The sequence below is a fragment of the Triturus cristatus genome, chromosome 1_1 (genome assembly GCF_964204655.1).
Source record: "Triturus cristatus chromosome 1_1, aTriCri1.1, whole genome shotgun sequence".
Lineage (NCBI taxonomy): Eukaryota > Metazoa > Chordata > Amphibia > Caudata > Salamandridae > Triturus > Triturus cristatus.
In genome coordinates, this window is record NC_140579.1 from 594,169,372 (window position 1) to 594,313,550 (window position 144,179).

Sequence of the window (144,179 nt, forward strand, 5' to 3'; positions counted from 1 at the left end):
GGAGTTGAGTGCATCCTTTGTTTTTGAAGAACGATCTACCAACTGTTAGTGGTAATCGTGGTTCAAAGAGGAGTTGGAGTGCACGAGAATACACAAGGTTAAATAATAATATGTTATGCCAACGTTCACATACAAAGGAACAGAGCGCATGCTAGAAGCATAATGTGCGCGTGTAATACAGTGGCGGGAGCCTGTATGCATGTACACTTAGTGAAGAGCTCACTACAGTGTCCTAAAAGCCAACGCCACGTGCCTGTAGGGCAGCGCTGCCCACTGGCTCAGGCCTACAGTACGGTCCAGCAGGTCCTTAAAATTAGACCGATGTGACTGAATGAGGTCAGAGAGCACATTATTACACACGGCAACATCGCTTTTTCGCACGTGCGCACTGAAGGTGATGCACCCCACCCCTCCCGCAGAACCGCCCTCAACAGGTGTCTGTTCGGCAGCGCTGCCTGTAGGTTCAGGCCTACCTTATGGTATAGCAGGTCTTTAAAATGAGACAGAGATGTGACTGAATGAGGTCAAAGATCACATCATAACACATGGCAATATCGCTTATTCGCACGTGCGCAGTCTGGCTGATGCATCCCATCCCTCCCGCAGCACCGCGCTGAAGAGGTGTCTGTAGGGCAGCGCTGCCCGCTGGCTCAGGCCTTACAGTACAGTCCAGCAGGTCTTTAAAATGAGACAGATATGTGACTGAATGAGGTCAAATATCACATCATAACACATGGCAATATCGTTTGTTCGAACCTGCGCAGCTAGGCTGAAGCACTCCACCCCTCTTGCTGCAGCAAGCTCAATTGGAGGCCCTGTGCACCCAGGCCGCTCTGCTTACCTGCTATCATTGTTGTGTGAGCAAACACTACGGGCAGCAGTGCTCACAATTCAGATGGAGTGTTGATCGCAGGAGAGTGTACACCTCATGGATCCCTTTCGTAGACGAAGGGATGTATGACATTACAACGCATGTCATTACAACGCGTGCAGTTACATCGCATGCGTTACAACGCATGCGATGTTACAACGCTATGCCATTACAACGCAAGTCTTTACATCGACTTGCACTAGACGGCGTGCTAACATTAGAAAAGTGTAATTTACTATTCCAACTCCAGTCCACGTAACAGTAGGGAAGGTGTTGGGATAGTAAACTACACTATTTGTAATGTTAGCACGCCATCTAGCGCAAGTCGATGTAAAGACTTGCATTGTAATGGTATTGCGTTGTAACATCGCATGCGTTGTAACGCATGCGATATAAAAGCTGCGCGTTGTAAAAACCGCGTTGTAATGGCTGTTCCCCAGACGAAGGGCAGTAGGGCTCACAATATAGAGCCCGTGTTGATTGGCAGGATGGAGTACACCTCATGGATCCATTTCTTTTTTTTATTGCGCATTGTGATATGCGAGGTGGATGCCGCAAATCATTTGAGGCAGTGTGGAAGAAGAAGGACGTGTGGCGTCGTGGTTATCCTATTTATACGTACGCAAAGTGGGCTGGGCTTGCGTACGTCAGGCCAGCGTAGGGGTGTGAATAATTATTTCGGGGACTTGGGCGCTATTCAGTTCCTGCCTGGCCAGGAAGTGTATTTATGAGTGTTTCTTTTGTAGTTTTGACCTCGCAGAATGTGCAATTTAGATTAGTGTAGCATGTGTCGGGAGGGCAGAAACTATCGTTAATGAGATGGAATGTGATCTAGGATGTGCAGTCTGCCCGTGGCTGATGATGCTCCTTAGAGCTAGCAATACCCAGGCCTAAAGGCAGCACAATAATGTGCAGACACACACACCAGGGGCATCATGTAACACATATTTGTTTTTTGATGGAACGTTTGAGATGCATGGCAATCACACGTGGAAGGCTAATGTACAGAGCATGAATATTGATCAAGATGATCGTTGCATGTTGTGTGTAGTATAAGATATGTGTATACAGGAAAACACTTTTCAAAAAAGCTTTCTAAGCAGAAGAGGTGTCTCTCATCAAACGCTGTAGAGAGAATGAGTAAAATGGGTGAGGTCGTACAACTGTTACAATGGGAAATGTTATGGTCACATGGCAATCGCGCACCGAACGCGCAAGGAGGCCGCACCCGACGCGATTTTGACAAAATATATTTATCATAATATAAGTTTATGTTTATTACAGTTAGAAATATATAAATGTTTAAAATAATTTAGATTTTCGCATGCTCTCATATACTGTTTAAAGTTATTTAGATATACTTTTGAGACAAAAAAAAAAAAAGGAATGGCGTACCTGGTGCGATACTATATGTCTGTGATGTAACACAGGGCCTGGCAGCGTGTACTCGTTGAATACGCAATGCGCAGCAGGCACGACCCCATACGTACATGACGTAACGCGTGGCTTGGTACTGCGTACCCGTCGGATACCAAAGAAGTACCTGGGGTGACTTCATGCGTATATGATGTTACGCGGGACGCGGTGCCACAAACTCGTCGGATACGAAATACGCATCCTTTACGAGTTTAGCAATATGGCGGATAGGATTCATGTGGTGATGGAGCTTGGTACGCTACCGGTATGGGAGTGCAGTTTTCTCCCCCCCAAAAAAAATATATAATTTTTTTTTGGGAAGATATAAAACATTACATGATTTTTAAAGTTAAAAACAAGAAGTATAATAGAGTTCCAAAATATTTAAAAATATAATAGAAAACATATAGGTTTTATAAACATTTAAATATGAAAATAACATTTAAAAAACCTTCGAAATTCACTGAAAAAAACATAGGTTTTTCAGACGTTATAGTTAGTTGAACATTTGACTCATATAAAACCAGAGAAATTCGCCTGTTATAGTTAGTTGAGCTAACTATAACTCGCGCGCCCGCAATGCACTGCTGATGACGTCACATATTACATCACTCATAACATGGTTAGTGACATCACTGATGACATCACTGATGACATCTCAAATGACATCACTGATGACATCCCTCACGACATCATCCACGTGACAATCTGATGCACATACTGATGCTCTAATATAAACTTTGATACACCCATTCTAAAATGCTGACTACTATTTTTGAAAACATACACAGAAGAATGCCATATACTACATAGCACTCACTATTTCCTAGGTCTACACACACATCCAGTCACTTATACATGTAGTTACTCATCAATAGAGGACTTTAATATGCACTCATACATCTATACATGTAGTCACACGCTGCCACTGATCCATAGAGGTACTCACATGCCTAGTCAGTAATGCAAAAAATAAATCACATACCCATTTAATCATGTATACAGTTATACACACCAACTTCATTATTTTTAGACATACCACATCACTTATTTATACAGATACTAACACATATTTACTGTCTTATACAATCACTGATAGAAGCAGCCACTTATTTATACACCCACTCTGGATATAACTTAGTCTCACATATACTCATTTATATACTCCAACACTCACATATAATGGCTTAAAACATGTGTAGTTAGTCACAGATATACCACTGAGACATTTATTCACTCACCAACACACCCATAGACACACTAACTCACCCATACAGCCCTTTCCAGATGCACTTTTTAATCCATACAACCACTGAATCACCCACTCAGACATCTATGTACAGACTCATACACCCACCCACCCACACAGACACTCAGGGACCCATACAATCAATCAATCAATCAGTGGCATTTATAAAGCGCGCTACTCACCCGTAAGGGTCTCAAGGCGCGGGGGGGGGAGGGGGTTATTGCTCGTACAGCCAGCTCTTGAGCTGCCTTCTGAAGGAGAGGTGGTCCTGTGTTAAGCGGAGATGGCTGGGGAGAGAGTTCCAGGTCTTCGCTGCGAGGTAGGAAAAAGATTTGCCTCCGGCGGTGGCTTTGCGGATGCGGGGGACGGCTGCCAGGGCTTGTCCGGTTGATCGCAGGGTGCAGGTGGGTATGTAGAAGGAGACGCGGTGGTTGATGAGTTTGGGTCCTTGGTTGTGAAGGGCTTTGTGTGCATGGGTGAGGAGTCTGAACGTGATCCTCTTGCTGACTGGGAGCCAGTGAAGCTTTTCCAGTTGTCCGGAGATGTGGTGGTGGCTCGGGACGTCCAGGATGAGGCGTGCGGCGGCGTTCTGGATTCGTTGGAGTTTCTTCTGTAGTTTGATCGTGGTGCCGGCGTAGAGGGTGTTGCCGTAGTCCAGGCGGCTGGTGACGAGGGCGTGGGTGACGGTCTTCCTTGTGTCGGTGGGGATCCAGTGGAAGATCTTGCGGAGCATGCGAAGGGTGTTGAAGCATGCCGATGTGACTGCGTTGACTTGTCTGGTCATGGAGAGGGAGGAGTCCAGGATGAAGCCCAGGTTGCGGGCGTGGTCGGTGGGTTGGGGAGTGCTGCCTAGGGTGGGGGGCCACCAGGGGTCGTCCCATGCGGTGGGAGTAGGGCCTAGGATGAGGACTTCCGTCTTGTCGGTGTTGAGTTTAAGCCGGCTGTCCGTCATCCAGTCCGCTACTTCCTTCATTCCTTCGTGTAGCCTGGTTCTAGCAGAGGAAGGGTCGTTGGTGAGGGAGAGGATGAGTTGAGTGTCGTCTGCATAGGAGATGAGGTTGAGTCCGTGTTTGCATGCGATGTTTGCCAGGGGCATCATGTAGATGTTGAAGAGGGTAGGGCTGAGGGAGGATCCTTGTGGGACGCCGCAGATGACCTTGGTCGCTGTTGATCTGAAGGGGGGGAGGCGGACTCTCTGAGTTCTTCCGGCGAGGAAGGAGATGATCCAGTCCAAGGCCTTGCCTCGGATGCCGGCGTTGTTGAGGCGCTGTATCAGGGTGCGGTGGCATACCGTGTCGAAGGCAGCGGAGAGGTCAAGGAGTATGAGGGCCACGGTCTCTCCCTTGTCGGTCAGGAATCTGATGTCGTCCGTGGCTGCAATGAGGGCGGTCTCGGTGCTGTGGTTGGCCCTGAAACCGAACTGCGAAGGGTCGAGTGATTCGTTGGTTTCGAGGAAGGTAGTCAGTTGAGTGTTGACGGTTTTCTCAATAACCTTTGCTGGGAACGGGAGGAGAGAGATGGGTCGGAAGTTCTTGAGGTCTGTGGGGTCTGCTGTCGGCTTCTTGAGGAGGGCGTTGAGTTCGGCGTGTTTCCAGCTCTCGGGAAAGGTGGCGGTGGTGAAGGACGTGTTGATGACGTCTCGGAGATGGGGGGCGATGATGTTGTCGGCTTTGTTGAAGATGTGGTGGGGGCATGGGTCGGCGGGTGATCCTGAGTGGATGGAGTTCATCGTGCGGGTGGTTTCCTCGGTGGTGATCAGGTTCCAGGCGTGGATGGTGGTGCTGTGGGGGGTGGGTTCTGGTGGTGGGTTCGCGTTTGTTGTGGTGAAGCTGTTGTAGATGTCGGTGATTTTGTGGTGGAAGAAGGCTGCGAGGGAGTCGCAGAGGTCTTGTGAGGGGGTGATGGCGGTGTTTTCGGCGTCGGGGTTGGAGAGTTCTCTGACGATGCCGAAAAGTTCTTTGCTGTTGTGGAAGTTGTTGTCAAGTCTGTCTTTGAAGGAAGATTTTCTTGCGGCGCGGAGGAGTTGGTGGTGTTTCCGGGTGGCGTTTTTGAGGGCTGACATGTTCTTGTCGGTCTGGTCGAGGCGCCAGGTTTTCTCGAAGGTGCGGCATCATTTTTTGGAGTCCTTGAGGTTGGAGTTAAACCAGGAGCTTCTTTTGTGGTTGGCTCCATTCGCTCGGGTCTTCAGGGGAGCCAGGATGTTAGCGCAGTCGGAGATCCAGCTCGTGAGGTTGTTGGCTGCTTCGTTGGGGTCTGAGGTGCTGGTGGGCGGGTTCTGGGAGAGAGCTGATGTGAGTTGGTCGGCGGTGATTCGGTTCCATTGTCTTCTCGTGGTTGTTGAGCGTGGTGGTGGGTTGTGGTTTTCCTGTAGCTGAAGTGGACGCAGCTGTGGTCCGTCCAGGAGAGTTTGGTGGTGTGGTTGAAGGAGATGTGTTTGCTGGAGGAGAAGATGGGGTCGAGCGTGTGTCCGGTGTAGTGGGTGGGGGTGTTGACCAGTTGCTTGAGTCCGAGGTTGGAGAGGTTGTCCAGTAGGGTGGTGGTGTTGTTGTCGTTGTAGTTCTCCAGGTGGAAGTTGAGGTCTTCCAGGAGGATGTAGTCGGCGGAGGGGAGGGCGTGTGGGCTGACGAAGTCTGCGATGTCTTCGCTGAAATTGGTGCGTGGTCCGGGGGTCTGTAGATGAGGGTTCCTCTGAGGGTGGTTTTGGGGTCGCTGTGGATTTGGAAGTGGAGGTGTTCAGCGTCGGGGAGTGTGTGGTCGGTGTTGGTTGTGATGCGGGTGGAGCTCTTGGGGACGATGGCGATGCCGCCTCCGGTGCGGTTGGTGCGCTCTTTCCTGATGATTTTGTATCCGTCAGGGATGGCTATGGCGATGTCGGGTGCCGAGGAGGGGTTCATCCAGGTCTCAGTGAGGAAGGCGATGTCCGGGGCTGTTGAGTACAGATACTCAGACAACAAATCAATAACCTATGTAGACACTCATGTAGGTATTCAGCAACCCATGCAGTTGCTTTCACACCAATGGAGAGACTAATACAGACTTTTACACAGTTTAGTCAGTAACCCATGCATTCAGTAAGACATGTTCAATCACTCACTTATACAGTCAGTCACACACATACAAAATAATTCCTTTAGGTACTTGTAAATGCATTCATTCTTCAATACAGCTTGGCATATATATATAAAACATATTTACATTTTATAGAAACACACATTCACTGGATGATGTCATGAGTGATGTCATGAGTGATGTCATTTGAGATGTCATCAGTGATGTCACTGACCATGTCATGAGTGATGTAATATGTGACATCATCAGCAGAGCATTGCGGGCGCGCGAGTTATAGTTAGCTCAACTAACTATAACAGGCGAATTTCTCTGGTTTTATATGAGTCAAATGTTCAACTAACTATAACGTCCCTGAAACTTATGTTTTTTTTAGTGAAAAAAAAAAAAAATATATATATATATATATATATCATTATATATATATTTCGGAACTGATCAAGACCTTGTCACGGCACAACAGACTGGGACTAATGTTTCTTGCCTGCTGCTCCGGAGCCCACTAAGGGTGAATAAAAATGCTTTTAAATATTGAAATGGATCACAGGACCTACTATAGGTCATACTTGTCGTTCTCTGGGACTACAAAGCCCAATATGCAATGCGCGCACTAAGCGCAAATAAATGCCAAAATGAGAAACGCCTGTGTGTTTCAATATGCAAATGACCTTCGAGAAAGGGGCAGGAAGCCTCGAAACGTGTCAGGTCAGTGGAAAGTATCTGGGAGCAGTAATGCAAGGTTTAGTCATTGTGGTTAAACCGGATGTTGCAGTTTGCTGGGAGTGCACCCCTGAAAGCTGGGATGTTTTGATGGAAAAAAAAAATATATAATATATCTCTGCCATCATCTCTTCATCTAGAAATGGCCCGCACTTGTATCTGTGCAATCATTTCTTTATTATCAAGACAGCATTTGTAGAAACTGGAACGCGTTTCGGCTGTTGACACCACCTTTGACAACCATAAAATGCCCCAAGTATTGATTTCTTTAAAATAATGTCCACAGGTGTTGCCAATTAAATCAGCGTGGAAGAGTTACTATCATGTTCCCAAGTCTTTCATGATTATTTGGCAGTCTCTTGTAAAAAGATATACTTTCTTCAGTTCCACCAGAATAAATAAGCCATTTATAACATTTCATTTTTAACTTCATGCGCACTGTGTGTTTTTTGTGGAATCCTCGAAAATATAACTTTTGTTAAATTGCAAGCTTATAACTTGTTGGCAGCCTTTCACAAATTCATTTTCACAATACTGGTAAGTATATAAATATAAATACAATTCGAAAATTATGCCTTTTACCTAATTGCTGCGAACTATGTTCAAAGTCACAGTGTACAGGCATTTTTCATTTCTAAAGCCCACAGCTTTACACAGCAGCGCTCACCTTATTTGTATTGTTCATGCTGCAGGTCCTTGCATTTCAAATGGAATGGGAATGTTGATAGGTTAGGTTTGTAGGTGCTCCTTTGTGAGTTTCAGGCTTGTCAGTTGTAGCGAAGACTGGGATCTTGGCTGGGAGGTTATGTAAAAACAGAGTCATAGACCCAATAGACTCATCACAGTGGATTTCTCCCATAGTGGAACGCATGAAGAAGCCTGGTAAGCTAATCAATCAATCAATCAATCAATCATAGCATTTGTAAAGCACACTACTTACCCGTGAGGGTCTCAAGGCGCAGGGGGGAATGCTGCTACTGCTCGAAAAGCCAGGTCTTGAGGAGTCTTCTGAAGGTCAGCAGGTCTTGGGTCTGCTGTAGGTGGATGGGGAGGGTGTTCCAGGTCTTGGCGGCGAGGTGGGAGAACGATCTGCCGCCGGAGGTCGCTCTTCCGATGCGGGGGACTGTGGCGAGGGCGGCGGGGCAAAGCTGGCGGGTGGGGTGTAGAAGCGAAGTCATCTGTTGAGGTACGCTGGTCCGGTGTTGTGGAGTGCCTTGTGTGCGTGGGTGAGGATTTTGAAGGTTATCCTCTTGTTGATGGGGAGCCAGTGCAGGTCTCTCAGGTGGGGTGTGGTGTGGCTGCGGCGAGGGATGTTGAGGATCAGGCGTGCAGAGGCGTTCTGAATGTGTTGAAGTCGTTTCAGGAGTTTGGCCGAGGCTCCTGCGTAGAGAGCGTTTCCGTAGTCCAACCTGCTCCTGACGTGGGCCTGGGTGACTGTTCTTCTCGTTTCGATGGGGATCCACTTGTAGATCTTGCGGAGCATGCAGAGAGTGTTGAAGCAGGAGGAAGAGACGGCGTTGACCTGCTTTGTCATGGAGAGGGTGGAGTCGAGGATGACCCCTAGGTTGCGTGCGTGGTCGGTGGGTGTTGGAGCTGTTCCCAATGCGGTCAGGCCACCAGGAGTCGTCCCAGGCCGAGGGGATTTATCCGAGGATGAGGACTTCCATCTTGTCTGAGTTCAGCTTCAGTTGGCTGTTCTTCATCCACTCGGCGACGGCTTTCATTCCTTCGTGGAGGTTGGTTTTGGCGGTGTGGGGGTCCTTGGTGAGGGAGAGGATCAGCAGGGTGTAATCGGCGTAAGAGATGATGTTGAGGTCGTGCAGTCGGGCGACGTGGGCGAGCGGTGCCATGTATGGCTCTGTGTTGATCTCAGGATGCCCAAAAGGGCATTTTGGTGGAGAATGGATAGCTATTTACTATCAACTAGGTTTAGCTAGAGTAGCAAAATCTTTACACTGTATTTTATTTTGTTTTTAGCCTATTATACTCAAGTTGATGTACGTTTGATCTACAAGCAATTTGTACTATTCTGGTGAGCATCTCAACTTGATCTTATTAATTTAAAACTGACAAAGCGATTTGTAAGGGGTAATATAGTTTATTTTAAACTATGTGTCTCTTTGAATTGGTTATCCATCTACTTAGAAACACATACCTCGTAACTGGAAGCATTACGGCTACGAATTTCATAGTCACACAACCAGGAATCCCCATTAGCTCTCTGTATAAGGGGAACACATTAGCAAGACAAGGACTGCAGGTTTGATCTTGCTATCTACTTGTTGAAATTCTATCACTTCCAAACTTATATTTTCAGTATCACTGTCTTAATTGACAAGATAGACTTTTCAGTACCTAGTGAGAGTATTAGCTCACCCTTATATTTATTGAATTTTGTATTGTTCATACATTTTTACCAATGCAGCTTGAGCTGCAAAGACAATACCTATTGAAGCTTCTCATTTTTAGAACTCATATAGATCACTTTAAACTGTTTAAGTGTTTCAGAGCAACCTGCTTAGCAGCATCCCCTTTCTAGAGTTATTTCAGAGTGAGAAGGTAGATATACTTAAACAATATATCAGGTTACACAAATGATAAGATGTAGAGCGCTGGTGCCTTTCCAGTCATGAACGAATCAAACAGATCATTTGCGTGAATATGGTTTACTTGGCATGGTCTATTCGGAAAGCCATCCCATAAGGTAATTCAACACAGATATCGTCACACAAGCAGGAATAACCATTAGCTCTCTCTATACAGGGAACACATTAGCAAGACGTGGACAGTGGGTTGATCCTGATATCTACATGTTGAAAGCATTTTACTTCCAAACTTTTATTTTCAATATTATTGTCTTATTTGAGAAGATAGATGCTTTCATACCTTGTTAGAGTATTGGCTCACCCTTATATCTTCTTAAATTTTGTATTGTTCATACATTTTTCTGGCTCAGTTCGAGCCACAATAACGATTCCATTTGAAGCTTCAGCCTCTATCCTGAATAGAACTAAGAATCACTCTTGATCCATGCTCACCTCTTCTTCCCTAGACTGAGGTAAGCACTAAAAATTGTATCATTCTCACAGGAATAATTTCCATTAAATATTTTTAGTCTACTATTTAAATAGAACTTTTAGATTTTTATTGATACAGAGTACCAGGGAAAACACTTTGAACTCTATATACAATGAACTTATCCACACGCAACTTATTAATTGATGTTTATTGGGAAACCTTTTCGTATTATACACTACAGACATGAAACTAGGTGAGTGTAATCACTAAAAGATTATATTCAGTGACTTCTTTGAGAGAATCGTGTCTATTGTGTTTCCACTGTTCCAATGTTCATTTTTATTGGGACTTTAATTAATCTCAAGAAATGGCTAAGAAAATTGTGATTTATATTTTGTCTCAAAGTGTTTTGGACAAAGTGACTGTAATATATTTACTTGTCTTCGAAAACTGTTTTTCACCCTTAGCATGAATAAATGATGTACAGTTATAATTATGTCAACAATTTAGTTCAACTCAAATGAATCTAATTCTAAAATGAAAATGTTATTATTTCCTTCCAGCCCTGAAGAAGTGGTGCAGTCTGCTGCGAAACAAGTATTATCTGAAAGTTGTCAAGTTGGCTCTACACAATAGAGTGATACTGAGTTATCTTTATGTTGTAACCATGGATATTTGTTACATGTTTTAATATCAGAATGAATGTATAATTTAATGACAAGAATACATTGTTTATACATAACAGTTTTATATTTCAAATAAAAGGAATTAATCTTACTGATGTACTTTGTATTAGTCTATAAGCCCAACAAATATTGTCTAAATGTATACGCCAGATAGGGCAACTAGCTTTTGTTGTGACAGCTAGTGTGAGCCTGCTATTGACACCCAATAGTGCATTTTGGTGAATTGTTTTCCTCTTCCCAAAATACAGGAAGTGCAGACACAGCGGGGGGAACCAAGATCTTTACTACACTCGATCTAAGAGCAGATACCATCAGGTGGAACTTTCTCCAGATTCACGTTTCCTTACGGCATTCAACACTCTATTTGTCATGTTCAGATTCCTGCACATGCCTTTTGGACTTGTCTCAGCTGTGTCTATTTTTCTCAAACTTATGTACCTATTTTGGGGTGGTGGACAGTATTCTAGCTTATCAGAATGATATCCTGATTTTCTCTGACACTGTTGAGTCAAACTGTTGAGTAAAGTGCGGGGAGTGTTAGAAACGGATGATATTACTGTAAACAAGGAGAAATGTGAATATATGGTTGAAAAGGTACAGTATTTAGGACACAATTTATCTGCAGCAGCAATCTCTATCAAGAAAGATAACTTGCAAGCAATTGAGGTAAGTCCAACACCTACTGCTAAGGATCAGTTGAGATAATTCCTGGGGTTGTGCACATATTATTCAAGGTTTGCGTGGAACTGTGTCTTTCAAACGGAGCCCTTAAAGAAATTATTGAGGTCAGGGAAAAAAATTGTTTGGGATCAGGAACAATCTTCTGCATTTCATCAATTGATGGCCTTATAGTCTCAGCTTCTGCGCATCAACTGTTTAGAGAGGAGGTATCATCGGTAGTGACGGCTGATACCAGTAACCTGGGAATAGGGTCTGTGTTGAGCCAAATGTAGAAGGAAGGAGAATTCAATTGCATTTGCCTTCAGACATTTAACTTTCGCATAAAGGAATTGAAGCACAATAGAATGAGAGGCTTTAGCTTGTGTTTGGGATGCACATCACTTTACCACTTATTTGTGGGTTAAGGATTTTCCTTGATCGCAGATCACAAGCATTTGGTGTTTTTGTCAAATGATAAAGGTTTAGGGAATGCAGTCTTAGGTTAATTTATTAATATCATTTCAAGGTAAAACACATACTTGAAGGGAAACATTTCAGGGCGAGTTTTCTGTAAAGGTGTTCATCAGATTCCAGGAAGGTTGATGATGACACCATGGATGAATAATTTGTGGTTTGGTTGATGGATGGTGTGGTGGCTGTCGAGAAAATTATCACACAACAGGAGTGGAGGGAGTATGATGACAAAGATATTTGTCAGAAGAAACTCAAGGGGTGTCATTACCCGTGGATGATTCGGGAAGGTGTGGTTACAAATGAATGAAAAGATTACAGCAAATTCAGAAATGAACTGAGTGTGGAGAAGGGTTCTGGATCTGAGAGGGAATCTACTAATTCCTCCAAGAGAATTGAGAGCTAAGCTCTTTGTGTTGGTCCATCAGGGTAACACAGCGTTGAAAGAGATGAAAAAGAGGTTAAGGTTATTCTATTGGTTCCCTGGGATGGATGCAGATGTGAAGTTAACAGTGGGCAGATATGATGAGTGCTCCATTGACGACAAATCCTTGCAGACGCTCAATCGTCTGATGTGTCTAGTAGAATTTTCAAATTCCCCATGGTAGAAGTTGGAGGTGGATTTTATTGGACCTAGGAATTTGTTAAATGAGAATCAGAGATTTTCTCTGGTAGTGGTGGACTTCCATTCAAAATGGGTAGCTTACAAGTTCATGAGAGACCTGAATAGGAATAACAGTTACAGGTTTTCTAACAACTTTATTTCCTTCAGAGGGAGTTCCCTCTTTATTAGTTATGGATAATGGAGTGCAGTTCAAGTAATTACAAATACAGTCTTTCTTGGAATGATTGGGAATTAAACATCTTAATACGGCTTTGTATAGTCCCCAGGGTAATGGGATGGTAGAAAGAGTGAACCATATTTTGATGGAGACTATGCAGTTGGCTCTTTCTTCTGGGTTGAGTGTGGGCATTTAGGACTAGATAAGACTGGTGAATGTTTATAACCAGCAGTTGGGTTGAGGTAGTAGCCCCCTCCTCTGGTCCTACAAAGAAAATTAGGGATTTATTCTCAAGATCGTGTGATAATCATCGCAAATTTAGCTTAACGTAACTCTTCTCATCGCAGTCTAATGCGGGAAAACAACCCAGGATTCTGAACCCGGCGGCACCATGCGATAGTCTCATGATAGCCAGTCAAATGTCCACGTTAAAAGTAACGTGACGCCGAACAAATGCGAAACACCAACAAGAAAAAAGCGGCGATGTCCCAAATTGCGATTCAAAATATAGCGATAACCAGCGACAGCCCTGCAATTCCCATGCCTCATGCAGGAAAATGCACAATAAAAGCAGTCAAAATTAAAAAAACACATAAATAAACCGCGCAGCACCATGGATTTACCCGGACCGAGTGCAGAGGACAACTCAAACCCCACAAGCCCCACAGACGACCATGCCGGGACCTCGGGTCAGGGAAAGGCAAGGACAAGAAGAAGAGGAAAACGCAGATCAGAGTGCCAGAAAACAGGATCCTGATAGCGGAGGTGACAGAACACCATCAACCACTGTCCGTCACCTACACTGTGCTATTGCCAACAGAAAATGGGACATGGGAGTCCATCATGGACAAGGTGAATGCTGTCGGAGTGCTGAGGAGGACAATGGAAGAGGTCAAGAGGCGCTGGAATGATGTGAAGCGCAAAACCAAGCAGAAACGCGACAACAACCAGAAGACAGCAATGCAGACAGGAGGTGGGAGTCCAGGGTCACAGGAGGAGCTGGATGAGATGGAGGAAATGGTATCCACAGTCATCAGTGGGGAGACTGTGGCAGGAGTTGGGGGAGCCCACACTGCCCAACAAGACCTGACACAACAGCAACAGGGTGAGTGATGACCAGGGACTAGGGGACGGGTGGAGATGGGCACAATGGCACACATGCACAAGTAAGTACAGCACACTGCACACCCACAATGACTCTGGAGCATGTCCCTGATCCCCTCGCCACACTGCAGCACACCTAGGAACAGCAAGTAGGCCCCTGTCCATTATATGCCCAGAGGGGTTCCGTCCCACATACCACCAATCACACAACCAACACATGCACATGTGACAAACCCAGCAATGCGGCGGGTCTGTGAGCAACACTGACAATGCAAGTGACACAGCATGACCAATAGCATTGACAGTCAATGTGCCATTGTTAGACCTGTCAGCCCTTTGGTGGTTCCCTCCTCAATTCTTTTCTTTTTGTCCCTTCCTCTTCTCATTTTTTTTTCTTCTCTGTCCACTATATTTTTTTGGGTGTTAACGTAGAGGCCCTGGGTGCCCATCTTCACTAATTGAGGATGAGGCGCAAGGTGCTCCTCTAAAATGGAGGGTGAACGACATCTCCTCTACAAAATGGTGGCCTAAACTGTCACCTCAGAGCCTGGGCCATAGGCTGTCATGAGGGATTCCAGAACCTTCTGGGTCCCTCTGGCTAGTCAGGGCCCAGGCTATATATAGGGGTGAGGGACGGCGGCCATTTTAGGTAGATGGTGTGAGGTGAGGAGCCAGGAGGCAGGCACTTGCGTGGGGAGGAGGGTGCACTATAAGGGGGAATTGACCGTCCTTTGGGCCTGCTATTTTCCCCCCTGGTTGACACCGCCCTCTATCTGGTGACCTGACCCGACCGGTAGCCTCTGTCCTTAGGGAACAAGCCGTCAAGAAGGGCTAATTGCCTAGCCAGGACCCCTGAAGGGCATAAAGATAGGGAGTTCCCTTCACCGGTCCAATGCCCTATGCCTCTGTGACTACCCGGAGCCCTGGAATGCCCAGACCTTGAAACTGACCGCTGTTCTGGGCGAGGTGGGGAAGTGATCAGCGCCGCAGCCCCAGGAGAACTGGCTGTGTAGATGGTTCGCTCCTAAGCTGCAGAGCGCCCCCGTGACTTGGGCCGCCCCCGCTGAGGATTCCCTGAGGAAAATCGCCGTCCCTGTGTTTGGAGGCGCGGCCCTCCGTGAGGGAGAGGCGTCGGCCGAGGCTTCCTGTGGGCCGCGCTAGGCCAAAGCCAAACACTCGCATCACCTGACGGGGGAGGGCTGCCAAACGCCGCCCCCGCCGTAGTGCCATTGGTTGGTTGGGCCGCGCCCCCGCCGTAGTGTCGTTTGCGGCTGTGGGCGCGGACCTCTGCATCCGCGAGGAAATCCCTGGAATCCAGCGGAGCTCCCAGGCCACGTCTGGACCGTCCGGGAGCCCCGCGCCATCCCCCTTCGACCCGGACATCGCCGGGAGGGAGCCGAAGTGTGCACTGCCAGACCCGCGAGGGTCGAAGTATCAGGTAACCCCTGGGGGAGGCGGGCGGAAGGCCGGAGAGAGGCCCTGGACTCGCCCCTCCCCCGGGGAAGTGCTCCGTAAGCCGGGCGGGCCCACACTGATCCCGATGAGGGAGTAGACCAGTCCATGCCCTCTGCCCCTGCAGGACTCGCTAAACGCCAGGTTAAGACTCTGACTGCTGGCCCAGGACCCTTGGCCCCAACCCCTCCAAAGCACCAGATTTGAAGCGCTATGTTCCTGCGCCTTGGTTGAAGGGCCATATGTATAGCGCTATATTAAGTGACCAGATTAGGAAGCGCTATTAAGTTACCAGGTGTAGCGTGAGGGTAGGAGCTATGATCCAAAGGCGCTAGTAATCTGCTAAGGGTAGCGCTGTGTCCACCTGCCATACTTTGAAGCATTATTAGTTGTTGTGGGCAGCGCTAGGTTACTAGGGCCTGGTTTTCAGTGCTATCAAATTACTATATTTACAGTGCAATGTTTATGCTATGTGTGACATGTTATTTATTGACCCTATTTAAAGTAGTGCCCATGCTAAGTGCGGCCTTGTAATTAATAACTATCTTGACAGTGCAATGTTCATGCTATGTGATGCATATTATTTATTGACCCTATTTAAAGTAGTGCCCAGGCTAAGTACGGCCTGTTATTTATTGACCCTTTACCAGGTAATGTCAGTATCATATGCGACTGTGTAGTTCTTCACTCAATTCAACATGCCAGGTCATTGTTATGTGCGGCACTAAAGCGACTGTCTCTATTCAAAGTGCTAAGCCACTGCTGTGGGTGGTGTAATAATTGATTCGTTCTGAAGAGAAAAGAAAAGAAGAAACGAGAAATAAGGGAAGATAAAGTTTTTCCACCTTTTCCAACTTCGTGGTGTAGCGTCATTTTTGGTGGTGGTGCGCTGGAGTGCGAGACGAGTGTGGTGCAAGCACAACATGTGAACGAGTATAGGCCTTCCCCCTTAAGCCAAGCTACCCCCGGATCTTAGGTCCAACAAGTTGGTGGCAGCGGTGGGATCCCGAATCTGTGCTTGCATCCGCTCAGTAGCAGTTTGGCGCGCGCCACAACCTACACCTGATTGTTTTTACTGGAGTTTTCTCCGGGTTGCCTCCCTGATTGGAATTTTGTTTTCAAAATTGTCCTGTCCTGTGGTGTATTTCCTCTTAAAGGAAAGGTCTCCTATTGTGAACTTCTGTTCTGCGGGATTGGGTCCCACCTGGTAGGATGGAGTTTGAGTTGGGTAGGCTGGAAGAATATACGGTAACTCAACTAAAAGAATTCTGCCAGGAGAGGGAGGTGTTTTTCAAGCAAGGGGCAAAGTAAATAGAACTCCAAACTAGCTTGAGAGCCTGGGTCCTGGCCCACCCTAGCGGGAAACGGGAGGAGGGACCAGGACTGGACACCACAGGGGAACCAGAATTACTTTTCCCCCCTGGGAGTGGACACATGGATGCAGGACCTAGTGCCCCTTCAAGAGCAGGTAGTAGCGCTTCGGGGGGAAGCCTGTCATCAGCTGACTTAGTTGACAGGAGGGAGGAGAGGCAGTTTAAAATGGAACTGGCCCGTTTGGAGAAAGAGAGGGAGGAGAGGAGGTTCCTCCATGAGCTCCATTTAAAGGAATTGGAACTCAAAGCCCTACAGTTGGGAACCCCCAGCAGTCCCATTGGTGGCAGCGTACCTAGAGAAATCCCCAGGGAGCCCAGGCCCTACCTACCAAAAGATGTAGTCGCCAGCTATGGTGTCGGGGATGACATCGTTAAATGGCTGGCTGCCTATGAGGTCTCCTTAAGAGCCCATGGGGTCCCCGAAGCTCAGTGGGGGGGTGGTCTATACAGGTATATGCCTCCGGTGGGGAGGGATGCCTTGTTAGCTTTGGAACAGCAAGATCAGACCAATTACCCCATCATGAAGGTCGCCCTAGTTAGGAAATTTGGGTTGACCCCTGAAAAATTCAGGCAGAGGTTTCGGGGCAGTCAAAAGTTGGCCACCCAGAATTGGGTAGACTTCTTGGATTACGCCAAGAAGGCTTTGGAGGGCTGGGTACAGGGCAGTGAGGTAAAGGACTACGAGGGATTGTATAATCTGATTCTAAAGGAGCACCTCCTCGAGAAAAGTTTTCCCGAGCTGCGTCAGCACCTGGTGGACAGCAAGCTAACTAATCCTAGGAAGCTTGCAGAGGAGGCGGATATTTGGGCAAGTACCCGGGTATCCTCAAAAGGGACTGGAGGGAATTTCCAAGGGGCTGGACAGGGCGCCCCCCAGAAGAAAGAGGGGGGAGACAAAAAGAAGGAGTTCTCCAAAGGCCCCCAAAAGAGTTCACAAGGGAAGGGAGTAGGATTCCCTCCTAAGGTTGGCCCCCACAAACCCCCTTATCCTGACCGTGGTCAGCAGCCTAGGGTTGTCCGATGTTATGAGTGTGGTGAGATTGGGCACTATAAGGGGGATGCCAAGTGTCCCAAGAGGCCACACCCTCCCATGGGAGGAAAGACCCCTGGAGTGGCGAGTGTAGTGCTTGGGGAGGAGTTGCCCCTAGATAAGGGAGGTGAGTGGGCAGGGCTGACCTTAGTGTCCTTAGGGGATTGTGAGATGGTTCCTAAGACCCAGGTGCCCTCGAATACTACAAAGTACAGGCAATGGGTCACCATCAATGCCCAGCGGGTGGAGGCTCTGAGGGACACAGGAGCCAGCATGACTATGGTAAGGAGTCAGCTGGTGTCCCCAGAGCAGGTGGTTTCCAATGTAGTCCACCCGGTTGTGATGGCTGACAACCGAGAGGGTCACTATCCGGTGGCCCAGATTCCCTTTGAGTGGGGAGGGGTTGCGGGTCCTCTACGAGTTGCGATAAGCCCTGCCATGCCGGTCGACTGCCTGTTGGGAAATGACCTTGAACACTCGGTGTGGAAGGAGGTCGAGTTCAGGGCCCACATGGGAATGTTGGGGACACCTGAGTGGACGTGTGTCAACACACGGTCCGTGACTGCCCGAAGAGGGAGTTCACAGAGGTTGGAGCCTGGGATAAAGGCCCAACCAGCTGCCGGAAAGGGTAAACGGGGTCAAGGGAAGCCTGCCCTGGCATTTGAACCCCCGAAGGTGGATGGGGCGACTGAAGTGGTCCCGGAGTCTACGGAGGGGGATGTAACTTCCCTGGAGGGCTTACCTACCCCTGCAGACTGGCAGGTGGAGGGAGGACCTACTAGAGAGGAGTTTTGTCGGGCCCAAAAGGAGTGCCCTACCCTTGAGGGTTTACGGCGGCAGGCCGAAGCCCAGGCAGCGGGTAACGATTCGGGGAACTTCCACATATACTGGGAAGATGGTCTCCTTTATAGCGAACCCAAGGCTCCGGTGCATGGATCATCCCGGGCCTTGGTAGTTCCCCAACGTTACCGAGCCTTCCTTTTGGGATTGGCTCACGAAATACCCTTGGCGGGACACTTGGGACAAGACAAGACCTTTGCTCGACTTGTCCCTCATTTCTACTGGCCTCAGATGAGGATTACGTCAGACACTTTTTGTAGGACGTGTGTAACCCGCCAAGCGAGTGGGAAAACAGGGGTGAAGCTGAAGGCTCCCCTGGAACCACTGCCTGTCGTTGGCACCCCCTTTGAAAGGGTGGGCATCGACATTGTCGGGCCATTGGATCCACCAACGTCTGCCGGTCACAGGTTTATCCTGGTTCTGGTGGATCATGCCACCCGGTACCCAGAGGCTATCCCTCTGAGGACCATTACTGCACCTGCGGTGGCACGGGCCCTTATGGGAATTTTCACCCGGATGGGATTCCCCAAGGAAGTTGTGTCGGACAGAGGTACCAACTTCATGTCGGCATATATGCGGGCTATGTGGAAAGAGTGTGGAGTCACTTACCGGTTCTCCACCCCTTATCACCCCCAGACCAATGGTCTGGTGGAAAGGTTTAACAAAACCTTAAAGGGCATGATCAGGAGTCTGCCCGAGAGCCTGCAGAGGAAATGGGACGTCCTCCTACCTTGTTTGCTGTTTTCCTACAGGGAGGTACCACAGAAGGGAGTGGGCTTCAGCCCTTTCGAGCTGTTGTACGGACACCCTGGGCGCGGACCCCTCAGCCTGGTGAAGGATGGATGGGAAAAGACTCCCAGAAAACTTCCCCCGGATGTGGTGAGCTACATGCTGGCCTTCCGTAGCCAAATGGCTAGGTTGTGGAAGCAAGCTTCTGAAAACCTAGAAGCCAGCCAGACGGTCATGAAGGAATGGTATGACCGAAATGCTCACCCGGTGGAGCTGGAGCCTGGCCAGAAGGTGTGGGTGATGGAACCTGGAGAGCTTAGCGCCCTCCAGGATCGCTGGTCAGGCCCCTTTGAGGTGGTTGAGAAGAAGGGCAAGGTCACCTACGTGGTGGACCTCAAGACCCCCAGGCAGCCCCATCGGGTGCTCCATGTCAACCGCCTCAAGCCTCACCAAGAGAGACCCGAGGTCACTTTAATGATGGTGACTGATGGGTCAGAGGAAGAGGAAAGTGAACCTCTTCCTGATCTTTTTGCGTCCCAAGAGAAGGATGGGTCGGTGGAGGGAGTGATCCTCTCACCATCCCTAACTCCCGAACAACGGAAAGACTGCCGCCAAGTTCTGGAGCAGTTTGCTTCCTTGTTCTCGCTTATTCCGGGAAGGACTCATCTGTGTACCCATGATGTGGACACAGGGGACAGCCCACCTGTGAAGTCCAAGTCCTACCGACTGTCGGATAAGGTGAAGGCCAGCATCCATGGAGAAGTTACCAAGATGCTAGAGCTGGGAGTGATTGAGCCTTCAAGTAGTCCCTGGTCCAGTCCGGTGGTACTGGTACCCAAAGCTGCCCCGCCGGGCACTACCCCAGGAACTCCGGTTCTGTGTGGATTACAGGGGACTGAATTCCGTGACAAAGACAGATGCTCATCCCATCCAGAGGGCGGATGAGCTCATTGACCGGTTGGGAGCTGCCCAATATCTCAGTACCTTTGACCTTACATCTGGGTACTGGCAGATTTCCCTGACAGATGGAGCCAAGGAAAGGTCAGCCTTCTCCACACCTGAGGGTCACTACCAGTTCTGTGTGATGCCCTTTGGGCTCAAGAACGCCCCTGCCACTTTCCAGCGGCTGGTGAACCAGGTCCTCTCCGGGATGGAGGCCTTTTCAGTTGCGTACCTGGATGACATCGCTGTCTTCAGCCGCAGCTGGGAGGACCATTTGTGTCACCTTCAGGCTGTCCTTCAGGCTTTGCAGCAGGCGGGTCTGACGATCAAGGCCAGTAAGTGCCAGATCGGGCAGGGGTCGATAGTGTACCTCGGTCACTTGGTGGGTCGGGGCAAGGTGCAACCCCTCCAGGCCAAGATCGAAACCATCATGGCCTGGGAACCCCCCAAGACTCAGACGGAGGTCCGAGCCTTCTTGGGCCTCACTGGCTACTACCGACGCTTCATCAAGGGATACGGTTCTATCGTGGCCCCCTTGACTGAGCTCACTTCCAAAAAGCACCCTCGACGAGTAATCTGGACCGAGGGGTGTCAACAAGCCTTTGACACCTTGAAAAAGGCAATGTGTGCGGCACCTGTTCTCAGGGCCCCTGACTTCTCCAAGGAGTTCATCGTCCAAACGGATGCGTCGGAGCATGGCATCGGGGCAGTGCTGTCGCAACTTAATGACGAGGGTCTAGACCCACCAGTGGTTTTCCTGTCTAGGAGACTACTCCCCCGGGAACAGAGGTGGAGTGCAATTGAGAGGGAGGCCTTTGCGGTGGTGTGGGCTCTGAAGAAGCTGCGGCCATATCTGTTTGGCTCGCACTTCCTGGTTCAGACCGACCACCGACCCCTCAGGTGGCTGATGCAGATGAGGGGCGAGAATCCCAAGTTGTTGAGGTGGTCCATTTCCCTACAGGGAATGGACTTTAGGGTGGAACATCGCCCAGGAGTGGACCACGCCAACGCTGACGGTCTATCCAGGTATTTCCGCCTTAGTGAAGAGGACTCCCAAGGGGTTGGGTAGCTCTCCCCACTTTCAGCTGGGGGGGACACGTGTTAGACCTGTCAGCCCTTTGGTGGTTCCCTCCTCAATTCTTTTCTTTTTGTCCCTTCCTCTTCTCATTTTTTTTTCTTCTCTGTCCACTATATATTTTTTTGTGTTAACGTAGAGGCCCTGGGTGCCCATCTTCACTAATTGAGGATGAGGCGCAAGGTGCTCCTCTAAAATGGAGGGTGAATGACATCTCCTCTACAAAATGGTGGCCTAAACTGTCACCTCAGAGCCTGGGCCATAGGCTGTCATGAGGGATTCCAGAACCTTCTGGGTCCCTCTGGCTAGTCAGGGCCCAGGCTATATATAGGGGTGAGGGGCGGCGGCCATTTTAGGTAGATGGTGTGAGGTGAGGAGCCAGGAGGCAGGCACTTGCGTGGGGAGGAGGGTGCACTATAAGGGGGAATTGACCGTCCTTTGGGCCTGCTATTTTCCCCCCTGGTTGACACCGCCCTCTATCTGGTGACCTGACCCGACCGGTAGCCTCTGTCCTTAGGGAACAAGCCGTCAAGAAGGGCTAATTGCCTAGCCAGGACCCCTGAAGGGCATAAAGATAGGGAGTTCCCTTCACCGGTCCAATGCCCTATGCCTCTGTGACTACCCAGAGCCCTGGAATGCCCAGACCTTGAAACTGACCGCTGTTCTGGGCGAGGTCGGGAAGTGATCAGCGCCGCAGCCCCAGGAGAACTGGCTGTGTAGATGGTTCGCTCCTAAGCTGCAGAGCGCCCCCGTGACTTGGGCCGCCCCCGCTAAGGATTCCCTGAGGAGAATCGCCGTCTCTGTGTTTGGAGGCGCGGCCCTCCGTGAGGGAGAGGCGTCGCCGAGGCTTCCTGTGGGCCGCGCTAGGCCGAAGCCAAACACTCGCATCACCTGACGGGGGCGGGCTGCCAAACGCCGCCCCCGCCGTAGTGCCATTGGTTGGTTGGGCCGCGCCCCCGCCGTAGTGTCGTATGCGGCTGTGGGCGCGGACCTCTGCATCCGCGAGGAAATCCCTGGAATCCAGCGGAGCTCCCAGGCCACGTCTGGCCCGTCCGGGAGCCCCGCGCCATCCCCCTTCGACCCGGACATCGACGGGAGGGAGCCGAAGTGTGCACTGCCAGACCCGCGAGGGTCGAAGAATCCGGTAACCCCTGGGGGAGGCGGGCGGAAGGCCGGAGAGAGGCCCTGGACTCGCCCCTCCCCCGGGGAAGTGCTCCGTAAGCCGGGCGGGCCCACACTGATCCCGATGAGGGAGTAGACCAGTCCATGCCCTCTGCCCCTGCAGGACTCGCTAAACGCCAGGTTAAGACTCTGACTGCTGGCCCAGGACCCTTGGCCCCAACCCCTCCAAAGCGCCAGATTTGAAGCGCTATGTTCCTGCGCCTTGGTTGAAGGGCCATATGTATAGCGCTACATTAAGTGACCAGATTAGGAAGCGCTATTAAGTTACCAGGTGTAGCGTGAGGGTAGGAGCTATGATCCAAAGGCGCTAGTAATCTGCTAAGGGTAGCGCTGTGTCCACCTGCCATACTTTGAAGCATTATTAGTTGTTGTGGGCAGCGCTAGGTTACTAGGGCCTGGTTTTCAGTGCTATCAAATTACTATATTTACAGTGCAATGTTTATGCTATGTGTGACATGTTATTTATTGACCCTATTTAAAGTAGTGCCCATGCTAAGTGCGGCCTTGTAATTAATGACTATCTTGACAGTGCAATGTTCATGCTATGTGATGCATATTATTTATTGACCCTATTTAAAGTAGTGCCCAGGCTAAGTACGGCCTGTTATTTATTGACCCTTTACCAGGTAATGTCAGTATCATATGCGACTGTGTAGTTCTTCACTCAATTCAACATGCCAGGTCATTGTTATGTGCGGCACTAAAGCGACTGTCTCTATTCAAAGTGCTAAGCCACTGCTGTGGGTGGTGTAATAATTGATTTGTTCTGAAGAGAAAAGAAAAGAAGAAACGAGAAATAAGGGAAGATAACGTTTTTCCACCTTTTCCAACTTCGTGGTGTAGCGTCATTTTTGGTGGTGGTGCGCTGGAGTGCGAGACGAGTGTGGTGCAAGCACAACATGTGAACGGGTATAGGCCTTCCCCCTTAAGCCAAGCTACCCCCGGATCTTAGGTCCAACAGCCTTGAAACGTTGCACACAAAGACACTGAGGTGGCTGAGTGTGGACCAAATCCGTAAAGGAGCAGGACACACTCTGACACATCCACGTGCACAAACAACCCCTGACGTCAACAACACATCTGCGGACATAACATACCCCAGACCACCACATCCCACCAAGAGACCAATGTACCCAAGTATGCAACATCTCAGCACCGTAGAGGCACAGAAGTCAAAGGCACACCGCATGAAAGAGATAAGGGGCAACAAAACCAGAGCTGCAGGGGCAACTCCCCCCCAAATGCAGCACAAACACTACATGCAGAGCACACTAACATTGACAACAATGTGGTACAAACCGCAACACGTCCAAAACAGAACAGGGGACACAAGTGGGCCTTCTAGTCCGTAGAAACAGGCCAATCCCTCATGGCATGGCAGGGAAATGTGAGTCAAAAATGGCAAAGTACAAACACACGTCTGTGATGTCGTTGAAATGTCCACTGGCCTGCCTCAAATACTCAGAACCTCACAGACAGTCACAATGTCCAGTGCCATGCAGTCTGTATGTATACATGTACAATGCGACAACAAACATGTCAACACAATCTTCACATGCATCTCTCCTTCACATGGCAGAGTGACAATCAACACCTCCGGCAGTGCAGACCAGACAACTTCTAAGTGATGCTGATGAGGACCTCCACACCGTCGCACCACAACAGGTCATGGACATCCACGGCAACCCACCTCCAGGAACATGGCAGCCCAACTGCATTCTGGAGACCCCACCCCCTGCACAGACCACACAGCAGTAGGGACACACATCACCACGTCTGGCTCCCAGCACCTCACCCAGGCACACATCGCATTCCAAGGCCAGGTGTTAGACTGCAAGAGGGAGGTGGCTGTACAGGTGCGGGTGGGGGTGGGGATGAAACTCAAGGCAGCCAAACAAGATCAAATACATATGTCTAATTCCCATCAGGTACCACTTACACTCAACAACGGACACACACACTGCGACATATTTGCACATTTCCAGTACTGAACCACACCCAGAGCCACCGGATGATCATTCACACCAGTCCACTCCTCCAACGTATTGAGGGGGGGGGGGGCAGTGCTACATGTCCAAGGTCATACCCACTGCCCAGGGTGACTAGGTTGCATCTGCTATACACCGCACAATGTAATGTGGCAGGGCCCGGGGCCACCATGCATACGTAATGAGCAAATGGACACACTGTTTATTACCAGGCTCACATGACCAGTGACGCCTTTGCTGGATGGGTGTGGGGTGAGTGTGATCCATCCCTCAGGGAGTGGTTGGAGCTGTCAACAACCACAACAGTGACCACCATTGTAGCGTAAACAGAAAACACCCACATAACACAAACAAATGCGTGGCATCATGGTGGTAGTTGGAGCTAGTTCAGAGGTCACCCAATATCCAGTCATGAGGTTCCGTGAGTTGCAGTGCACTGAGGTCGGGGCACCGGAGCTGAGCGTGCTCATGAACGAAATAGTCTCGGATTGTATCCCTCGGAATATCCCTGCTGCAGCTGCCGTAGGGTGTGTCACACCTGCCACATCTCACCCAACATCGTCCCAGGTCCTCCACCCTGCCTGAGGTGACAGTTGCGTCCGCAGTCCACAGCACAATACCCAGTAATAGATCCGGGTGTGTAGCAGAACTACCACCTCCAGTCTGCATTCCTGCCTTCTGGTTGTTGCCTCCTACCCTCTCATTGTCTGTGCCTTCTCCCTTCTCCCCTCTGCACACTTGCCACATCTTCCTCATCATAGTCCCAGGTCTTCCCCACTGCATGAGGTAACATTGTTGCGTGAGCTGTCCACAGCACAGAACTCAATCAGCACCGGTCCATAAGTTGTGGTGCACAGAGTTAGTGGCCCTGGATGCAGTGCGGCCGCCACAGGCACACCCCCATGGGACGGTGACTTACGGTGCAGTGAGATAGGGACACCAGAGCTGAGCGGGTCCTAGTCGATGTCCAAGGTGAATGTCGCGGAGTGTTTCAGGGGACAGTGGAAGGTGTTCTTCCAGGGTCTGATGCAGAGGGCACAACCAAGCAGACACAGGCAATATGGAGGAGATGAATGCTACAGACACATACTTGACAGCAAGTCAGTATCTGCTACATGATGATGATGACAACACCCGGGCCATAGACTCACACGCCCCCAAAGTTCAACTAGAGAGTGTCCATGGATTACGGGGCACAGAGTTAGTAGCACCAGTGCTGAAAGGAGATGCAGTCTGCGATGATGCGTGTACAATGGCATAAAATCTGCCATGAATAAATCATGTCTCAGGTCCACATGTGTGACCTACCTGTCCGCAGTGTAGTCCGGAGCCATTGCTCAGCAGGGGCCCACAGCCATGTGTCGTTGGCTTGTGATACACAGAGTTAGTGGTACCAGAGCAGTTGTTGGTAGTGTTCGATCACCTCCGTAACGATGATCCTTTTTTCCTCCAGACTGAACCGCGTCTTCCTCTTACTCCTCTCCTTGCGTACAATGGTACACGCTCTGAAATCGAAGGGAGTATATTGACATACAATCAGACATGATTATGTACTCTGCCACTGTGTAATCAAGACTCAGTTCCAAATGTGTGACCTACTTGTCCACTGTGTATGCCAGTGGAGTATGTCAACGAGAAAGGAGGACTGAGGGCCTTGCTCGAGGAGGCAGTGATGGCCTGAGCAGGCTACCAAGGTTGCGGGCCTCGGGCTTGGAGGTTGCATTGGCACGTGTTGGGCCCTCCATGACACATGTCGGTGTCGACAGGTGAGCAGTGAGGCCTGGCTGCACAAGGGCGGGCAAGACGGGTTCGGGGACCAGCGGCCCTGGGTACAGCAGGTGCACAGGATCGCAGGAAACTCCGCTTAGGGCGACGGCGTCAGCCTCATGGTGGGGTGAGAGGCGCCACCCTGGCAGAGACGTTGGGCATTCCAGAAGAGAACCACGCCCAGGGCTACGTGCTTTTTATTCACACCCCTATACTGGCCTAGCATACGCAGGGCCAGCCCACTCCGCTCACGCTTACAGGGGGGGCCGTAACAAGCTACATTTCCGCGATCTTCCCTACTGGCTGGGGTGACATAGTTGCGTTCACTGTCCAATACACTCCATACACCAGCGGTTTATGTCGACATGGATATGGGTGTGGTCTGCATACTGTAGTCTGCCCAGCACATCCACGCCACACTTGGCATTGTGTACATACTCATACATGGGTCACTTGCCTCCTTCGCAAATGCCTGATGCCCACCTCTCCACACTATCTGCTATGGTGTGGCTGATGTGCCATGCCGTTGGGGGCTCCTGTACATGGCTAGCCCAGGTTGCCACAGTAAGTTGTGTGCATTCCCAGTGTTGTGAGTTGCATGGTTGTTGAGTTGAGGTGTGTGATGTGTTCATTTGGTACTTACCGACGAGCAGTGCATTTCCATGGCTGCCATCCTGGTGGCGCTGGTTGATGATGGCCTGTCGGTGGAAGTGGTATCATACACACTGCGAGGGTAGTTGGCGACGACATTGGTGGAGATTCCCTGGTGGTCAACTGTTGCCTGCAAATTGATGTGATGCATGTGCCTTCTGGTGCAGAAATTGTGTGCTGTGTCACCAGGAGGCACAAGTAGGACATGTGTGCTGTCAATTGCCAGCTGACACGTGTGGGAAGCCAGCTATGGCGTAGACGCCCTGCTTGGTCTCCAGCTGTTCCTGCTCGGTGTGGTGGGAGTATGGGTACTGGGATACCAAGCTGATGATTGCATCCAAGACAGTTGTGATGAACTTTGATGGGCTGGCTTTGAGACTCCTCCGACTCTGGCGGTTGTTGGTTAGAAGGTCCCTGGGGCCCACATGTGCAGCACAGCCAGCAGCTTTGCATGCGAAGGGATGTTGGTTGTCCGACGTGGTGGTACCGTCAGCCTGTGGGCAATGGTGGTCAGGATGCGTAGGATGGTTGTCCTTTTGTGCCTGTAGTGGGCAATGAGATTCTCTGGTGTTGGATCTGTGAGGTTGGTGCGTTTTGGGAAGGTCCGCTGTCTTGGTCTGCACTGCCTCAGTGGTGGTCCGGGGGGGGGGAGGCAGAGGGTATACGGGGGGTGTGGCGGTCCTGGGTGTGGTGGCTGGGGGTGTTGTGTCCCTGTTGGGGCTCCGCGCTGCATGATCAGTGGCTCAATGGCATCTGTTGGTCTTCAGGTGTGGCTGTGGTCTGTGCTCCCTTTTCTGTTGTCGGTTGTCATCCGGCTTTGCACCAAGTCAGAGCAGGTGTTAATTTCCTTCTGCTAATGCGCCTTATCGCATGTTTTGTGATCTTATCGCCGATCGGGCTGTTCATTGAGAATGTTGAGGTGTGGTGTTGTCGCGGCTTTTTGCTCGGGAACGCCTACTTTGCATATCATTAGCTTTAGTTGCCGGTGTCATCTGTGGCGATGTTTTTGAAGGATGCTATCGCAGGTAAACTGGTGCTATCGGCTGTTAGCACCAGCTTGTGAATGGTGTGGTATATTTATCGTGACTTCGGCTGCGCTAAAGTGACGATAACTCGGCGATAGCTCCTTGAGAATATGCCTCTTAGTGTTTGCCCTTATAAATCAGGTCCTTGTTGTTTACTGTCATATTTGAGTAGAGGGTGACCTGACTGACATTTTTCCCTCTTGAGCTCCTTATTGTGATTGAAATGTGTACGGCGGATCCGCCATGAGGGCTTTGTTCTTAAAAACAACTTTTGACAGACGGAAACTATAACTATACCAGCCTGATTGGAATCATCCTTATTACAATCTTTATAAGGCAACTCCATTATAAAATTAATAAGAGAATTGTCTACTTTTAGGTATGCCTGTGTATATATGTCGGCAATATTCTGGACAGTGAGAGTATGGACAGGAATTGCCTAGCGTTTTTAGACGAGCAGATTGCTTCAATATTATCTGGGACTTCATTGTTTCCAGATTCACCTCTGACTAGTATAACATCAGCTAGAGAGGAATGGGAAAAATTGAGTAACACTAAGAAACTTCAAGTGAGATTTGCTCTACATGGGGCATTAATGAGAGTGTACCTCCGAGCAGGCGCCATCCCAGCTAGCCACATAGTTAGAATTGAGCCAAAAATATTTTTGGAAGACTGACAGCTCTGGGTGGATTGGAGCTAAATCGCTAATAAGTGCACCCGGGACTGGCTCATTTTAATTATTAATACAGCTAAGAGACTTAATGATGAACTACTAAAAGACATTTTGGAGCTCGAGGAAACAATTAAGCGTGATACTACCCTTGTTGATACTAAGGAGCAGCTGTTGCATATCCAGGGGGACCTTGCAGACTACAAGAATTACATGGTGATCAGAAAATCAAAGGGCTCAAACGTAACCTAGATCGGTTCTCCCATGAGTGGGCATTCCCACACGTGGAAGATAAATACTACCAATCAGGTAACGAGCAAGGACAACAGTTAAATTACCAAAGGGGTGGACGACAGTAGGTTAGAAGAACACCCCAGAACTTGACTTTTGACAACACCAGTAGTGAGGAAGAGGAGACCAGTGCACAACCCCTAAATCAGAATCGAGTGAGATTTAACCCTCAGACTGGGTCCAACGAAGATCTCGGAGCACTGCTAAGGTCTTTTTTAGGACATAACCAGAGAGGCAATAGAGGGGGAGGACAGAGAGGCAGAGGTCGAGGACGCCAGAATCAAGATCAATCATGGCAAACCTATTCACCGCGAATAACTCACAGCCGGGGCAGGACGCCTCTATGAGTGATATCGTGGTCAATTTATCTGACCATGTACTAACATGCAGTGAACTGCGGGTTCTGAATAAGGGTTTGGGGTATGTTCCCACCCTTCGACATGACTCTTTTAAACTTAGGATTGAATTCCATGAGGTTATGAGGAAGATCAAGCTCAGAGAATTATTTTCAAAAAAGAGTAGTGATCCGCCATCATTATTTTCAACTAACTTACATTGCCCCTCGCAGTTCTGCCCCCCACGTTCATCTGTAAGACCAGAAGTGGTGGTATTTGAGCAAGGGGTGCTTAATGACATTACTGAATTAGAGCAGTCTAAGGACCAATACACATTTAATAACATGAGCCTTGACGACTGGCAGGCAATCCGATCCTAACAGGAAAATAAGGCAATTACGATAAAATCCGCCGAGAAGGGCGGGGCAGTTGTCGCAATGAATACTAGCGACTATGATGCGGAAGTCTTGAGATTATTGGGGGTGCGTGAAAACTATCAACCGCTCCCCAGAGACCCAACCAGCGAACTTCAAACCCTGATTAAGACACTTGTTGGACAGGCGAGGGAAAAGAAGTGGAACACTGGCAAAGAGGCCAAATTTTTTATGAACCCTACACCTAGGATACCGGCATTCTATATATTGCCAAAAGTTCACAAGGCCCAATGGCCACCTTCAGGACGCCCAATAGTTTCGGGGATACAATCAGTCCTAGAGCCATTGTCGCAATATGCAGACTTTTTTCTAAGGGAATCAGTGGTGAAACAACCCTCTTATGTCCAAGATACAACGGACATTTTGAATATTCTCAATGAGGTAGCGTTTGATCCCACACACAATATCATGGTGACCATAGATATTGAGTCGCTGTATACCAGCATACCCCAAGATGCAGCGCTGGTGGCAGCAGCGCGTGCTCTTGGGGCCCAAGACTGGTTTTACGATGCTCGCCAGTCGTTTGTGCTCCAATGTATAGAGTTGGCCCTGGCAAGAATTTATTTTAGCTTTAAGAACCAGCTATTTTTGCAAGTGTCTGGAACATCCATGGGGGCAACTTTTGCGCCCAGTCTGGCCTGCATTCATGTGGGCCAGTTTGAAGACAACTATATCCATCACACATCAAACCCCTTCCAGAGGAACATTTGCCTCTGGAAGAGGTATATTGATGATGCGCTGTGTATTTGGGATGGACCAGAGAGTGGTCTCCTTGAATTTTTGAAATGGCTTAATGGAATAGATAATTGCCTTAAGTTTAGTTGGACGATGAGCAATCATGTGGCAGTATATTTGGATTTGGACATCTCAGTGGTTAATAATAAGCTGTGTACCACTGTTCATCAAAAAGCTATGGACAAAAATTCACTACTCCATTACCAATCCTTTCATCAGAGGGCCTTACGGGATAATATTCCCGTGGGCCAATTTCTGCGGTACCGTAGGAACTGTTCCTCTACAGATGTATATAGGGAGCAGTCTGAGAATCTGGCCAACAAGTTGGTACAAAGGGCCTATCCAACAAGGGTGATAAAGAGAGCTAAGAAAAGAGCTCTTAATACACCTCGAGATGCTTTACTTGAGAGAAATGTGAGACAGAGCAGTGATTGTCTGCCAGTGGTCATGACTTTTGACCCCTTATCTACCAAAATACGCCAAGTGATCAGGAAACATTGGTCACTATTGTCTACATCCGAATTTAAGATGCCACGACCCAGGTTCGCGTTCAAACGAGCATGTAACCTAAAGGATTAATTGGTGCATACCTGTCCATTGCAGGCTGTAAAGAATGTGTCTATTCCACCCGGGCACTACCCTTGTGGTAATTGTTCGGTATGTGATTTGACAAAAAAAAACAGTAGTGTGCAGTTGCTGAATGGTAAGACCTGGTACCAGACCAAATTCAGTAACTGCAACACGACTAACGTGATATACAGACTTACCTGTGAGTGTGGTTTACACTATATAGGTCTAACCACATGCTAAATCAAGGTACGAATTCAAGAGCACTTGAGCACAATAAAGACTGGGAAACTAACCACACGGTTGGTATGCCATTTCCAGGAACAGCGTCATGATCACAGCGCACTAAAGTGGACCGTGTTAGAGAGGGTTCTAGGTGAGACATGCAATATGGAAATGACCCTTGCAAAAAAAGATGCCCGTTGGATTTATTCTGAAAAGGCATATCAAATTGTCCTAAATGATTTTATAGAATGGAATAAGATCAGCAGTTAAAGTGTGGGCATTTGAGTTCTGGTTCCATGCAATTCTGTAGGTCTTTGGTTTTGAAATAATGACTGTGGCTCTGATGCTAATGAGAATAGTTGCTGTGATTGGATACATTGTCCTGTGTGATAACGTTGAACGTTATAAGTGACATGGGAATCATTACAGGGAGGCCCCTTGTTTATTAAGAGCACCAAGTTGATGCCCCTCTAGCTTGGAGACTGGGAATTAATAGAGGTTCATAGAGGGACTAGGAAATGGTACATTATTGGATACGCTGAAACATTTTTCTGACATGTTGCCATTATGTGATATGTTTGCATCAAAAAGAAGGGCCTGGTACTATGGATGCAGCACATTTATGTGCATAAATTGGGATGCATTGATAAGAAGGAGTGACGTGGCATTAAGGTACTGACAAAAATCATGACAAAAATTGTTTCAGTCTTTAAATAAATACAGGCGCTTGGCATCTTGTGAAGATTTCAACGATTTAAAGACTGTGATGTTGTGGGATTTCTATGTCCCAAGTGTAAAAAACACACATTGTTCCAAAATGGCGCGCGTTGGGCCTGAAACATGACGTAACCGTGCCATAGTGTGACGGTGAGGTCACGTGATACTATCTTTTTCCGGTATGCGCGCTTGAAAAATGCAGCGCGGGCAGAACTATGTTACGCCGGAATGAGAGAACGCCTAAAATACTGACAAATGCGGTAAGGGTATGCGTGCGGTTATGAGGACCGGTGTGAGGCATGATAATGATTTAACGTAATGTCAGTGGACGGGGGCATTTAATGTGCCCGAGTGAGTAATTGTCTAAATGATGCTTTCATGAAGAATACGTGTAAACGGGCTGATATAATAGGAAGTTTACCCCTTGTGTAGTCCAGTCGTGTGAATTCCTTGAGGACATGACAAGGTGTGATGCACCACGAAGTTGTGAACAAGTCAGCTTACGCTTTTTACAAAATATATATTTTTTGAAACACAATGAACGTGTATAGATAGCATATCTTCGCAGGTATACCAGTGGCAACAGAGTGTGCCGGCAGGGGAATTGCAGTTGAGGGAAATGCACCCCCAGATGTGGCTGGAAGTTGGTATGATTGCCTTTGGCTACCACCTGGTAAATATACGCTAATAACTGTGCGTTATATGCTTTCTTGATGTGATGGAGGATTTCCTAACTGGTTGGGAGTTGTATTGAGTCTCTCTTTTGTTTATTAGTCATCCTTCATGTAAAGGTTGGAGTCCAGTGAGGTGTCTGTCGACCTCGAGCCCTGATGAAATTGCCGCAACAGAGTACAGGCAATGAAACATGTTGGCACCTGCATAAAATCGTCTGCAAAATGCAGTGCTTTTAAATTTTGAGTAAGCTCACAAATTTGAATAAAATTGGGACTTGGTACATGTGAGTTTTGGGAAGAAGGTAACTCACGTCACTTGATGGAACAGGAGTTTATTAGTAGTAGAGTACAGACCCCTGGGACACCTCTGCTTACAAGTCCAACTGCAACTCCTCTGCCACCAGTTTACAAACAGATGGATGTTGCTAGGGGACCGCAGTATTCCAATTCATCATGACATCATGACAACCATGGTAACTATTACAAAGCAAGCTATGTAAAATACAACACATCTCCCCTCTTTATAATAAAATAAAAAAAATAAAAAACTATGTACATACGTAATCTTTTACCTTGTAGGCATTGTACGTTGTCTTACATTTGTCCTGATAAAACTATGTACATACGTAATCTTTATACCTTGTAGGCATTGTACGTTGTCTTACATTCGTTCTGACCTTAGCAACAGGCAGTCCAACAGGATCAGTATTAACTCTGCATGCAACAATATTTTGTTGAGTACTTGGAGGCATGACAATTTCAGTGTCAGAACATGGTGATACCTTCCTAGTGTTCCACCAATTTCCATCATCCAACTTAACACTGTTACCCTTAACAACAATAATCTTTTTGGGAGAAGACCATTTAGGCCGACCCTTTTTAGCCTTGTCTCCAACAAATACTCTCACAAACATTCCTTGCATGAAACAACGTTTTGGCTTCACAATGTTTTCATTAAAACGATCACAATAATTTTTCTGATATTTTTCCACTCTACTTCGCATTTCCTCTAAGTTTGCATTGTATATCCCCGCTCTATTCATCCAAGGTGGAACAGCCACAGAGCAAGGAATCCTTCCCTTAAGTAGAGAAAAAGGCGTTTCCCTAGTCACAGAATGCGGAGTAGTGCGGTACGACCACAACATGTCCTTTACACACTGCCTCCATAACTCATTGTTTTTGCATGCCAATTGAATACATTCAACCAGTACTCTGTTGAAACGCTCCACCAACCCGTTTCCCCTTGGATGATAGACTGGCGTGGTGGTGTGCCTGATCCCCCACTTCCTCAAAAAACTTTCAAATTCTTCCGATATGAATTGGGGTCCATTATCTGTAACTAGCTCAGTGGGGCAACCTTCCCTTCTAAAAATGTCTTCACAAAATGAAATAACACTTGCAGCCTTGACCTCTTTAACAAAGGCAACTTCTGGCCACTTTGAAAAATAATCTACCATAACTATGGCAAATCTCTCTGATGCATTTAAGATATCGAAAGGCCCACATATATCGATGGCTAATTTATCCCATGCACCTTTAGGCATGGGTGACGCACTTATAGAAGTTTCTTGAGAAGAATGAGTCTTGTCGCTACACGCACAAGCCACGCAATCTCGAACAAAACGCTCAATTTGCACATCCATGCCAGGCCACCAAAAATCTACTCTAATCCTTCTCTTCATGGCTGACATACCCCCATGCCCTTCATGCATGATATTTAGTAATCTGTTTCTTAATTTCTCAGGGACCACTAATCTATTACCTCTCCTAAGTGTACCTTCTATCACATTCAACTCCGACCATATCAATTTGAAAGAATTAAGATCCTCATGTACCTTCCATCCTTGTTCACCACTTAAAGCTTTTATAACCATGCCCAGTACAACATCTTCCTCCATGGCCTTCTTCCACTCAACTTCACTGATGGCTGTACACACATCCTTAATTTCGGCAACCATCCATTCATCATCTTCCTCCTCATCTGTATTTTCTAACGGTAATCTAGATATGCAATCTGCATTTACATTCCTTGCACCCGGAATATACTTCACATCAAAAGCATATTCTTGCAAACGGTACAACCATTTGGCTATTCTGGGAGTGGCCTTGCTTGCGCCTCTGGTGGAGAAAAGATCTATCAAAGGTTTGTGGTCAGTATATAATTGGAACTTAGTTCCCCACACAAATGTCCTGAAATACTGTATGCCCCACCAACATGCTAAAGCTTCTTTCTCGATGGTTGAATAAGAGTGTTCTGCCCCTTTTAGTGTGCGGGACGCAAACGCCACTACCCTTTCTTGTCCCTTGTGCATCTGAATTAGTACCGCACCTAACCCATTATTACTGGCATCGGTAGTGATGATAGTTTGGTCATTAGGGTCAAATGGCCTTAATGACACAGCATTTATGATGCATTTCTTGATAGATACAAAGTTTTGTTGACAAGCATCAGTCCACTCGAATTTGACACCTTTCTTCATCAAGTTCCTAAGCTCTTGTACCTTGTCAGAAAAATGGTGAACAAATTTCGAGTAGTACTCTGCTAACCCCAAGAATGACCTGAGTTGATCTCTATCTCTTGGGGCGGGAGCCTTTTCAATGGCTTCAATCAAACTACGTTTTGGTTTTACACCCTCACTGGACAAAGTATGACCAAGATACTCCACTTCCTTGACACCAAATTTACATTTTTCTAACGCAATAGTGAGACCAGCCTCAGAAAGTCTGATGAGAACCTCTTCCAAGATCAAATCATGATTGTTTACATCACTCCCCCATACCAACACATCATCTTGAAAAACCACTACATTTTTAAGACCAGTTAATATTGATTGCATAACCCTTTGGAAAACGGCTGAAGCGGACGCTAACCCAAATGGCATGCGCTTAAACTGAAAAGCTCCTTCTGGAGTAATGAAAGAAGTGATGTGCTTTGAATCTTCGTGTAATAGTATTTGGTGGTATGCATTAGACAGGTCTAAAGTGGTGAAATATGTTCCCCCCTTGATAGTAGCTAACATTTCATTAATTCGTGGGAGCGGATACCGATCTATCCATATGTTATCATTTACATCTCTCAAATCAATACACATCCTAATATTGCCATTAGGTTTCCGGGCCAAAACAATTGGACTTAGCCATTCGGACGCCTCAATACGTTCAATAATATCTTCATTGCACAATCTGACCAACTCATTTTTAAGTTTTTCTCTTAAAACCAAAGGTACATTTCTTACCTTATGTACTTTGGGGGTAGCATCTGCTTTCAAAATGATTTTGTGTTTGAACTTTTTCAAACATCCTAATTTTTCACTGAATAATTTTGGAAATTTATTAACCCATTTGGAAGTTGTACTTGGTGAGGTTAGCAAAACTTGTTGAGGATGGTTAGGGTTCAAAATTATATTGAGTGCTCTCTGTTCCTTCCACCCCAAAAGAGATCTTCCTTGTTTTACTACAAACAATTTTGCTGTAATCTTCCTGTCTAAGAAACGCATCTCAGTTTCTATACAACCTAACACAGGAAGCTTTTCACCACAATACCCCTCTGGAATAACATCAGTGGGCTGCAATTCATTCAAATTACCACCTAAACCTTCCCAAATAAACTTGTCTATGATAGTAAATGGGGAACAAGAATCTGCCCATACGTGTACATCCTTGTTCTTAATTTTGATGATGCATTTGGGAGGACGATAACTATCTTGTTTGTTAGTTTCACATTTGAGAACTTGACTTGACTCAATAACCATAACTTCAATATCTTCATTCTCACCCTCACTATCATAGAATAACTCCTCCTTATGAGGCATATCATCTTGAACTAATGCATTTACAGACTTAGATGTCGCAGAAGAACTAACACTTCTACACCATCTTGCAAAATGTCCTAACCTCTTGCATTTATGGCACCTTGTTTTAATTGCAGGACAATAGGTAGCATCTGCTGTGTGTTTCGGGCTTCCACACCTATAACAAACTTTAGGTTTAAATCTCACACCTTCTGGTCTGTTGGAAGATATAGGTTTGACTTCTACTTTTTTTGTATTCCTTTTTATGTTATGTATAGTATCATCTTCTTTTACTATTTTTGGGGAAGGTGTATTTAACTCTTTTACATATCTAGACGTGTTTTCCATCCGTTTGGCTACCGACAATGTTTTATCTAAAGAGGGATCCTTTAAACCTAATAATTTTTCCTGTATTTTTAAATTAGACATTCTGTTAATTAGTTGGTCCCTTATTAGATCATCCCTCATATCGTTAAATTTACATGTAACAGCCAACATTCTTAAATTTGCGACATATTGTTCAATGGTCTCTCCCGCTGCTTGTACACGAGAAAAAAATTTGTGTCTCTCCACTACAACACTGACTTTTTTTCCAAAGTTCTCCTCCAATGCTTTCAACGCAACTTCAAAAATGTCAATGTTGCTGTCTCCAGAAGCTTCACTATCCGCGCTGGTTTCAGTCACGATGGCTTCCATTGAAGGTAATGTTTTTAGAACATTTCTTCCCTCCAATCCCAAAAATTGTTTTAGAATCGCCAATTTTCTTTTTGAAATGTAGTCGTCACCCCCAATAGCTTCTAAATAAGTTTCAAAAGTTTCCTTCCAGTGCTCCCATAACATGCACGGTTCACCAGGACTCGGTAGAAAATAAGGTGGTGCTGGAATCACTTGTGACGACATTGTTTGATGAAAATAAAATACACTTCCAATAAATTTGAATGGTGCTGCGCTCTTTATGATGTTTATATTCTATATAGAAATATTTTTGTTTTATTCTTTTTTCAAAGAAAAAAAAAAGAAATAAAATAAAAAAAAATAAAAATAAAAAATCCTTTAAGAATGAAATTATAAAATTGTTTACAGCATCAATATTAAAATCGTATTTTAATTTGGGAATCACAACGTTTCTTTACTCTTTCTTTTCCACTTTTTTAAAACATGGTTGCATCTTGTGCTATGTGGACATAACTTTTAGTCCTTTGTTAGTGTTAGTGACTGGAAATCAGTAGTTTATTGTAGATGTTGTCCTTTCTTTGTGTTTGTACCCACAATCCTTCCCGGTTGGGAAACGCTCCAGTCGGCCGAATGAAGTCAGCTGTACGAACGCTCGTGTGGAGAGGAATGCTTCCGAACAATCCAGGTACGTGCGCGTCTTTTTTTTAAAATAATGCCACTAGATGAATTCGCGCATCCACGAAGGCAAAACACAGATGGCCAAGTATAACCTTAATCCTTAGATACCAGTGCACCCAGCAAACTGAATACGCGTCAGCAGCAACATGCACGTAGCTAGGAACACTCAACAGGGTAGACGCTTGTTTACGATTTCACACATCGGCATAGCTCAATTCACGGTTCAAAATGTGTCTCCCAAATCCATAGCACTATATCCACGAACGCGAAGAAAAATTAAGAATAAGGCTTGCAACTTTACTCGCTGGGTTGGTGTGTCTTTTAAACCAACCGTGGCACACTACACACGTAGTTGAAACATTCAGTAGGAAAATCGCCTGCAGCCAATCCGAATTAGATGCTCAAATCCATAAAATTATCCATTGCAGGTTGAAAGCATAAAGTACAGTCATAGATGATAGCTCTATCAACGCAAAAGAGCACTTAGTGTCACTTGAAACAAAAAAAATAATAATCCAGGGGTCACTCACGGTCCAAATAACTTTAACTCGAGTGTCCAAAGTACATTCTTGGTTGGGTTGTTTCCACGCTCGTCGCCAGTTTTGGGAAGAAGGTAACTCACGTCACTTGATGGAACAGGAGTTTATTAGTAGTAGAGTACAGACCCCTGGGACACCTCTGCTTACAAGTCCAACTGCAACTCCTCTGCCACCAGTTTACAAACAGATGGATGTTGCTAGGGGACCGCAGTATTCCAATTCATCATGACATCATGACAACCATGGTAACTATTACAAAGCAAGCTATGTAAAATACAACAGTGAGCCTTAACTCAATTTTAATTGGAGGAATACTTTATTCCTGCACTTCACGGGGTCTTTCATTGATATACACAAATCACTACTTACACCTCTTTCTTTTAAGACTGGACACTTCTTTCTTTCTTTGGTGAGAAAGTCGCTGATGATAAGACGTGGGCACACTGGTGTGAACCTACCAGTAGCCCCAGTGGGGAAGCGCACGTGAGGTACTTTCTCACCTTCACACAAATATTTCTTGCAGATATTTCTTGCTTGTTTATAACACCTTTTCAGTAGGGGTATGTCTATATGGAGTTGACTGATAAACATTTGTTTTAATAGAAACATTTGGGCATTTAGGACTAGATAAGATTGGTAAATGTTTATAACCAGCAGTTGGGTTGAGGTAGTAGCCCCCTCCTCTGGTCCTACAAAGAAAATTAGTGTTTGCCCCTATCAATCAGGTCCTTGTTGTTTAATGTCATATTTGAGTGGAGGGCGACCTGACTGATATTTTTCCCTCTTGAGCGCCTTATTGTGATTGAGTGTGGAGGAAACAGTTGCTGAGCAGAGAGAGTGTGGAGCTACCATAGCACATCACATTCCACCACAGTTGTAGCTCTTTTTGTATTATTGCAAGAGAGATGTTCATTTAAACGTTTGTCCCATCAGTGGGTGGTTGAAAGGACAAGATTGGATTGAAGGAATTTGCCCAAGTTGGAAGAGGTGAAAGTGGAGAATCAACAATTAAAATGCAAACTTAGATATGATCCATTGAAGAATGTCAAGGAGTTAGTTTTCCAGGGTGGGGATCAAGCAGGGGTGAGAAAACTTGTGGGTACTAAGAAATGTATTTCCTAGAACAACAGTTGTGCAAGTTTCCAAGCATTCAATCAGAGTTGCAGGTGGCAACGGTGGAATAAAATACATTTGCCAAGTTTAGTGGTGATGTGGGATTTCAGGTGTAGGATGAAAACAGTTCAGATTATTCTGGTGCTTGGTCTTATGATCCCAGTGATTCCTAGTACATTGAGAGAACCAGAATTAGAGTGCCAGGATTTAGCAAAGTGGCTCCCTGCACTTTGGAAAAGACAGAATTTGGTATATATAGCTCTGACTTCTCCTGTATTAAAATCCAAGAGAGACAGTGTTAAATTGAAGTATCTGGAAGATTACGTTTTGGCATCAGTCTCATTTAGAATCATCTTTAGGGTTTTTCAATTGTATATTATGAATTGATTCGTTGCATGTTGTAATAATATACTAAGAGGACAGTTTTGTATTTCACATGCAAACACTCTTTTGTAATCGTGCTGAGGGACTCTTTGTCAAGCGTGCTGGGGGACCCTGCGGTTACCTGTGTCTACCTGCTTCTGCCCTTGTCCCCTCCCGCCGCCGCATTTTTAAATATCGCGGCCGCCGTGTGGAGGGAGACTACAACTCCCAGGCTCCATAGCACCGGAAGCTGTCATTGTTTCATCCGCGCCTGGAGGCGCTTTAAAAATCATTGCAGCCCTGGCGGAGCCGGTGCTGCAAACACTCTTTTGAAATTGTGCTGAGGGACTCTTTGTCAAGTGTGCTGGGGGACCCTGCGGTTACCTGTGTCTACCTGCTTCTGCCCTTGTCTCCCTCCCGCCGCCGCATTTTGAAATATCGCGGCTGCCGTGTGGAGGGAGACTGCAACTCCCAGGCTCCATAGCACCGGAAGCTGTCATTGTTTCATCCGCGCCTTGAGGCGCTTTAAAAATCGTTGCAGCCGTCGCGGGATCGCGCGCGGGTGGCGCCGGGCTAAGCCCGGGCAAAGGGCGGGCCGTCTGTGGCCGTCAGGGGCCAGAAGAGGCCGGGCCACCCCTCAAAGATCTGCTCCCTCTTATTGGACTATAGACATACTTACAAAAGTTACTGTGGGATGCTAAGTGAAGAAGGGTGCCCTTGTAGCTTATAACATTTAACAGTATAATTGCCTTTATCCCTACATTTCATATTTGGTTTGAAAAAACTTGTTCAATATTGTAGGTACTGAGGAGACATTTGTTGACTGACATTCGCTTGATTATAAAAGCTCTTTTGTATCAACGGCTGCAATGGGGAAACATACCAATAAATCTTACCCAATGACTAGGCAACGTGCTGCCGCAACTCAACCCCTCCCGGGTCTAACAGCAATTGATAAGATGCTTCAAAAAATGATAGGGGTGGTTGCGACAGCAATAGAAAATACGGAGAGGCGATTATCGATTACTCCAGTTGCCCCTCTACTACAGCAAGAGGGGGACTTTTCTATGGCCGCAGTTAATCCCCTTGACTGTAGCTTTCTCCGTACGTCATCTTTTTCTGAATTGCCTTGTGCCCAGCCCATTATTTCTATTGTTACTAGTCCAATACCGTCCAAACGTGCCCCGCAAGTTTTGGTGGAAAAGTTAGTCAATTGTCGCCCAAGAAGTACGAAAAGTAAAACCCAAAAGAAAAAAACTAAAAAAACGTACATCCCTGATTGTACCAGCACAGGTTGCCGATGGTCCATCTACAGCCTCAGTAGGAACCCCTACTTGGGTCACTCATCTATTACTAGATTTCCAATCCCACATTGAACAAATTATCGGCTCCCTTATTAAACCACTGGTATGTAAAGTGGATAGATTGGTCTCTACGCTTAACAACATAGACCAAGGGAAGCCGAAAATTGTGAGCCAAATATCAAAAGAAATTAAAGGATTGAACCCGAGTATTACCAATCCTAATACACGAGTTGTTAATGGTGTAGAAGGGCACTTTGCTGCTGGGCTAACTTCGGACAACCTAGAACTAATTGGTGGCGCCCGGGTTTTGCCTAGCAGCAATACTGACAGCACAGTTCCAGTAGTCACACAGATAGTAGGTAATCGAACTTCGGGCCCGGCTTTGTTATTGCCTAACGACGGGAAAGGTATGGGTGGCTCCAGCATAGTGCCGAGGGATGGATTTAGCACTGGGACACGAAACCGGGATCGACAAGTCCTAGGAAATAGAAATAGCTTAGCAAGGGGTCATCTCATTAAATTGCCCATTATTAATCTACCCCCGGAGTCCTTGCCATATGTTGTGGTTCTCACTGGGGTCCCCCCCTTGGCCCACGGGAAAAGAGAGGATCACAGTGACCTTAAAAATAAATGTATACACTGGCTAAGGACTAATAGACCTTCACCACCCAGTCACTCTGGAGAAATTCTGACAGTTAGAAGAGTCGATTGGATTGGGCCTGGACCTAAAACTCTCACAGAAAACTGTGTGATCATAAATTTTAGACACAAAAGTGCAGTGGAATTTATTTGAAATGGCCTGCCTGTCTGGTCGAATACTCAAATCTTCCCCCTGCCCCTCTCATACTTTTACCCAAATGCCCAGAGGAGACTAGGCTGGGACTTGAACCACCGGCAACGGGGGGCTTATGATAATGTACCCCATAGTATCCATCAGGAGATAGCCGCTGGAGAGGATATAAGTCCATACTCTCCTTTGCTTTCTCTACTTCCTCAAAAAAATAGGTTTAGCCCCCTTGAACTGGTCGATTGACGCCCCGAGGGATGTTATCCGACATCCCCCATGGTTAGTGGCATGGATAAACAAACTGATGAGACAAAGGAAAAGGCTTCCTTTTCCCCCCTTATGAACTTAAGCACAAATCACCTTCGAACTACTGAAGACCGGATGCAACGGGGGGCATTAAAACAATCTGTAGAAACTAGTGCCCCTAATGATCCACTATCTCCTAATAAGATTAACGTAGGGAAACTTGAGCCCAGAAACCCGACCTTGGATGTTGGGACCCATATTGGTATGGAAAGAGTACAAAGCAACCTAGCAAGAACCGAGGGCTACATAAAAATCCTGTCTTGGAATGTGGCTGGATTTAAAAACAAATTGCCATCGCCCGAGTGGGGCTCCTTTATGGCTCTCCACGATATCTGTCTGATGCAGGAAACTTGGGCACTGGAGGAGAGCGTTATGCCTGGGTATGCTACTTTCCATACCCTTCCTACAATTGGGGACAGGGGGAGGCCATCGGCCGGGCTCACAATATGGGTGGCTACGCACTTGGGTGTCAGGGCTGTACAAATGCATACTAATTCCCCAGACGTCCAGTATGTACTCCTGACCCCAGAAAATATGTCACAGTTGGCTATATTGAATAATTATTCAAGACCCGCCAAGTGTGGACGGGAGTCTGTTGCAATTGATGTACTCAAAAACTGTATCCAGTCACTTGACCCAACAACGGTGTTTGTGATTGGAGGAGACTTCAACTGCCAGTTTGAGCCCTTGGTGAGCTCAGAGTGGGGCGAACAGGATGATGAAGACCAGTTGTGGCACGTCCCCGAACCACAGATTACCCCTGTTAAGGCATGGACTCCACTGGTCCTGCAACTACAATCATTTACACTCTCAACTTCTATGTGGGCGTGTAATGGACGGGTGGAGCCCGATAGACCAGGGACAGCTACGTTCAACAGACTACACCAAACTTCCATCATTGATTATATAATGATGGAAACCAAATATTGGGATAGGTTGCTACAGTTTAGGGTTGTCCCGAGACACGATAGTGATCATAATGCCCTTGTATTAACATTAAAATCTGGCAGCTTTGGGTTGACAAACCTATCGCCCGATGCAACCAGTGTTATTCCTCCCTATATAATAACCAACAATAGACGTAGGGTTAAATGGCCGCATATACAGGAGTCCCCCACTATATTGGCAAAAATTAATAACATAGCCATACCTTCGATTCTTGAAATGGGGGATGATGCCCACAAGGGCAGAGCAGTGAAAATCCATGAGCAATTGGCAGAGAAGCTAGTGGATGTGTTCTGCTCTGTGGGTGCGGTCAAACCACCACGGGCCAGGTCACATCCCTGGTATGACGCCCCATGTAGAAAGGCAAAAAAAGATTTACTGGTTGCCATTAAAGCCCAAGACAGAGTATGTATAAAGAAATCTCGACTTCTCTATAAAAAGGCAATTATAAGGGGTAAGAAGGATTGGGAGGATAAGACATGGGAAGAGATGGGATCCGCGCTTAAGCGCAGGGATACCAAATCATTTTGGGCTACCGTTGCAATAGTCACGAACGGGGGTGATAGGGCATGTGCCCCAAACATAGCATCATCAGTATGGGAGGCACACTTTAGTGCTCTATACGCTAGTGTCGAACTGGATACTATAATTGATCCAAGCAATAAACCCCCGAGGGAATTGGGATCGAAGTGGTTGGCTGTTTTGACATGTGGGGTAGATGGGGTGCTTTACCCGTCGACCTCCCGGAGCTCCCTCCATGAGCATCGATTGGAGGGGGTCTTGGGTGAACGGCGGAAGAAGACCCGAAATGATATTGGGGATGGGAGTTACCCTGAATGCCTTGAAGTTATTACTCAGAAGGAGGTTGAGTCAGCAATAGGAAGGCTAACTCCTAACAAGGCCCCAGGCTTGGACAAACTCCCAGGAGATCTATTTCGCACACAGCCAAAAATATGGGCACAGTACCTGGTTGTTTTGTTCAATGAGATTTTATTTGGAAGTGATCTGCCGGGGTCATGGTTAGGTGCTGAGGTAGTTCCCATTTATAAAAAGGGTTGCCCGTTAACCCCATCCAACTACAGGCCCATTACCCTTATAGATACAACACAAAAGCTAATGGGCAGGATTATTCTGGATCGGATTCTGGGTTGGATGGAGGAAAATGAAGTACTAACGACACTCCAGGCAGGATTTAGGTCAGGCATTTCTACCCTGGACCAAATATTCCGTCTGCAGGTCTTATTTTGGAAAACTGCAAGTGTGGAGGGTGGCAGCCTCTACCTTGTGTTTGTTGACTTGCGGGCGGCATTCGATCTTGTTCCCAGGGCTAAGCTTTGGGAGGTCCTGGCAGACTTGGGTCTCCCGCCCTACCTTTTGACAGCATTAATTAGACTACATACTAATAATTATGCTCGGGTTAGGTGCGGGAGGCATGAGGACCTATCTAAACGTTTTCCTGTCCTGAGGGGAGTACGTCAGGGTTGTGTCTTGGCCCCAACGCTATTTAGTCTCTATATAAATGGTCTGGTTGATCATTTGTCTGGTATTACAGATAATGATTCTCCCAGACTAGCGACTGGGAGAGTGCCCGCTCTGATGTTTGCGGATGACACCTTGTTGTTATCCAAAACATCATCGGGCCTCCAGCGCATCCTGGATGGTTTCGTGGCGTTCTGCGCCTCGCGGGGATTGGAGATAAACTTGGATAAAACCAAGTTTATGATCTTCAATCCCCCGAGGTGGACTCAACCGAACCCTGTCCTTAACGGGATTCCTTTGGAGCGGGTCAAAATATTTGTCTATCTTGGCATAACCATAACAGAGAATTTTGAATGGGGCCCCCAAATCTGCCCTCAAATTAACGCAAATGAGTGGAGGTATCACCAAAGTTCACAGGATTTCCGATCTCAAACCGGTAGCCCCGGCTCTTGAAATCTACCAACTTCAAGCTAGAATGGCCTCAATCTATGGTGCAGAATTTTGGGGCCATAAAAATACTCCCAATCTTTTGAGGGTGGAGCAGAATTTTTTGAGGAATTTGGTAGGATTACCATCAAGCACACCACTTATTCCCTTACGTTTCGATCTGGGGCTGGAGCCGATAGATGAGCTTGTAGCCGCAAGACCTATGCTATATTGGAAGAGGTTGTGGTCCGTTCCTGAATTGGCCCCCTATAGAGCTGAGTTTTTGGAGATCTGGCTCCAACTAAAAAAACGAAATATCCCATGGTTACTCCATATCAAGGCTTCTAGTAAGAGGCTAGGTATCCCACAGATTTGGGAGACTCCTGAGTTGTCCTGTCTGGGGATGACGAAACCAGAACTTCAAACTCAGATGAGGAGACAGAATCTGTTAAATCTGCAGAGATCGGCAACTCTGGGTAGGCTGTCTGCTGAGTTCCTCCTAGTAAAAATGGAACCCCGATTTGAGGAACTTTTAGACGCAATACAACCGCCTCTAGCGAGGAAGTTGTATCTTCAATTAAGGCATGGTAGCCTGTGTAGGAGAGTAGGGTCTGCAATCCTATGATCACCCAGATTTTTTGCTTTTGCTTCATTGGTTTACGACTTTCCCTGGCTGTGGGCCTGCCAATCAGACCCACAGCCTAGCTGTTCTCTCTCCAGATTAAAACACATGTACATTAGGTGCATCCACTAATTGGAACTGGGCCGCCTTATCAGTCCCTGTATCAGCATACCACAGGTATCCAGGGCATCGGCGTACCCAGGGCCTACCAGGGGCTGCAGCATGCATTATGCCACCCCTGGATGGCCACCCCAAATCTGACACAACTGGCTGCACGACAGCTGGGGCAAGGTGGTGTAATCACCCGTTGCTGTAGGTGTAGTATTCCTATACCTAACCCTAAAATGGACGCATGGATTCCTATCAGTCACTCCTATGGCAGGCCTTATCAATCCTGAAGGCAGAGTGCTGGGAGTCATGTGAGATGGTGCTCTGGCGCGAGCTGAGCCCGTCGACGGCTTGCGGAACCAAGTCCTAATAGCTGTTCCATGGTGACGCGTGCCACCTACCATAAAATGCATTATAATCCTCGCGGTTATTTGCTAACTATGGCATCGCATCACCCACACATATCGAGTAAGGTGTCATACGAATTGGAATACGAACCCCTCGCCAATTCTGGCGATGGGGTTAGCATTCCACCCTTCTAGAGGGACACGACATGGAAGTAACCTTGAACCCCGGTTAAAGTTGACTCAAGCCTCAGCATCACAAAATGGATGCTGCCACCAGACACAAGTCTGACCTCCTGCTGCTGGGAGACCTTCCCGCGAGGGGAGCTTGGACAAAGGGTTTCCTGTCGAGGGCGGTGTTAGCACCATCCCAGACAGGGTTTGTGTATCCCAGGTAGGCAGGGCTGAAAGGAAGGTGATTGCAAGTGGCACCCCGGTGCTCACTGTGCATAGCCCGGCTCAAACCAGTTTCGGGGGCACCCCAGCCCCTGAGCTGGGGCGAAGCCGGACAAAGGATAGGGGTGTAACTACCCCCCTCCTGGTCCCACCCATAGGTAGGACCTAGCCACGGGCCAGCCCCTTTTCCTAGTATAAAGGTAGGAGCGAGTCCCCTTCCCAAATTGGATAATTCTGAATCTTGAACTACTTTCCACGAAAGGAACTCTTGACTTTTTCTGAAGACTCTCCCTTGTGGCTAAGGAGTAGCCACCCTGCACCAGCAGGCACCACCTAAGCGCTTGCGGTTTGCTGTACGTCTCTCCTACGGATCAAGACTGCCCCCCCCAAACTTTGGGACAATAAGCTAACCTTGACCAGGTGAGTCTTCTTGCTCTAAGTGGAAATACCTGGAGAGCCCATCTGCATTGCCATGATCAGTGCCAGGTCTATGCTCCACTGTGAAGTCCATCCCCTGTAGGGAAATGGACCACCTAAGTAGTTTGGGGTTTTCACCCTTCATTTGATTTAGCCACAAGAGGGGCTTATGGTCGGTCTGAATCTTGAAGTGAGTGCCAAACAAGTATGGCCTCAACTTCTTCAAGGCCCAAACCACAGCAAAGGCCTCCCTCTCAATAGCTGATCAATTCTTCTCTCTGGGGGTCAGCCTCCTGCTAATAAAAGCTATGGGCTGGTCATGACCATCAAAATTCAGCTGAGATAGAACAGCTCCCACACCCAACTCCGAAGCGTCTGTTTGGACAATGAATGTTTTGGAGTAGTCTGGACTCTTTAGGATAGGTGCTGTGCACATGGCCTGCTTTAGGTCATCGAATGCCTTTTGACAGCTTGCTGTCCACTGAACTTTTTTTGGCATCTTTTTACTTGTCAGATCGTTTAGGGGGGTCACAATGGATCCATAATTTCTGACAAATTTCCGGTAATAACCAGTCAGGCCCAAGAAAGCTCGAACCTGAGTCTGGGTGGTTGGAGGAGCCCAGTCCTGGATGGCCTGTATCTTGCTCTCCAATGGCTGAACCTGGCCTCCACCTACAAGGTGGCCCAGGTATACAACCTGTGTCTGCCCTATCTGGCACTTAGTGGCCTTGATAGTGAGGCCTGCCTTTTGCAGAGCCTCTAACACTTTCCTCAGGTGGACCAGGTGATCCTCCCAGGTGGAGCTAAAGACAGCGATATCGTCCAGATACGCCGCACAGAAGTCGTCCAACCCAGTGAGAACGTGATTCACCAGCCTTTGGAAGGTGGCAGGTGCATTTTTCAAACCAAAGGGCATTACCACGAACTGATAATGCCCACCCGGGGTAGAAAATGCGGTTTTGGGCTTGGCCTCCTCAGCTAACCTGATTTGCCAATACCCAGCTGTCAGGTCAAATGTACTTAAGTAGTTGGCCGAAGCCAACCGGTCTATAAGTTCATCTGCTCTTGGTATTGGGTGGGCGTCAGTCTTAGTGACTGCATTGAGGCCTCTGTAGTCTACGCAAAACCTCATTTCTTTCTTACCGCCCTGGGTGTGAGGTTTTGGCACGAGAACTACTGGACTAGCCCAGGGGCTGTCCGAGGGCTCAATGACTCCCAGCTCCAACATTTTCTGCACCTCTGTCTTGATGCAGTCTCTGACATGATCAGGCTGTCGATAGATTTTACTCTTTACGGGCAGGCTGTCCCCAGTGTCGACCTCATGGGTACACCAATTGGTCTGACTGGGTGTCAGGGAGAACATATGTCGGAAGGATTGAAGAACCTGTTTACAATCCTTTTGTTGATGTCCAGAGAGGCTGCCACAAAAGACAACACCATCTACTGACCCATCGTCAGGGTTCTGAGAGAGCAGGTCCGGGAGAGGGTCACTCTCCTCCTCTTGTCCCTCATCTGTGGCCATGAGCAAGCCCATGCCCGCCCTGTCGACATATGCTTTGAGCCTGTTTACATGGAGCACCCTGTGGGGGCTCCGGGGAGTTCCCAGGTCTACCAAGTAGGTGACCTCTCCCTTTTGCTCAATGATCGTGTGGGGCCCAGACCATTTGTCTTTGAGTGCTGCTGGGGCCACTGGCTCCAGCACCCACACCTTCTGTCCAGGCTGATACACAGTCAGGACAGCCTTTTGGTCGTGCCAAGCTTTTTGTAATTCTTGGCTCGCCTCAAGGTTTTTAGATGCCTTTTCCATGTACTCAGCCATCCGCGAGCGGAGACCGAGCACATAGTCCACAATGTTTGATGCCGGCTTTTTGAGAGGTCTCTCCCATCCTTCCTTTACCAAACAAAGGGGTCCCCTTACAGGATGTCCGAACAGAAGCTCAAAAGGGCTGTAGCCAACCCCCTTCTGCGGGACCTCTCTGTAGGCGAACAAGAGGCAGGGTATCAGGACATCCCATCTCCGCCGAAGCTTTTCAGGTAGTCCATGAATCATCCCTTTCAGGGTCCTGTTTAATCTCTCAACAAGCCCATTGCATTGTGGGTGATAGGGTGTGGTGAACTTGTAGTTGACACCACACTCCTTCCACATGGCAGTCAGATATCCCGACATGAAGTTTGCACCTCTGTCAGAGACAACCTCCTTAGGGAAGCCCACTCTGGAGAACACTCCAACTAGGGCTCGTGCCACAACAGGTGCTGTAGTGGTCCTAAGGGGAATAGCTTCAGGATACCTGGTGGCGTGGTCCACCACCACCAGTATAAACTTGTGCCCTGATGCGGTCGGGGGTTCCATTGGTCCGACAATGTCGATCCCCACTCGTTCAAAGGGTACCCCCACCACCGGCAGTGGTATGAGGGGGGCCTTTGTCGTGCCACCTGACTTACCACTGGCTTGGCAAGTGACACAGGAGCGACAAAACTCCTTCGTATCTTCGGACATGTGGGGCCAGTGAAAGTGTGGAACAATTCTGTCCCAAGTCTTATTCTGGCCTAAGTGACCTGCAAGGGGAATCTCGTGGGCCAAGGTAAGAAGGAAACCTCTCAGAGACAAGGGGACGACCAGCCTCCTGGTCGCGCCAGGCTTGGGGTCTCTTGCCTCGGAGTACAGGAGTCCATCGTCCCAGTACACTTTGTGGGTACCTGTGGCGTTCCCTGCAGCCTCAGCAGCAGCTTGCTGTCTGAGGGGTTCAAGTGAGGGGCAGTCTAACTGTGCCTTCCCCAGGTCTTCCCTAGAGGGTCCCCCTGAGCCCAGAAACTCAACCTGACCAGGTTCAAGCTCTTTTGGCTCAGTTTCCCTCAGTTCTTTAAGGTCAGCCTCCTCAGAGACTTGATCCACGACCTGGGGCAAGGGGGAAGGCGAGGCCTTACCCTTACTGCTCCTTTTCTTGGATGGTGTCTGGTCCGTTCTTCCAGGATCCAGCACCTGTTCAGCGGGGCATCTTTTGGCCTGTGACCTGGTCACAGCAAGGACATGTGCTGGCAAGCCTAACATTTCCATGTGAGTCCTCTGCTCCACTTCTGACCATTGTGACGTTTCCAAATCATTGCCCAACAGACATTCTACGGGGAGGTCTGAACTAACCACAACTTTCTTCGGGCCAATTACCCCTCCCCAGGAGAAATCAACAACTGCCATACTGTGATTGGTAGTGACATTGCTGGCATTGGTCACTAGGTAATCGGTACCTAGCATGATCTGTCCAGGGTCCACAAAGTTAGGTGTCACCATTGTGACACTGGCACAAGTGTCTCTGTAGGCCTGAGCCACTTTTCCATTGATCAAAGGCGTCTGCCTGTATTTGCCCAAAGTATTGGGACTGGCATGAGGGGGCATATCCATATCCCCTGTACAGACAAGGACGGCCTGAGTGAGCGTGCCAACTAAGTCGTCACACCCCTCAGTTCCCAAGGTTAACCCAACTAATGCCTTGGGAGGCGCACTACCACTGCTGACTGTACTAGGGGGTGCAGGTGCCTTAGGGGCTGCAGTGGCAGGAGTTTGCCCTCCTTTCTTGGTGCACTCACTAAACCAGTGAGTCTTACTTTTACAGTATTGGCACCACCTTTTTGACTGGCCTTCTTGAGTCTTCTTCTTCTGTGAAGCCTGACCCCCACCCTCTTTGGTTTGTTGGGGACCTGTCGAAAACTTCTGGTCATTTTGTTCGTTCTTGTTACTACCCTTTTGGTCTGCTTTCTTCTGACCACCCTGGTTCTGAGTCTGGTTCTGCTTGACCCTTGTTCTGACCCATCTGTCTGCCTTCTTTCCCAATTCTTGGGGAGAGGTCAGCTCCGAGACGACAAGGTGCTGATGCAACAATTGGTTCTGACAGTTGTTTAAAATCTGTTCTCTCATGATAAGATTGTACAATCCTGTGTAATCAGTAACCTTGCTACCCAGCAACCAGCCTTCCAAAGCCTTAGTGGCACAATCGACAAAGTCAGTCCAATCCTGAGACTGAATTTTCTGGGTGTCTCTGAACAGCAACCTGTACTGCTCAGTGGTTAAGCCGAACCCATCAATCAGTGTATTTTTCAGGACTTGGTAGTTGTTAGCATCCTCAGCTCTCGTAGTGAGGAGCTTGTCCCGTCCTTTACCTTCAAAGGAGAGCCACAGTATAGCTGCCCACTGACTTGGGGGGACGCACTGGACAGTGCAGGCCCTCTCCAAAGCAGTTATCCACTTGTGGATGTCATCCCCTTTTTTAAAGGGGGGCACTATTTTACTCAGGTGTCTAGTGTCTAAACCCCTGTCTTTCTCTCTAATGAGAATGCTGCCACCAGTGGGGTCTAACCCACTCAATTTCTGCTCTCGGGCCAAGGCAAGTCTTTCTTTGGCGAGGGCAAGTTCTTCCCGCTCGATCCTCAGATTGACTTCCCTCATCTTCGCTTCGTGCTCCCTTCTCTGAGGGGACGTCATTCCTCTCTGAGAAGATGCCTGAGAGACATGTGTTCGAACAGATCTGTTAGAGCCTCTCGAGAGAGACCTAGCTCGTCCGTTCCCAAGGTTAAGCCTGCTTGAGCGTGGGCCCGGGGCTCCCCCAGTTCCATTCTCATGCCTGCTTAAGTTGGTCCTCGTGAGCCTGCCGACTACTACTGGACCTTTGTCTGCCTCGTCTCCTGATAATTCCTCCTCTTCCTCCTCTGTATGGAGGCCGAGGTCTGGGTCACCAAGGGTTCCCTCTAAGGGGGGCATGCTCCCATCTGGGTTAGAGGGGCCTACGTTAAGAGCCCTTCTAGCATCATAAGTCTCTAAGAGACCTATCAGGAATGGGACGGTAGGGTTAGAACCCTGTTTTAACTTCCTGGAGGCACACAGTTGTCTCATCTCCGTGAAGCTAAGAACTGCATATCGTGACATGACCTGTGGAGGGTCAATGACCACTAAGGGAGTCTCTGCAGACTCTCCGCGGACCGACATGCTTTCTAGTGAGGTGTAAGTGATGCACCTACCTACACTATGTGTTTCCCTACTGATCCCTTGCTAAGAGTTATAGTCAGGGTGTGCTAGTCCCTGTTTCACTATAACAGCTGGTTCAGTAGAACTCCGAGTATTCTAAGTTAAGTTATATGTACCTGGGTACTTATGTGATCTTTCAACTTGATATTCTTAGGATACGTGTGTGGTAAAACAACAGCAAGCTCAAATCCCAACCGCTGCTCACCAATAAGGGTCGTTTGGAATGATACACAGTGATCACTAGAATAGTGAGCACTACATATCAGGCCAACTTCTCACAGCCTGCCCATCAGGCTGTTCACCTCAAAATGGTCTAAATCCGAAGGGGAAGCCTGCCCTACATGTAATTACAAAAGTGAAGATGTTTCTCATATTTTGTTTTTTTGTCCTGCATATGCTAGAATTAGGAAATGTTGGTTAATCCCGATATGCAGGAACCTTGGATTTCACTATTTTGCGCAGACCTGTCGGGTTTTGACTTATGATACCCATCCCCCTATTGTTTTTGCCGTATCTCGTTTTTTATTTGGTATGTGGCGCAGAAGACAAACTTTTTTGTAAATATGTGATTGATAAGGTTTTTTTTTTCTTTTTCTATTTTCCACTTTTGATAACTTTTGAATTTAATCTTCTTTTAATATTGTTTTTTTACGTTGTTTTTAAATTTTTGTGCTCTGTATGTATTTTATCTGCACTTTTATGGTCCTTGACCGAAATAAAGTTATCAAATGAAATGAATGAATGTATTTCACATGTTTTCTCATGCTGAAAAATGTTTTGTGAGTTTATTTGATATTTTTGTGTAAGTTTTGGTTGGGTTGTTGGTTATATATGAGGAGGGAGGTGAGTTGTTGGCTGGAATTGAATGGGAATGTTGGTAGGTTGCAAAGTGCTCCTCTGTAGGGTTCCAGGCTTGTAGGTTGTGGCAAGGACTGAGGTCTTGGAAGAGTTGTGCAATGTGCTGTCTTTGATCATTCTCATTGTGGTAAGGGATACCACACTTACTTGTGCAGATATCTCCACATACGATAGAGACCTCCACATAGAAAAGATAGGAGTGGCTGAGGACTCCATACGTAGGTTATCGAATAGCATTTTGTAGACTGCAGTAGCACAATTGTACTACTACAAAATGAAGTTTGTCTATAGGCCACAGGGTACCAGAAGTGACACTAATTGAGATTCAATTTCAGTATGCAAGGGAGAGATGGGATATAAATGACATATATTATATAGTATTACTGGGGCTAACACATGACATTTGTCTGACAGGGTCCAACGGAGGCAACAGTGATACCTACAATGATTCCATTGCCAATGATCCATGCAGGCTGACCATGGGCGCAACATGTGCCAGTCTGAAGCCAGTTTTCTTGAGCGAGTGACTCCAAGAGCACCACCCATCAGAGTACAGAGTCTGTGATAAGCATGATCTCCAAGGTTTTTATGCTATAGCAGGGTAAGAAAGGTGGGTGACAGCATGAGGGTGTGAGGTTGAAAACTTAGGAGCATTTTGCATAAACAGGGACAGATCGAGATTGGAGGAGAGTTGCTTATAAGCCAGGGTCACATAGGTGACAATGCACACATATTACTTTACTGAAGTTCACTTTAGTCAGTTGAATGTGGTAAAAAGATGTGATCACTCATAGATTCAGTACCACTTGGTGATTTAATGGGCACACAACGAGTTCCTGGTATTCAAATTCATGTACAGTGAAAAGATGTCCAGAAGTCCATCAGACTGGTGGTTGGATCTCATGGGACCTCTGGATTAGTCCTCCATCAGACACCAGAATAGGGAAATGAATTCACTTACGGACATCGTTTACTTTGATATTATTGATGCTCCAACTTTTATAGCATTTCGGGAGTACCCTGGTTAAAGCTAGATAAGACAATGGGTGATGAAAGTAATGTACTTCTGTAAGTAAATAGTGTTTTACTCAGAATGAAGATCTTCTAGCACACTGTCCGGATCTTTTAGACGTGTTGAACTGCTAAGAGTGGCGCCCTTTCTTATCTCTACCATGGATTATCATTTGAGTGCAAAGCATTTAGCATAAGGTTACACTCAGTGGTTTTTGCCGGTGAAAACCACTGGAGCAGAGTTTAAAGCAGGTTCAAAATGTGATCAATTTATTTAGCATTTTTTGCACACAGGTAATAAAAAGGTACAGAGTCATACCCTGGACCCAGCACACATATTATTAACAAATTTGTGTTTTGCACCTGTTATTACTGTGTGTGCCAATAAATTACTTCTAGAAAGAAACATAATCTTTTGTATCACCCTTTACATGTAGATGGTGTGTCACTACCTAGACAGCAGGATTGTGAAACAGGCTACCTACCAGCTAAGCCAATTTTTCTGTAAGAGAAACTCTTTTTTTCTGTCTAAAAATAATGGACATGTTCTTTACTGTTAAATCAGAGAGGACTTGGTGGCAGTCCTTTAAAGAATCAGTATTCGTGACAAGTGGTTAGAGAACTCTTTGGCCAGATTCAGGTCACCATAGTATATTCACATTAAGAGATTCACTTAGACCCTGGCAAAGGGCTAATACGCCCAGCCTCTAAATATGGCAGCGGCAGACGCGCTGTCAGATCAAGAGTTCCCACTGGCAGAACCAGCTGAGGCTGTGCCTCCTCAGTAGACCCTGCAGTTTCTGCACCTCTAAATGTGGCAGCGGAACAGCAAGATTCACAGATGAGGTATCAGCCATGCTTTGGGGGATGCCCCGCTTCCATCAACCTCTAAATGACCAACCCCCTCAATCTCAATGATGCAAGCACTCTGGTGTAAATTAAAGACCAAGGGCCAGATGTACAACCGTTTATTGCGGTCGCAAAGGGGTATTTGGCCCGTTTGTGACCGCAATAAACTGTGGCACAATGTACTAACACTATTTTGCGAGCCGCTAATCAATTAGCGACTCGCAAAATAGGGTTAGCGACTCGTTATTAGTAAGGGGCATGCCAAGGGCGTCCCTTCCAAATAGCGAGTGCTATTGCCATATATGAGTGTTTTGCAACTGCATTTGCGGTCGCAAAACACTCGCAGTTTACCACCTACTTCAAGTAGGTGGTAAACCATTCGCAAACGGAAAAGGGTCCCCAAGGGACCCCTTCCTCTTTGTGAATGGGTGCACAAATATTTTTTAAGAGCAGGCAGTGGTCCCAGGGACCACTGCCTGCCCTTAAAAAATTAAACTGAAAAGTTTCATTTTTATTTTTTAAATGCACTACTTTTTCCTTTGAGGAAAACGGGCTGCAGTAAAAAAAAAATGCTTTATTGACAAAGCCGTACCATCCCTGGTAGTGCCAGCCATTCCTAATGGGGTCGCAAATTGTGACAGGCTCTTTAATAGTCATGAGGCATGCAATTTAAGACCCCATTGGGAATCGCAAACAGTGTCTGAGACACTGTTGTACATTGAATTTTGCGACTCGCAAATTGCGACTCGAAAATTGTCGCAATTTGTGAGTCACAAAATTCAGTAGTCCTACATCTGGCCCCACGATATTAAAGAGCATCATTAAAACCAAAAGATGGCATTATGAATCCAAAGCGGCATCATTTGTGTTTTTATGCTGAATGCATCAGCAGTATTCAAGCATTTTGTGGATTAGTCCTTCATTCATTTATCTTGATAAAACATTTTAATCCAACTCAAAATCTGAAAGGAAGTAAGTCACTTCAGGGCAGGTTTACAAAGATTGTGAGAAAATCATGTTTATGCTTATGTTGAGGCATTTGCATTTGATGCACTCGCAGGTGTAGGCTATGTTATTTCTCTGGGGCAGACCATTATGTTTAAAAACATAGGGCTGGTTCCCGACATTAATAGATGGGTAAGTTAACTTGGGGTTTGCCATAGTCTATATAAGATTTTGTAGCCACGTTTCCATATATTTTTGATGAATATTCAATCCTCTTAGTACTATTTTTTGCTAACCTGCTTAGGAATGGGCTCACATTTCCTGTCTGTTGTTGTGTCTGGAGTCTTGTGAAATAATGAGTCCATTACTATTGATAATGGCATTACTCCTAGTCCTACTCCCTTGCCTTCCTTCAGCACAGGTGAGGCCCCGCCTCCCACCCAGAACTACCCTCAGCCCATAAAAACTTTGCCCGCCCCCACCTCCACCTGTACCTAAACAAGCCGAGCTAGCACACAGATGTACCGCACCGGGAAGGAAGGCAAGGGAGTAGGACTAGGAGTAATGCCATTATCGATAGTAATGGACGCATTACTTCCAGTCCCTCCCTCGCCTTCCTTCAGCACAAGTGAGGACAAAGCAAGCAGAAGAAAATGGAGACGGACAACTGAGTGATAAAGAACACCAAAGCAGAATAACGTGCCCCCAAATACAGCAGATCAACATCCCTGGTCCCGCATAGAGGACAAGACCCTGCGGCCCAGAACATCATCCAAACGCCCCAGACCAGCAATCCGATAGTGACGGACAAACATAGAGGGAGAAGACCAGTACGTTGCCCTACAGATCTCCACCACAGAGGTATCCTGCAACTCAGCAACGTAGCCGCCATACTGCGAACAGAATGCCCCGGAACCCCCACAGGAGGATCCACCCCCCAAGCAGGCAAGCCATCAAGACTGTGGACCAAATCCAACAATGCAACACCCTCCATAGCAGGACCAAAGTGAACAAACAAAGCATCCCCCTCCCGGAAGAACTCTACAACCTGCAGGCACCACAGTAAAGCACGCCACACAACCAGGCAATGCAAACGAGACTCCTCGGCCGAGGAAGGAGCAGGAAAGAATCCAGGTAAAATCACCACCTGACTGAGATGAAACACTGAATAGACCTCAGGGACAAAGGACTGCACCGGCACCAAAACCACCTGATCCGAAAAGATTGCGCAGAAAGGCTATTTAGAAGACAAAGCCCCCAACACACCCAAGCGGCACGCCGAGGTGATGGCCACCAAAAAACAAGTCCTAAAAAAAAAAAAAAACACACTCAACTCGAGACCCCTAATGGGTTCAAAGGGAGGACCGGACAGGACATCCAACACCAACAGCAAATTCCCTGAAGGAATGAACCTGACAGGGCGAGGAAACAAATTCAACAGACCCCGAAAAAAACGAGGCATCAGACCCCCGTCATCTCTCAAATCACGCCAGGAGCCCCAAAAAGCCTGAAGAGCTGCCCACTGCACCCGCAGAGAAGCCACCGACAACCCCAGATGAGCCCCATCCTGAAGGAACTGCATCATCATAAAGATGCCAGCAACTGTGGGATCCATATCCGTAGCAGCACACCAGGCCGCAAAGTCCTGCCAATACCCAGCAGAGGACAGCAGAGCAGAGGACCTACAGGAAGCCCGTAAAGTAACCGCCAAGTGGACAGGAACCCCCATGACAGCCTAGCCCAGCCGCACAACCGCCAGGCCGACAGGTGTAACCCCTGCACGGAGCACAGGGGAAGAGAAACACTAAAGGGGACAGAACCACCGGAATGACCCACACCTGGACGCAACACAACCAGGTCAGGAGAGGCCCGAAGCAGCGGAAAGGGTGGGAAGGCATACAGAAGACCCCAAGGTCAAGGAAAGGCCAGGCCGTCGATCCCCAGAGCCCCAGGACACCGGCCCAGAGAACAAAATAGGCCCACCGTGGCACCGAACAGGTCTGAAAACAGGACCAACTCCACAGGGAGGCCCCAACGACCCACCAATCAGTCAAACAAACTGGGAAGGATGGAGTAATTCCATGACGAAGGAACACCCCTGCTCAACTGAGCCACCCGCACATCGTCCACCCCCCCCCCCCCCGAACATAGAGAGCAGACAGACCCAGCACCCAGACCTAATCCCACAGGAAGACGTAGCTGGCAATAAAGGTCAAGGACCTGAACCAGGGCCCACCCTGACGGTAGACACAGGACTTCGCCACCAGAATGCCAGCATGAACCAGCACCCAATGGCCCCGCAGAGAGACCGGAAAGTGAACCAGGGCCAGCCAAACTGCCCTCACCCCCTGCCAGTTCAAAGACCCCCGGGAGTCCAGCAGAGACCAGCTCCCCAAACCAGCTCCGGCCCCAGCCAAGCACCTCACCAACCCGTTCGGCAGCAGAAGACACAACAAGCGGAGCCGGCGGAGCCAAGGAAATCCCGGTCAGACGAAAACGCCGGCAGATTCACCAGGACAGCTCCACATGGAACAGGATAGACACAGGCAGTGGAGACAAAAGACCCCGTAGATCAACACCACAGGATCCAGCTGGCCAGAAGAAGAAGGTGAAAACAAGCCCAGGGAACTAGAAACAGCACAGAAGCCAAAAAGCCCCCGCAGCCACTCCATCGCAGGGGGTGCCCCCAAGGACATCAAGACCCGAACCAGTGACTTAAGAGAGACCAGGTGCTGGCTGGACAAGTAACCAGCCCAATGAGATACCGGAAACGAGCCCCGATGAACACCATGGCTCGGGAGGGGGACAAAGAAGAAACTCCCAGTACACCAAAAAGCCGCGACCTGGCAGAACCCCCAAGGCTGCACCAAAAAAGAGACCCGTCAGCTGCATGCAGCAAGAGGTCGACCAAGAAGGATGAAGGAATACCCCCTCCATAGGAAGTAGATCCAGGAGAGGAGTCAGGACCTCCGTGAAGACCATGGGAGACAACTAGAGGCCGAAGGGAAGAACGCAAAATCAAAAACGGGCGCCTCCCACTGTGAGCCTCAGAAACACTGAGAAGAGGTGGCGACAGGGAGGCAAAAAACTCGCCCAGCCGAACCCAATGAAGAACCGCCGGAAGGGTCAACACACAGAAGGGAACAGCCAAAGCCCAGGAGTCAGCCCAATGGAGACCCAGAATGGGCTGAAAACCGTAAGACACTGTCAGCACTGGGAACAGAAAGGAATAGGTCCCGGCGCCGACGCACGTGACCGGAATCCGACAGATGGCCGAGACGGCAAGCAAACAGGACACCCCATCCAGCAGAGCCACTCTGTGCGGACCGGTGAGAGGCACAGGAGCCATTTGAACCTCGGCATCCGGAGGAACCTGCCAGAAGATGATCACGGAACCACGAGCAACACAGCGCAGGAACCAGCAAACCCAACATCCCAGCGCCACCCCGGAAGAAAAAATGGAGCCAGCCACCCACCGCCAGGGACCAACCGGACAGCAGTAGCAGGGACCCTACAGGGCAGTGCCCACAGGCATGGAGGCAGCGAGCATGGGTGAAAAACTGGCCAAAAACCGCTCCCACTGGAAAGACGGAGGAGACACCCACCTCGGGGGATGACTGATAGATGCCAGCCTAAGGCACACCAGAAGAAGCTTAACGCCCAACACAAGGCAAGGCACGAATGGACCCCAAGGTGGCCAGAAGGACAGAGGACACCGAGCCACCCGAACAGCCACCACCTATTCCACAAAACCCTGCAGCAAGGAGGGCACAGAAGAAGCAGAGAACAGGCCAGTCCCCAGCGCTAAGACAACAGCCGCAAATGCCTCCCCAAGAACAAAGACCCTCTACCAATCTGTCGCATCAGTCGGGGTACAAACCTCAAGCAGAACAGCTGACTAGTCAAGCAGCATGGCCAGGACAGAGTCCAACTGTACAATGTGAGGAAAGGGGTCGGCCCCCTCCAACAAGCAAAGGGTCCGGAGGAAGCGAGGGACCTGCAGTATATCCATCACATGCCACTCCCACAGCACCATCCCCCACAATGGGCCCGAAGGGCAAGCCCAACCGGGAGGGCCTAGTGTACCAAGGAAAAAGATGCCCACAGTCCCAGCCCAGCAGGAAATGAGGAAAACCCAATCGTCCCGCACAGGAGCTAGAATGACCCACAACACCTCCCCGAAAACAAACTCACCCCCAGAGGTGGGAGAAGGCCCCTCCCCCCCGCCCACAGAAGGGAACCAATCACCCACAGGATCCAATGGACGAGGATGGGACGGACCAGAAGGCACCGGCTGAGACCGCAGAGCACTGGACACAGCAGCCTCAACCAAGCCGTGCACTGTCCGCAGACATGAGGGGCACTACACCCCCCAAGGAGCCCAGGCGTCCAGGGTGCCCCAGGGGGACTGGAGACTCATCAGTAGAGGACGAAGAAGAAGAGGACAACGGAACGCCCCCACCAAAACATCCTCATGCGACCCAGGACCGTAAGAAACCAGAGATAACACTCCTCAGCAGCCCCATAAGCAGAAAAGGCCCAAAAGAAACAAATAACAGGTGAAAAGCCCGGCCTACCAGGTCTCCGAACACTGTCGCGGCTTCCCGAGCAACAGCACCGCCCCAATACCGCTAGGGAGACGAGGACAGGAAGCACCGCTGGGAGAACGCTGCAGAGGGCTCCGCCGTCGCAGAGAACCAGACCGAAGTCTCCCCGGCACCGTCACAGGGAGGAACTGAAAGGTAAGTCTCACTAGAGAAACAGAAAAAAACAGGTGGAGGTGGGGGTGGGCAGAGTTTTTATGGGCTGGAGGGTAGGTCTGGGTAGGAGGCGGGACCTCACTTGTGCTGAAGGAAGGCGAGGGAGGGACGGAGATAATATTCCTTAACATACTTCATACTTTCATGACATTACTGGTGTATAGGAAACTCTATGACCAAGTTTCACACTGGTGCAAATATAACAATTATAGCATGTAGCAAATATGCTGGGTGTCATATTATCTGTAGTTCTATTTACATACCTGCCTGTCACAGCAGAACAGAGGTAGCGCCACAGCTCTCTGCAGAGCCAGGGAAACTTACATGAAAAAATTAGACTAACACTAAATTGTAGACTGTGCACGGTATATTAACATTCATATGTCGTGCAGGAATATGTAAGTCATGTCCTGAAGACACAGGACTTTTATACAACAGATATGATTATAGAAATAAGTGCCATTTACGAGGTGCATTACACAAGACATAATCCAATAAACTAGACACTCGACATTTACATGATCCATACCTATCTGCACCAAGTTAGATGCAGTAACTATTGAAATCAGGTGAGAGTTCAATGTCTACTTCCACCTAATCCCTGAGCACATTTAATTCTTGCCTTCACATTGACACACAGTATCCTTTAGTACATAGGCTGTTTGGAATGTTCCTGGTCCTGAAGAAGACCCATTGTGATGTGTTGTATGTACACATTCTTCGTCAAGGGTCGAAACGTGGATGAGAAGAATAGGTGTTCTGTCCTAATGTCTTAAATACTTACACCTAAGGAATAAAAATATCTATTTGAACCAGTGATGAATAGATACCCAACTGAGTTACTTTTTCTGTTTATTGTGTAAATGTAGAGTGTCTAGTTTATTGGATTGTCTTATGTAATGCAGCTTGTATATGGCACTTATTTATGTAATCATCTATGTTGTATAACAGTCTTGTGTTTTTTGTACATGCCTTACGTGTTCCTGCACAACTTTTGAATGATAATATACTGTGCACAGTCTATAATTTAGAGTCAGTCACACTTATTTGATAGCCCTATTATGCTCCTTCCATCTAGTCCCAAATACCAGTATGTCATCAATGTAATTGAAAGCATGCTTCACAGGTTGAATTGTTCTATATATGACATCTTGAAATATTCCTGCAGCAGATGACACTCCAAAACTCAAATTTTTGTTTCTGAACAAACCAACATGAATCGAAAAAAAGGTAATGTACCTACAGTTTTCTTCCAATTCGAGTTGATAGTATCCCTTGTTCAGGTCAAGACGGGAGAAGACTTTGACTCCATTCAGCCGCATGATCATGTCTGCTATTTGCGGACCAGATGTCTTTCTCTCTCAACTGCTTTGTTGGCCTGGTTCATATTCACGCAAATGGGCACTGCACCTCCACTGTCCTTTTTTGGCACCACTACTATGGGGGACACCCATGATGTGGGACCAATAGAGTGCTAAATAATATGCTTCAGCTGCGTTTCTAGTTCTCTTTCTACCACTTTTTACAGCTGAAATGCTATTTGGCTGTGTCGCTGTGCAACAGGCCAGATGTCTTAGCTGATGTGGACTTGCACCTTCATTGTTTTGAGTTCTCCTAGGCCATGAAATAATGATGGGAACTAACTCACAATTTCGGATTGCGTATGTAGGTTATAATTGATAGATATAGTCCCATGTCAGCAGCAGTTGTAAAACGGAGTAGACGTGCACCGGACGAAGTACCTTGAAGAACATGAATTGGGACTTGCACATATGTCTTTTTATGTCACAAGGTCAGTGTGAATGACCCTTGACTCTGCAACGGTTTTGAAGCAGCCCATGTGTACACCTTCATGTCTAATGCATTGAGTTGCGGTACGGGTGACAAGTAGTTAAACGGTTTGCCTGGAATGATGTTGATCGATGCACCGCTGTCAATTACAAAGTTTATGGGGCAACTGTTGAACTTTAGTGTCATCTTGAGGTAGTGTCCATATGAATTATTTTGTTTCTTTGACTCACTTGTTTTTGTTGTTAATTTGTCTTCTTTGCAAGCAGCAAGACCTATGTGTGCATGTCGCTCTTCACTGTCGCTCGATTGTTACGTCGAATAACTTTTTTGGGATTAACTTGATGACCATCGACTTCGTTTAGTTTCCATTTGTCACAAATGAGGTTGCTTTTTGTCTTTGTAGGAGTGGCGAGAATGCTTCTAGAACTTTCTGGCGTCCATTTTCTCATCTCTCCTTGACAAAGTGGTTTCTCTTTTGCTTTACAATACGATATGAAGTAGTTTTTCTTTCTGAAACCTTTGCATGTCTGTCCGATGGCTGGACCTTTGCTTGGAAACGAAAATTCACATCAGAAACACAGTTTTCCTGTCTCTGCGATGGGCCCTACACCTCACTGGTGTGCTATCGAAGGGTGTGGGGGGGGTTCTAGGGGAGGGTCAATCTTACCTTTCTCAGCCAACCTCTAGTAGGCTTGGCAGGCGGAATATGCCCTAGAGGGGAGCACCCTCTTTGCAGCTGAGGGCTCTCTTGAACATTTAAGTCCCCATTTACTCACCCTTAGGAGCCACTCACCTGCTGGAGTGCACTATTCACAATGCCGCAGACACGGTCATTCGCTCTAGGCTCTACTCCAGGCAGACCTTGACCAGAGATATGCTTGCTTCGTCTCAGGCCTCAGAAACGAAGAGTACACGAAACGCTACATTGAACATCTCATTCACACTTCATACCACGCTGCAATTTATTGACAACTTATTCTCTCTAGTGTTACCCTTGACCCAGTTAACTAGAAGAATGTGTCATTTGTATGGCGAGAGAATGAAGAAATAGCATTTAACAAGAGGAAGGAAGGGTTCTGATCTCCACCTGTCATGCATCAAATAGACTGTGCTAAGATTTTTGATGTGGCTTTTATATTATGGCACGAGCTGTGTTGTCGCAAGCACAGGAGGGTAAAAGGCTGCATTCAGTAGCATGTTTTTTTAGAGGATTGAATGCTGCCAAAATAAATCATAGTATGTTCGACAAGGAAAAGGGATTGTTAACAATAGCATGTGCTTGTATTAAATTAGATACGGTATTTGGAACGTGTTGAGCAGTCAAATGAGGTTATTCCTGGTCTTCGAAACCTAGTTTATTTGAAGCCCATAAGTGCCCTGAATCAGAAGCAAGCGGGATAAATGCACCTTTTCTGCAGATTTAACTCAGTGGTACGTTTTGGTCTGGGAACAAGAATGGCAATGTAGACGCTTAGTATGAACGAGGAACTGTGATTAGGCCTAAAACAGATACTTGGCCTCTCGCCCCATTGGCGACAGTGATAGAGGTGGTTATACCACTACATGTGCACCAGGAGCCTCAAGGTGTTTTGTATTACAGGGGCTGTTGAATCAAGCATTTTGTGCAAGCATACATGTTACGTCTCCTTGGCCATGTTGCCAGGGCCTTTTTCAAGATGGGACACTACATTTTCATTACTGTCCATTCAGGGAAGCAGAAGCCTTCTGAGTTCATCCCACACTTGCTCTATTAGCATTCTAAACAAAAAATATAGCTTTTGTAAAACCATTTGTAGATTCGTTCTCTAAGAAGGGACAATGTTTACAATGAGTAATGTTCTACCTGCAATGAAACCAGAGAGAGAGCTACTGCAAGGTGTCTTTTGCCTACATGCAATATAATTGTTAGTGATCAGGCAGTCAATTTTCCTCTAAGTCCCTGAAGGTTTTGAGTGCTCTCTTAGAAACAGAACTACATTTGGCATCTGATATTTATCCACGATCTGATGTTGAGCTCCTCAGTATCAGCTATCCCGGGAGATGAATGCATGAACCACTTCCCTAAAGCTTGTTCATTTAATGGGTTGGGAATAGATCATACAGGATGGGCAAGGAAGAGAGGTGATCTCGAACCATTGCTCCTCTCAATAACTTTACAGCCGCAGAATGATAGCAAAGCACCTCGGTTCATGGGTTTGGGAGTAGTCATTTCTAATCATCTTCTCAGTTGAATGGCCTCTGGTACAGCTCACCTCATCTGGACCTGGATGTAAAGCACCTACATGAAAGCTCAGTTCCACCAAGACAGGATTTGTGTTATTTGCCAAGACCAATAGGTAACAACTAGTCCCAAGCTGGTTCACTGACATCAACCATGACAGCTTCGAATCCCTACTTGCACCCATAGGCAAGTCTCTTGGATTCACCCCAGACAAAAACTTCACCCTTAAGGAGCACGTTGTCAAGAATACAAAGATGGCCTGTTTCCAACTCTCTCAACAAAAGAAAGTGAAACTGTTCGTCCCTGAACGACTTCAGGACTTCTGTTAAACCCTTGTAGTCTTGCAGCTGCATGGAAAGAACTGCCCACTCCATGGCCCTTCAAACTCCACATTGACTCGAATTAAGGCTCCCATTAGGGGCATGCTGCACAATGCAGCACGCTTCATCCACGGCCTGAAGAAGTAGAACATTCCCCATCCTTATAGAACTCCAGCGGCTTTGCTTGCCAGCCCACATCATTTTTAAAACCTGCTGCATCAATTAAAAAAAACTGCACCACCACCTGTCTGGCTAACAAGTGCAATGCTGAATGTCTATGCTGATCCTAAGATCTTGTCCAATTTCAGGCCTATTTCCCTGCTCCCGGCACCAGATAACATTTTCTAAAAGTTAGTCAATGCAAAACTTATTGACTACTTAGAAATGCACAATCATCTTCATTTTCTTCAAGCTGGTTTTAGACGTCACCAATCCACAGAATCTGCTTTGCTGGAAGTTTCAGGAACTATAACATTTATAGTGGATAGAGGAACTAGTGCAGTGTTGATTCTTTTGGATATGTCTGTCGCATTTGACACACTATTTCATGACATTTCACTGCAACGCCTGGCCAATAGCAGAATTGAGGGCTGTGCGTGGACATGGTTTCAATCTTTTTTAAAGAATAGGAAACAGATGGTTACTATGGGCCCTCTCAGATATACTGAAAAACTACTGAAGTAGGGTGTTTCCCAGGGCTCACCCCCTAGCCCCACCTTGTTTAATTTATAGAGGTATCCTATGCTGACGATACACACGTGAGTCTGTCACTTGACAAGAATTCCTCTAGCTCTGAGTTAAGTTTTAAAAACTGCCTCTCTCCAGTAATCAGGTGGATGAACCATAATTACTTAAAGTGCAACTCGGAGAAAACACAAATATTCCATTTTGGAAATTACAATCAGTTCTTTGCCTTAGATTCGTAGCCGGATGATATCTCTAAGCCCCCTCTGCCCTTGGAGGTAGCTGGGAACCTAGGAGTAAAGTTCGACAACGACTTATCCTTTCCTCATCAGGTCAACATGGTTTTTGGCCTTGTTTCTCTCTAATCAAGTCTCTTAATTTCTTTTTGATTATGTCCCTCTTTTAGCCCAAAGAAACAGTAGTCCATGCATTGATCACTTCAAGACTAGGCTACTGTAATAGTTTTTATCTAGGCATGCTCAAATACCTGCTTGTGCGTGGCCAAATAAATACCTGATAAGCTTCAGGTTGTTCAAAATACTGCAGTCAATTTTGAGCTCAAACTACATTGTCGAAGCCACACCTTTGAAGGGTTTAGGAAACACCACTGGCTTTCTGTGAACAAACTCTGTTATGTTTAAAGGTTTAACCAGAGTTTACAGGGCCTTTCATTGAACTGGCCCTACATTTCTTTCAGACTGCTTTGTTCCACACTTCCCACTTAGAGACTTAACATCCTCTAATAACAAACTCTTACCAATACCAACATTTAGATTGCAAGCTAGAGGAGGCAGATCTATTTTGTACTGGGGCTAAGGTCTGTAATCCGTTTCCTCTTTTTTTAGACAAACTGGAAATGATATAACAGATAATTAGGGTGAGCAGATTCAGAGAGTCGCTGGTGTTGTAGGGTGCTCTATGTAGGAGCTACTCTCCACCTAAACTTGGGAACTACCCAGAGTTCTCTTTCTTTTTTGTATGTTTTATGCAACACCCTAAGCCTGAAAGAGTACTGTTTCGACTTTTACTGGCTGCTCCCTAGTGTCTGGGCAAAGGTAAAAATCTCTGAAGAGCTAAATTGATAGCAAAACACGTGTCAGGGGTTGCTTTTATTAATTCCAGGTTGGTGTGGCTGGTATTTTACCTAAAGGCGTGCAGTTCCTGATAGTGGTAGGTCGGTTGGGTCCTGAAGGGGTCAAGTCGAGCGATTCTGATCCTTCAGGAGCAAGAGCCCTCACACACCCCAAGGGGTGTAATGCTTCATCATTGGGCAGCTGACGCGTCCTCCCGCGACAAAGGATCTTCCCGAGTGCGTACGACCTACCCGTTGCTCAGCTCGGCTTCCTTGAAATACATTTAGAGTTGATTTTAAACACTTTTTCACCCCGCTACTCATGCACCAGACCCTCACCATAACGCCTACACTTCACAGACAACAGATCAAAAGACCTCCGGTAAAGAGCCCCACCTGCGGGGCCCGTTGGGCATTGCAGCGCCAGCCCAACGAGGAGCTGCCCAATGATGAAGCATGACACACCTTGGGGTGTGTGAGAGCTCTTGCTCCTGAAGGATCAGATCCCCTGGACTTGACGCCTTCAGGACCCAACTGACTTACCACTATCAGGAACTGCACACCTTTCTGTTTTTCAGTCTTAACCAGGCGTGTGTGTGCTGGCCCTTTATTAGCCCTGTGTCCCTCTTTTTGTTTTTGGCACTTTACCTATCCAAAGCAGTAATACTGTGTCTGGAGTGGTAAAAGCCTTCTGTCATTTTACAGTTCAGCGTGGCAAATCTTATGCTTAAAGACTTTGCTGTAGAGATGTCAAAAGACTCTTGTCTACCAAAATATAAATCCCATAGGATATATTGGGATTTATATTTCGGTGGAAGGGATATTCATCACCTTTGTGATGAAGTAACCTGTCCGCTGAGATCTAAATCTGGCCCTTTGCCCCTTTCTAGCTTGGCCTGGATGGCACTGTGCTAATCCCACACTTAAAAACTTTGCTAGAAAAACAGACATTTGAGGTGAGCAGATTCAGAATGTTGCTGGTTTTGTAGGCTGCCCTATACAGAAGCTGCTCTCCACCTAAACTTGGAAACTACGCAGTGTTCTCTGCTTCTTTTTTTTGTGTATATATACGCTCGTTTTTCCAGGAGGAGTGTTTGGAGCAGTAACAAGTTACTATATATATATATATATATATATCTCCTACTGGCGGTCGCCAGTAGGTAGTTATAGTTAGGACCTATTTTCCATAGGAAATCCGCAACATTCTATTTGGAATAACTTTGGCGCCCGTTGACGAATCTTCGAGAAATTTTCAAAACTTTTGGCCAGCTCCGGTCCGCTCCTATCCTGAAAGTCTCAGGATGATTCCTGTAGCGGGGGCTGAGAAAAAAGGGGGGTCCCAAAATGTGTTTTCCCCTTGCAATTTCCCGTAGGACCTTTAGCTGTAGCTACAGCCCGAACTGCTGAACGGAATTACACCAAATTTGGCAGAAAGGTAGACCTTGGTTCAGAGTCATGCCTTTTGCTTAAATGTGTCAATCCGTTCACTAGTTCCTGAGAAAATCAAAATCACATATATATCTGGGCGGAGCCTAACCACACATCTCATCGTGAGATCTGATTGGCTGTCAGTACTTCATCCAAGAAGTGTTGGCAGCCATCGTGGGACCAATATACATGATAGCACCTCATTAAAAAGCATTGCAGTTAATAGAAGGTTTTAAGACTTTAGTTACATTATAAATCATTTGCTGATGGTACCATACTCATTTTAGGAATTGTGGTGTGTTCTATGGTGATTTTAGCATGTGAAAAGCCTTCTGCTGTGATATCATGAATCATGTTTGAGGGAAAACTATTTTCTCATGTTTTTCCCACAGAGGTTTGGAAGGTGATCTATAAGCTAAACTGAGAGCATATTTTCTGTAAATTCACATTATCTTTCTCAGTCATGTGAGAAAGAAGTCTGACATTCTCAGTAAAAAATGTACATCAAACAAAGGCAGAGACTGTCAGTTGATTCCTTTGTTTTCTACTGCAGCTTCCCAGAGTGTTCTAAAGAACAACTAGAGCGCTAACAGTCCTTCTTATGACAAACGTATTGCACACCTGCACCAAAATTCTGACATGCAGACTGAAACATGCACTTTCAATACCAGCAGCAGACTTCCCTGGTGAGCAGTAGCTTTACTACAGTGATCTAATGAGCAACTAGAGTGCTAACATTCTGAATTTATGGCAAATGTGTGACACATCTAAATGCCTTCTTGATGGAATCAAAGTAAAAAACTGAAAGTATTTCCTACTGAGGAGACTGTAGTAAATGAGGAAATTAGGAAACTTCATCACAAATAAGTCTCCCAAAATGGCCACTAGAGACCAAAGAGCCCAAATGTAGCACAAATATCACCCAGATGTAGCCCATGTATAGCCAAATGACAGAATGTCCCAGAGTGTTCTAATGAACAATTAGAGCGCTAACAGTCTTACTTATGACAAAAGTATGGCACACCTGAAGCCATCTTGATTGGAATAAAGTGGTAACACTTAAAACATTTCATTTGTAAAGTAACAAAATGAGGGGGTTCATTTTGCCATAGAAATTATGATTAGTGCTGCAGAAAGAAAAATTAGGGCACATTTTGACTTCTCAAATTCTCTTATATTTCATAAACAAATTCTGACATGCAGACTGAAACATGCACTTTCAATACCAGCAGCAGACTTCCGTGGTGAGCAGTAGCTTTACTACAGTGATCTAATGAGCAACTAGAGTGCTAACATTCTGAATTTATGGCAAATGTGTGACATATCTGAATACCTTCTTGATGGAGTCAAAGTAAAAAACTGAAAGCATTTCCTACTGAGGAGACTGCAGTAAATGAGGAAATTAGGAAACTTCATAACAAGTAAATCTCCCAAGATGGCCACCAGAGACAAAAGAGCCCAAATGCAGCACAAATATCACCCAGATGTAGCCCACATGTAGCCCAATGACAGAAGTGTGCAAAACATTTATTTTTTTGTGTTTTTGCAATTTTATATAGTGCAGACTTGTTAGGTATTGGAGTGCTTTACATGAGCATTGGTTACATCACACAAGATCAAATTCATTTTGGTTGTAGACATGGGGAGATTAAGTGATTTGACCAGAATCACAGAATGAGCTGAAGCAGAAACTCCAACCTGGTTCCCCAGTTGCAAAGTCTGCAGCTCTGAAAGTAACACCACATCCTCTCCCCTAAGTGCAACATTTAATCAAGTGGTCAACTGGATAAAAAACCATAAAGATAACAAATAATTTAAAAGTGCTTTGTCGCTATTTGAAAACTCTGAAAATATGTCCTCATTTTAGTTTTTTAGAGCACTAACCATAACTTTGATGCAAATAAGACCCTCTCATATATGTAATTTCTAAAGGAAATGCTCTAGGTATTACAGTTTTGATTACATCAAGATGACGTCAGGCGTTCCACACTTTTGTAATAAATATAAAATGTTAGCAATCTAGTTGTTCATAAGGATACTGTTGAGAGGCAGAGGCCAGAGGCACGGACTCTGAAAATTGAATGCAGGTAGGAGGGTGCAGAGGCAACAATTTGACCCCACTGGGAAGGCAGGAAGGGCAGTGGCAGCACAACAGACTATGGAGGGCAGTGGAAAGGGAGGCTGGGGCAACAAACCAACAATACAGGACTGGCAAGAGAGGCTGTGGCAATATAATAGACCATTGTGGGCAGAAGGAAGAAGCAGTGGTAGTACAACCATACATGCCAACAGACCCGTTTCAGCCAGGAAACGTCCAATGTTTTTAAGCTCAAATGGGCTTTATTTGATCTGTCTCCTGTCTACAATCTCCTCTTTTTCAATGTAACTCAAAGGGGAAAATCAATACCCCAGTTTTTTTTTCAAAATCTCCCTCTTACCAAGTTCAAAATGTTCGCAAGTATGGTACATTGGATCATGGAAGGCAGGAGGAATTGGGGTAGGGACATGGACTCAGATAACAGAGGACAGGAGGGACATGGAGAGGTGCATCACACTGACCCTACAGGGCAGGCATCAGTGTTTGCAGCAGCACAATACACCACACAGGGCATGCGGGACGGGAGTGCAGCACTACAATCCATAGGAAGCAATAGGGAGGGTACAGTACCATGCACATGGACAACAGATAACAAAGGGGAAAGAGGCAATGGTAGCTAGCTGACCATAATGGACAGACAGGAGAGAAAGCTGCAGCATAACAGACCATAAAGGGCAGGAGGGACGGATCAGGGGCATTACAATGGAAGAGACAAGCCAGGAGGGAGGGAATAGGGGTATGCACATGGAAACAGAGGGCTGGGAGCAAGGGGGCAGGGCAGGAGCAGCAAGATGACCATGGAGGTCAGGCAGGATGGGCACTAGAAACAAGACACACCATGGAGAGCAACAGTGAGACTATGATGGCATACACACAGACCATGGAGGGAAGGTGGGAGGGGGTCAGGGGCAGCTAGCTGACCACACAGGGACGGTGGGAGGGGCCGTGGCAGCACAGAAGACCATGCATGGCAAGCGGGAGGGTTAATGGCATCACAATGGCTATGATGGGCAAGAAGGAGGGTGCAGGGGCATGCACAAAGGACCATGGAGGATAGAAGGGAGGGTCAGGACCTGGGCACAGACAAGAGAGTTCAGGGGAAGGGGCCTCACAACAGATCGCGCGGGGCAGGCAGGAGGAGCAGTTGCAGCACAACAGACCAGGGAGGGCAGAAGGGTATGGCAGTAAAATGGACCATGGAGGGCAGGAGGAAGGGGATAGGGGCATGGCATGTGGACAGGCAGGGTGGAGGTGGCAGGGACAGGTTACAGTCATCTGACAATGCTAGGCAGGTGGGAGGGGAGTGTCAGCTCAACAGAACACTCAGAGTAGATAGGAGTGGCAGGTCCATGGAACATGGTGGGCAAAAAGGATGGAGCAGGGGCATGCCCAAAGACATCGGAGGGCAGGGGGAAGGAGAATAGGGGCAGCAAGCTAAGCACAGAGGCTAAGCAGGAGGTCAATGATGGGGCATAGAATTGGGCAATGGAGGGCAGGAGGAGTGGACTGGTACATCATGCTAAATGGAGGGCAGTGGCAGCACATCAGACTATGCATGGCAGGAGGGAGGAGGCTAGTCCATGGATTCAGACAACAGAGGATAGGGAGGAGGTGGATGGGGCAGCAAGCTAACTGTTCAGAGAAGGTGGGTATTAGGAACGTTATTGTTTTTAAAATGTGTGTCTGTGCGAACTACTTAAAATATGAACAAGTATGCAGCATAATCTCACTTTTATTCAGGAAGAAGAGGACGTTTGTGACTGTGACTCCGGGCTCACTTGGCAGAAACACCCCCTGACCCTCCACCCCCCATCGTAAAATGTAATGCCTGTGAAAAGGGTAGGTGAACGCAGTGTTATATAGAACATAGTCCTGCGAGCACGATTGAAAATGAAAACTAGATATAGTGTATGGTATAAACTATGCACCAAAAAGTGTGCTATAAGATGAACCGGGCGTGAAATATAATATGCAATACATTGTGCGCAATGACAGATTCATTGGAGAGCGCGAGATAGCACAGGCACTAGCGTGTGCTATGCGATATGCGCCTTTGAGTGTAATATGCACAGGGCAGTGTTGTGTAACCTAACTAGTCTCTAAAGTTGTAATATAAAATATGTGCTGGGGAGTGTAACGTTGCATATGCACTGTGACAAAGATATGGATCCCAGATTGTAATATGTATGGCATAGCGCTGTGCGTTATAACATAGGCATCGAGGAAGGCACCTTAGATGGGGCAATATAACCCGTGCGAAGGCAAGTGTGGCATGACATATTCACTGGGTGGTGTTACAGTGCACATGGGCTATAGAGTGTCATAGCATACGCACTAGCTGGTGGAATACAACACAGAGGTGTGTGGCACTCGGCGGGCACTGGTGGGTGTAACACAGCACTGGGCTCAGCCAGGAGCGCGCTGTGACTCTCAAGTGAGATTCGTCTCCTTTCCAGAGAGCAAAATAGAAAGTATTACACATCCGGCGGTGGATGTGTGTTTTATTAACCGTGAGGGGGCTTTCTTGCATAGTTTTGGTCGAATTTTTGTCGAATCCCCTTTGAATGGCTTGGTGTGCATGTGTATTAAATGTGCCCGTCAATAGCTACCCATGTTTGTATAAATAAACGACAAGGGTGTCTACTTGGAGAGTACCCACCGGCGGGGGCGCCGGGATTAGGCACTGTAGGGCGTCAGACACGTTAGAGCTTCACTAGCGGTGTAAATACATTCCACGTGGATTCATTTTAATGAATATCACGCAAATCGTCATGGTGATAGGTACATACGGTTGTCCAGCATGTCCTAGGTGTTTCTATAAATATATAAAAAAAAATAATAAAAAACAAAGGCCGGCCCCGGGGGATGGGGTCCCCGGGCCATAAGTGGCCTGAGGAGGGCGGCAACGCAGCCCCCCTCCTAAAGAATAAAAAAAAAAAGGCCATGCCCCGGGGTCCCCGAGGCCAATTAAGGCCTTGGGCGGGGGGCCACGCGTCCCCCTTCCAAATAATTTATTTAAAAAATTGGGGGGCAGGCCCTGGGGGATGGGGTACCCAGGGCCAATAAATTAGAGAAAGAAGGGGGGCCACACAGCCCTCCTTCTTAAAAAAAATAAAAAAAATAAAAGACCGGCATCTTGCCGGAGGCCATGCCCCCTCCGTGCAGCACTCTGCAAACGCGCCCCCTGGACAGTTGTAAGTTGGGGAATTAATTCCCCTTCAATACTGAGGGTCCCTGAGGGCCAACTAGCCCAACAGGTAACACCAGTATGCGCCAGGGAGCTGCGTTGCAGCCAGGTGTTCTGAGGCCACATCCCTTTTTACACCTCTCTGCAACGCAGCTCTGTGGCGCTTACTGGAGGTACCTAGTGGGCTAGTTTGACCCTAGGGACCCTTAGGATTCAATGGGACTTAATCTCTCAACTTAGAAGGGCACCTGGGCATGTTTACACAGTGGTGAAGGGAGGGGACGGGGCCTGAGGTGACGTGTGCAAACACGCCCTGTGGTGCGTTTTAAGTTGGGGAAATAATTCCCTTTCAATCTTGAGGGACTCGGGGGGCCAACTAGCCCACCAGGTGCTTCCAGTAAGCGCCACTGCTCTGCGTTGCAGAGAGGTGGTGCAGGCCGTGCCCCTTTTTACACCTCTCTGCAATGGCGCTTACAGGACGTACCTAGTGGGCTATTTTGCCCCTAGGGACCCTCAGGATTCAAGGGGACTTAATCTCCCAACTTATAACGCCCACAGGGCGTGTTTACACAGTGGGGAAGGGAGGGGACGGGGCATGAGGTGACGTGTGCAAACACGCCCTGAGGCGCATTTTAAGTTGGGGAGATAATTCACCTTCAATCCTGAGGGTTCCTGGGGGCCAACTAGCCCACCAGGTGCTTCCAGTAAGCGCCACTGCGCTGCGTTGCAGAGAGGTGGTCTAGGCTGTGCCCCTTTTTACATCTCTCTGCAACGCAGCGCTGTGGCACTTACTGGAGGTACCTAGTGGTCTAGTTGGACCCTAGGGACCCTCAGGATTCTAGGGAACTTAATCTCCCAACTTAAAACGGCCACAGGGCGTGTTTACACAGTGGGGAAGGGAGAGGACGGGGTCTGAGGTGACGTGTGCAAACACGCCCTGTGGCGCGTTTTAAGAGGTAGTTTGAATCCCCCTGCCCTATTATATACTAGGGCTTACAGAGGAGGTCATGCTAATCACAGGGGGACCCCAACGCATAGTGTTCCCTAGTGTATGTAGGTGTTTTCACTGTATTCTGAGTTTCTTTTAACATAGCACTGGCTCTAGGACTGGTTAGTCAGACTCAGTTACCACCAGTATCCGTCTAAAAAAGTTGAGGGTACAGGATGATTTTGCAACAAGGCTTCTTTCTGCTCTTCTGTTTGTTCTTTCTGCACGTTATCCTTCTTCCTGCACTTTTCTTAAGCTTTGAGGACTTCTGTTGCTTCTTTCTGCATTTCTTTTTTTTCTTTCTGTGCGTTTTTTCTTCTTTCTTCACATGTCCTATCTCTGTAGGCATAGTTTGAAATGAGCATTTAAAAAACCTTTGACATTCACTGAAAAAAACATAGGTTTCAGGCACGTTATAGTTGGGAATTAGCATTTAAAAAACCTTAGAAATTTACTGAAAAAACCATAGGTTTCAGGGGCGTTATAGTTAGCTGGACTTTTCACTCGTACAAAAGCATTGAAACTCCCCCGTTATTGTTAGTTCAGCTAACTATAACTCTCCCGCCCGCAATGCACTGCTGATGACGTCACATATTACATCACTCATGACATGGTCGGTGACATCACTCATGATATCACTGATGGCATCTCAAATGACATCACTGATGACATCTCAAATGACATCACTGATGACATCACTCTTGTGATAGAGTGGCAGACCTCCTCTCACCCTAATATAATCTTTGATACACACATTCAAAAATAGAAACTAAAATTTTCAAAACAATGGACATACCAATACCAGTTACAACAACCTATTCAGTAATTCTAAGATCCACATCCACTCATTCACCAACAGTCCTATACAATCACTCATACATGTACTCACTCATCATATGTACTCATACACCTATACATCCTGTTACACAATGCCACTCATCCATAGAGTTAGTCACACACATAGTCACTCATGCTAATAAAGAATCAAACATCCATTTACTTGCATATACAGTTATACACACACTACCACACTTACTTCTACAGAAAGGTACACATACTTAGTCTTTTAAACAATCACTTTAGAAACACATACTTATTCATACAGGAACTCTTCCAATCTCTCACTCTCACATATACTCACTTATATACACCAATAGTCACATATACTAGTTTAAAACATATGTAGTTACTCATAAAGACACTATTGAGACAGTCATTCACTCACTAACACACCCATGCACACACTCATCCACCCATACAGTCCTGCACACATGCTGTCTTCAACACATACAAACAGTGATTCACTCATTCATGCACCTATGCACTACGTAATACCCCCCATGGAACCATACAGACACTCAGACACTCATACTGATACTCAAAAACCAACTAATAACCTATATAGACACTCATGTAGCTACTCACCAACCCATGCAGCCACTTTTACACAAAGTGAGAGACTGATACAGATATTTACATATTTAAACATTACTCACTAAGCCATGTATTCACTAAGATACACTTAATCAGTCAGTTATACAATCAATTTTTCAAAAACAAATCATCCATTTAGACACTTATATACCCATTTAGTCTTCCATCGACCTTGAGATATACATATACAAAACATATTTAATTTTCAGAAAAACACACATTCATTGGATGATGTCATCAGTGATGTCATTTGAGATGTCATCAGTGATGTCATGAGTGATGTCACTGACCATGTCATGAGTGATGTAATATGTGACGTCATCAGCAGTGCATTGCGGGCGCGCGAGTTATGGTTAGCTGAACTAACTATAACGGGAGAATTTCAATGGTTTTGTACGAGTGACAAGTCCAGCTAACTATAACGCCCCTGAAACCTATGTTTTTTTTCAGTGAATACATATATATATATATATGTATATGTATATATATATATATATACATATATACATATATATATATATATATATCCTGCTGCAATCCGTTCACGTCCACCAGCGGGGTTGGTGCAGAGCAAAACGAGTGCAGGACCCTTTTAAAGTATGTGAAGAATGCTGATGCAGCCGCGCCAGCAAAGAATGCCTGCACTTCAAGGGCACTTTTAAACAATATTTATTCAAGTTAACACGTTTAGACCACCAAGGTCTTCTTCAAAGCACAATATTGTTTCCAGTGTGCCCCATTATCTTTAAAGATAAACACATACAACTGGGTGTGAACATGGTAGGCATACTTCCCCCAATATATTAAAACCATACATGGAGATTTCAAAAGACAGACTCACTGTCAACGCCAAATTCAATATTATAAAAAAACAATTGAACTGAAATAAACAGAAGGGGAGAGTTACAATTTACCAAAGCAAAATTCATATTACATCATGAATGCACTGACACATTCCAGGGTTACTAGACGTTTGAACAGAAGAGAAATCAATGTGAATTAGTGTATCACATACATTGAAATTTCCAAAAAGTAAATGGACGATGCTGCTAAGATATTGAACAAGACTCTGATGTTTGGAACTGGCCATTTACTTTTTTGAAATTCCATTGCATCTCAGGCCTCTCATCGACGGCAGCCGCAATGACAACGCAGGACTCTGCATCACAAGTCGCGCAGCTTGTTCCCAACCATCCTTGACACATGACTTCCGATCACCAGCCCCCTCATCGATGGCCTCCTCGGCAACAACACACGACCTCACATCACAGCTCCACGGAACTGACGCTGCATGATGCATCTTGGACCAGGACCTTGCATTGCCTCAGCTGCCCAATGCATCATCGATGCTGGATTCTGCAATTCTTCCCAACCAGGATTTAAGGTATTCTGGTTCAGCAGGCCTAGCTGGGTCCCTGTAGCCAGCACACGCTTGATCGCAGTCGGCCTGAACTAGTAGTGATTTTGTCCCTATTTAGCTCGAACAGATATTCACTGTTGGTGCTTTGTGCTTTTTAGCACTATATTCACTGACATCTTTAAAATTGAATACCTCCTGTGCTAGTGATTAGATGTTTTTAGCTTTGGTCTTGTTTTATTTATTGATAATTACTGCATGATAACTACCATAGGATTGAGCACATGTTAATTTGGGGTTTGCTTGTGACTTCACCCTGACAAGGATTTTTGTTCCAGCTCGAGTAGGGTTTCACCACCCCCACCAGTAACCCAAATTCTTACACTTGGGTATCAGTTAGTTATGTGTTTTGATACTTAACATATTTATTTATTCTGTAAAATTACAGCTTACATGCATCCCTTCTTAGCATATTAAATGGCAAGCCTCTGTCGTTGCTCTGTTCTGTTTGTTATTTTTATTTTTGTTAATAGGTTAGTAGGATTATTACAGTGGCTAACCTGGTAATCAATATAAGGAGATACACGTTTAGGATCTTGGGTAGAGTGCTCTTTCACAAGGACTCCTTTCAAAGGAGTGCCCGATTGAACAAATGGGTATTTGGACAAGTCTCTTACTATGATTAACATCCAGGTATTTTTTAATTTCATACTGGTGAATGGAATAGGCAATAAAAAGCAGGGTGACGGGAGAACATGGCGGCCGTGAGCTGAGTGGTCGCAGGCCGGCGCCGGCAGCTCTTCTGCTCTATTAAACATATAGCATGCTGTAAGCTTAAGCCAAGACTGGACAGCTAGTTTCTCTTTCTTAAAACATTACGGCGAATATTTTTTCTACCTGAGATGCGCTGGGAGTCTGTCGGATCTCCCGCGCTGCTTCTGGGCAGCTCTGGAGTGGAGGAGAGGCCGGGGGTTTGTGGCGCGCGGGCTTCTCCGCGGCGGTCCCTCTCGCAGCGCTTCCGGGAGTGCGGTGGGCAGAGTCAGCACAGGGAACGCGGCTGCTGTCGTAGTGTTCACGCTGGAGAAAGAGGAGACAGCAGGAGAGGAAAAAGAAGCTGCTGCAGAGGAGAGAGGACGATGCCTGGCTGTTATTGAAGAGGAGGACCAGGCCTGTGAGATATTGGGGCCCCGGGGTATCACTAAGCCTGGTAGGCCTGGTAAGTCTTCTCCACCGTATTACTTGAGACATCTGAGCCGGAGGGGGGGCGCTGGAACAGCTAAATACAGTGTGTTGACGCTGTTGACGCCGCCATCTCTGCCCACACTACCTACACTGCCCGCCATGCCCAGTAGCGATACACAGGAGGTTAAAGATAAAGCAGTAGGAAAAGTGATCAAGACTCCTAAAATTATAAAAAATAAATCGGCTAAAAAGGGCAGGAAGCGCGGGGCAGCTCAAGATACTGGCGCTCAAGAACTTAAGGTTCAGGAGAGCTCTGAGGGGAAAAAAGATATAAACAAAATACTCTTGAATAAAAAAGACATTCCAACTAAAGGTTCAGAGGGGGGCAGTGGGAAAAACTCCCCGCCATACCGGGAATATAAAGGGAAGGGCACTAAGAACTCCAGGAAGAGAGGTACACCTGCAGACGTCAAAATTAGAATAACTCCCTCATTGAGATCATACTTTAAAGTTCTCCCTCAAGTGTTAGACGTTGTGAAACAGGGAGAGGCCCTTAGGGAGGCTTCCAAGTCGGCAGGGTCAGTAAAGCCGCCTTCTCTTTTTGGCATGATTCAGATCTCTCCTTACCCCTGACTCTGACCTCCGTTCCCATGCTCGACCCTTCGTTCAATTCTTGTTCCTCTCCTGACCCCTCTTCGAATCTCTCTGGATTAGTAGCGCAACAAGCTAAGTTACAAGCCAAGCAATTTAATCCATTAAAGGATTTTGAAAACGTGGCTATTTTAGAAAACAACATGCCAACAGCCGCATTCATGGGAGATCTAGCAAAAGACAGTGGTGAGTCCGACACAGTGGTAGTAGGAACAGTGGATGCTTGTAGTGGTTCTTTGGAAAATCTCTTCTTCACAATGGCTTCAGACATTAAAAAAGGGTTCGCTGTCTCAGAATCAAACCAGGGGGAGATCCGTCTTTTTTGCGAATCTCTAGAGAAAAAACTGGATAACTTAAGTTCAAGGACAGTGGCCTTAGAGAGCTCCATGGAAGTCTTTAAAGACGACCTGGGAATTGTTAAATCGGATATTTCCACACTTAAAAAAGAGGAAGCCGCCCTTCGAGATAGAGTTGAATCATTGGAGAACAACTCAAGACGCAACAACTTGCGGATTTTTAATATTCCAGAAGGGAAAGAGGGCGAGGACCTTAAATCTTTTATTGTGACCCTCATTAAAGACACAATACAGATTGAAAAATCGGAAGATGAATTGAAGAAGGACATTCAAAGAATTCATAGGGATCCTTTCAGAAGACACCCTAATCGGATAAAACCCAGGAAAACCTTAATTAATGTTTTGACCTTTTCTCTGAAAGAGAAAATATTAACAGCTGCCCTTCAACTGAAGTGTTTGAAACCAAGAGACTCTTCTTTCTCTTTTGAAATAAGGTCAGACCTCTCACGCACCACTTTAGATAGACAGTGGGAGTTGGGAAAAAGAATGGAAGATTTTAAGATATTGGGGGCAACTGTCCAACTAAAATTTCCAGCACAACTAAAAATTATGTTTAACAACAAAATGTATTTTGTAAAATCAGTGCAGGAATTTGACGAGCTCCTAGAAACTCTAAAATAATTATCTCAGTATCCCTTTACATGTTAAAAGAAAAACTGGGGAAAAAAAAGAAAAAGAAAATAAATTAATCTACACTTACAGGTCTTTCTACTAAAGCTGACAGACATGATTTATACATACGGCTTTGGAAATAGTTAAAAGTAAATCTGGAGCAGTTTAGAGCATACCGGCCGGCAGAATCTGGACTTTTCCAGGTAAATGGGGGTAGGGTTCTCCAGGGAAGAGTGGGTGGGCATTAGGGGAGGGAAAGTGGGAGCACGGGTGTGGGGACAGAGGGCTAAAAAAGGAAAAACTAATTTGCCTTGCATCTCAGCTGATGTTTATTTTGTACTGCTTTCGGTTTGGTGTTGGAACTTTGTAGGATGGGGGTAAAGTCAGAATCCAATGTTTCAACCTCCCATGAGAACATTACAATGTTTATCTTGGAATGCAAATGGTCTGCGAGTCAAAAGTAGGAGGGAGAAAATCTTCCAGTATCTAAGAGATTCACCTGCACAGATAATCATTTTACAAGAAACTCACCTTTTAAAAAAAGAGATCAGTGAGATTTGTGAGTAGCTTAGGTGGGTGGAGCACTGTGCCTGCTCCTGTCAGACGGCTAACATCAGAGGTGTGGCGATCTTAGTAAAAAAACAAGCGAACGCAACCCTCCAGGAGGTCAGAACAGACACAAGTGGTAGGTGGGTCATAGTTAAGATCCTTGTGGAAAATATACTTATTACAGTAGTAGGCTATTATGGCCCCAACCAGGATGACCCGTCAACATTAAAAACTATTTTCTTAAATCTCCTGGAGTTTCCTGATACGATCATCCTCGCAGGAGATTTCAACATAATATTGAATCCAAAATTGGATAAATCCCCAAAACGTAAGGCCAACATCCCTTCTAAATCCAGAGCATATTTAAAAATGATGAAGAAGCAATATGCCATTTGTGATATATGGAGGGAAAGATCTGGCTCTCAGTTGGGAGTATCGTTTTATAATATAAAATACAGACATAAATCGAGAATCGATTATGTTTTAATTAGCAATGATCTAAGAGGTAACATCAAAAAGATCGACTATCTGACTCCCCATTTATTAGACCATGCGGCAGTTTGGTTAGATTTAGACTTAGCGGGGACAGAACAACAGAGGTATGGACCTTTTTTAAATTTCTTTTTTTAATATAACATTTTTATTTATTTTGCCAAGTACACATATAGAGCAGCAGATGTGTCAACAGCACCGTATTACATTTTTATCAAATATACATTACATTCTGTTACATTTGCAATTTTAACACTTCTCTGAGTTCGTTCTGTCGTAGCGTCAGATCCACCATTGGGGATGTACATAAATTCCCTCGATACCTGTTCCATGCTTTCCATTTCTTATCCCACTTCTTGGGGCACCCTCGAATTATGAACACTTCCTTCTCAGCAATCATGCATCTGTCTAGCTCCTGCACCCATATTCGTACAGAGGGTGCATCTGTGGTCCCCCAGTGGCGTGCTATTTCCTGTTTGACCAAGGTGAAGTCCAGTGTTGCCGTCTGCTGTTCGATCTCCGTGAGGTCCGTAGCCTCCCATATGTTAAGTAGGCCCATCTGAGGTGTAAGGGCCAGCTTTTTCCCCAGAGCGGTTTGGAGCTTAGTCGTAGCCCCCTCCCACATTGATTTGATCACAGGGCAGTCCAATATCATATGATAGAAGGTCGCCTCATGTTGGCAACCCCTAAGACATAGTGCATCTCCCCTAGCCCCTATCTCTGCGAGGACGACCCCCGTGATATAGGACCTATAAAGGATCCTGAGTTGGATCAGCCGGTATCGAAGGGTGATCGCCGCCCACCTAGGTGACATCAGTGCCTCCCTCCAGTCCTCCTCCTCTATGGGTCCTACGTCTTGTTGCCACTTCTCTCTAAGTGTCTCAAATGTGTCGGGGAGATTGTTGCATAGCTTTTTATACGTCAGGGAGATGGCCTTCGTGTGTAATGGTCCATCTAATAGTCTGTCCTCTAGAGGCGACGAATCCTGTATGTCTTGCAGGTTGGTAAATGCCGTCAGAAGGGTGTGCCGAACCTGGAGGTAACGAAAGATCTCTCCTTGCGCCATGTAATACGTTCCCGCCAGTTCCTCAAAGCTAAGAATGGAGCCTTTTTTGATCAAGTCTCCGACCTTTGAGATTCCGATCAGGTCCCATTTGTCGAATCCCGGTTGAAAACATAGGGTGCCAAGTCTCTGAGTCTGCCATAGTGGTGTCGCCTTCGTGAGGGTGTTTGCCAACCCTAATTGGGAGTTCGCTCAGCGCCAGATGTCAATTATATGAGACATTGGGCCAATAAATTTGTGCGCTTTGGTGTTAGAGTACAGCGCACCTAGATATCTTGCGCGACCCGTTTGATATTTGTTAAGTAAGTACAAATGCCGGATTCTCGGGTGGTCGACACACCCATTGATTCACCACCACGAGCTGCGAAGCCCAATAGTATAACTTCAGATCCGGCAATGCTATGCCTCCATCATACCATCCCTTGGTAAGCTTCTTCAGCGATACCCGGGGGGCCCCGCCGTCCCACAGCAACGTACGGACCTCGCTCTCCACCGCTGCAAAATAGGCGTCTGGAACTCTGGACGGGCAGTTCTGGAGTATGTATAAAAACCGCGGGAGTGCTAGCATCTTAAAGAGGGCAGCCCGGCCAACCAGAGAGAGCAGCAGGGTCCTCCAGTGCTCAACATCTGAGCGCAGCCTGGTCAGTGGGGGGGCCAAATTACGACTGTAGAACATGGCCGGATTAGTCGTAACAAATACCCCCAGATAACGAAAACCCTCCACGGCCACCTCCAGCCTGCATTTAGCCGGGAGGGGGGGGGGACCTGCCCACGGAGCATATGTAATATTGACTTGTTCCAGTTAATGGCATAACCGGAATATTTCCCAAAGTTTGTGAAGATATCCAACACAGCCCGGATGGACCTATAGGGGGAGGCAAGATATAGTAGGATATCGTCTGCATACAGGGATATTTTATCCTCCTGGTCCAGTGTCCATTTCAACCCCCTTACCATGACATCCCGCCGTATTCATGCCGCCAAGGGCTCAAGCATAAGGGCGAATATCAGTGGTGACAGTGGGCAACCCTGCCGGGTACCCCTTCATAATCCAAAAGTCCAGGATGTGTGATTGTTGACCCGTACCTGACCCTGTATATCCTCATAGCGTAACTGCACCCATTTCAAGAACTTAGGACCAAATCCGAATCGCGCTAGTACCTCAAACAGATATGGCCATTCTATAGAGTCAAACGCCATGGAGGCGTCTAGTGATAGGATCGCCGCGTCTTCCTCTAAGAAGTTTCGCCGAGCCATCACGTTGTGGAGGCGGCGGATATTTAGTGTTGTGTTCCTTCCTGGCATAAAGCCGGACTGGTCCGGGTGGATCAGGGAAGAGATGACTGTACCCAACCTTATGGCCAGTGTTTTTGCCAAAATCTTAGCTTCCACACTAATCAGGGAAATTGGTCTATATGACCCACATTGGTCCCCGGGCTTTCCAGGTTTGCGGATTACTACTATGGTAGCTAAACGTTGATCAGGTGGAAGCCGACCAGTGACGTAACTTTCGTTGTACATAGCCCGAAGGTATGGGGCTATCTGGGTGTTCGTCACTTTTAAAAACTCAATAGAGGTGCCGTTAGGTCCAGTCGCTTTGCCTGAACGTATTTGGGTGATGGCCTTCTGAAGTTCCCCATCAGTGAGGTCGCTATCCAGGATCTCTCTCTTGTTGAGAAAGGGTGGGCAGGTCGCTGTCTGCGAGGAGCCTACGGGAATCCTCTGCTGTGTATGTGGTAGACGGAGAATAGACCTTCTCGAAATATTGTACGAACGCTTCTGCTATGTCTTCGGGGTGTGTAACCGTCTCGCCGCTAGGCCCTACCAGACTCTGCACCCACCGGTCCCCTTGATCCCGTTTCTCCAACCACGCTAATGACTTTCCCGCCTTGTCTCCCAACTCGTATAGTCTGTGCTGCATATTTAGGTGTTTTGTCAACATATGTTCCCTCGTCTTTAGTTTGTACTCCTCGCGTTTGAGTGTGAGGCGGTGCAGTGTATCGTCTACTGGATTGGTGGCATATTCCGCTTCCCAGTGTTGAAGCTCAGCCTCTAACTGGATTATCGTTTCACGTTTATTGCGTATATAGCCCATTTTTAGTGCCAGGGCCCGCCCTTTCAATACCACCTTGAATTCCTCCCAGATGGTCTGGGCCGAGTCCACCGACCCCACATTATCATCGAAGTAGTTTTTGGTGTGTGTGCACAGGTCTTCTTTAATATCCGGTATTTTAGCAACCAGGGGTCTTTCACAATCGTCGTACGCGGCTGTCGTTCCCAGTGTGTGTATTCGATCCACACCGGGGAGTGATCTGAGATGCCTCTCGGCAGAGCCCTAGGCTGTGTGAAACCCCCTAGTGTGGCTGCAAAGGTCAAGAAGTAATCAATTCGAGATGAACTCTTGTGTGCGTTTGAATAATAGGTAAACTGCGGTGTTGCTAGGTGTGTCTCGCGACCAATATCTATGAGGCCCATAGCAGTTGTAAAGTCTATCATGAGCCCATTTGATTTGACCCCGGGTCGCTGTGGGTACCTGTTGGTTGTGTCGTCCATTGTGAGGTTGTAATCCCCGCCCAATATCAAGGTGCCCGCTGGGAGTTCGGTCAGTGTCTTCCCCAGGTCAGTTAGAGCTACTCTACCTAGTGCCGGTGGTAGGTATACCGAGATTATATTCAATGCTCTCCCCTCCCACTGAGCCTCCATCACTGCAAACCTACCTCGAGGGTCCGCCCATACCCTGTGTACTATCAGGGCCAAGTTTTTCTTGATTAGTACCCCGGTGCCTCTGGAGCCCGTGGTGTATTCTGCGTGCACTAAAAGTTTATAGCCCCATCGCGTAAGGGCTTTGCTTTAATTACCAACTAGGTGTGTCTCTTGTAATAACACCACATCTGGAGATTGGCGTTTTAGATATTGCTGCACTATTCCTCGCTTTATTTTGTCCCCCATCCCATTTACGTTCCAGGTAAGAATGGAAAGCGACACATCCTTGTCGCCCCCAATCATCGAAAAGATGTATAAGCAGTAGATTACGGATCATCAGCAGTGCATGTAACCAGCTCGGTATTGGGTGCCTTGACATTACCCTACTTCTGTGCTCATTCTCGACTCTGTGCGGTGGGAGGGGTTCAACACATATACCCTGCTTGTCAAGCCAGCGATAACCGTCCAACCACAGCAGTTGCCCATGTGTAGGTATGATACCCCCTGTGTTGCTGGGGTCTAGTTGGTGGGTACCGCATAGGCGCCAATTCCCCTGCCCAGAACTCTCTATACTCAAAAGCTTTTTCAGTTGCAAATCAACAAAACCAAAACATTGCAAACTCCCTCCACGTTCCCTCTTCACCCTATCCTCCCCCCTCCCAGCCCCCCTACCATGCCATGGTCCCTCTTGTAGGACTCCCAACAGATTCAGTATTTGCTTTGCTAGGGACCACAGACTGGATACCCGCCCTTGCATATTAATCACAATTTGGCTGGTCCACAAAACGCAGTACAAACCATAACAAACCCAAAATGGAAAACAACCCCCCCGTCCCCACCCCCCTCCCTGCCTCCCTGCCGGGGGGGGGAGAGAAGTCCGCTGAGTGTCGCCGTTCATCCCCTCCTCAATTACAGGTTGACGACAAGCATACGCCACAGTCCCTCCTTTAGTGTTATACGTTCGTCGTTCTTCCTACCTCCAGCAGATGGGAGGAGCATCATATCGACATCGCGGACCTGTAGCCTCTGCCTTTCTCATACCTGGCAAAGCCGTATAGCCTATCTCTACACTGATGTGTTCCAGCTACATAACTTCTATGCGTTTCAATCCTTTTTCGTAAATTGTCTCGCACGGCCATCCTCGTGTTCCTTTCCGTGGTCACTGGAGTCCTCTTCGGTTATGTGCTGCTGTTTTTGTCTCTCTGCCTGTCCGGTTCCTTCCACTCGCCTCCATCCCTCGAGTCAGTCGTGGGCTTCCTCCGGGCTCTCAAAAAAACAGGGTTTTCCATCCGCCACCACACGTAGCTTCGCCGGGAACAACATGGAGTACGGTAACTCCCTACGTCTGAGTTCTTTCTTTATCTCAACAAAACTCCTGCGACGTTTAGTCACCGCCGCCGTGTAGTCCGGAAAAAAGGAAACCACAGAGTTTTGGATGCGCAGCGGTGGAGCCACCCTTGCCGTTTGTAATATGGCATATCTGTCCCGGAAGTTGAAAATACGGGCCAGGATTGGTCTGGGGGGGGGGGGCCCTGGTTTGGGCCTACCCCCCGGCACTCTATGTGCCCTCTCCACAGAAAATAAGTTCGATAACCCACGGGGCTAAAGCCTGTTTTTTACGGGATCCTCAATGTATAGATCCATGGCTGGATTCCCTTCACTTTCGGGAATACCCGTAATTCAGACGTTGTTGCGCCTCGAGCGCCCTTCTTGGTCATCCAGCCTCTCCGCCATTTGTCTGTTTTCTGCTTCTAAGTGACTGACCCTCTGAAGTAGCGTGGTGGTGTGTCCTGCGTTAGGGCTTTTGTCACTTGTTCGACCTCCGTGACCCTGGCCGACATCTTCTGAAAATCTGCCCTCAGTCGAAATGGACCCGACTGTCGATTGTACAAGAGCCGCCATAATATCCTCCAGTGTCACTTTCACCGCTTCCGCCTGACCCGAGTCCTTATCAGGCCCGTCTTTGCGCTCAGGCATGTTGGGAAGGTCTTTGTGGTAGGCATACTTATCCAACTTGCCCTGCGAGTTCGTTCGTGGGCCCCTGCCCCCCATTTTCACCTGAGGCTGTGTTGCGCCTAACGGTAATCGCCGCCGCCTGCCGCGGGAGCCCCCTGCCGGGTTTCCCGCCGCGCTGATGACTGGATTTTAGTGGGGTAGTGGACCGTTCACGCGTCGCCAATACATACAAATCTTAACATCAGCGTCACCTGGGCTCTCCTCACGTCTTCTCCCAGTCCCTTCAGAGCACCTGGCACTTCTCCCACGTTTAGACCGGACCTCCGTCCCATGCACTGGTGCCACAGACCACCTCAACCGATCCAGCCGGGTCCCCTGGGCGATGTTCGCATTTCGTGCAGGCACCTCCCCCACTTCAGCAATGGCCGGGCTGGGTGCTTCTCTTTGTCTGCCGCCACATACCTTATTGGGGGGTGTTACAGTTAGTTACCCAGTGCTGCAGCCGCCTATCCAAATCAGGATTTATTGTGCAGACCGCACCCGCCTCCGTGCGCGCTCCGGGAGGTCTCCGCCTCCGCACCCGGCCTCCGCTGCACGGCGATCCCTCCGCCGCTTTCTTCCTCGGGCCCTGTGTTTTACCCCGTGGGGTCAAAAGAGGCCGCTCAGGCCCTCTCTGAGTGCGGGAGAGGGAGGAGAAGTCCCGGCCACAGTCGCTTCCTTCAGGCGAATGCCTCTCCCGGCAGCCGCCGTCCGCCGAGGCACTCGCGCTGCTTTGCGCTGTCCGGACGTTTCATCCGCCGCTCAGCGGCCGCAGCCGCACCTCAGTCCCCGGCTTCGTTCGCGGGGCTACGCCGCTTCTATCGTCGCTCTACCTCCGGTGTGCGCGGGACCCATTACTGTCGGCAAGGAGCGCTATGGATGTCTCACACCTTCGGCTTGCCTTAAATGACCATTGAGGCAGGATAAATGCACGGATTAATCACGGATTTATGCGGGGAACCGGCGCCTCCTTCGGAGCTTCGCTAGGTCGCGGCCATCTTGATCGGCTGCAGGCCACGCCACCCCCAGAGGTATGGACCTTTGACCGTACTCTTCTCTTAGATGACGCCATAACTGGATATCTAATCCAGGAGACAACATCTTTTTTGGATATCAATATAGGATCGGCAGACATTATGGTTGTTTGGGATTCCCTGAAGTCTTTTCTGAGAGGCCTGATTACAAATAAAACTGCTTGTAATAATAGACAGTATAGGGAGGAGATTGCATCCATTGAGCGTCAAATGAAGGTGCAGAAGGAGAGGATTAACAAAGTAACGGATCAGGAACAAGAACTCCGTCAGACACTAGTGGCAGAACTAGAATCCTCAAAAGCTCTATTGGATAATATAATTCAGACCAGGATTTCCAATAGGTGGGAGGTGAGTAAGCTCGCCCACTTTGAATATGGAGAGGGGGCTGGAAGACTACTGGTCTGGAAGGCCAAATCAGACAGAGTTCGAAATCATATCAAACAAATAGAGAATGCACATACCAGTTCATTAACAAGCAGGGAAGATGAAATAGGAGAAGCCTTCCATACTTATTTTAAGGAGCTGTATGATGAGGAAATCGATCCAGATAGAACATCTATTCAAGATTGGTTAAAACCAATTCTGTTAACTACATTAGGAGCAATTCAACAAGATAACTTAGTGGCTGAAAATAAACACACCCAGAAGTTAGGAAGGCACTTTTAGAATGTAAAAAAGGTAAAGCTGCAGGGCCAGATGGCCTTCCCGCTGAACTTTATAAAAAACTAGGGGATGCAATAATTCCTGTCATGTCTGAGATATTTAATAAAATTCTAATTGACGGAGTTCAACCACCCACTACATGGGGAGAAGCAAATATCATTCTAATTTTAAAACCAGATTAACCCCCTACAAAATGTGGGTCATACAGACCTATTTCCTTGTTAAATTCAGACTACAAGGTATTTTCTAAAATATTGGCAGACAGACTAGGGGCAGTAGCGGGGGATTTATTGCATACTGATCAAAAGGGTTTTGTAAAAGGCAGGAACCTTTTTGACCTTACACATGATCTTATTGGTGCGATAGATTTTGCTTCTAATTTTTCTCTCCCTTTGGCGGCAATGACGCTAGATGCAACCAGGGCATTTGACAGAGTATACTGGAAGTATCTCACGGCAGTTCTTGAGAAGTTGAATCTAGGGCCAAGATTTTGTCAAACCATTTGCCTAATATACAGTGAGCCTTCGACCAGGCTGGTGGTAAACGGCAGAGTGACCAGACAATTTAAAATCAAAAGAGGAACTAGACAGGGCTGCTCCCTCTCCCCTCTTCTTTTTGATCTGTATATAGAGCCGTTTGCTAAGCGTCTTAGGGATGAGGCAGCTATTTCATCATTTAAGAGCGGTTCGTGGGAGAGGAAGGTAGCCCTGTATGCCGACGATATTCTTATCCTTTCGTCGGATTTAGAATCTTCGTTTCCTTAGGTCATTAATCTTGCCAGAGACTTCGGACATATCACTGGCTATGAGATCAACGCCGATAAAACTGAGATTATGACTTGGAACTTGCCGGAGTGCCGACAAGAAACCAAAAGTGAGATGCGTTACTTAGGAGTTAAAATAGTCCCAGAGATAGACAAGATAGCTAAAGTAAACCTTGGGAATATCTTAAGAGTGTCAAAAACTTATGGGTTCATCTTCCTCTGTCTATTCTGGGAAGAGTGAATCTGATAAAAATGGCAATTTTACCAAAAGTAACGTTCTTATTTAATACTATCCCACTCAATTTTGAGAAACCATTGATAGATAAGTTCCAGCAAGCTATCAATGCGTTCGTGTGGGCCTATAAATCCTCTAGAATATCGTGGAAAAAGCTAAGACGGAGAAGGGAGAAAGCAGGTCTTACTCTCCCCAATATTCAGTACTATGCTTGGGCTTTTCAGCTAACTCACTCTAGAATGCTGCTAAAATCCCCAGATTCTTCAGGGAGAGGTAAAATGTTTTTAGCTAGGTTACAACAATCGGGGCTTCCATATGAAGGTTTTCTATTTAAATATGGGGAATTTTTTTTTTAAGAAGGTTAGACTGAAAGTCCTAAGCGGTGCAGCTCAGATTTGGGCCAGAATTAAAAAACTAATGGGCCTTGAATATTACTCAACGCTAGCTCCTCTGTGGGATAGCCCAGGAACTCCTAATTGTCTTAATGACTTGTTGGCTGTCCCTTAAACAGCTGGGTTATTAGTATGGGGAGATCTAGCGGTAGATGGATCGCTTTTATCTTGGGCAGAACTAAATGACAAACTGGAGGACGGTATGTCTAGATTTAAATACTTGCAGCTAAATAGCTGGTCCCAAAATCTAAAAAGCCCGATAGGGCTGGGGAACTCCTTGGAAGAACATCTGGTTAATAAACCAGCAGGGAAGAAAGAGATTTCATTCTTTTACTGGGCAATCGAAGAAGCCATTGATGGAGATTTCAAGTTAACCGGAGAGCTGTGGGAGGAATCCATCCCAGAGACAGACTGGGTGGATCTGTGGCAAACTTCTTATAACACTCTCTTCTCGGTTGTTAAACCAGCTTGGCTGAGGATGAACCACTACTTCACCACACAGAGCCTATCTTTCCCCGGCGAGGCTCTCCAAAATGTCTAAAGGTCCACCTGCTAGATGTAAAAAATGTAATTTGGAGAGTGTTCCAGATGTACATATGTTTTGGGCTTGCCCATCTCTTTTTGTATTTTGGGAAGGAGTTGGCGACTCCTTAACATCTTTTTTGGGTCACCCAATACAAATTTCCCTTAAGCTCATTATTTTTGGCATATTAAGCGACATCACTGGCTGTAATAGAGGTTTTCTATTTTTTGCGAGACTATTAGTCAGACGGGAAATATGCAAGAGATGGGTTGAGACTATATCCCCCACACACTCGGATTGGTTATCCGCCCTATATAAAACATCAAAGACCGATCTGGCCAGATTGAAGAACTCTAAGAAGAGAGCTATCTGGGACTGTTTGTTAAATTGGACTTCAGCTTAATTAGCCTTGTTTTTGTTTTTTGCGTACAATACATCATTATTTTGTTTTTACTTTTTGCCCTATGATTAAGCCTCAGGGGAGCTCTCAGACTGCGCTGGATTGTGCTATTACCCTACGGGCCCCAGTTGCGATCTAAGGTAGGCCACCAGCATCAGCCGCCGGTTCTAAGAAACTAGTAGAGAGTATGACCACCCTCTCATTAACAACAGGAGGTCAGCAACTGGAGGGAAGTCGGTACACCACTGGTAGGTGGGGGACAAAAGGGCGTGAATGATCACCCCAAGGCCTTCTTCTCTTAATAGAGGAACAGTGGTGACCTTCTGATCTCAAATTAGCTGGGGTCGGAGGCGAATGAGGGGAAAAAAAAAAGCAGGGTGACTCAGAGAAGTGATTTGCCCGGTGTTGTAAGTCTGGATTTTTCAACTGAAAACAGGTTCTGCTGACTAGCATCAGTTGAGATTGTAGGAAGCCCTAGTATGGACATGCAGAGCTGATATCCAGACAGTTAAGAGATGGCAAACATTGCACATCTTTAAAAAAACACATAGGATGATGAGAAGACCCTGATGTATTTTATTTATTTATTAAGGAGTTTTATATAGCGCTAGCCTGACCCGAGGGTACTGGAGCGCTTCCCAACAATTTTTGAGCAAGGTTCATACACTAATCAGTGTTCTACATATAGGTTTGGCAGTCCAAGTGTGCTGAGCAGCATTGAGGTAGTGTGTGGGTCCTGAGAAACCTCATAGAGTGCACATTGTCTTGAGGCTGATACAATAAGGCAGGATTCAATATATAGGTTCGGAAGACCAAGTGTGCTGAGCAGCATTAAGGTAGCGGGAGTCCTGAGATAACCTCATAGAGTGCACGTTGTCTTGGGGTTGTACCAATTAAGGGGGTGGAGTTGGGGTACGAATAGCAGGAAGGAGGTGAGTCTTAGAGCTACAATGTCAGGGAGAGACGACGATCAGGGAATAGTGTATAGATGGCGACTATCCATTCGGGAGGGAGCGGTTGAGGAAAAGGACTTTCAGTTGTTTTGTTAACTATGTGAAGGACAAGATAGTCCTGATACCGACTGGGATGACGTTCCAGATTTTGGGTACGTTTCCGGCAAAGGACCGTGTGGCAGTTTTTTGTTTGCGTGTTTTCATGGGGATGAGTAGTAGGGTGCTGGAGCTCCTGAGGTTCCTTGTCTGACCAGCCCTCTTGAGTTTGGTAGCCAAATGCTCAGGTTTTCCTGTGTGCAGGGCTTTGTGTGTGAGGCAGGCCGTTCTGTAACTGGCACGCAGTTCAATTGGGAGCCATTTTAGTTCTCTGAGTGCCGGTGAGATGTGATCGTATTTCCTGATTCCAGTGACCATTCTAGCTGCTGCGTTGAGAGTCGTTCTGAGGGGTGCTAGGTGAGATTTTGTTGTACCAGTGAGGGTGGCATTCCCATAGTCGAGTCTGGATAGCACCAGTGATTGGGTGGCTTGTTTGAGGTTGTTAGTTGGGATGAATGGTTTTATTTTGTTAAGTAACTTCAGGTTGACGAAGGCACTCTTTGCGGAGTTCTTGATGTGGTTGGCCATGTCGAGTTTGGAGTCCAGGGAAATATCTAAAGATTTAACGGAGTGGGTCAGAGTGTGATTGCCATTAAGAGCATCCAAAGCTTTTAGCCATTCTGAAATATGAGGGTTCTCCTCTTTGTTGGCGATGAGGAGTATTTCAGTTTTGTCTTGGTTGAGTTTTAAGTGGTTAAGCAACAGCCAATGTTGGATTTCTTTTAGAGTGACATTTAGTCTGTGAATGTCATCAATGGAGGAGGTTTCTAGATAGATTTGGGTGTCATCTGCATAGAGGTGGAAAGGGATGTTAGCATTTTTGAGTAGGGTGGTGAGGGGTTCCATGTATATGTTGAACAGTTGAGGTGAGAGCACTGAACCTTGGGGGACGCCCCTGTTGACAGGGTGTAGGTCAGAGGTAAAGTTTTCTATTTTTATCCTTTGTGAGCGGCTGTGTAAGAAGGAGGAGAACCAGCGTAGGACCACCTCATCAGCTCCTACCCTTTCTTGTAGAGCCTTGATGAGAAGTTGGTGATCAACCGTGTCAAAGGCTGACGATAGGTCTAGGAGAATAAGGAGGCAGCATTGGTCGGTATCGAGGGATTTGTGGATGTCGTCTGTGATGTTAAGGATTGCGGTATCTGTGCTGTAGCCTTTTCTGAAACCCGATTGATGGGGGTGAAGAAGGCTGATGTTATCCATGTGCTGAGTCAGTTGTTGGAGGACGCATTTTTCAAGGATTTTGGATAGGAGGGGGAGATTGGAGACAGGTCTGAAGTTATTCAGTTCCTTGGAGTCTAGGCCTGTTTTTTTTTTTCAGTAGTGGCGTGACTTGGCCAACTTTGAGGCATTCAGGTATGATGCCGGTTCTCAGGGAGCTGTTAATGATCTTGCACCAGAACGGGGCTATGGAGAGTTTCAGATTTTTGGTCAGTTCGGTGGGAATCGGGTCAAGGACGTGAGAGGCTGGTTTGGAGGTGGAGATCAGTTTGAGGATCTCGGTTTCCGGGATGGGGTATAAGGACTTCCAGGTTTTTGTGGGGTGCTTGGGCGAACTATCTACTGTCACTGGAGGCAGGTTTTTGCCGATGGGGTTGACGTTGATGTCCAGTGAGAGTCCAATCCTGGTGATTTTTTCTTCGAAGAAGTTGGCGAAGTTTTCACACAAGTCTTTGGAGGCCTGTAGGGAGGATTCCGGGGTTTTGGAGGTTTGTTGTCTGATGATTTTGAACAGTTCGTTGGGTCTGTTTTTTGCATTGTCCAGGGCGTCGCAGAAGAAGGTGGATTTTTCGCTGCTGATGTGCTTTTTTTATTTCTTTCAGGCTGCTTTGAGTTGTTCGAGTAGGCTTGAGGAGGGGTTGCTCCTCCATAGTCTTTCTGTAGCTCTTAATTGTCTTCTTTCGTTGTTAATGTCCATGTTGAACCAAGATCTGGATGGGATTTTCCTTTTTTTATTTTTAGTTTCAAGGGGGTTACTTGATTTAGAATGGATGTCATGTTTGTGTCGTAGTGGGCGGTGAGTTCTGTTGTGGAAAGATCGTGCATGGAGGCAGTGAGGAGAGAGTTAACCCTTCCCTCTAGGTCAGTCATGTTAATTTGGGTGAAGTTTCTAGTCCATTTTGGAGGGTCTTGGGTGGGGGGTTTAGGTGTGATAGGCTGAGTGAGGTGGAAGAGGATTAAGAGGTGGTCGGACCAGTCCACGGGCAGGGTGCGGTCTATCGTGACAGTGCTGTGCTGGGCGATGATGGCATCTAGGATTGCTCCTTTGTTGTGGGTTTCCTCTAAGCAGGGTTTGTTTAAGTTTGTTGCTTTGAAGCAGTTCCTTCAGGTTCTGGATTAGCAGGGTTGTTTTCTTCATTCCAGTGAAGATTGAGGTCGCCCAGAATAAGGCTGTTCATGTCTCGGAGAGAGCACATGAGCTGGGGTGGTAAATGAGGTGGCAGATGAGTGTTTTATTGTTGCTAGTGTTAATGTTGACGGTTAGGCATTCAAAGGTGTTGTAGAGGAAGGAGTCTATTTCGGTCACGGAAATATTGTTTTTGTGGATGATGGCTATGCCTCCACCTCTTTGATATTTCCTATCTTTGTTGGTGATAGCAAAGACAGGGGGGACAAGAGTATCCATGAGTGGCAATGAAGAGTCATTTAGCCATGTCTCAGTGATGAATGCTATGTCTATATCGTGGGTGAGGATGGATTCCGCTAGCTCTGTGGAATGCTTGGTGTCTGATCTGCAGTTTATGAGCATGCAGTTAGTAGGGGGCGTCTCTGTTGTGTGTTTTATCGTTCGGGGGACCGTGGGGAGGATAGTGCGTGTGGCCGGGGGTCTAGGGGATTAGGAGGGGCCTGTTCTCTTCCCAGTCCGGTGATTACCTGTATTTTGGATTGGAAGGTGGCAGTAATAAGATTTTTGTACGAGGAAGCGAAAGCTGCCGGTTCACTCGCAGAAATATCATCTCTATGTATACTATGTATACTATTGTGAAAGTAATCTGGCTCTGGGTTATGAAAATTGCCTAGATATTACGATTAGGCCTCCACCTATAAAGTGTAGGTTAGGTGGGCCGCTGAACGTACACTAACGGGAAGAGTGTGGTTGCTTGTGTGGGGTGTGCTCTGTGGAATCAATAGTTTTTCTGTCCATTTTCTGTTTGATTGATATGAGTATCACTGAGGCCTCTCCTAACTACAAGTTGGAATCAGAAGAGATATTAGGGCAGATCCAGTTGGTACTAAGACGGCAGATGTTAATTAACTTGGGGAGTTAGCATGCACATACAAGTGCCTTTACAATGGCAAACATGCTTACAATTAATGAAGATATATGAATATCCAGGATATATCGTGATATAGGCGACACTACAAATGCAAGTTGGGAATTAGAAGGGCATAGGTTATTGACAAGATTAGGATGTGCTTTTGGCTGGACCATTTCAGGGCGGTTAGAGGCAGGTCTGGACCCGGATGGGTCAAGATAATTTTCAATAAAACAAAGGTAACAGTGGCTGGTACCCTGATGAAAACTTGGCTGAATAGCTCCTGTCTGGGGAAGATGGACTTCAATGATCACCCTAACTCCAAGTTCCAAGTAAAATGTTTAACGTAAGCAGCCCTTGAAATCTCCAGCTCTGATCAAGGGCAAACAGCTTCTGCCCAACAGTCTACACTCGCCACAGAGATAAACTTCTGAGAATGTTCAACACAGAAAACTCTACACATTTGAAGTAAACCCTACACACATTCCCTCCTTTCAGTTATATTGAACCACAAATTCCATAGACTATATATTGAGTGATACACTATAAGATGGATATCTAATACTAATATGAAGATACCAACATGAGATTCTATCTGGCGTTATAGAAGACCTGGAACATGCAATATTCCTTTTCAGGACAATTACATATTCTTTGCATAATAATCAAATGTTTTACTCCTGTTAATGAAGTTATACATCTATGATCGTTGCACCAAATAGGTGTTTTAATGGTTCTATGCAATTTTCTTTTTCTTAATTTGCTCTCCTCTCTTCCATTCCTTGTGCCCCCCCTCTCTGTCTTTCTCAGGTATGTCTTCTACAGCCACATTTGGCTGTTCCACTTCCATTCATAACCTCTATCATTACACTGTCACTCACAAGTTGGATCTCCAAAATTCCATCATTTAAAAGTCTTTCACAACCAATCTCATCCACAGTCATCAGTGCACCACTGCCACTCTCCTTACATGAAACAGCGTGACTTTTGACATATTTTCCCATCATTCAATATTACAGAATTGGAAAAACCCAATAACTCTTTTATTTTTATAAAACCTAGGCTTTCCTTTGGTAACTTTCAAAACTTTCTTTACTCTTATCCAGCGGCCTACTTGAACTTTCCACCACCCTTACTTAATATTTCCAATCTGATTGAAAGAGTACCTTGAAAAAGGTATGCTTCTTCTCATAAAATACAACGTGGACTGAACCCTTTTGCATTATGGTAGTGACACAATATGTCCAAACATTTTCTCTACCTCTTTTTGCCCAATTCAGACTTCCAGGCATAGCAAAATGTATAGTATTTTTTATCACTCGATTGACTCTCTTGAGAAAGTCATTGCGACTAGGGGGATATAATGCTGTTAAATTGCATTCGATTATCAATTTGTTCAAAGTTTTTATGCGTTTTTCTTATTTCATAAGTACTCCATTGTTATTAACTAAAATGCTTGGTGCCCATTCTACAAGAAAATAATTTAAATAATGTGTAACAAATACCACAAGCATCCAGGCCCAAAGACATCTGGGGCCCATTCCTTGCCTGGCTGGCTAGCCCAAACACAACTCCTACCCTTGCTGCTTCACCTGCCCGTGAAAGGGATCAAACAACAGCTAATGAGTAGCAAGTACCCCTAAGTGATCTATCATATTTGAAACGTGTCACTTTTCATACAGAGTCCTTGCATCTGACAACATTATGCAAAATTGTTCATATACGCATATTGCTTTGTATTGGTCGCACTGTTAAATGTCTCACCATTGCATACCTGATTTGTGTTGGCTCTACCTCGTTTTTGTTTTTAATGTTCTGATATAATTATTCTTCACACTGTAACATCAGGATGTATACTTATGAACAATCATTATCGATGTTTTGACTAAATGCCAATAAACAAAGTAAAAGTAAAAAAACAAAGATCATAAAAGTACATAAACAAGATTACATAAACAGCCACAATTATCATAAAATCCCAGTTCCTGTTAAACAAGGAGTGGACAGTCAAATTCATTTAAACATTCCGTGCATATACCCCTATGACCATTTAAATACAAGTTAAAATATCAGTTGTTAAATGTCGGAGTATGTCAAAATAAGAAATAAAAAAGTCCACAAAAAAAAAGAATAATAATGTGAAACAAATGGAGCAATATATTTGTTCACAATCTCTACCGCTGTCCATTTTGCATTATACATTCATTCTCAAGTTAACCCTCAAGCCATCTAAGAATAATATCCACAGAACACTCTAAACAATGAAACGCCACTTGGGCTCTGGTCCCTTTCCTGTTAATAGCATTTATGTGGTAATAAAGGTCTGGAAACACTGGAATCTTGCTTGTAAGTTAAGTTTAATGTAGCATCAAGCCTGTTGACCTCTCTAGCCAGTGTGTTCTATTTTATTATTTTAATGTTTCTTTAATTACTGTGGCTTGTACTTTATTTATGTTTAAATGCTTTCAGTCATCTGTTGCTATAATGTGTGTACGTTCTATATTCCAGGTTTCAGAGTCTCTGGAGGAACTGCCTAGAGCGGTCTGCTTGTACTGTGCTGAAACCCAATAAACTTATTTTTATATATTCTGTGCTCCTTGGAACTTTGTAATTACAATTTTGGTGACGAGGATGGGATTCAGCACAGGGGCAATTTGTCATCAAGGGAAAAGAACCTACTATGGAGTATTTTGGATTATTATTGGTCTTTGGATTTACTGTGCCTCATCTCACGTACTTCCTGGATTTACTTTGTGCCTGCTACGCTTCATCCGATAGCCTGGAATTGCTAATAAACCTTGGTAATTCTTTTTGAATTTTTCTTTATACTGTCTACTGCACGAGTTACCATCACCGTGCACCCACTGTTTGCATTTAAACTCTTACCATGTGATCGGATTCCTCTGGACGTTCCTTCACAACTTCCCTCCCTTAAAAGAGAAACTGAACATTGACTATCCCCGCAGCACACATTGTACGCACACACGTTGGGCTACGTGCGGGCATTTCTTTCCGGAGCCGCGTCCTCCACTCCAAGTCGCACAAATCGATTTGGGATTTCTGCATTTTCTCCTGCTTTCCAGAGCAGCATTCTCTGCTCCTGGAAAGCCAGAAAGGCAGGCTGGGAGCCTTACTCTGTGCCTCATATTCCAGATTTGGGTGCTGTTTATGCGCCTATCGTGAATTCAACAAGTAAGCATTATTAATATTGGCTGCATCTATTTCCTGTTTTTTTGTGCAGTGCAGTTGATAATATTTTTTTTTTTTTACCCTCATAGGAGGAGAATGGAGTAAAAAAAAAAACACAAACATATATAGAAAAATAAATTGTTGAGTGCACTTATCTTTGCACTATTTGTTGGTACTGTTCAAGCTTACTCTATTTATGATGCAATTTGATCCTCTATCCAAATTCCTTCAAACAAAAGGAGAACCCCCCCCATTCCATGGACTAGGTGGAAGGAGGAATTTTTGACTTACCCCAAAGCTATTGACGGTGGAAGACTATCTGCTGAAAGGAAAAAAAATGTTTTTTTACATTGCTTAGGATCAAAAAGGTCAAGTTGTTTTTAGGACACTTCCACAAACGGATGGCAGTGGTCCCAGGAATGTTTTTGAAGACGCTATGATCTGTATAGAGACTAGATTCAAATCTACATCTAGTGTTGCTCTAAACAGGTTTAAGTTTTATATGAGAGCTCAAGAGGATGGTTAGACGTTCAATGATTTTCTTACTGCTTTGCGTGCGCTATCTGTGAACTTCAATTTTGGACGCATCACTGATAAAATGATCAGAGATCAAAATATTGTTCATGTCAAGAGCAAGAAAGTTCAAGAACAACTGTGGGTAATGGGTGACCTGAATTTGAGAGATGTCATCAGTAGTGCCAAAGCCATGGAACAATCCGAGAAATTGACTAAATCCTTATATAAAGACATCAAGGGAGTTGTAGACGATGTCTGTACTGTGAAAACTGATAATTTGGACAAAGAGTTTTAAGGAAATTTGACAGGGAATTTCATTGTTTCAGATGTGGGAGTGCTAGTCATGGGGCATCTTTTCCAAGATGTCCCTCATTGGGTAAAGAATGCAAGAAGTGTGGATGTTGTGGCCATTTTGCCTTACTATGCAGAGATCTCAAAGGTGCTACAGCTGGAAGTTCTAGTAAAGGTAACATTTCCTATATCAATGAGGAACAAGATGATGACCGTGTGAATGGGACAGTGTGGGAATAGTGCTGTCTATTACTGATTTTGGTGATAGTAAGGACAGTCATATTAGTCTCAACCCACCCAAGTGCATGATGCATGTTATTGGTTTAGAAACAGAACTTCTGATGGATACATCTGCCAGTGGATTCCTCACCTTGTGAATATCCCCTGCGCCAGCATTCCACGGAACTTTTCTTTCCCAGTACTCCACATCGACGTGGGCGACGTCACAATGCATCGGCTCCGCTCGCGACTCCGTACGACGTCACCGGAGCCATAAGAAGCCCACGTCGGCGTGATGATGTCAGTTCCCTTTTTTCCGCGCCGTCGACGCGCAACGGTTTTTTCCAGTGCTCTCTAGCTACTTTGTAGTTTAGCTGTGTTACTGTTTTAAAATTCGGTATGTCTTCGACGAGGAAGTCGGGCTTTAAGCCCTGTAGGGAATGTGGAGGTCTGATGTCCATGACTGATCCGCATCAAGACTGCTTGTGGTGCCTTTCTTCGGACCACGATGTAGAAGATTGTGCGTGCTGTAGGAGGATGAATCCTAAGGTGCTGAAGGAGAGGAAGACTAAGCTCTTTATGAAGAAGATCGGTGAGGAGAAGAGAGGAAGAAAAAAAGAGAAGTCGAGGCGGGAGTCGTCGACTTCGAGGTCGTCGAAGTCGAAGAAGCATCACAAAAAGAGAAGGCATTCTTCTCGACGTCGGTCCTCGAAGTCCAGGAAGTCGAGGTCGATTTCGCCCCGTCGGCATCGAAGCAAGGACTTGTCACCTTCTCCTTCTCCTTCGAAGTCTTCGAGAGGTTCTCCTTCGCCGAAGCAGGCTCCAGCTCAGTCCCCGACGCAGTCATCGGCTCCGTCTAAGGCGTCGACTCCGGTTCGAGTGGAGTCGGAGGTCTCTGTGGATGAACAAGAACAGGAAGAGCCTGCTCCGGTGCCTGATGAATCTGCGGCTCCGGTGGAAGACACTGCGGATCCGACGCCGGAGACTCCACAAAGGGATACAGGGTCTGCTCCTTATCCTCAATTCCCGGCTCCAGGTACCGATTCAACACATTTTCTGAATGCCATGTATGGTATATTTAATAGGGCGGCCTTCCCATCCGGAGCACCAACTGGTCCCGTGGGTCCGATGGCGTATACGCTAGGGGTGCCGCAGCATTATGCTCAGCCCCCTTTTTGCCCTTTATGCCGATGGCGCCTTCGTGGCAGTTTCCGGCGCCGTCTGGGGATCCGACACGACTTCGGATGGACCATCAGACTTCGGAGACTTCTTCCACGCCGCGACTGACTCCATCGGCGCCGCGTCCGGCGCCGCCAACTCCACCTATGGCGCCGCCGACTCCGGTACCTCTGGCTCCACCGACGCCGCGTACGACGTCGACGACTCCGGCTCCCCGGATTTGATCAAGGAGGGAGGCCCAGAGGGTTTTGGAGGAAGGAAGATATAGAGCAGAGGTGGAAGAAGGTGAAGTCGACTCTTCTTCGGATGAGTTTGAGGGAATTGAAGAAGCAAGTGGTTTGGATACAACCCCAGAGTGGGAGCATACTTCTGCTAGATCTTCTCCACCTCAGGAATTGGCGCCCTATCATGTGGTGATTAAGAAAGCCGCAGAACTGTTGGATCTGCAGCTACCCTCTGTGGAGTACAAGTCAAACTTGCTTACGGAGGTGTTGCATTCTCCGTCATCAGCTTCGGAGCCTTTGTTACCTTTCAATGAGGCCATCTTGGAGCCGGTCTTGGAGGTGTGGAAGAAGCCTCTTTCATCTCCGGCGGTTTCCAGACAGGTGGCAAGAAGGTACAGGGTTGCACTAGGGGATCCTGATTTTTTGTCTACTCATCCATCTCCGGAGAGCCTAGTTGTGCAGGCTTCTTGTTCAAAACATGCTTCGGGTGCTTTCCCTCAGTCTCCAGCTGATAGGGAGTCCAAGAAAGTGGATCAGGCGGCCAAAAAGTCCTTCTCCTCAGGAAGTATGGTGTTGAAATCATCTAATGCCACATGCCTGCTGGGGCGTTATGTTCATGCCTTGATGGACTCTATTAAATCTTTGGCCCCTAAGCTGCCTGAGGGGGATAAGTCGTCCTTCTTGGAGGTTGTTGCGGACACTCAGGCAGCTGCTAGACAGGTGATCCAGTCAGGGCTGGATACGGCGGACTCGGTGGTGAGGATTATGGGGTCGTCTATAGTCGCAAGAAGGCAGGCTTGGCTCCGTTCCTCTGGATTCTCGGCGGATGTTCAGGCCACGTTGGTTGATCTGCCATTCGACGGACAGAAACTGTTTGGGGAGAAAGCAGACTCTGCCCTTCAACGATTTAAGGACAGCAGATTGACGGCGAAGTCCTTGGGTCTGCAGGCTCCTGCTAGGGGTTCAGCTTTTCGGAAGTTTAGGGGTTTCGGAAGAACATCCTTTCGCTCCTTCCGACAGCCCCAACAGCAGCAGCAGCAGCAACAACAGAATCCCCTCTATAGGTCCTATAGAGGGAAGCAAAGGGGTCGGAGAGGTTCTGGTCGCAACCCCTCTTCTTCCTCCTCCTCCTCTGCTCCCAATGAGGCTTCAGGGAAGCAGCCCTAGATCCTCCATCCCGGATCATGTAAGTCCTGTGGGGGGTCGGGTGTCCTACTTTCTACGGGGTTGGAAATCTATTACAACAGACCTTTGGGTTTTGAACCTCGTAGAGACTGGGTACGCCCTTCCCTTTCGGGAGTTTCCTCCCCCTTACCCTCCTTGCCAAGGTTATTGCTCGGAAGACCATCTGCTTCTCCTACAGAAAGAGGTTCTAGCCTTGCTTCAGAAGGGTGCAATAGAGGTGGTTCCGGAGCAGGAAAGGGGTCAGGGATGCTACTCCCGGTATTTCTTGATTCCCAAAAAGGACGGCAGATTGCGTCCGATTCTGGACCTCAGAATCTTGAACTTTTACCTGAAACAGGAGAAATTCAAGATGCTGTCCCTTGCGCAGGTTCTTCAAGCGTTGCAGCAAGGAGACTGGATGGTGTCGCTCGACTTGCAGGACGCGTACTTCCATGTCCCAATCCTGAAGTCGCACAGGAAGTATCTCCGTTTTACGGTTGGGTCGCAACACTACCAGTTTGCGGTCCTCCCGTTTGGTCTTACTACTGCACCTCGAGTCTTCACAAAGGTGATGGCAGTGGTAGCTGCTCATCTCAGGAGGTCGGGGATTCCGGTTTTCCCCTACCTGGACGACTGGCTTCTGAAGGCAGAGTCCCCAGAGATGGTGCAGCGTCATCTGCGGGTAACATCTCAGCTGTTATTCGACTTGGGTTTCTCGATCAATGTGCCCAAATCTCACCTGGTGCCCTCTCAACGCGGCCTGTTCATAGGGGCGGTACTGGACACTCCTGTGTGTCGGGCATTCCCTCCTCCTCAAAGGATTCTCGACATTCAGGAAATGGTCCCTTTATTCCACAATGGAGCGGTTGTTCCAGTTCTGAAGGTCCTTCGCCTGCTCGGTCTGTTTGCCTCCTGCATACTGTTGGTCAACCATGCACGCTGGCACATGAGGGTGCTCCAGTGGTGCCTCCGCAGGCAGTGGTATCAGCACAATGGAGATCTCAGGGAGTCGATCAGGATCTCTGGAGAAGCTGCAGCGGATCTATCTTGGTGGAGCGTGGGGGGCAATCTGTCTCAAGGAAAGCCCTTCCATCTACCTCCATCGGTGGCCACAGTGATTACGGATGCATCCACCCTAGGGTGGGGTGCTCATCTGGGGGATCTGGAGATCAAGGGTCTTTGGTCTCCAGAGGAGAGGTTGCTTCACATCAACCTTCTGGAATTGCGGGCGATTCGTTTGGCACTCAAGGCCTTCCTCCCTTCCCTTCGCGGTCAGTCTGTTCAAGTCCTGACGGACAACACTACCGCGATGTGGTATATCAACAAACAGGGAGGAGTGGGGTCGCGTTGTCTCTGCAGAGAGGCTCTGCGTCTCTGGTCCTGGGCTCAGGACCATCAGATTTGTCTGGTGGCAAATCATCTGGCCGGGGTGCTGAACGTGCGCGCGGACTGTCTCAGTCGACAGTTCTCCGCCGACCACGAGTGGAGGCTCCATCCGGAGGTAGTTCGTCACGTCTTTCGGACGTGGGGGACCCCTCGGGTGGACCTGTTCGCCACCCGCGAGAACGCGCACTGCCCGTCATTCTGCAGTCTCCAGTTTCCGATGCAGGGGGCGTTGGGGGATGCGTTTCAGTTGAGTTGGGTCTCACGACTCCTTTACGCGTTTCCTCCCATACCCTTTATTCCTCGGGTTCTGAGGAAGATTCGCCAAGACCGGGCCCAAGTCATTTTGATCGCCCCGGATTGGCCGCGAAGGGTGTGGTATACAGATCTTCTCCGCCTCTCCTCGTGCCCTCCGCTCCGTCTCCCTCTGAGGGCAGACCTCCTCTCGCAGTCGGAGGGGCAGGTTCTACACCCCCACCTCCAGAGCTTACACCTTCATGCCTGGAGATTGAACGGGGCAACCTGAGTTCATTCTCTCTCCTGCCTGATGTGGTGGACGTTATTTTATCGGCCAGGCGACACTCCACCAAGTCCATTTACTCCTACAGGTGGTCCAAGTTTGTTAAATGGTGTGGAGAGAGATCCATTGACCCTTTAAAAGCACATCTTTCTGAGGTGCTCCAGTTTGCCCTTTCCTTGGCTCAGCAGGGCTGTGCTGTGGCCACAGTCAAGGGCTATCTTTCGGCCTTATCGGCTTTTCTTTGTCTACCTGATCAACCGTCATTATTTAAATCTCCGGTTGTACTGAGGTTTATCAAGGGCCTTACGAACATGTTTCCTCCCACTCCTTTTGTAATGCCTCAGTGGGACCTTAATCTTGTTTTAACCTTTCTAATGGGGTCCCCATTTGAGCCTCTGCATAGCTGTCCTTTGAGGCTGTTGTCCTTTAAGGGGGTCTTTCTTGTAGCCATAACCTCGGCAAGGAGGGTGAGTGAGCTTCAAGCTCTTAGTTCTAAACCCCCTTTTCTTACATTACATGCTGAAAGGATGGTTCTGAGGACCAGGGCTGGTTTCCATCAAAAGTTGTTACTCCGTTCCATTTGGGGTAGTCTGTTACTCTCCCTGTTTTTTATCCTCCTCCACATCCTTCCAAAGAGGAGGAAAGACTCCATCGCCTGGACCCGAAGAGGGCTGTGAGTTTCTATCTGGACAGGACTAAAGACTTTCGTCTTGATGATCAACTCTTCATTGGCTACGTTGGTCAGTCAAAGGGTAAAGTGGTGCACAAGCTCACGCTATCGAGATGGATCATCCTTGCCATCAAGATCTGCTACGCCCTGGCTGGTAAGACTCCTCCTTAGGGCATTAGAACTCATTCGACTAGAGCTAAGTCATCTACATCTGCTTTGGCCCGGGGTGTTCCTGTGGCAGATATTTGTAAGGCCGCGACTTGGGCCTCCCTCCATACTTTTGCAAAGCATTATTTGCTTGGACTCAGAGATGAGGAGGGAGGGCCATTTCGCGCGCTCTGTCTTGCAAGACTTTCTGGTATAGGAAGGTGGACACCCTCCTCTGGGAGTGGGGACTGCTGTGGGAATCTATTCACAAGGTGAGGAATCCACTGGCAGATGTATCCATCAGAAGAACAAGTTACTTACCTTCGGTAACGCTTTTTCTGGTGGATACAGTATCTGCCTGTGGATTCCTCACTGACCCACCCGCCTCCCCGTTGTCCACCTTTGTATACCATGAAAGAGGTCTTGTTGGAATGTTTTGATACTTTCTTGTACATTTGTAGGAAATGCTTGTTTGTTTAGCATTCCTTTTCTTTGTATGCTATGTATATGTGTTGGTATACTGTATACTGTGTATACTTGGTGTTGTCGTTGGTTCACCTGTTCGCCTCGAAGGCTCGGAAAAAAAGGGTGGAACTGACGTCATCACGCCGACGTGGGCTTCTTATGGCTCCGGTGACGTCGTACGGAGTCGCGAGTGGAACCGATGCATTGTGACGTCGCCCACGTCGACGTGGAGTGCTGGGAAAGAAAAGTTCTGTGGAATACTGGCGCAGGGGATATTCACAAGGTGAGGAATCCACAGGCAGATACTGTATCCACCAGAAAAAGCGTTACCGAAGGTAAGTAACTTGTTCATATGGCTGATTCTGGCTCACCTTGGGCAATAATGACAACTGTTTTTTTCCGTGATTGTTTCAAAAGAGTTTTATGCCTCAAGTATTTGACGAAATCAGATATTGTTGCTAAGGCAATTGATGGTTCTAGAATTGACATGGAGGGGTATGAAGAAGCTGACATGTTGCTCTCATTAAGTTATATGTTGCTTTCAAGGGTGTGAATGCGTTAGGGTGGAGGGATCAATGGAGTTTGGGAATAATTCTTAATCCTAGGAGTTGTGATCAACTGTTGGTGGTATCAGGAGGCGAGGACAAGAGTGGAGTTATTAACTCTTTTCCTAAAGTATTAGCTGGAAAACCTGGGAGACTTAATCATTTCAGTCATACAAAAATTTAGAAGGGTACCTGTGAATGTGAGAGAAGATCTTAAAAAATTGTTGCAAGCTCTCATTGATGATGATCATTATTGAGCAAGGGGAGTCATCTGACTGGGTTTCTCCCTAAATAAAACTGACAAAAAAACGAAAACTTATCTCTTCCCCTCCGCATAGTCACCCTTCCAGGGTAGGGCTTTCTGGCTGCCGAGGGCAGATTGCACCGCAGTGCGGGGACACAATAGTCCAGTGTAACCAGGCGCTTTATAAGTGGGATTATTATTATTATTATTATTAATATTATTATTATGTGTGGACTTGAGAGCATTGAATGCTAGTTTGGTGGTAGATTGCCACCCTTTACCAAACATTAATGAGGTAGTTTGCATGCTAGAGGGGGCTTAAGTGTTTCACTTTTGAGCTACCATCGGCCTACCACCAAATTGCTTTGACTGATGACTCTAAACAATTTACTTTCTTCCTTACGCCGCAGGGGATATTCCAGCATAAGAGGATGTCTTTTGGGTGGGCCTCTGTGGTGTCCGTTTTCTCAGAGAGCAATGTATCACATTTTCAAGGACATAGATGGTTTCATTAGGTGTTTCCAAGATGATATACTTGTATTTTCTCGGAATCATGAAGAACATGTGGGACATGTGATGGAAGTTTAGAAGCATTTAGAATTGCATGGTCTGACACTTAAGGAAAACAAACACAAATTGTTTTACAATTCTGTTGAGTATTTACGACATACCCTTTCTGGTGATGGTGTAGTTCCAAAACAATCCCTTGTAGATGCTATTGTTAAGGCCCCAGCTCCAGATAACAAGGAGAAACTTTTGTCTTTTGCTGGGTATGCAAATATTATAGCAAGTTTATCAAAAATGAGAACTTACTAGGCACAAGGCGGCGTTCTTTTGGACAGAAAGACAACAGGATGCGTTTTCAACAAATCAAAGATGAAATTTTGCAGGCTCTTACATTGAAACCATTTTGTGTGAACAAGTTGTGTATTGTTACTCTTTTATTTATTTGAAAAGTTTTATAAAGCACGATCATGACCCTTGTGGGTATCTGAGCACTATACACAGAGGCAAAAGCATGAATAAATTCAATACATTGGAGGTCAACACTGTAAAACAACAAGGAGTAAACAATCATGAACAGGTACCGGGTAGTGGGCCCTGCTAGTTCAGTTTCTCATAGATTGCAAAAGATTTCCTGTAACACTCAGCAAAACAATCATAAAGTGACTTATCACAACATAGTAAAATAAATGACAAATCTGTAGACGGCCCAGCTAGTATAGTTCCGGAAGGGCCCTAGTGTAAAATAACAATTTACCAACCAATCATAAAATAAGTAGAGAACGATATGTTGGGATAAATGTCAAATCTGTCAACAAGGGACTTGAAAAAGAGTACAGGATGTTGCAGTTAATGTTCACTCGGGAAAACCCATATGGGCAGGTACAGCCGAGACCCCCTCCTCCCTTATCAATACTAAGACAATAACACGCCTAGCACAAGGGATTTAATTTTTGGATTAGGGAGTCGTAAACCCCCGGCCGTATTTATTAACATAAAATTAAATCAACAATTTTAATTATAATATTTCAACAATACGCAGAAAACCATTACATTGATTACTTGGATAGGTACAGGTGTCATTTTCCTAACCGGCCTAGCCTTGCTGCGATGCGTGCCCCGGAAGTGATTACAATCACTTCCGGGTCACGCCTCAACAACGTCGAGACCAACGATTGGCGGGACGCGCCTGTCGCGTCACCCATGCGCGCGACAGGCCCGCCCCTGTGTGGTCATCGGGGGCCGGCAGGACCGCCATACATGCGGCGTGTCTGATGCCGGCCCCGCCTTACTATATGGGCAGGTACAGCCGAGACCCCCTCCTCCCTTATCAATTCTAAGACAATAACACGCCCAGCACAAGGGATTTAATTTTTGGATTAGGGAGTCGTAAACCCCCGGCCGTATTTATTAACATAAAATTAAATCAACAATTTTAATTATAATATTTCAACAATACGCAGAAAACCATTACATTGATTACTTGGATAGGTACAGGTGTAATTTTCCTAACCTTAACATATCTCTAATACAAAGATATTCCTATCCGAATCTAAACATTACATAATCAATAATCATAACAATAACATTTCATTTTCTGCGTATCCCTATTTTGAGCCTACGGCAAGGTCATTAACTGGTGCCAGATCCTTATCAAATTATGCCCGCACTCCAAACGGAGTGCGCATGCGCAGGGGGCCCGTTTACCGTGAGGGTACTTCCCCCCCCAGGTCACCCCCGTACGCCCTTGTGCCCGCCCTCCAACCGGAGTGCGCATGCGCAGAGGGCCCATTTCCCGTGAGGGTACTTCCCCCCCCCCCCACAGGTCACCCCCATACGTCCTGTAAATCTCTCCATAAGGGGCCCTTGCAGTTATGCGCCATTTACTTGCTCCCTTGTGCACGTGCGGGGTGGCCAAGCATCCTACAGGAAAAGCGAGACTCCCCCTCCCCCGCACCCATCCAGCCAACCGGCTGTAACTGCCCCTGGAGTTCTATGAGAGACCACTTGTCCCTCCCCCTTGGGCGACGCCATTCAAGAATGGCGCTGCCCTCTAAGGACCTTAAATTTACTGCTCACCAATCATGACCTTACCGCCACAGGCCTGCATAATTGACCGACTATCAGGCCCCCCCCAAAAAACTCACCGAAAGGTCATGCCCAGCCCCTATACCCAACTAACTCGGCTAGAAGATCCTCCATAACGATTACAAATCCCTAACTTTGACAGATGGATGCCGTCTTTTAAGAAGCACGACTCTATAGTCAGGAGGTGTGGAGCCCTCGATAGCCTCCCCTTATGGGATCTTTGCAGTACAAATCCCTAACTTTGACGGATGGATGCCGTCTTTTAAGAAGCACAACACTATAGTCTGGAGGTGTGGAGCCCTAGATAGCCTCCCCTTAGGGGATCTTAGCAGTCCTCGTGCCCGGGTGTACCCCGGGCATAGACGTGCCTACCCGCCTACTTCTGTAATTAGTGTTTTGTCCAGCCCCCCTTATTACCCAAGCGTACCCGGTCATCCCCACCCCGAGTGTAGGATAATAATGCGAGGGCCGACTGGCTAAATGACATCTTCTGGGAGCCACTTAAACGGCCCCACTTGCTAGCAGCGCGATGTGCCCCAATAGACACAATGCCCCAGACAGACACCCATTGCCGGTGGAAGTGACCCATTGCAAGGCTACACCGGTAGGGCCCCTACGGGCCCCCCAAGATCCCCCATGAAAATATCATGGAACACAACCTACACTGGACCACTATATTCTGGGCTAGGGTCTGCGCAAGCTTCTACCCCTACTGCGGAGCATCCCAACCGCTCGCCTACGATGGCACTTGCGAGCACAGGTGCCGTAATGGCGGAATACCTTTTCCTGACCAGGGGTGTTGGATGCGCCTTTTAAAACCTGGGTTCCGTCGAGCTGGCCAGGCATACGCCTGTGAAGTAGCGTACTGCTAAAATACCACATCTGGCAATAACAAATGGTTGACACCTGCAAAGTAGCGTACTGCTAAATACCCTGACTGGCAAGAACAAATGGTTGACACACATATATTAAACCAATCCAGTGCATGGGCAGCACCATCTCACCCCTGTACGCCGGCACCTCCTGAGCTTTTCCATTGATCGCCCATCAGCCTTGATTCCGCTGCTTGCCACTCCCGACCTGTATCTCCCGGTCCCCCTGCCTGCCCACATCCTGCAGTCATTGTGGTGTGGAGCGCCTCCCATGTAACAGTCATGGATCCAGCCATACATAAATGAGAATCAAACACAGATGATTAGTGTTTTTTTTTTTTTTGTCTTTGGGTAAAAGATACAGCGTGATACAATGTGTGACACAAAACGAATGCAAGATATAATAGGCATCCAAACGCACTATAAGTGCACAAGCCATGAACGGTAGGCACAGTGTGTCGCAGAAATCGAGTGCAGAGATACCGCGTGACAAACCATATGCCTCTAATGCTTGATCAGGTGTATAGGGTGGACCGGTAGCGTATGCCACAACACGGACATCCGATGAACCAGTGTTCTGGCTCCTGGGTTAGAGATAAAGTGTGACACAATAAATCAGTAATATGCATACATACAAATAGAGCACATGCGTGCACCGGTACCATGTGACAACCACCAGTATATATTGCTGCACCCTCCTTGTGACCTAACGGGTTTCTAATGTATAGGTGTCGCTGCAATGGGTGTCTAGATGCTGTTCGGCAGTACCCTACTTTGTATGTGTAACTGCACACGTGTGCTTAAGTACTCATGAAGGCGTGACAGCAAGGCATGGGACGCACTGATGTGGCATCATTCTTGGCGATAATACGCTTGAGTGGCCTACCTGGGCCAGCGCCTCGCCAGACTGACCTCAAAACCGTGGAATGGGTTGCTGTCACATGACAGCTTGGAATATCTGAATGTGAATGGCCACTGAAGGGCAAGCCATGTTTCGTACTACAAACGCCCATTATTTGGCCATTCTGATGGCAACAAATTGCCCCCGCCAGGCCATAAGTGCCAAAAACCTGCCGCTGCCACACTTCCAATGTGACCATTAAAACACGCATGGGCATTTAACCTTGAGCTCTTTGCATTCTGATGCACCAGCCCCCCTCAACACGGCAAAGGTAACTACCCCAATCAGTAAAACCGCCAAGATTGGGCCAAGTGTGAAAAGAATGTGTAACTGACAAAAAGCGGCATCTATAACTTGCATTTTTGTGAAGCGGCCCAACTCAATGTAACCTACAAATGTCGAAGCCATACTTGCATTCCTTGTGAAGCGGCCAAACCCCCCTTATCCATGGTGTTACAAACCATCATGGGCGCGCAAACCTTTGCTCATAGTTTTCTATTCAGAACATCAAGTACTGTGCCGACCCTTGACCTCAGACTTTTCAATGAGGCCCAGCATAGCACCACGTGCTTTAACATCAGACTGTCCGCTGAGGGCGCTTAGCATAGCACCAGTTGTATTACAGGAATTGCCCAGTGAAAGTTTCTTGTATGACTCCAGCTCCTGGAATGACAGAATCTGCGCATAATGCTGCTGTTTAATAGAACCATCTGAGAAACCTAATTCCAATATTTGCATCAAAATGCATTCTCTCTGGGTTTAAAAACAGGCATGATAACGTGATGGATCTAAACCTATCACTGTTTTTGCGATCCCATGCCATCAGCTTAGGCACAGACCAAAGAATTTCTCAATGATCGCTGGCTGAATGTGGGCTTTTAGAACCAGGCGGCGTGAGTTTCAATTGTGGCTGCCTAACTTGAGCAGTCCATATGATCCTGTGCTAAACCCTACCCTAGCCACTCACTCACTGTAGATCATATAAGGCATATATGGACCCTCTCATATGGTACCTGCCTAACACCAGTCAGCTGAACAAGACCCTCCTTGTATAGATAGCTTATAGACTACAACATATATATTCTCGGAAGATGATGAGGCCCTTCCATTTATGACAAAAAAGGCACTAGTAACCAGAAAAAGGGCCTGAATAAAAACCAGGCCTGAGAGGAACCTCCTCACAATTTTTTACATGTTATGGCGAAAGTCAGTAGATTCGCACAGGGGATAAAATGTACATAGCCTTTGCACAAAATGCGTGAGATATCGGTGGAAAGATCACCTATTGTTCGAGGTGCTTCAAAGTTCACTTTGAAGTCATAATTAAAAGACAAGTTGTTGCTAAAATCATGAAGGGAAAGTCAGCCATGCCCATCATAACCAAAAGTAAGTGCACCCCGCGTTGAACCCAGTTGCTTGTAATCTAGATTACAGCAAAAACAAGGCCGGGTGATGCCTCCGTAGAGGCTGGGTGCAGCTGTGCCTCCCATGATCCCGGAAAACTGGCATGATAAAGTAAACGGTCCTTGTTTCCCACGTGAGCCTAAGACATGGTGCTAAAACAGTGGGTAGTACATTGCCCCATAGCACTCCCCAGATTTGTTACCAAATACCTTTCAAAAGTCAGCAGAGCTTTCATAACGTAATCTGCCCAGCCCCTGACCCCACAATCGTCTAAATGTGGTGCTAACACTATGGGGAATTCCTCACCCCAACATGCCTGCTCAGATGTCCCACCTGCACGCTGTAAACGATACCCCTGCATTTTGAACTTGCCCTCAAAATCGAGCTGCTCGCGCTATCATAATCGAAGACAAAGCGCTTGGTCACGCTGGGCGCAGTAATACAAAGCAAGCAACGGCGGGAAATCGCAAAACCCAATAACCCGCCTCAAGATCCACTTAGACCTTGTTAAGGCTGACCCCATCTCTTCATCAAAATGTTTACCCACATTTCTGTCAACTAACTTACTGTCACATACATCTTTAATTGAAGTAACAGCTACATCGCCACACCCGGAATCGAACACTCAAAAATTGAGAATACGCGTCTAAGACCTTAAGTATTCTGCCACAGTGACTCTCCAAAGGACCAGCAGGCGCTTGTTTAAAGAACATGCTCCACAGAAACAGCTCATCCGCTCAATGCAACAACAGCTGATCCCCCTTGCTATAGCGTGCGAGGCAACCTCGCGGCAAGTGCTCCTTAATAAATGCGCTATTTTCCCAACATCTTAGTCCTGAAGCAAAGAATACCTTGACACCCATTTAACGCGCCCCTTTATCTAACTCTTGCTTGATGCAATGTACACTTCGGCGCCCCGTGGTCAAGCCACCCTGCAGCCCCCAATGATGGCGGTACTCCTCCTTATCACGCCTTCGATCAACCGCACGGCAACAATCGGCCACTTTGCCCGCCGCTACGGTGAAATACCAGGAACTTAGCCAGCAACCTGACCCCAATCTAAACTGATGGCAATGCTGTCAATGGCGGCCTACTAACTACTCGCGATATCAGCTGACCCGGCACCTAAATGAGCGGCTGCAACCAACAATACCGCTCACGCTTCCAAACACAGAGGCCTCTGCAGTGGCTGCTTTAATCCACTGAGCCACCAGACCTCCCCGAGTCCCGGTCCTGCAATCCTTGATGTGTAAGCCTTGACGCGAGGCTGCCGAAGATCCACTAATCGCCAGCGTCGATGGGACCCTCCAAAACTACGATCTTGCACTTCGCTCAGCTGTTCTGATTGTTAAGCAGGCGCTTTAACCAACTATGGCACAGCTTTCACCAACTAAGCCACAGCGCTTCTCTCAAATCAGCTGATAAAACAGGCGCTCTGACAAGCTAAGGCACAGCTTTTACCAACTATGCCACAGCGCCGCTCTCAATTCACCTGATCCATACGCAGGTCCTGCCGGTGCCGCGCCTCTTCACAAAATTTAGCGCCGTGTAGAGAGCTCGCACCAGCCGCTTTGTCTTGGGTCCCGCCGAACGCCTTGCTCAGCTCGCACTAGACGCTCCGATCGGGGAGTTCTTCTCCTGCACTGATCAAAAGGACAACAGACAACACTACAATGTTAAGCCTCCGAGTGAGGCTGGATCTCCGTGTCTCCGCCGATGCACCGACCTGAAAAATAAAGAACAAATGAAATAAAAATACAGCCTCCTAGCGAGGCTGTTGTCCTAAAGGGGCAGGCTGTGGGAGCGGCGAGCAAAGAGGAAGACTCCGCTGCTCCCCAGCCTTTTATTCCAAAAATCTATTCGCGCCAGGCCGGTTCTAACCGGCCTAGCCTTGCTGCGATGCGTGCCCCGGAAGTGATTACAATCACTTCCGGGTCACGCCCCAACAACGTCGAGACCAACGATTGGCGGGACAGGCCCGCCCCTGTGTGGTCATCGGGGGCCGGCAGGACCGCCATACATGCGGCGTGTCCGATGCCGGCCCGCCTTACTATTTGGCCTGTTTCTTGAAAGAAGCAGTGGAAGGATTGGCTCTAATCTCAGTAGGAAGAGCGTTCCAAATTGTAGGAGCAAGGCCGGAGAAAGCACGTTTGTACGTACTTTTCTTTTTGAATTTGGTAGGTTTCAAGAGTAGTGTGGACGTACTTCTTAAGTTCCGACCCGAGCCAGAAAGAACAAGCTTGTTCGCCAGATAGGCCGGAGTGTTGTATGGCAAGGCTTTATGTGTGAGGTAAGCTATTTTAAAATGAATCCTCGGGGGCGTGGCTAAGATGGCGGCCGAGTGAGACGTGTTTCTCTGTCTCTCCGGCGCCGCCTGCACATCGCATGGAGTATCTGGCCCCCTGATGCCCATCCGTGCCTGCTTTGCCACTCCTGCGTGGGGGCCACTTTCCTGCCGCCTCCGGTGGTACTTCTTTTGTGGATCGGTGATACCCTGCGTGCCTCGTGGGCTTGCCCGGCCCCGGCCTTGCTGCGGCCCGGCAGGCCCTCCGTTGAAATCGGTGGTCGTGGCCGGCGGAGTGGAGAGAAGACCGCTGCATCTACAACGTTCAGCGATGGCTGGCCGGTGGCGACGGCGCCTCTTGGGACCCGCTTATGGTGAGAGCTAGAGCGCTGGTGGAGATGTGGAGCGGCCTGCCTCCGAGCCGCTGCTGGCCGCCATTTGCAGCCTGGTGAGACTGGTGAGACTGGTGCAGGCCTTCCGACGCTGTGGGCCTGCGGCTAGAGGCGGAGCAACCCGCGGACCCTGGTGCCTTCCGGGGTCCGCTCCCTTGCGGGCAGGCGCTGATTTGTGGATCTAACGGGGCCCTCCGGTCCCGGCCTGGCTGCGTCCCGGCAGCCCCGCTGATCCCTCTTGGTGTCGCCGTTGGGCCGGAGACGGCGGGGGAATACTGAAGCGCCCCGTGGACGGCGATGGCATTGCCTGGGGCGCGCCCCGTGGAGTCCCTGGTTAACAACGCAATAAACAGACTGCACAATTAAAGATCTTTGGGGTCAACTCGTTTATTCAAACATTGACTTCTGGTGCCGGGCGCGACTAACAATCAGTACAGCGCTCAGGGTCCGTACTACATGTGGGCAAGAGGCGCTGCACGTGTACTCTGAGGAGGAGCCACCCTTCACTTTTATGCCACCTTGCCGGACTGAGAGCTTTCCACCCCATAATCAGTGCCTTCTGGGAGCCCGCTTCTTTCCACTTTCTGTGGCGGGCCACCTGGCGGACAGCGAGTTGATCTGCTGAGGGACCTGCCTGTACTGCCCACAGACCGGTGATTCCACGGCGGGTATTCGCACCCTTTCTTGTTCCCGGTGAGTGTTTGTCGCTGTGGGGTGCTGCTCGGTCCGCACTTCGGCAGACGGCGAGATCGGCGCTGTTGGGGCGTGTGTGGGGCCTGGCTGGGGGACCCTATGCTCTACCGCTGGCTACGGTGCTCCGTGCTTCCTATCTGCCGTGTGTGCCGCTGCGAGGAGGTGCGCTGTGGTGGAGGGGTTACCCCTGTCTCTGCCTGAGTATCGGTGGGACTGTTGGCTGGCTGGGGGCCTGGGAGGCCGGTGGTGTTGGCTCCTGGGCCCGCTTTTAGGCCCGCAGGCCGGCGGGCGGTGCTTCCTTACCGGTTCTCTCCTGTGGGGGGGCCCGTGGTGATGACCTCTGGGTCCTGAGAGCGGGGGTCCTCCACTACGCCTGCCGGGGAGCTGCTCGCTGCCCTGCGATTGTGGGGTACTGGCTGCTTGGGTGGAGGAGGCACTCGGACCATGCATCGGTGGTCGGCGAGGGGCTGGTTGCCTTACTGTGTTCTGGGGCCGGGCCTTGGTGGTGTTGGTGCGCTGCCCCTGATTCTACGGCCTCGTGGGCCCTACTGCTTTGGTCGATTGGTAGGGGGCCCGCTTTACTGCCATGTCCTCCTCCAAAGCTAGACGAGATAAGACCCTGAAGGATGCTCTGCAGAAGACCGCGGGGCAGTCCTCTTCCCGGTTGGTTCCTCTTTCGCAACCGCCGGAGGACAGTGATCAGCCTGCCACTAAGGCGTTTATGCTCGACTTATTCTCTGCCATCAAGGAGGACATTCTGGAACTCCGCTCCCAACTTTCTGCGGACCTTCGCGAAGTGCGACGTGGACGCCCTTGGGGACCGCGTCGCCACTGTGGAAGAGCATGATTTGGGGCGTGAAGATGATTTGCTTCAGCTCTAGCAGGATGTCCTCCGTCTCAGGGAGCAAAACCTTGACTTGCAGGCCCACGTCGAGGACCTTGAAAACCTGTCCTGACGGAATAACATTAGAATTCGTGCGGTGCCATGGAAAGGTGAGGGAGACGATCTTCGTGATTACATTCTTCAACTCTTCCGGCAGATTCTTGGGGAGGGAGTGGAACGGGACATCCAGATGGATCGTGTGAACCGTGTTGGCGTGCCGAGGGGCCCGAAGGCTCCACCAGCAGACATATTGGTGTGCGTGCACGATTTCCAGCTTAAGGAGCGAATTCTGCGCAAGGCCCGTGATCTTAACCCGGTGCAGTTTCGGGGCCACCAGCCGGCCCTCTTTCAGGACTTAGCTGCTTCTACACTGGTGAAACGCAGGGAGTTCAAACCCATTACTACTCACCTACGTGAGAATAACATCCCATATTCGTGGGGTCACCCATTCCGGCTTATCTTTAAGTATCAGGGTAAACTCCTTCAGCTCCGTTCTTTGGATGCAGCTTATGAGGCTCTGGGATTGGAGCGGCCCTCCTCCCAGGGTGGGGTGGCTGGCGCACCCTCGCGGCGACGTAGTCACTCAGATGGCTGGCAGCGAGTTGGCCACTCCCACTGGCCCTCGGGGCCCGACGTGTCCACTAGCCTTCTGGAACGGGAGGCTGCGGTTACTTCAGTGGCGCAGGTGACGGACAGCAACAGCGCTCCATGAACTTTCTGCAGTGGGCATCAGATGGACTTTTTCTAGCGGCGCCGGAGGGGAGAGGTCTCTGGTTGGGGATTCTTGTCGTCAACTGCCCTTTGGGGGTTGGATGGCTGGTGCCCTTAGTGCCGAGGTGTCATTTCTCCCGGTGCCACGCTCCCCACACCGTTTGTTTCGTGTGACAGACTGTTGTCCTTTCTTAGGAACTTGGGGTCCTACGTTTTGTTGTGCTTTTTCTGTGTTAGTGGTGTTCTTTTTTGGGTCTGGGAGGGCGGGGTGGGGGGCAGGGTTGTTTTTGGGAATGTGTTGGGGCTCCGCATCAGTCCTCTCTGGGGTTTGGGAAATGCCTGTCCCAGAGTTTCTGCCTGTTGGCCCGCCTCCTTGCTCTGGGGTCTTGCGCTTGAACCCTGGATGTTCCCCCCCCTTGACCTGCACGGGTAGGAGTCTCAAAGTGGTGAGTCTGAATGTTAGGGGCCTAAATACCCCGGTTAAGCACTCCGCTATCCTGTCACTCCTGGAGGGAGCAGGGGGCGATGTGTGTTTGTTGCAGGAGACTCATCTTCTCTCTAAGGACACCACGCGGATGAGGGACCGGCGCTTCCCATTGCAGGTGTGGTCTTTTGGCGTAGGGGTAGCAGTTCTTTTTAGTGCACTTGCTCATTGTAAGATTCTCTCCCAGGTTGCTGAGATTAAGGGAAGACTCTTGACGCTTCGCGTGCAATGGGGGGGATATGTGCTTCACTGTAGGATCGATATACGCCCCGAATGAACATCAGGAATCCTTCCTAAAGACGGCTTTTTCTGAGGTGCTGGCTTCGCCTGATGCCATGATCTTAGTGGGAGGAGACTTGAATGTGGGGATGGATGCGTGTCTGGATAAGTCGGAGCAGCGGACACGTCAGACGGGTGCTCTCTCGCAAGGGGGGAGACAGTGGTTGAGTGATGGCGGCCTGCATGATGTCTGGCGCGTACAGTATCCTACTGAGCGTGACTATACTTTCTACTCAGCAGCGCATAAAACTTACGCACGCCTTGACCATTTCTTCGCCTCCACCTCCCTCTTACCCTGCCTGGCGGATGCGGTTATCACTCCCCGTCCGACCATGCCCTCATATCGGTGCAACTCAGCTCTCCTGCGGCGCGTCCCCCTTCTTCCGGATGGCGCCTGCACGATTCTCTGCTCAACTCGGACTCCGTGGTTACCTGTGTACGGGACGCGATCGTTGCCTACCTGGCAGTTAATGACCAGGGGAGTACGCCATTGGCAGCGGTTTGGGAGGCACTCAAGCTGGTGGTCAGGGGTGAGTTCATAGCGCTGGCGGCCGCGTTGGCGCGTCTATGTAGGGATAAGCGGGTGGAGCTGGAGCGGGAGGTGGGAGCCCTGGAGTCCATCCATAAGCGAACCGGAGTGCCTAGGGTGTGGAGAGAGCTAGAAACGAAATGGTGCATGCTGAAGCACCTGGACCTCGACTGTGCCGAGTATGCGATTTTGCGGCAGCGACATAAATTTTACCTTAGCGGGGATAAAGGGGGACGTTTACTGGCCCATAGACTCCGGGCGAGCGCGCAGCGAACGGCGATCCATTCCATCCGGGACTCCCAGGCGGTGGAGCAGACCACCGACGCCCTTATTGTGGAATCTTTCTCTCATTTTTACCAGCGCTTGTATACTAGGGAGGAGACTGGGTCAGAGGAACGGGAGGCTTACCTTGCCTCCTGCCGTATTACGCCGTTGTTTGCCTCGTCGGCGGACGCGTTGGAGTCCGCCATCTGTATTGAGGAAGTCATATCGGCGATAGCCCGTCTTAAGGTTGCCAAATCGCCTGGCCCGGATGGTTTCACCGCTTTGTTTTTTAAGACCTTCTGTGCTAAGCTGGCTCCGCTTTTAACGCGTCTTTTTAACTCTTTCCTGGAGACGGGGGAGGTGACTCCCACTATGTCGGAAGCCGCAATCACGGTAATACTTATGCCTGGAAAGGATCCAAGGGACTGTGGCTCGTATAGGCCAATTTCCCTCTTAAATATCGACGCCAAATTGTTCGAGTTTTCTGGCGGCGCGTCTCAGTCCGCTGATGGATGGCATCATAGATCCGGATCAATCGGGTTTTATTCCTACGCGCCAGGACGGGGACAACACCAAGCGTATTCTCCATCTTATTGACCTGGTTCACCGATCTCGGACCCAAGCTTGTCTCCTTTCCATCGACGCTGAGAAGGCCTTTGATCGGGTGGACTGGGACTACATGTTTGCTGTTTTGCTCGCTTTTGTTTTCGGAGAGAACTTTCTTCGCTGGGTGCATTGTCTCTGTGTAGCTCCTAAGGCGTCGGTGAGGGTGAACGGCTGCCGATCCTCCCTCTTCTCCATCTCTAGGGGGATGAGGCAGGGGTGCCCCCTGTCGCCGCTATTATTCGCGCTCTATATGGAGCCCTTTGCCCAGCGCATACGCTCGAATCCGGATATTGAGGGTATTAAGTTTGGCGCCGACATCCATAAAATTAGTCTCTACGCGGACGATGTTATCCTCTCCCTCACTAATCCGCGTACCACCTTGCGGTATCTGACGCGAGAGCTCCGAGATTTTGGATTGGTGGCAGGATTTAAAGTCAAATTTTTCCAAATCGCTGGTACTTAATCTTTCTATCTCTGAAGATGATGTCAGTGACTTACAGCGGGATTTTGCCTTCCAGTGGGTGCATTCTGACATCTCCTACCTGGGTATCCGCTTGACTTCTTCTGTTGCTAAAACAGCCCACCTCAATTACAAACTATTGATGGAGCAAACTGCTAAGACATTATCCGATTGGTCTCGTCTTGGTCTGGTCTGGTATGGGCGACTTGCGGCGGTAAAGATGACTGTGCTGCCGAGGGTCCTTTATTTGTTCCAGATGCTCCCGGCGCAGCCGCCACCAGGTACCCTCCGCAAGTTACAGGACCTGCTTAATAAGTTCTTGTGGCACAATAGGAGGCCGAGACTCGCCTTACCGCTTGTTACGTCGTCGAAGTCCGCCGGGGGGCTGGGTTTTCCGCTTTTAAGGGCGTATTATCAGGCCTCTTGTCTCCGATATATTACGGAGTGGAACCGGCCTTCGTCTAGTAAGCACTGGCTTTTTGTGGACCAGACGGTTGCTGGTTGTAATATCTGGCGTGAGCTCTGGCTTCCGCGGAAGCATCGGGCATGGGGCCTTTATTCATCCCCTGTGACCTCCCCGACTCTTAAGGTGTGGGATCAGTTAGTGAACTCCAGGGGGTGGACCACGTTCCCCTCCCCTATGACCCCTATCGTGGACAACCCTGACTTTCCGCCGGGATACGCGTCCCCGGTTTTCCAGCGCTGGAGGGAGGAGGGGTGTAAGAGAGTGGGCTCCCTTTTGGAACCGGATGGAGTGATCCCTTTCGCCCAACTGAGCAAAGACTATTTTGCCCTGCCGAGCACCGACCCCTACCACTATGCGCAGCCAGCACACTGGGTGACCCTCCCCGCCAACTTCGCCTTGATGTCCCGGCCTTTTACCGCTTTTGAGCGCTGGTTGGTTTATAAGAATGATGACCGGAAGCTCATTTCAGAACTGTATGCAATGATCATGGCGCGTCCTAGACAACAGCGGTCCAAGGCGCAGGTTCGTTGGGAGACTGAGTTGGGGCACCCGTTAACGAGTAAGGAATGGGAGCATGTTTTCTATCGCGCCCACCATACAGCATCAGACACGGCGGGGGCAGAATCTGCCTATAAGGTGGCGGCATACTGGTATTATACTCCAGCGTGCATTCAGTCTTGGGACCCTACTAAATCTGGTCTTTGCTGGCGGGGGTGTGGACACCCTGGCACTCTCGTTCACTTGTGGCGATGCCCAAAGCTGGTGGGGTATTGGGCGGCGATCTTGGACGACTTTGATGAAGCGTTTCAGATCAAGCTGCCGCGGGAACCCGTGCACACTCTGTTGGGCCTCCCTCATCCCAAGTCCTTTCCCCTGCGCACACTGAGGGGTAGGCAGCTTGCGTTGGCGCTGCTAGCGGCGCGACATGTTTTGTTGGCGCAGTGGGGCTCTCCGGCTGTGCCAGACTCGAGGGATTGTCTCCGGAGGCTCTGGCATCTGCTTGCGATGGAGCGCCTATCGCTCAGACTTAATGGGAGGGGCTCGGAATACGTGAAGCTCTGGGGCCCTTTCTTGCGGCTTCTGTCGAAGGAGTTGCGAGAAGTTACGTGCCCCAAATATTTGCAAATTCTTCAGCTTATCCCTTTGGAACCAGTAGGGGCCACTGGGGAGGTTTAACTCTACTTTGCGCCAGACTGTTGATTCTCGGGTCTTCGGGGTGGAGGGATAAGGCTGATGCTGAGAGGGTGGGGAGGGGTGTTTTTCTGTTTTTGTTTTTGAACTTTTCTGCTAAATGTGATGCAAGAGCATTTGTCTGACAAGCCTGGCCTGTGCTTCATCAGCTTCTTGCGGGGTCGCCCTCCAGGCTGTAGACCTGTGCGCTGTGTATGGCCTATTCTGATTTGCTCTGCTGGCCGAAGGATGTAGGCAGTTGAGCTGTGTACTCTGCAGGTGTATCACTCAATAAAAAATGATTGATTCTAAAATGAATCCTCACTTCAATAGACAGCCAGTTAAGCTGCAAAAGGTCAGATGCGATGCAATTGTGTTTTTTGGAGCCTGTGAGGAGCCTGGCTGATGCATTTAGCGTGGCTCTGAGAGGGGCCAAGCTCGCTCTTTGAAGCCACACAAGGGTCACCAGACCATATTCAAGTCGTGAGATCACCGGGGATTGTACTGCAGGCTGTATGTCTTCAGGCGGAAGGAAAGGTTTGATTTTCTTATGGGTGTTAAGATGAAAGTTGGTACTCCTAATAGTGGCACTGATGTGAGCTTGCATATTAAGGTATTTGTCCAAGGTAATGCCTAACAATTTAGCGGAATCAAACACGTGAGGGGTGCAGTTAAGGGCTGTGAGTTTTTTTAGCCAGTCCAGGGTAGGTGCAGAGTGGTTGTGGGGGGTAATCAGCAGGAATTCAGTTTTGAGGGTATTCAACAAAAGATAGTTTTGGGCTAACCATTGTTGAGTTTGCGAGTGAGCCTAATTCAAAGTTTTAATGTCATCCAGAGAGGAGATCTTCAAGTAAAGTTGTGTGTCGTCCGCGTACATGTGGTAATGAATGTGAGAATGGTTCAGAATGACAGTGAGAGGTTCCATAAAAAGGTTGAAGAGTGTGTGTGAGAGTGCGGATCCTTGTGGAACTCCAATCCTGACCGGGGAACTTGATGCAAGGGACTGGTTGAGTTTAATCCTATGGGTGCGGTTATGTAAGAAAGAGGCAAACCACTTTAGGACCGGTCCTGAGAGACCCATCCTAACTTGAAGAAGATTAATCAAGTTTTCATGTTTGATGGTGTTGAATGCAGAAGACCGGACCAGAAGGATCAGAAGACAAGGGACATTTTGATCAAGGGATTTCAGGGAGTCATCCACAATGTGAGTTAGTGCAGTTTCAGTACTATTCCCTGCTCTGAAACCGGATTGATAGAGGTCAAGTAGTTGAAATGTCTCTATATGGTTACAGAGCTGCTTGTGGACGCATTTCTCGAGCAGTTTGGCTAGCGTCCTGATGCTGGTGATCGGTCAGAAGTTGTTAGGATCAGATGAATCCGTGTTGAGCTTCTTAGGGATGGGAGTGGCTTGCCCAATTTTTTGGCAATCAGGGATGCTCCCCTGCAGGAGAGATTCATGAATGATCCTCGACCAAAGAGGTAGAATGGCCAGGTTGAGGTCTTAAAAAAATTTAGCAGGATCACTGAAGTGACTGGCCGGTTTTAGAGTTGCCATATTGTGGAGTAGTTCTGTGAAATCTGGCAAGATAAAGGAATTCCAAGAGGCGTCATGTTCAGGAGAACAACCAAGAAGTAAGGAGACTGCAGAGGGACCCACAAGCTCCGCTGATGATGTGGCGTAGATTAGAGGCGGCACCATGGGAGTGACAGGTTGCAGCTCCAGTTCAATTTTCCTAGTTTTTTCAGAGAAGTGGACTGTGAAGTCCTCCCTGCTAGGAAGCAGAGTAAAGGAAGACAGGTTGGGGTTGTATGTGTGGTTTGCTTGCTGTGTGATGATTTCAAATTGCATCCTGGGTCTTTTCCAGTATGTGGAGGGCAATTTGATGACGATCCGACCAGTCACAAGGTAGGATGTCACCCAGTTGAATGATATTGTCTCTAGCAATAATGAGGTTGAGGGTGGCGCCTTTGTTGTGGGTAGGTCCCTTACAAACCTGAGAGAAGTTGAGATCGGAGAGGAAAGACTTAAAGGAGCTGACTTAAAGATAATTGGTGTCATTCCAATGGAGGTTGAAGTCTCCGAGGAAGATATGGTATAGTTTGTCCAAACACGAGCTAATGACCTCGTAAATCGTGTGAAGCACACAGACAATCTTGCCCTTATTCCACATTTCTGTCACTAGTAGCTCACAGGAAGATAGCAGAGCATTCTGAGATTGTTTTGTAGTTAGGCTGGAGCGATGAATGCAAGCAATGCCCCCCGTTTTCCCCAGATGATCACATCGGATAATGGCATAATCAGGAGAGACTAAGATGTCGAGAACAGGGGAGGCGGCATCGTTGAGCCAGGTTTCAGTGAGAATCAATAAGTCCAAATGTTGCGCTAAGATGAGTGCAGAAATGTCCGCATTTATTTTCACAGCCGATCTGCAGTTGAGCAGCATCAAATTAATGTGAGGGGAGGTGTTAATCTCTTCATAATGAGCGGTAGTTATTTGGAATAGTTTTTCCTTATAAACTGATCTGAAGTTGTCCCTGGGTTTCCTTTCAGGGTCCGGGAAATAGCGGGGATGTTAATAGCAGAGTTAGAGGAGGCCAAAGACACCGTGCCACTGTACGAGAATACAAGAGCGAGGGTGTCCTCAGCCGAAAGCTGAGGTTTAAACCTACGAGGTCTGGAGTGATGCTTAGGAAGAGTCCTAGTAATCCACCTGGAACTAAGTGGGAATTGGTAAAAGGATTGTTCGTCCCCATCCCGAAGGAGGATTGCGTTGCACGTTCCCATGGAGAGGGGGTATATTCCATAGCCTCTCCATCTTCATGGAGAACTGCAGTAAAGACTGCATGATCTCTTTGACAGCCAGGAGATCCTGCTTGAGTTCAGAGAAATTCTCCTCAAGGTAAGACCCGTTAAAGCACTCCTCAGCTGTCCCAGTAAGAGATGAAGGGTAGGATCCCGAAGAGTGGAGGGAATTGGAAGGTACAGTAAGTCCCTTACCACAGTTACAAGGGGAGATAGAGTTCCGCTTGAGCGTGGTCTTGTCGTCAGCCAACGATAGATTATCAGCATGAATTGGAGTAAGATATGATGCAAGAGGGAGCTGTGCCGAACCAAGGGAGGGCTTGGTACCAGGCACGTTGGTTTCAAAACAGGCAATAGGAGAAGCGCAGGAGGCAGAAGTAGGTGTGAAAGGGTTACGCGGAGATGGACTGGGGCCAGCAGCTAGGTCTAGTGCCCTTGAGATGGGAGTGCCTAAAACTGGGGGTATATTAACAGGGTTATCATGGTTAGAAGTGTAGGGGATGTGATGCACAACACTCATATTGTTGGAGCAAACAGATCGGCTAGAGGGTAAGGCAGGTGATGCGAAATTAGACGTCAGGAAGGGGAGAGGAGGAGAATTCCTGGGTGCAGCCCCTAGGGTGGGAGGCCATCGGATCGGTACTACCAGAGCCAAAGGGAGGAATAACAGGTTGTCAGTGATAGTGTGCGCGCTAAGGGTATCCTCCGTGTTGTTGGAGAGAACAGAGCGGTACACAGGTAAATGAGTTGGCTCGGAAATGGGGGAAGAAGAGGCGTAAGGTACAGGAGGTGCCAATATAGAGGGTAGGCTCATAGGTAGGGCTCGGGAAACAGAATTGAAGGAAGCAGAGGCGTATGGTGCAGTGGGTGAAGATATAGAGGGGAAACTGTTATGATGGATAGAAGCCGATGTCAAGTTATTAAGTGTGCTTTTAATCCTCATAAAGATATTGTCAAAGCGTTTGAGATTCCTGTCAGTAGCTTGAATAAGGATGTTCCCATTATTGTATATATTACAGGAAACAATGGTCCCTGAAATCAAAACGTAGTTAGTCATACAATGAATATAGCCAAGATTGGTACTATATTGCAGCCAATGTCCAGCCGGACAAGGCACCTTTAATAAGTTGAAATGGTTAACAATGATCCAAAGAATGTAAGTAGAATCTTAGTGGGACACAAGCCTGTATCCTGAGACTTACATATCGTGAGGACAACATATGAAACACATTCAGGCAATTTCAATGATGTTTCTATCTTGAAAAATATAAAGAGTAGCGAAACATCTAATACATATACTGTCACCTTCACAATACGTTGTATACAAAAAATCGAAAGGTAGACAACTGTGTCGACGGCGTTTCGATCCATATCAGGGGGATATCGGATCATCATCAGGACTAATCAATTAAATTGCCCATACTCAAATTCCTCAATGTACCGATAGGTAATCAGAGGGGGCGTCTAGGGCGGGTAGCGAAACCACAATGCTCCAGAAGGACGCGTTTATGAGGTACAATGCCTATGACACATGGGTTCCGGGAATGCAGGTCACGGTAAAAATTATATTTTCGTCTCAAATTGGTGAGAGAAAGGATTTCCGTGAAGCTTCACTTTCGATCCGGCATTGTCCGAACGAGCTGTTTATGGCGTGGCCACGGAAATCCTTTCTCTCACCAATTTGAGACGAAAATAGAATTGTATGGGCAATTTAATTGATTAGTCCTGATGATGATCCGATATCCCCCTGATATGGATCGAAACGCCGTCGACACAGTTGTCTACCTTACATATTCGATTTTTTGTATATAACGTATTGTGAAGGTGACAGTATATGTATTAGATGTTTCGCTACTCTTTATATTTTTCAAGATAGAAACATCATTGAAATTGCCTGAATGTGTTTCACATGTTGTCCTCACGATATGCAAGTCTCAGGATACAGGCTTGTGTCCCACTAAGATTCTACTTACATTCTTTGGATCATTGTTAACCATTTCAACTTATTAAAGGTGCCTTGTCCGGCTGGACATTGGCTGCAATATAGTACCAATCTTGGCTATATTCATTGTATGACTAACTACGTTTTGATTTCAGGGACCATTGTTTCCTGTAATATATAACTTCCCAAGGTCCCTGTCTAATTCCTTTGGGTGCCCTTGTGTTTTTTTCACACCCATTATTGTATAGAGAGATGGTCAAATCTGCCTTGAGGGCAGGGGAGGATAGCGTGGTTAAGCAGAAACAATGCAGAGTTTTGGTCAGTAGTTTGGTTCTCAGCATAGAAGTTAGAGTCTTTCTCCACTGGGCTCTTCTGTTAGTGTAGAAGATGAGGTCAGTCACCACAGAGCCCTTAGTGGAAGTAAATATGTCCGAGATAAGTGTTTCCTGTCATTGTTTGAGGAGATTGTGTTTGAAGGTCTTTTTCGCTTTCAGCGATAAATTGGCGGGGTAGATGATCTTACAAGCATTCAGACCTAACTGAGCAAGGAGGTCAGAGGCGCGAGAGGTGCTTTGCGACATGATGAGGGTAGGGCACAGATAACGGAGGAGAGATGGTTCAAGTAGAAGTGCGCCCTATAACTAGAGGGGAAAAAGTTGTCTGAAGGAGAGAGATTATTAATAGAGTGTACTGCTAATTGCAGATGAGAGCACTCACGGTGTATAGAGGGGCTGACTCAAAGTTCTCGCTCGCCTCCCTAGCTGTATGATAGCAATAGAATTAGGAGTTAGCTGTGTGTTAGCAGTTGAATTAGGAATTAGTAATAACCCAGGAGAGGAATAATAAAAACCATGGAGGCATCACTGAAACAGAACAGGGAGCAAGTGTGAAGCCCAGGAAGCACACAAAAAAAATCAAGTGGGAAGCTGGCCCCATTTCCAAGATGGCTGCCACCAATGACAACAGAGATAGCGGGCCCTTGGAGGCAGTCTTAGTCCTATTATCGTGTCCAGCAAAGTTCAAGCAAACCTAGTCCTATGTTAGTTACATTAGCCCCAAGGGGCCATCTTGACCCCATTCCTAGTGAGGTTCAGGGAAACGCGGGACATGCTGATGGCCCAATTAAAATGGAGGCTAACAGGTCAGATTGTGGGACCCCTAAAATGAAGGATGAGAATTGGCCTCTGACAATTTAAACTGGTAAAATACACACAAAGCGCCAAGTCTCTTCCAAAGACGGCGCACAGCCTTGCCGAGTGAAGTCTTGTGTAGAGCACTGTTGATGCTAGCTTGTGTGGAGTGGGTGGTGTGTTATCTCAGAAGTATGGCAAAGATGAGTGGTGTGTTGCTTTTGCGTCCCACACCCTCAGTGATACTGAAAGAAGATACTCTGTCATTTAGAGAGAACATTTGGGGTGTGTGTGGGGTATTGAACACTTCTGTAACTTTTTATAGGGAAGCAGATTCATACTTAGGACTGATCACTAAACTTTGGTGTCAATGTTGTCAACTGGGGGTGGTTGGTATGCTAAAGCACGAATAGGCAGACTCATGTCCAGACTGCAAGAATACAATTTTAGTGTGGAGTATGTTCCGGGGAAGTACAATGTAACTGCTGACTGTCTCTCCCAGCTACCGTGCCCAAGTAGAGAAAACATTGATATGAGTGAGGATTTTGAGATGCTTGCACCTGTGGGAGATTATGTTTCAAGAGAATGTATTGCTATTTCTGAAGATGATTGGAGTAAAGGTGTTGTTGCAGATGGAAGATGGAACTTACTGAAGAAGTTTATCTCTGAAGGTTGGCCCAAGGGAAAAATGTTCCTTCTGAAATAAAGTCTTTTCAGCAAGTGTCTCCTGAATTTGTGGTAGAAGGTGAATTGGTTTTTAAAGATGGTAAATGTGTGCCTGCGGAATCTATGCAGGCTGCATTTCTAAAACTTGTGCACAAGGGTCATCCAGGCATGTCCTCAATGAAAAGACTGATGAGATCTAGTTTTTTGGTCATCTAGTATGGATAAAAGGGTTGATAAGGTAGTGAGGTAATGCAGAGAATGTATCACCAGAGACAAGATGTTGAAGTCTTTTCCTGCTCCATTAAAACCTGTGCCATGGCCGAAGTGTCCATGGCACAAAGAGGCATTTGATATTTCTGGTCCATTTAATTGTTTACCCCAGGATGCTTGGTTGGCTTTGGTTATTATTGATTGCCACTCCAAGTGGCCAGAAGTTGTTTGTCACTCTTGTGACTTCGCAAGTAGTTACTGAATTTTTCAGGGAAGTTTTTGTCCGCGAGGGCAGTCCTGACGTTTTTGTAACTGACAAAGGTATACAATAGAAGTCAAGTGATATGTGGGATTTCCTGAGGAACGGTGGCATTAAACATGTTACAACTGCACTTTATGAGCCACAAAGTAATGGTCAGGTTGAGTGGTTTAACCGAGTTTTTAAGGATGGTGTGGAATGGGCCAGGAAATCTGGAAGAGAGTGGAAAGTTGTGTTGAGGGAGAGACTCTGGATGTATTGCATTATTTCTCATTCTGTCACAAAATTGAGTTCTTTCCGTCTTTTGAAGGGGAGAAAGTCTGTATCCAAATTGTGTCCGGGGTGGATTAAAAAGAAAATGACTGATGTTATAGCTAATGATGTACAGTGTACCTCTTTGAGGGTGAAACAGAACAGCAGAAAATTAAAGAAAGTTAGGACACCAAATGGAAGGTGAAAGTATCCAACTTTGTGGTGGGTGACTGGGTAAGAATATGCAAAGCATGTTTCAGAACAAAAGGGACTTCTAAATATGGTCCTGCCCTTAAGGTGGTGAAGGTCAACATGAATAGTGTTGTGACCCAGGATGGTAAAGTATGGAATGATAGACAGGTTGTCAAGTGCCATATTGGAGTGAATGAAGGGTGCCATAAGAACAATGATGAAGAGAAGAATCAGTACTTGAGAAGAACACATGGACGGGATGATTTTATTGGTAATTAAATTCACAGAAGTAGTCTGAGTAATGAGCATTCTAGGGGCTCTGTTGATAGACCTGTTGAGATTAGATCTGTAGCTACCAGAGTTAAAGTAAGTGGGAGAATTGCAAATCCCCCTGTAAAAATGAGAGATTATATTTTGTTCAATGTGTTGTGTTTGCTGTGTTAAGAGGAGGGATGTGTTCTATTTTTATTTTCAGGTTTCTCTAATTACTTTGGCTTGTACTTTATTTATGTTTACATGCCTTCAGTTATCTGTCGCTATGGTGTGTATACATTCTATATTCCAGGCTTCAGAGTCTCTGGAGGATCTGCCTAGAGCTCTTGGAACTTCGTTACTACACAGACCCCGCAGAGCAACGCCTCCAGAAGATACAAAACACAATTAGCCCAGAATCTTCCGCACAGTAAGCATGACATAGTAAACATTCTTATGAAACATCACACAGAACCTACACATTTAACCCTTTTGCTGCTAGGTTTCCTCCCCCAGGCCCACCCAGTGCCTTTTGGGCTATTTGGGATAGGCCTCCATAACTATTTTTACACATTAAGTACCACACCAATTTTCTGTCCTTTTTTCCCCAACGTCCTAGGGATTCCAATGGTACCCAGAATTTGTGGATTCCCCTGGAGGGGATTGAGTGTTTAGCCAAAATAGAGCAACATTTTGTCTTGATAAACAAAATGTTTGTGGTGATAAAATCACCCCCTTCCCAGCTTTCAGGAACAAGTAAACGAGATTCGGAAAACCCCATTTTTTAGCACAGCTTTGGCATTTTTCTGGGAGATAGCCCATTTTTCCTATTTTTTGTGCTTTCAACCTCCTTCCAGTTTGTGGTGGGGACAGGTGTAAAACCCATGGTGGATCCTAGAAAACTATACATTTCTGAAAACAAGACAAAATTCTGATTTCAGCGAGGGGCAATTTGTGTAGATCCTTCAAGGATTTCCAATTGAAAGAGTGTGATTCAGAGGGCATTTATCAGATATCTTCTTTCGTACACACTGCCTTACATTTGGAAGGCACAAATGCAGAGAAAAATAATTGGTAATAGCAAATGTTCTACTATTGTGTATTTTCACATGTCTGGTGATAAAAATGGTATATCACTTGCGTAGGTAGACCTAGTGCCAACGACAGGAAAGGGCCCTAAACACAACATGGACACATCACATATGTTTGTACTGAAAATTGCCCTTTTTTCAATGTGGGTAGCTCTGAATTTCAGGCCCTAGCTCATCAGGCATCTAGGGAAACCTAGCAAACCTGTACATTTTCGAAAACTAGTTACATACGGAAATCCAGGGTTGGGTGACTTCTGTGGTACCCACCAGGTTTTCTTACCCAGAAACCTTTGTAAGCCTCAAACTTTGACTAAAACAGACGCGTTTTCATCATATTTCTGTTTGAAAAACGTGTGCACACTTTGGAACGCCACAAATATCCTACCACCCAGCATTACCCCAAGTCTCTCAATAAGACTGGTAGGTACCACACTTATGAGGGTATCCCTAGTGCCTGCGACAGGAAAGGCCCAAAACGCAACATGGACACATCATATATTTCTGCTGAAAACTGACCCTTTTTTTTGCAGTGTGGCTAGCTATGGATTTTAGGCCCTAGTTCAGCCGGCACCTAGGGAAACCTAGCAACCCTCAACATTTCTGAAAACTGGACACCCTGGGGAACCCAGGGTGGGGTGACTAGTGTGGCTCCCACCAGGTTTTCTTACCTAGACACCATTGCAAACCTCAAGCTTTAACTAAAAAACAAAAATTTTCCTCACATTTCTGTGAGGAAAACGTCTGGAATCTGTGAGGAGCCACAGATTTCCTACCACCAAGAATTTCCCCAAGTGTTCTGATAAAAATGGTACCCCACTTGTGTGTGTAGGGCCAGTGCCCTCAACAGCACATTTACCTTGCATTTCTGTGATGTAAACTTTTGGAATCAGCAGGAATCTATGAAATTCCTACCACCCAGCATTTTTCCACTTGTCCCGATAAAAATCCTACTTCACTTGTGTGGAGGGGCCTAGTACACGCAACAGGCACGTATCAAACAATGTTCAATGGGAGGCTCGTGGAGCGATTCTCATTGACCCTGGTTTGATTGATTTGTGCCTGTCGGGGTCACTAGGCCAAGTAACATAAGTGGGGTAGCATTTCAATCCCTGGTGGTCTAGTAGGCTTTCTGTCCCCACCGGGAGCAGATTAGAGGAAAACGCCTCCTATCTGCCCTTGACGCGGGGGCAGAATGACTGCGGGGGGGTTTTATGGGTAGGTAAGGGGCATGTCCCCAGCTCCCAAGGATAAAATAATATAAAGAAAATCCTTTTGGTGCTCACACCAGAGGGATTTCCTGCTTTGGGTGTCAGGATGGCATGGAGCCATCCTCAGCACACAAACACGGGTGCAGAGGATGGCTCCAGGCCAGCCTCAGAACCGAACAGGTTAAAACAACCTTACTACACACGCACACACACCCCTTCCTTTCCAAAGACACATACGCACCAAACTAACAATAACATCACACAACCTCACACTCCTATGATCAAACATGAACACATACCAAAATCTCAAGATATAGTTGGAAGATACATAAAACACAGAACAACACTCCAACCTCAACTGCGAACATAATTCCCCAACCACCCAGGAGATCTGCGAACTCTCTCCATGCTGGCACAAGAATCTCTCCCCCCCCCCCCCCCCCCCTTAGACAAGAGGAGAACTTCCAGCTGCAACTTCCCTATTCATTCTCCTTCTACTCCCCACAACTCCCCCGATCGAGAAATTCCTTGTCCCTTATCAACAACCACCCACTACACTCACCCCCCTTGAAACCTGACAATCTTCTTATCTTTGAAATAAAACAGGCCTTCTCAAATTCCTAGTCTGTCCATTTTCCAATTTGACCAAGATTCCCCCTACCTCTCCACATTATATGGCTCCCTGAAATTTGACAACCCTTATACAACTCTCCCTGGTTTTGCCTTCACCAAATCTCCTGCATTAGTGAAACGCTACACAGACACATCCAATATCCCTTTACTTTTGGCCCCAGCCTTCAACTCCCGCATCTAAGAAGGAACCAGTTTTGTCCCGGGTTGTCTACCCCTCACTGTCTAAAACAGTGTTATCCCTGTGATGACATTCACAGAGGTGCGATGAACCCACAACATGTCCTTAGTAGAATTCTGGACGACCAGCCCTGCTTTGCAAGCCAATTCCAAAGTTCCTTTCACCAACCTATTGACGCTTTCCACTTGCCCATTTCCTTGTATGTTGTACAATCAGGTACATACATGCTTCACCCCAATCCTGCTAAAAAATCATCCATGCCACTAGAAGTCAAATTTGTGCCTTTATCAGTTATCAGTACAGAGGGTATGCCTTCTCTCCTGTATACCTCCCCTAACACTGCTATGGTTGCTATAGTAGTAACATTCCTCATAAAAACAACCTGAATTCATCCTATCTTGGCATCAGCCGTAACAGCTGCATATCTCTCCTGCCCCGGTAGAAACCCAAAAGGGCCAATAAAATCTAAACACACTTTTTCCCACACATTGCTAGCCTCACTCACATTTTGTTCTTGCATTGACCATTAACCCACTTTCAAATGCTTCCATGAATTCTTACAATCCACCACCTAACTTTACACAATGGTATCAACAGCTGACCACCAATACTTCTCTTTCAATGTTCAATCTCTTAAGTGTCATGGATTGATCCAAGTGACCTTCCTGTGCCAAATGAGTTAACTTGGATCCAACCCCAGTGGGTGGTACAACTTTATCGCTCCTCATCATGGCCTTTCCCCACAAAGATAACTCATCAGCCACCTTAAAAAACAGTCTCGCGGTTTTCAGGAAGCACACTTTCACATCTCGTGCATCCTTTGATGAGAACCATCACTGTCTTTAAAGGGTCATCTTCCTCCCTTGCTAACAGCCAATCTTTTTTGGGAACTAGCCTATCGAAGCAAACACAAGGAGATGATGGACTGAGCGCTGAATCTTTTTAGACACTCACCCCCAGTCACTATTAGATCTGGGTTGAATCCATCATTGTTCTTTAGCTCTCTTCACCACCCCAGTTCAGTCACAACCATATGCAAATCAGTCTTGACCCTGTTCCTCTTGGGAACAGTCCAGCCCGAACTGCCAAGCCAGGTCTTCCCTGGACCAGAAACAAGCATCCTGCAACCAAGAACTAATAGTGTCTGGGGGGTGAGTGTCTGAAAGGTTTCAGCGCTCCATCCATCATTGACAAAACTCTGAGGTAGACGATTTGCACTGTGATGATCCTTAATAGGCCATCTTGGGGGGACATGAAAGGTTTAGCTGTCTGGCAGGCTCTTGTAATAAAAGCAGATCAGTAAAAAATACATGCATATATGCATGCATAGAGGGGTTTTGGATCAACTTTCTTCTTCCATTGGTCTGCTTGAGTGTCATTCTCACTATGCTTCCATCCAAAACATTATAAAGCTTGAGGCAATGGGTCAGCCAACTTCAGCCAATGGCTTGTTTGCCCTGTGAGTGAAGGCATACTGCCTGATCACACATGCACTTATGCCTGAAAATGAGTGTCCTGGCTAGTGGGCCTGGCCTTTTCTTTTTCATATTTTCTTTTTTAGGCCCCTGTTCATTTATTTCCTACGCCTTTCTAAATTGTATTATTATATTTAGAGTGTACTGCCTTGCCTCATAAAGTGCTCCAGGGCCCCTTGCTTGCTGCTTAGTTAATCTGAAATGCGCTGCTTCCTGCGCGGCCACTGCCTTGAAACCAGGCAGCCATCTTGTAATAGTATTGTACCTACTGTACCATTGTTTATTGTTTTAGGATGACAAACACATTGCTATTAAACATGGCAGCACTGTTGGAACTTTAAAAAAACATACAAGTTACAATATTGTTGTAAGACAACCACTTACTGCCATGTTTAATTTCATTTGTATTGCAAGCATACCATTTTCTCTACGTTTATTCTTATTTATCTCTCGTATTCTTTTTTAATCTTTGAGTTTGTTTTATTGTGTATAGGAAAATGGATGAATGAAAGAATGAGTCAGTGAGAAAATGAATTAATGTATGAGTGCCAGGATATATGTGTGCATTTATCATGACATATTGAGTGCCTAAACGCACCAGTAACTAAAGAGGGACTTTCAGTTATACCCCAGACTCATTTAATTGCCAATACTTGTTTTTCAGGGGGTTGCATTCAGGCCTATATCTCAGGGAAAAACCACAAAACTTTCTTCACTGATCTAATTATCGTAACATAATTTTCGGGAATGCCCGCTTAGGGTGGCTAGATTCACTGACATAATATCGTAACTACTAATATAGAACTACAAGATTATCGTCACACTAATATTGATAACACAAAAATCAACAGCCTATACTTAATTAAAAAATAGACAAATATCGATAAAAATTATCGATATCACATCGATATCACTAATATCGAACACACAAATATTATTTACAAAAATATTGTCAACATTTTTTTTATAGCTAACTTTATTAAAAATGTTGCGACAAGACACAGCATAACACAGTGCAAGATGTGGTCAATGTAAATGCATTGCATAACAGCAAGCTCACGTCAGGACAGAAGAGGGCCCCTGAATGTAGGAATAAATCGAAGCAAACCAGGGGAAAACAGGCACTCATAATACAAACAACAAAATATGCTTATTCTTGAAATTTAAAGCTGGTGTACCTCTCTAAATATTCACAATTAAGAGTCAGACCAGTTAAGTTTAAATTTTATTTTTCAATGGATATTCGTATAAATGTATTAACACATATTGATACTTGTGCAAAAGCCAAGAACTAAAACAGCCACATACTGACAATGAGAATCAATCATTTTCACTCATACTGAGAAGACACACATACTGGACATTAAAAACATTATTAATAAAATTCCATGCATATTATTCTGCATAATCAATTAACAAATATCCTATGAGTATTAGTAAACATAAACATACATATAAAGTGACTTTCTAGTAGACAATACATACATTAGTATAGTCCATCTGTTAACAATGATAGTTGTTTCAGTAAACAGAGAAGTTGGACAAAACAGAAAAATTGCACCAACGTATGTTTCGGTGAGAAAAACACACTTTAGCAGATTATAACACCTTCATCAGGGCACTGGACGGAATACTTGTTGGATGGCTAAAAGCATACAAATTGTCAAAAGTGGAGGAGTGGAGTGACCCAAACCTACATGACGCACTTCACAAGACTGTATAAGTCTATATCCTTGATTTAATATTCTTCTGAATAATTCAAACATCAAAATACGTAAATACTTTTACATGTGCCAACTTGTTAAAACATATTATAGTCAAAACATATAATGGTCATTGTGAGTAAAAACATCTGCTTTGCAAAAATTCTGAGAGTATGAAGAATCATAAACATATTCGATCCATGAGAATTTATGACTCTAAAAGCAACATAAATGATATTCTCTTTGTTACAATGAAAGTTCCCAATGCATTTCGGGTTAATGAAACCCTTCTTCAGGGGTACGCATTGTAGAGGAGAAGTCAATTTTCAACCTGGTCCACAATTCTGAGAGCTACAACGAAACAAAGTCTAATTGACTAGGTATAAGAAAATACAACATTCTAAGAATAGGATTTGCACTCGTGGAAACACTCGTGAAAGCAAGCTATGAAGAAGTGCATTATTTTTAAAGAAGGAGATAGTAGAGAAAAAGCTCTAGTTGTGGGAAAGTCGCCCAAACGTGCCAAGAGTATGCGCGTGTAAAAACGCGATTAAAGCCAATGGCGGGTGTGGTGAAGAAACGAGAAAAAGTGCTACTTGAAACTGGTGTACTGAGTGATCCAGTGCATAAAATATAGTGTCCCTGAGTAATATACTTACAGCGAGGTCTATAGTGGGTAAGTGTCACTAAAGAATACGCCGCTTTCACAAGAAGTAAATATCTGTGAAGCAGAAATGTAAAACATGAAATGTAATCTCTCTTAAGTCTTATATCCTGTGTTGCCCTTTAACAAACACCCGGGTGTCTAAACCGAAGTCTTACCCAATTAATGGTCACGTTCCACACGTTCACAGAGAAGTAAGCTGTGAAGAGTTAAATATAAATGCAATGAAACTCAAGAAGAAATTTAGGGGCTAAAAACCAGAATTTTCGTGCTACACGGACTCCGCTTACCAGCTGATCTAGGCAGGCTCCGGCCGAGTGCAGATTCCGTCGTCTCCAGAGAACGTGCGTGATGACGCATACGTTCCCGAGACATTTTTAAAGGGGCCTTCCTTTCAGTTAGACAACTCGAGTTGAAAAACTTTATGGAGCATTGACAGAATTACGAAAAATAAATGAAAATTAGATGAGAATTGAATAAAAGGAAAATTGAGTTGGAGAAAAATTAATTAAAGAAAAAGAAAAAGTAAGGGATTAAACGAAATTTAAGGGAGTGCAAATCGTTTACAATTGATAGGTACCTCTTCTATGCTGAGTTTGTATTGGAAAAACCTCTTGATTCATGATGTTGATGATAGAAGAGCTGTTTACAAAAAACATAACAATTCCACATGGTCATTGAGGCCCCCCGGGGTTAGGGTGCCAAGTTGTTTTATCCAAACAGTTTCTTTTCGTGCTAAGGTCGTGTTGAAATCAGTGCCTGGCATGGATTGTATTTTTTCTAACACTGTAAAGCGTAATTGTGGTATTGTGTGCGAGGTGTTTACCCAATGTGTTGCAGGGCATGACTTGAAATTTTTATTGTGTATAGTGCTTTTATGTTCCACTATTCTTGTTTTTATTTTCCTGGAAGTTCTCCCTACGTACACTAATCCACAAGGGCATTGAATTGCGTAAATGACGCCTTCGGTGTTACAATCCGAGGAGTGTCTTAAAGTGATTTTTTGTCCTGATTGTGGGTGTGAGAATGAGTTGCCCACGATGACATTGCCACATTGGCCACAGTTGTGGCACTTTTGCATACCTTTATAGGTTTGTCTTCTGGATGAATCTTTCGGTTTCAATAATTCTCGAATGTTTTTAGATCGAGTGTGGGCGAACAAGGGAGGGCCTTTATACAAGTCCTTGAAGTCCGTTTCCTGTGAGATGATCTCCCAACGTTTGTGGATGATTTTCTTTATTTGAGAGGTTTGTGCTGAGTATTTTAAGACGAACACTTCGCGTTGTTTAGTCTGTTTCTGTGAACGTTGGAGAAGTTCGTTTCGTTTTTTAAGTGTCACTGTCTTTTGGGCTTGTGAAAGCACTTCTTCTGTGTATCCACGTTCCATGTATCTCATTTTTTGCTCCTCTATTAGTTTGGTGCATTGTGTTTCCTCCGAAGTTATCCTCTTAATCCTTATAAATTGAGACACCGGAAGATGTTTTTTCAAGGAATACGGATGTGCGCTAAAAAAATGTAGCGCATTGTTAACATCTGTAGGTTTCTTGTATACTCTTGTTTGAAGACCTGTGGGTGTTTTGGAAATTTCAATATCTAAGAAATGTATTTCATTTGTTTGGATTTCTGAGGTAAACTGAATGCGGGGATTACGATGATTCAAATCTTGAATGCAATCTTCTAACACATGTATTGGTCCCTTCCAAATGACCAATAAGTCGTCTATATACCGTAGCAGTAGAATTGCATGCTTCCGCCATGTGGAATTCTGAAGAATGTGTTGGTATTCAAAATGTGCCATGAAGGTATTGGCATACGCCGGTGCCCCGGGAAATCCCATTGAAGTTCCTGTTTTTTGTAAGTAATGATGTTTTTTCCAGCTGAAGTAACTATGATAGAGTGAAAAGTGTAAGAGTTCCAATAGGAACACACTCATGTCCTGTTCTAACGTAGACTCCAAAAGTCGCCATTCCACCGCTTCGAGACCTTCGTTATGAGCTATGGATGTTGTTGTAAAGTGACAGATGACAGACTCCAAGACTGGTAAGTCCAAATCACTTTATTACTGATCATCCACTCTCCATCTGACTGGGGAGAGTCCCCAACATTCTAACATGAACTCCAGTGGAAGGGACCACTTACGGGGGAATGTAGGGGGGGCGGGGCATACCAAAGATAACAACAAGTGTGATAAAGAGAGAACGAACTACACACTTACAGTATTGATTAATTACAACACATCTCCCTCTGTGGGGAAAACAAGCTTGACATCTGTAACATTTCAGAGCTGCAAACCCCTCAGGGTTATGTTGCCTTCACCACTCTATCCTTACTCCATGTCTGTCCCTTTCCAGACGCACTACATTTTTCCCTGTCTTTTCTACTTTCGTGGAGTCCCCGTACTTACTCGCCCCTGGTGTTACATGAGTAGGTTTCTTAACCCTTACGAGCGTACCTTGCTCAAACTCCACATCCTTCACCCCATGTTTCCCATCATACCATGCTTTGTACTTTTGTTGATGAACTTCAACTTTCCTTCTGCTCTGTTCTAGATCATGACCAACACTTTTTCCACTGCCCAACCACCTGGGATGCATCTTAGTACCCGGCTCCCTCCCTCTTAGGAATACAAAGGGAGACACTCCTGTAACCATATTGGGCGCAGTATGGTATGCCCACAACCATTCTCGTAACGAGTCTTCCACATTGAACCCATTGGTGATTGCTAGTTGGATGTGTTCCTTCACCATCCTGTTCACCCTCTCCACTAGGCCATTTGCCTTCGGACAATAAAGTGCAGTCCTCTCGTGTCTTATATTGAGCTCCTCCAAAAAATCCTTCATAGACTCCGAGATGAATTGCACCCCATTGTCCGTGACCAAGGTGCTAGGGATACCTTCATATACAAAAATGTTCTTCAAAAATGTGATGAGGTTATTGGTTGTCGTAGATGCCGTGAACTTGAAATTGACCCAATGGGAGGTATAATCCACCAGGACAAACATGAACCGCTTTTGTGGGCCTAACTTGTCCATGGGCCCTACGATGTCTACAGCTAACTTTGTCCATGGGATCGTAGGGACACTGACGGGTGACAGTGGAGTTCTGTGGGGGATCTTACTTTTGTCACTCCTAGCACAGCTGATACACTCCTTCACTTTTACCTCAATCATGGAATCCATCTTCGGAAACCAATAACAGCTCCTGACCTTGTTCTTCGTGAGGCTTCTGCCCAGATGCCCCTCGTGGGCCAAGTCAATTATTTTGCTCCTCATCTCCCTTGGAGGAATGATCTTATCCCCACGGTGTATGCGACCCTCGAGGATGAACAATTCTAGCCTCACTTCCCAAAAGTCTTTGATACTGTCAGGAACCTCCGATATTTTCTCTGGCCATCCTTTGATAATGAATTTCTTTAAAGTTTCCATGGCTGTGTCCTCCTTCATTCCTTTTTCCCACTCACCATTGGTAATGGACGTGAGATGGATCGGAAATATGGGAACATCTAGCACTTCTTCATTGGGACCTCCTTCTACGGGTGCCCTCGATAGGTAGTCTGCTATGACATTTTCCGGGCCTGGCAAGTACTCTACTTTAAAACAATAGTTTTCTAATCCTAGGACCCATTTACTTATGCGAGGCGATACACTCTGAGCCTGTTTGGGGGAAAACATGAAGGTGAGAGTTGTGGTCAGTGTGTATTACAAACTTCGTTCCCCACAGAAAAAACTTAAAATGTAGTACTGCCCAAAAACAGGCCAATGCTTCCCTCTCAATAACTGAGTAGTTGCGCTCAGATGAAGTCAACACACGGGACGCGAAAGCGATGACCGTTTCTTCTCCGTCTCCTTTCTGTGACAGCATGGCCCCCAATCCTTTATTGGATGCATCTGTCGTTAAAATGGTTTTCTTTTTAGGGTCAAAAGTGCCAAGGGCCGGGGACTCGACAATTTCCTGTTTTATCCTTCCAAACATCTCCTCATGTCTACTTTCCCACACAAATTCTGCATTTTTCTTGAGGAGTTCCCGTAACCCTTCACATAACTCTGAAAAGTTCCTCACAAATTTTGACATATACTCCACTAGACCCAAGAACGATTTCAGCTCCTCTTTGTTGGTTGGGTGTGGGGCATCCTCAACTGCTTGAATAAGGCTGTATTTAGGTCTAAAACCTTCCCTGGATATAGTGTGGCCTAGATAGTCAACGGAAGTAACCTTAATCTTGCATTTGTCCAACCGCACTGTTAGCCCAGCTTCTGAGAGTTTACAACACACCCTGTTGAGCGTGTCATCATGCTCCTCCTCAGTGGCCCCATACATCAGTATGTCATCTTGGAAACAGAGTGTGTTCCTAACTCCCTGCAGCACCTGTTGCATTATTTTTTGAAAAACGGACGCCGCCGAAGCTAGGCCAAACGGCATCCTCTTGAACATATATGCACCAAACGGAGAACTGAAAGCAGTTAACGGTCTTGAATCAGGGTGCAGTTCCACCTGGTGATAAGCCATGGACAAGTCAATGACCGAAAAGAAACTGGCCCTCCCCATGGTACTCAACATTTCATTTATATTGGGGAGAGGGAACCTTTCCACCCATATGTTGTCATTGAGTGAGCGGAGATCCACACATAGGCGGATGCCTTGCCCATTGCCTTTAGATGCTAGAACCAAAGGTGCGAGCCATTCTGTGGCCTCCACAGGTTGGATGACTCCCATCTCATTAAGTTTGTCCAGCTCTTCTTTAAGCATGTCTCTGAGGCGAAAAGGGACAGGGCGTGTCTTATGCACCACAGGTTTAGCCCCTTGCCTGACCTTAATCTTGTGTTGGAAGTCCCTTAGTTTGCCCAGCCTATCTGTGAACAACTTCGGGAAAGTCTCTTGCAGGTGCCTATTGCTAACCGGCTCCTTGACTAGCAGTACTTGGTTCTTATTATTAGGATCCAGAATGATCCCCAACTCCCTCTGATGCTGCCACCCTAGCAAGTTGGCACCGCTCTCTACCACATACACTTTACCCACTGTGGTCCTTCCCATAAAGTTCAAATGGCTGTTTGTCATGCCCACTAAGGGAATGGGCTCTTTAGTGTAACCTTCTGGAGATATATCCGGCATGCATAACTTCATTTTACATCCTTTTAGCGAACCCTCAAAATCCTTAACATTTATCAACGTAAATGGAGAGCATGAATCAGCAAATACTTCAAGAGGTTTGTTATCAAATAACACAATACACTTTGGATAGTTAATCTCTGTACCTGTATCGCTGTCCTTGACTTGGAACACATATCTAGCCTGTGGCTCTTCTTGAGTGCTGACCACACTGACTGTGTTACTTATGCCCTCTCTACACACCCTTGCCAAATGCCCCCTCCTGTTACATTTCTTGCACAGAACCCCTCGTGCTGTACATACAGGATTGTTTGCCAAGTGGTTGCTGCTACCACATCTAAAACATTTTAAAACATGCCCCTCAGTATTATGTCTCACTATGGCATTCTCCTTACTACTCTTTTTTTCTTGGATCTTATGAACACTATTTTCACTAGACTCGGCTTGTACCACCGCAACAATCTCCTCCTTGACTTTCATCTCCTTTACACATTTAGCTGTGTGCTCAACAGATTGCGCAATTGAGATGGCCTCCCTTAAAACGGGATTCTTAGCTAGCAGCTTCTCTTGTACCCTGCTATTGTTCGTGCATCTGACCAGTTGATCTCGAATGAGCGAATCATTAAGGTCCCCAAACTCGCACAGTTGCGTAAGACCTCTTAAGGCTGCAATGTAATTGTTAATGGACTCATTTTTCCCTTGTGCTCTGGTGAAAAATTTGTGACGCTCCAGAACTACATTTACCTTGTCCCCAAAGTGTGTTTCCAACTTTATTAAAGCGATATCGTAGATATCACATTCATCATCAGCCTCCACCTCAGGTTCCGGTAGTGTTTCATACACTTTGCGACCATGTACCCCCAAATTGTGCAATAGAATGTGTTGTTTCCTGAGGGCAGAGAATCTTTCCCCCCCCATTGCGATTAGGTAGGATTCAAAAAGTTTTGTCCAATCCTTCCAATGTATCTCCGGATCCCCACACTCATTGAGGAATGTGGGTGGCTGGCTGATTCCTGGGGTACCCATTTTAAAACGAGTGCAAAAAAAAAAAAAAAAACCCTCCACACAGCAAAATCTGCCCACTATAAGGTTGGTTGCTTTAGCCCCGGTGAGTTGTGGTTAACCAGGTAGCCAACCCACTGCAGGTATGGAAAGCCCGAATGATCACCACCGATGCTCCCCCACCCCAAGCGTGGGGGCCAACGCCACTCACACTGAGCCCTGGCTCCTGGACAAAATTCAGGTAAGCGATCCCTGCTTTACTTGACGGAGCGCGATTATCTCAGAACTGCCACAGAAACGCCTGACTCACCACCACACAGCCGTTGAAGCTTGGTGCATCGGAGACAGAAAGAAGCGGAACCCAAACTCCTCTCCCCGCACTCACCGTGATTACAGGACCACGGGCTCGCACAACGGCACTCTCAGGCTCAGAAAGTGGACACTGACGAAAGAAACACGCTGCAGGTTCTCGAAGGCAGAAGCTCCAGAAAACAGCTGAAACGCCGATCAGAAGACGGCGGAACCGCCCACGACACACCCCCGGGCTCCAGGGGTGGGGCGATGCCGTCGGATGGTTCTCAGGCGACTGAGGCGCCGGAAGGTGAAAGCTGAGGTGAAGTGGAACACACCCTCAGCCTCCTGGGTGGAGCCAACCTCTAAGGCGAGATCCCCGTCCTCCGCTTGCTGCTCGCTGACGTAGGCTGTTGGAAATCCTGCCTTCCACACGGAATCGGATGGTTCTCGGGAGACTGAGGCGCCGGAAGGTGAAAGCTGAGGTGAAGTGGAACACACCCTAAGCCTCCTGGGTGGAGCCAACCTCTAAGGCGAGATCCCCGTCCTCCGCTTGCTGCTCGCTGAAGTAGTCGGGTGGAAATCCTGTCTTCCACACGGAATCACCACCCTCGCCAGGGCGCTGAGGAGTCACACTCTACGCTTCCCGCCAGATAGGAAACGAAGGGCTTCAGGAACGCTGTGGGCACCTCCGGACACAGCGGCACTTCAAGTGCCGGAACGTGACACACACCAGCCTGCCTCAGAAAAGGCGATGAAACTCCGTCTGCCGCTCTCTGACAAGGCAAGGAAAGATGCTGAATGTAACTCCTCCGCTCCTTCAGTTCGCTCACTCAGGGGACAGCAGTACACAAAGGCTGAGTCCCACGACGGGTGAGGAGCTATCTCTCAGCAACACCGGACCGTAGATCGACGTCTATCTCCTCAGACAGGGTGTGCCAGGACCTCCACAGCACCCCAAAGTAGCAAACACTAATTAATTCGATGAAGAGAATCAAAGGGGAGATGATCAGCTGCCCCCTACGCAGTTCTGCAACTCGTCGCCAGTGTTGTAAAGTGACAGATGACAGACTCCAAGACTGGTAAGTCCAAATCACTTTATTACTGATCATCCACTCTCCATCTGACTGGGGAGAGTCCCCAACATTCTAACATGAACTCCAGTGGAAGGGACCACTTACGGGGGAATGTAGGGGGGGCGGGGCATACCAAAGATAACAACAAGTGTGATAAAGAGAGAACGAACTACACACTTACAGTATTGATTAATTACATGTATGTTCACACTTTCTTCATAGAAGTCTGTGTCCAAGACAACTATAGCTCCCCCTTTGTCTGCTGGTTGGATGGTTATTTCCGTGTTTTGCTGTAATGCGTTAAGGATCCTGAGTTCCTTTTTAGATAGGTTGCTATGTTTCGGCCTGACGTATTTGATCTGTTGCAAATCTTTTTTCACCAGTAGTTCGAAACTGTCTAAAGTTTTGTGTGAAAATGGAGGCATGAATTTGCTCTTTGGTCGAAAACGTTCTGGAGGTCTCTCCTCTAGAGTATTATGAGAAAAGAACCACCTCAATCTCAACTTGCGCATAAACTTAAATAGTGATATTTCGGTCTCCAGTGGGTTTGACGTGTATGTGGGCACAAAGGACATGCCTTTGTTGAGTACTCGTAGTTCTTCTGTACTCAAACTTTTTTTGGAAATGTTTCTCACAAGGGAGTTGGCTTTTTCAGGTTCCTCTGTGGTCTGCCTGTTTCCACTGTTCTTTTTGTTTTGTCCCCTCCGGATACGGTGTCTGGTTGTTGAATGTTCCTGTCTGGAGGTAGATTGGATGACTGTCCCTCGGCTAAAAAAGACGGTTTTACCCCTGAGGTTGAGGCTGTTTCCTTGTTTGATGTATCCGTCTGAGTGCTTTGTTTGGCCGGTGGTCTCCGTGTAGAAAGTTCTTGGTCTTCTACTACACTCTCTTCAGAGGAAGTGTGGTCTGGTTTCTGAAAGAACCGTTTTTGTGCGTAAATTTCAGCCCATGTATACACCTCGTCTAATTTGTAGTCGATAGTGTCTCGTCTGAATTTCCGAATCTTGCGTTCGTGGACTTCTCTAGCATAGTTGTCCAATCTCCCATTGATTTCTTCCAGAACTTTAGACCAATTTTCTTGTGCCATCTTCTCTTGTATGTCATCCTTGAGTTGGTTGATGTCTTGCGTGAGTTCTGTAAGTATGGTTGATAATTCTTCAATAATTAGTAAAATGAGGTCTAAGGAACATTTATTCAAAATGGCATACCATCTTGCCATGAATGTTTTATTGAATTTAAATAGCATCGGCTTTAAGGCAATTCTTAGTCCCCTAGGAATACGCTTGACTTTATGGTACTCGATGAGAGTGGTGGCGTGGAGGCGTT

The 144,179-nt window shown here is 47.0% G+C and overlaps 1 long non-coding RNA gene across 1 annotated transcript; it reads left to right on the forward strand.

Moving 5' to 3' along the window:
* Positions 1-32,255: 32,255 nt before the first annotated feature.
* LOC146870681 (uncharacterized) lies at positions 32,256-99,031 on the forward strand. Its single transcript, XR_014959432.1, has 4 exons — positions 32,256-32,331; positions 37,834-37,896; positions 76,819-77,082; positions 97,483-99,031. It is a non-coding gene; the product is annotated as an uncharacterized LOC146870681 (long non-coding RNA).
* The last annotated feature ends 45,148 nt before the right edge of the window (positions 99,032-144,179 follow it).